At 36.4% G+C, this 144,179-nt stretch overlaps 7 protein-coding genes across 21 annotated transcripts in view; 5 read left to right on the top strand and 2 right to left on the bottom strand.

Annotated features, from left to right (window-relative positions):
• The window catches only part of LOC311074769 (copine-3-like), a 16,946-nt gene extending 9,718 nt beyond the window's left edge, over positions 1–7,228 (top strand). For 3 of the 9 annotated variants that reach the window (XM_084101651.1, XM_084101652.1, XM_084101648.1), the window contains 15 exons: positions 849–980; positions 1,798–1,977; positions 2,121–2,195; positions 2,583–2,654; positions 2,859–2,942; positions 3,055–3,144; positions 4,190–4,288; positions 4,445–4,531; positions 4,635–4,694; positions 4,865–4,998; positions 5,090–5,144; positions 5,235–5,286; positions 5,402–5,535; positions 5,696–5,932; positions 6,071–7,228. In XM_084101651.1, the coding sequence (XP_083957777.1) occupies positions 849–980; positions 1,798–1,977; positions 2,121–2,195; positions 2,583–2,654; positions 2,859–2,942; positions 3,055–3,144; positions 4,190–4,288; positions 4,445–4,531; positions 4,635–4,694; positions 4,865–4,998; positions 5,090–5,144; positions 5,235–5,286; positions 5,402–5,535; positions 5,696–5,932; positions 6,071–6,184 (1,605 nt within the window). In that variant the 3' untranslated portion in view covers positions 6,185–7,228. Of the gene's footprint in view, positions 1–324; positions 444–848; positions 981–1,797; positions 1,978–2,120; positions 2,196–2,582; positions 2,655–2,858; positions 2,943–3,054; positions 3,145–4,006; positions 4,103–4,189; positions 4,289–4,444; positions 4,532–4,634; positions 4,695–4,864; positions 4,999–5,089; positions 5,145–5,234; positions 5,287–5,401; positions 5,536–5,695; positions 5,933–6,070 lie in introns of those variants that run through there. The other 6 variants (XM_084101654.1, XM_084101647.1, XM_084101649.1 and 3 more) reach the window with 4 other exon arrangements.
• A 229-nt stretch (positions 7,229–7,457) lies between these two features.
• fer1l4 (fer-1 like family member 4) lies at positions 7,458–34,448 on the top strand. Its single transcript, XM_084100956.1, has 46 exons — positions 7,458–7,749; positions 7,936–7,991; positions 9,861–9,949; positions 10,102–10,201; positions 10,355–10,449; positions 11,303–11,344; positions 11,429–11,602; positions 11,806–11,866; positions 11,990–12,121; positions 13,242–13,304; positions 14,262–14,346; positions 14,910–15,072; positions 15,247–15,421; positions 16,029–16,215; positions 16,789–17,067; positions 17,650–17,753; positions 18,710–18,818; positions 19,340–19,529; positions 19,627–19,747; positions 19,889–19,989; positions 20,089–20,176; positions 20,274–20,390; positions 20,503–20,655; positions 21,692–21,875; positions 22,016–22,140; positions 22,365–22,499; positions 22,812–22,985; positions 23,521–23,631; positions 23,861–24,022; positions 24,441–24,606; positions 25,588–25,700; positions 26,327–26,443; positions 26,532–26,571; positions 26,972–27,075; positions 27,231–27,365; positions 27,474–27,590; positions 29,719–29,846; positions 30,065–30,235; positions 30,521–30,675; positions 31,335–31,516; positions 31,801–31,886; positions 32,108–32,206; positions 32,605–32,846; positions 32,942–33,240; positions 33,351–33,451; positions 33,560–34,448. The coding sequence occupies exons 1-46, from the start codon at positions 7,671–7,673 to the stop codon at positions 33,738–33,740; spliced, it is 6,090 nt and encodes a 2,029-aa protein (XP_083957082.1). The 5' UTR covers positions 7,458–7,670; the 3' UTR covers positions 33,741–34,448.
• Positions 34,449–39,132: 4,684 nt separating this feature from the next.
• On the top strand, positions 39,133–77,416 carry unm_sa1614 (un-named sa1614). Of its 2 annotated transcripts, none has more exons than XM_084100492.1 (28): positions 39,133–39,493; positions 47,951–48,023; positions 48,432–48,577; positions 48,894–48,968; positions 49,636–49,685; positions 50,610–50,739; positions 51,848–51,933; positions 52,358–52,433; positions 56,605–56,691; positions 58,313–58,413; positions 58,695–58,764; positions 60,402–60,489; positions 60,976–61,024; positions 62,436–62,599; positions 65,251–65,384; positions 65,571–65,662; positions 66,964–67,150; positions 67,253–67,338; positions 67,425–67,540; positions 68,189–68,256; positions 69,380–69,487; positions 69,977–70,211; positions 70,399–70,581; positions 71,725–71,788; positions 72,003–72,064; positions 72,181–72,371; positions 73,249–73,371; positions 75,650–77,416. In XM_084100492.1, exons 1-28 carry the CDS (start codon positions 39,368–39,370, stop codon positions 75,722–75,724), a joined length of 3,045 nt encoding a protein of 1,014 aa, XP_083956618.1. In that variant the 5' UTR covers positions 39,133–39,367; the 3' UTR covers positions 75,725–77,416. The 2 variants fall into 2 exon arrangements, with proteins under 2 accessions (XP_083956618.1, XP_083956619.1); XM_084100493.1 differs by having other exon boundaries at positions 72,184–72,371; positions 75,650–76,337.
• On the bottom strand, positions 76,701–92,191 carry st3gal8 (ST3 beta-galactoside alpha-2,3-sialyltransferase 8). Its single transcript, XM_084100494.1, has 7 exons — positions 92,073–92,191; positions 84,309–85,044; positions 81,096–81,283; positions 80,552–80,731; positions 80,413–80,458; positions 80,207–80,326; positions 76,701–80,127 (listed from the first exon to the last, which is right to left on the bottom strand). Exons 2-7 carry the CDS (start codon positions 84,630–84,632, stop codon positions 79,960–79,962), a joined length of 1,026 nt encoding a protein of 341 aa, XP_083956620.1. The 5' UTR covers positions 84,633–85,044; positions 92,073–92,191; the 3' UTR covers positions 76,701–79,959.
• Positions 92,192–102,666: 10,475 nt separating this feature from the next.
• Positions 102,667–104,916, top strand: dynlrb1 (dynein, light chain, roadblock-type 1; the record flags this gene model as incomplete). Of its 2 annotated transcripts, XM_084100889.1 has the most annotated exons (4): positions 102,667–102,823; positions 103,145–103,220; positions 103,360–103,527; positions 104,532–104,916. In XM_084100889.1, the coding sequence occupies 4 exons, from the start codon at positions 102,821–102,823 to the stop codon at positions 104,573–104,575; spliced, it is 291 nt and encodes a 96-aa protein (XP_083957015.1). In that variant the 3' UTR covers positions 104,576–104,916. The 2 variants fall into 2 exon arrangements, with proteins under 2 accessions (XP_083957015.1, XP_083957014.1); XM_084100888.1 differs by lacking the exon at positions 102,667–102,823 and having other exon boundaries at positions 103,136–103,220.
• Positions 104,917–105,181: 265 nt separating this feature from the next.
• Positions 105,182–110,179, top strand: map1lc3a (microtubule-associated protein 1 light chain 3 alpha). Its single transcript, XM_084100887.1, has 4 exons — positions 105,182–105,350; positions 106,806–106,861; positions 107,224–107,330; positions 108,795–110,179. The coding sequence occupies exons 1-4, from the start codon at positions 105,311–105,313 to the stop codon at positions 108,955–108,957; spliced, it is 366 nt and encodes a 121-aa protein (XP_083957013.1). The 5' UTR covers positions 105,182–105,310; the 3' UTR covers positions 108,958–110,179.
• Positions 109,319–141,085, bottom strand: efcc1 (EF-hand and coiled-coil domain containing 1). Of its 5 annotated transcripts, XM_084100885.1 has the most exons (12): positions 140,911–141,085; positions 140,573–140,667; positions 136,745–136,838; positions 133,686–133,796; positions 131,617–132,504; positions 127,929–128,344; positions 116,147–116,295; positions 114,184–114,319; positions 113,855–114,020; positions 112,509–112,667; positions 111,558–111,627; positions 109,319–111,298 (listed from the first exon to the last, which is right to left on the bottom strand). In XM_084100885.1, exons 5-12 carry the CDS (start codon positions 132,391–132,393, stop codon positions 111,162–111,164), a joined length of 2,010 nt encoding a protein of 669 aa, XP_083957011.1. In that variant the 5' UTR covers positions 132,394–132,504; positions 133,686–133,796; positions 136,745–136,838; positions 140,573–140,667; positions 140,911–141,085; the 3' UTR covers positions 109,319–111,161. The 5 variants fall into 5 exon arrangements, with proteins under 5 accessions (XP_083957011.1, XP_083957009.1, XP_083957010.1 ...); XM_084100883.1 differs by having other exon boundaries at positions 140,573–141,085; XM_084100884.1 differs by lacking the exon at positions 136,745–136,838.
• Between the last annotated feature and the right edge of the window lie 3,094 nt (positions 141,086–144,179).

Raw genomic sequence — 144,179 nt, 5'->3', positions numbered from 1 at the left:
TTATGAACTCATGCAGTCATATATTAATTATTCAGCTATTACGCTGAAACTGTTAATATAGATTGAGTAGTATTCGTTACACGCGTGTTTTTTTATATATATTATTTTAAGTGTGAATATGAGTTCACGGCGTTGGTAAAAATGAGAATGTTTGTAGTTATGTTGTTGTCTGTGTAATGACTCACTCCACGTTGGTTTCATGCACACTGCTCTCTGTGCTGCCGCTGCGAGCTTGTGCTGTGATTGACAGGCTCCTAGCCAATCGCAGCGTAGTTCAGCTGGCGTTCTGACCAATAGCGTTGCACGTCCTGAGGAGCTGAGTGGCACCGCCCTGCTCATTTGATATTACATGAACGTGTCAGGGTGTAGACGGTAGTACTAGTAAGCGGTTTTGTTTCGACAGAGAATCTCCGAACACAATTTCTGCAGTTTGAAAGTTAAGGGTATGATATTTTTAGTTTCACGGTAGCATTTGTCAGCTCATCTTATAGTATCGGGGTGTCTGTATTAGATTTGCAGTGCGCCATTAAGCATTGCAGAAATATAGTTTCAATCGCGTTAACATATTTAAGGCGTGACTCTCGGACAGTCTCAAATACTGACATTTAGGCCCTCAGACACGACATTTGCCACATTTGTTTAAGAAAAATATATTTTAAAACGCGTAATTTTGTAAAAACCGAGCATGTATGATTCGAAGATTGTATGAATTTTGTATTGCTTTTTATTACGGCCAATTTTATCAAGAATTTATTCTTTCATCAACTTTCACTTTCTCGCGTGTGTAAGCTTCAGTAATGATTAATTGAAGCTAGAACTTCATACATTTTTTGTGTGTCTGTTTTCAGATGGCCGTTCAGTGTGTGTCGAAAATCGAGCTCTCCATCTCTTGCAATAATCTTCTGGATAAAGATGTTGGATCCAAATCTGATCCACTCTGTGTCCTGCTGCAGAGTGTCGGCGATGACAAATGGACAGAGGTAAGTTACACACTTTAATAGCCGCTGTAACAAAAACTGCAGTTATGTTTCCTTTTTTTATGGTATTACAGCTGCTGACACTTTCAAATGTATCACTGCAACAGTTTTGATGGGGGGAAATGTCACTGCTCTCTGACACCATTACTAACACCCTTGAAACAGTTAGATTTATTATTTAAAGTAGTTAGTAAATATATTATAGGAAGATTTTTTTTTTTATTTACTTAATTATTATTTTGCAGGCCTTAGGATTGCTAGGAATGCTGTTTTGTGCAATAATTTGTTTTATTTTTATGTTTACTTGAATAAAACAAAAATATTGAGACAATATTATATGGATGAGTTTTAAAATTAAACGAAATTATACTAATAATTAATATTATTAAAATATATTATTTAGGCATTAACTCAATTTAATGTTTTACTTACAGCCTGGTGTTTTAATAATTTGTGGCATTAACTCATTAAACTGTAAGGAAGAGATGATAATTTGGTAGATGATTTAAAAATATTCGTTAATCTGTAGGTAGCATATTCATTTGAATGTAATCGAATGACACAGCTATTGTCACCTTTTATTAAAATATTATTATAAAATAGTCAGTTGTTTTAAATTGCGATGCCATGAAACATGCAAAATTGTGTGGACATCATACATGTGTGTGTATATATATATTATTATATTATATATATAATTTTATTTTATTTTTTTATTTTTTCCTCATTTTTTTGATGGTATAATTCAAACTTATAGAGCTGTAAAAAACAAATGACCTTATTTGCTTGTCACATTGCTGAATGTATGTGATCATTGCAGGTAGAACGCACAGAGAGAGTGAAGAATTGCCAGGACCCCGAGTTCTCCACAAAACTTCACATTGACTACTACTTTGAGAAGGTGCAGAAACTAAAGTTTGGCGTCTATGACATTGACAACAAGTCTGTTGACCTCAAGGATGATGACTTTCTGGGAGGCTTTGAATGCACCCTTGGTCAGGTATGTATTGTGAGGAGTGATACAGTGAAATGCTGTTTTTTGCTAGTTGCTGCAGAACAGTGCTAATCATTAGTCACACTGTATTTCATTAAAAATAGAACACATGCATAATGGCCTTGTTTATGCACCAACCTTTACAACAGATTGTATCAAGTAGGAAGATTACCAGACCCCTTCAGCTCAAGGCAGCAAAACCAGCTGGGAAAGGCACAATAACGGTATGTTCATATAAACACTAATACTAATATTTCTAATATGGAACCAATTGTAAAAGAACATGGGGATTTGTCACATGACAGTTTTACCATCTTCCTGTTGAATGTTTTACAGGCATCAGAATTCAATTCATTTTCATTTGTGGTATCTTTGTTTGAAGAAGACTTTAAGAGCTCCATAAAATAATTTATTTTATTTGATAATCCACAAAAGCCCTCTGTTTGAGCAAAATAACATTTGCATGTTTGAATTCATGCAAAGTTTGTCAATGATGTGTACTATCATCTAGCTGTTTGTTTTTGCAAGCATCGCTTTCCACATTTCTACTATTGTTCTGCCATTCAAAATGTTTCTTACATTTAGCAATGTTGTATTTTTGGTATGTACAGATTACAGCAGATGAAGTGAAGGACAACAGGGCTATTGTAATGGAAGTGGAGGCAAAAAACCTGGATAAAAAGGTAGAAATAATCATCCTCTGTTCTTACATCTTGTTATAACCAATTATGATTTGTACTTCATCAGTTATTGCTGCAAAAGAAGCAGGGAAAATGTTGAAATGTCACCACTGGTTTACCACACAAAAAAAGACATATTCAGGGTAAAAGCCAGTTATGGTACTAACTGTTTTGAGTTATACTGCACTATTCACTTATCTTTTTCAGGATCTGTTTGGGAAGTCTGATCCATTCTTGGAGTTTTTCAAGCAAGAAGAAGATGGGAAATGGCAGTTAATTCACAGGACAGAGGTTTTTACCCACTTTCACTCACTCATTGAACTAAATATTGGTCTATTTGTGCATGCGGAACAAATCATGAGTTGTTTGCTGATGGTTGTTGACTTTGATCTGTTACCGATAGGTCATCAAGAATAACTTGAATCCATCTTGGAAAAAGTTTACTGTCTCCTTGCATACATTCTGTGGTGGTGACCTGAACAAACCAATCAAGGTGACTACAAAGTTTTTTTTTATGCTCACTCAGATGTGCATTTGTCATGGTAAGTTATCAGAATTGTAGAAGACAGTTTCACTATGCAAGAGAGAAACTATTTACTTCTGCTCTTCTGCACTTCTGCTTCTATTTTTTGTAACATCACATACGCTTACCGTTCAAAAGTTTGGGGTATGTAAGATTTTTTTTTTATGTTCTTGAAAGAAGTCTCTTATGCTCACCAAGGCTGCATTTGTTTGACATAAAGATCTTTTGTAACTGTTAACCAGCTGCAAAAGCGATACATTCTATTTTAGAAACTATTGCTATTTCTGCAGCGTCATGGTATGGCTTCAAGTACGTTCAAACTGTGGACTGCATTTTTGCTCTTATTATCTTGAATTTTAGGAGCATTCTGACTGCATTCTGTAGGCTCCATCATGCAGCGAGTTGTTGCCCTTCTTCATGTTCGTCACCAATCAACTGTATGAAATGTAAGATTACCTACTTAGGTCTGGGGTGGGTGCGATAAATGCGTTAATTTTAACGTGTTATTTCCCCCCATAACTAACTAACTAATTAATTAATTAAATGAATGCGCTAAATCGACAGCCCTATTAAAAATACATATGGTGTAATATTAATTGTCTGGTTAGGACACTGTAAAATTCTTAACTGATATATTTGATCAATTAAATGCAACTTTGCTTGTTAAAATCTTACTGACCCCCAACTTTTGAACGGTAGTGTACAGAACTTGTTCGGAAGTAGCTATTAGATCAGAAGAAAAAAAAGCATATAATCATGTCATGTAAAGACGTCATCTGCCAGCACTTTCAGTTGTCCTAGTCCTTAGACTAAAGCTTTGTCTGATTGCTAGGTAACATGTTACGATAAGGATGAAGACACAAGCTCAGACATGATAGGAGAGTTCACCTGCACCACTGCTAAACTAATCGAGGCTAAAGACAATGCGGTGAGCAGGATGCATGTCATTTAATCTTCTCTAAATATCTTTCTTTTTCTTTCTTTCTGTCTGTCTGTCCCTGGCTTTTTGTTTTAGGTTCATTGTTCTGATTATGATAGCGATGGCTCTCATGATCTCATTGGTGTGTTTCAAACTAATGTGTCAGATCTGCAGAAAGCAGTTAATGGCTCCCCGGTGAGACTCCACCTCCACTGCGCCAGGCTTTTTTTGTTGTCATTGTGTTAATAGTAGAACATTTCTTTATCTTCACATAAATTTCCATTCTATTCACTTCCATAATTTCTTAGGGTTTTATTAAAGGCCATAAGTGAAAAGTTTTCATTTTTGTAGGTCGAGTTTGACTGCATTCATCCAGAGAAGCAAAAGAAGAAAAAGAGTTATAAGAACTCTGGGGTCGTCAGGATTAAGTATTGCAAGGTTCGAACAACCTTCATCTGTTATGAATGAAACTGGAAATTGCAGAATTCTTTACAATAATTTTACAATAATGATAATAAATAATCTCCACACTGTCTTTCAGCTTGAAGCACAGTATTCATTTCTGGATTATGTGATGGGAGGTTGCCAAATTAACTTCACGGTAAGATCAGTCATGGCACAATATTTGCTTCTGATAGCTGGTGTCTATTTTGCAGTTGTTTACATTTTGATATTATCAATGGGTATAATGCAGAACATCAAATTTAGGTTGTACATTTGTGGCTTTATGGTTTAAGCTCTAAAACAGTGGTGAAAATTGTTTGGTTTTAGGTGGGCATTGACTTCACTGGCTCTAATGGAGACCCCCGCTCCCCTGACTCTCTTCACTATATCAGCCCTAATGGTGTAAACCAGTATCTGTCAGCCATCTGGTCCGTTGGTCAGGTAGTCCAAGACTATGACACGTAAGGGGACGATTTTGTCCATAGACTTTCCACCAGCTGTGAGTCTTTGTCTTTTTGTCTACAATATATTTTTCTCTGTCTTCCCTTGTAGTGATAAACTTTTCCCAGCATTTGGATTTGGTGCTCAAATACCTCCAGACTTCCAGGTTAGACATTATAGGTGTTCTTGATACTTTTTCATTATTAGTTGTAATCATAATTTAATTTGACAAAAGTGCCTTTTTTCAATTTCTTAGGTATCCCATGAGTTCCCATTGAACTTCAACCCCAATAGCCCATATTGCCCAGGTAAGAGTCCCATTGTTTGAAAAATTAGATCTGAAATTTAACAATTGCATAACTGTCTCACTTAAAAGAAATTCTAGCATGTTTGTCACATGTGCTGATGTTTTATACCATGCAGGAGTGCAAGGAATTGTGGAGGCCTATCGTATGTCTTTGCCTCAAGTCCGTCTATATGGACCTACCAACTTCTCCCCCATTATAAATCATGTGGCCCGAATTGCAGCCGGAGCCGCCCAGCAACCGAATGCAGCTGTAAGTAATGCCAACAAGTGCCCCTTTTTTTGTAGTGCACTGCCTCATCCAACTCAGGATGTGGTTTAATGGGTACTCGTGCATTTTTGATCCGTGGTCTACCATGGCATTTTCAGTACATTAACACTTTGCATGTCTAACATCTTTCTCTCTTAATTAGCAATACTTTGTGCTGTTGATCATCACTGATGGGGAGATCACTGATCTCGACCAGACCAGACAGTCCATCGTGAACTGCTCCAAACTTCCGATGTCCATCATCATCGTGGGTGTGGGTGAGGCAGACTTTAAGGCCATGGAGTTTCTTGATGGGGACAGTGGAGTTCTCAAATCTGTGTCCGGAGAGCCGGCGGTCAGAGATATTGTGCAGTTCGTGCCCTTCAAGCAGTTTGCCAGTGTATGTATGCCTCGTTAAATTTGAATAGAAATTGCATGTTGGTTAGAAGTTCTTAAATTCATATCCAGTGTTTTCTGTTGTTACATCACTGTCAATGCTTAATGGCATTTAATTTTTTACATCTCAATTTCTTCTTAGGCTCCTAAAGAAGCATTGGCTCAGAGTGTTCTAGCTGAGGTGCCAAATCAACTGGTGTCGTACTTTAAAATGAGGAATCTGCTTCCTGTCAACCCCCCTCCACCGACCAAGTAGACACAGATTTGCAATGGAGACTGAAACATAGCCATCTAAATGAAATAGTTACGAGCTAAGAATATGGAACACCACTAGAGGGAGCCACAGCTCTGTTAAAGGATGCAATGTCGGGTGTTGAACTTGTATTCCATTTGAATTGCCTTTTTTATATATATTATGCAAACAATTTTCATTTTCTGTCCTTCATAGATTTCTTTTATCTTCCTAGATTCCTCATATTATTCTTTTCCAACTGGTATAGAGTTTTTATAAATATTCCTTTTTATAGATCTATTTTTCTGTATTGTTGCATATATTTTTTTTATATCGTTTAAGGATACAGCCTTGATTTTCCTTAAGCCAAGATTTGAAGGCCTTTCGCTGCTTTTTGATGCCTATGTATGTAATATCAATCAGGAATGCTGATTGAAAATATATATGATATGAAATTTGCTACACTTTCTGAGCTATAGTAGTTATCAGAGCAAAGTGAATCACTGAACTCATTCAGCCACTATGCTGCAAAACATAATCATGCTGTCATAATAGAGATGATTAGTAGTTAGAACCTTGCCAAAGAAATCACTGCATGTATTTTAGTAGCACACTATGATTTTTACTGAAAACTGAATTTAAAAATGCTGGTTTACTGGTATAAAGGCATTATGTAGACTTTGGGACCATAGAAGACCACAGTGTCTTTTTAAGTTGTAGTTGGTGCCAAGTAATATTTTAAAGATTCCTTTGGGATGACAGGTAATTTTGATTTATCTAACACAAATGTTTGCACCTTAATCGCACAGTGAAGTTAATCTGCACTTATCCATTAGAGCTGTTGAATTTAGTCATATATATGCTTGCTCTTGCCACATAAAGCCTTATGGGACTGTTACCTTGTTTAACCTTTTTTTTTTAATCTAATGATTTAAAGGGAATGGGGTTCTAATCATATCATTGTTTTTCCTAATCATGAAATATGTTTACACAGCAGCATGTTGTTCTTTTCTTCAGAAGCCATTTTATACTGTCAAGAAATGCTGAATAAAATTACCTTATTAACACGCATAACACGTTTGTTTGTTTTTTAATCCTTGAATGTGTAGCTTGTCATGTCTGCAACAAAAAAGGCATATTTCAATCACTTTATGCCTTTTAGTCTTAAAGGCCGATATGAGGACAGCCGTTCACCTGTATGCTCCTCTTACGCCCTTAGTTCACTAACTGTTCAACTGTTAAATTATCATAGGTAAATATTCCAACTCCTCCGCTGCCTATAGGGAGTTTTCCTTCAGATGGAATTCCAGCACAGTTCCTCAAGGTGTAGGATCGTATAGTCTGAATATGTTTTTGTGTATTGGATATTTGAAAGCGGCTTAATTGGGGATATATCTGTCACTTCAAGTTAGATTGCATTATACCTCAAGAACAATGAGTACCAACTGCACTCAAAGCTAACACCGGTGAATCAGGATTACAAGACGCAGAAACACACCAGCACTCTGCCATGTCTATTACTGTCATTTTAAAGAAGATATATAATCTTCCAGGGAAATATGACAGAAAAGTGGAGTTGTCATTTAGAGGTAAGTTAAGCGCTGGATATTGAGGAATAACTATATTTTCATATGATATTGTCTATTCAGTTGGATAAAAAATGTTTTGAATATATATTTTTATATAAATCTTAAATACTTAACGTTATAGATTATCTGGGAAACGATTGAGGTATTATGTCATGTTACTATTTTAAAACATTGTTTACGGTGCAGGATTTACTCACAAAACCAGGATCCTTCAGTGTGAGAATATAGCCATCTTCAATGAGGTAACTGTTTCAGTTGTTTACGATTAACTTCAGTTCATTTATCCGCTGCCTTTTTTAAAGTTATGATAACCACAACAGGATAGGCTACTAACAAAAACAGCTAATATTTGAATTACTGTTCCAGTCATAAAAGATAATTAGGCTATAGTAACTTAGCTGCTTCTTTTCAAAAGTTTGGGGTCAGTAGGCCTAGGCTACGAATCTGTTTTTGAAAGAAATCTCTTATGTTCACCAACCAAGGTTACACTTATTTTAGAAAAACAGTAATATTATGATCTAGTATTACAATTTAAATTAACTTTTCTATTTTTATTTATGTTCAAATGTAATATTCCCGCTATGACAAGCTGAATTTTCAGCATCGTTACTCCAGTCTTCGGTGTCACGTGATCCTTCAGAAATCATTATCTGCTGGTTTGCTAATCAAAAAACATATTTTACAATTATTAATGTTGAAAACAGTTGTCCAGCTTATATTTTTGTGGAGGCAGTGATCATGTTTCCAGGATCTTTTGTTGTTCAATAGAACAGCAGCATTATTTGAATAAAAAATATTACTTATGTAAAAAAAAAAATGTATGTAATGTAATGATCCCAACTTTTGAGCTGTAGTGTATCACAGTGGAGCACAGATTTATAACATAGCAGGTGCTTTAAAGGGTTAGTTTACCCCAAAATGGAAATTCTGTCATCAATTACTCAACGTTCCAAACCCGCAAGATATTAGTTCATCTTCGGGAACACAAATCAAGATATTTTTAATGAGATTTGAGCGCTTTCTGTCCCTTTAATACTTTGTAAATAAAGTGGTAAATTACGTTTTTTTCTTGCTTCGCGGTTAAACCACGAGTCACGTGGATGACTTTATTGATGTCTTTACTACCTTTCTGGGGCTTGAAAGTGGTGACAATGGAGGGACAGAAAGCTCTCAGATTTCACTAAAAAGATCTTCATTTGTGTTCCGAAGATGAAAAAAAGTAATTAATGACAGAATTTTCATTTTGGGATGAACTATCCCTCTAACCAGCTTCACTTTTTATGTAATTTTTTGCACTTTTTATACATAGTAGATGTGTATAATATTAAGTGGAAAAGCTGTAAAAGCAACAAATGTAGCTACTCATTGTTATATAGTTAAGTTGAAATCAGTGTTTGGTGGTTGTGTATGTTGGGAGGAGATCTTCATGCTAACCACACCTTCAGTGGTTGGTTACAATGACAGAAGGGACTTGAACATTTTCAGTCTTGTAAACAGCCACATCTATGAGCTCAGATACAGTAATGAAATTAAAATATTTGTCTAGAGGTATGTCACAAGGTTATCCTTTAACTTAAGCTAACAGATATTAGAAAAGTGGGAAGGACAAGAAAGAAAAGCTGTTCAGCCTGAGTGAAGATAAATCATGTTCAACATGCTTTATGAAGAGGAAGTCTTTGGGGTTTTCATTTATGAGAAATGCAGTGACTGTAAAAGAGGGAGAGATCTAACACAAACCTTTACAAACGTGTGTCAGGAGAGATCTAAGACAGACAACATGCTGTTCGTTGGAACTTTCTATTCATACGACACATCACAAATGTTGATAAGTTGAGCATAAAATCAACATGATTTCTAAAGGATCATGCGACACTGAAAACTGGAGTAATAATGCTGAGAATTCAGCTTTTCCATCATAGTAATAAATTGCATTTTATAAATATATTAAAATAGAAAACTTAATTTTAAACTACATCTTATCTCGATATATGAGCAAGCTGTAGCTGATAGATACAGATCCATAATCATGAGGAGTTGAACATCTGAAGGAAATTTTTAGCCTGTGTGGAATAAATAAACATGTTTGGTATTGTTTATGTATGTGACTTTAGCACTTCAGATGGCCTCACTATGGGAAGATTGAGAGGGATGAAGTGCTGTCAATCAGTGTCTACAACTGCAGTAAGATGTTCAGCAACAGGTCAGAACAGTATTCATTATATATAAGACAAGAGGGAAATGAACTGATTCATAAGAAATAATATTAGAAAATTTGGTATAATAAGAGTATGTGTGTGTGTGTGTGTGTGTGTGTGTGTGTGTGTGTGTGTGTGTGTGTGTGTGTGTGCACAGATTGCTGGGGAAGCTGGTGATCAACCTGCAGTATGTGGTGTCTGTGGGACAGCTGCTTCTCCGTGAGTCTCTAACAGACAGTCAGCACAGTCTTACTGATGTGAGTTACGAACACACTCCTCACTCTTTAACATCCCTTAAACAAATACACTTCATGATATTCTAACATTGGTGTGGTGAAAGATTATTGAATCATTCTATATGTTGTAGTTAGGTTTTGTTTTGTCATGTGATGATGGATTTTCTGGTGTAGATCTACATTGAGCTGGAGGTGAAGTACAGTCCTCTTCAGGGGGCCGTAGGGGGGTGGGACAGTGAGGACTTCATCAGAGAAGAGGACAGTGATGGGTAAACTAGGACATTCTTCCATCATCCTTTTCTTTCATTCCATCTTTCTTTTTACCTTCATTTCTCTGTTTATTTTCATCCATTCTTCCTTTCTTCTATCCATTCTTCATTCCTTCTGTCCATCCTTCCTTCCATCTTTCTTGACTTCCTTCCTCTGTTTCCATCCATTCATCCATCTGTCCCTTCTTTCATCCATTTTCCCTTCCTTCATTACTTCCACTTTTTTAATCCATTATGTTTTCCTTCCTTCTTTTTCCATCCATCCATCCATCCATCCATCCATCCATCCATCTGTCCCTTTTTCTTCCATTTTCCCTTCCTTCATTGCTTCCAGTGCTTTTATCCATTATACCATTTTCCATCCATCCATCCATCTTTTTAATCCATTTTCCCTTCCTTAATTGTGTCCACTACTTTTATCCATTACATTTTCCTTTCCTTAATTTTCCATTCATTCATCCATCCCTTTGTCCTACATTCCTTCTATTTCTTTTCATTCATTCTTCCTTCAGTCCTTCCATTCATTTTCCCTTCTTTCATTACTTCCCCTCCTTCTGTCCATCCATTCTAACTTTTACCTTCCTACCTTCTTTTTACTTTCATCCATCCAATTTATCCAATTTTCATTTCCTTCAGCTATACCTTCTATCTAATCTTACTTTCTTTCTTCTGTCTATCCATTCTTCCTTCTGTCGTTTCTTCCATCCTTTCATCTATTCTTTCTTCTTACCTATCTTCCTTCCTTACATTTTTCCTTCCTTCCTTCCACCCATATTTAATTTCTTTCTACTTTCTTCCTTCTTTTCCATCCATCCATCCATCCATTCATCCCATTTTCTCTATTCTATTTCAGCTCAGAGCTTGTCATCAGAAACACAGGTTTTACGGAACCAAGGTAGGACATCTTCTGTATGATCCACTATACATTTTCATACACTTTATTGATGGTATTCACACTGATATTTTCAATAATTCGCAGTTCTTCAGACAGCCTGCGTCCTCAGCAGCTGGACCGTGAAACCAGGATGATTGGTCGGGGTCTTTTGAAAACTGATGACGAGAACGGAGACGAAGATGATGACAATGACTATGATGATGATTATGACTTTGCAGATATTGAATGTGCAAATGTGACATTCACTCCCATTTTGAGGTGCGTTTCAATGACCTTTTAATGTAATACATTACACTACACTATTATGAAGCTTATTTTATTGTGTTGCAGTGTAATACAATACATTACACATTGCATAACTAAAAATGACCCATCATGTAATTCTCATATTTGAAATCTAATCTAAGACTGTAACAAGTTTGATAAATAATACTGACTCACTGCTTTGTTGATGTGTGTAGCCGTTGCAGGGCCATAGCAAAACATGAGCTTGCCATCACACCTAAAGTGAAGTCTTTCCAGGTAAAACAATCCAATGAGGAAAACATACTTATTTCATATGCAAGTAATTGTTTACCACATAACCGACACTGTTTGATGAGAATCTACTAGGGTTAAGTCTTCTATTGCACTTTTTCCCCTCAGGTGAATGTAAATGTGATTGAAGCTCAGAAACTGGTAGGGGTGAACATCAACCCAGCAGTGTATGTGACTATTGGGGATGAGAAAAGACACACAGCTACTCAGAAGTCTACCAATTGTCCATTTTACAATGAGGTAACTGCTTGCAAAGAACTCAGCTTTAAGGCTGTTTACACCAAGAGCGATAATAACTCATTATAAATATAAAGGTCAAGGCCAAGTTTGTTTAAATAGCACCTTAAAACAACATGAAAGCCGACCAAAGTGCTGCACAACTGACATAACAAAATATCATCCTACAATAAAAGCATTATATAAACAAAAAAGATTTTAAATAGGCCTACTATTAAAATAAATAAAAAGAAAAGCAGATTAGAAAATAAAAGGATTAATACAAAACATCACCAAACAAATAAAAATATGATTAAAACTTAAGGTTGATATCAAGTTAAGTATAAGCCTGAGATTTTTTTTTAAAAGAGATTATTTAAATGTAGATTACAAAGGGGATGATCCGATGGAAAAAGTTATGGAGTTCCAGAACTTTGGACCATGAACCGTGAAAGCCCTGTCACCTTTAGTGATTTTAGCCGAGATTTTGGAACAGTCAATAACAGCTGGGAGGAGGATCTGAGCATTTTCTCTGGAGAGAAGGAATAAAGACGATCTGAAATATAAGTATGAGTAGGACCATGAAGTGCTTTGAATACAAATAATAAAAGCTAAAAATCAACTCTGAATTGAACAGGTAACCAATGAAGTGAGGTAACCTGTGTCAGAGAGGTAACCAACTAACACAGGCGTGATATGCTCCCTCTTTTTTATCCCTGTCAAAAAACGAGTTGCGGCATTCAGTAAGCTACTAGTTGTAGGCTAATAATATAGATAATTTAGATAATAGATAATTTTTAAAAGAATAGCAGTCCACACCACAACTATAACGATAACTTCACAGAGAGACGATACTGTTGGAATCACTCTAAGGTGGATTTTTTCCATCTAATGAACGATAAAATCATTGACAACCAATCAGAATCCACCCTGCTTTAAAGAGCTTGAACATTTAAAGCGGCAGAAGACAAAACTGCAACGTGCGTAGTATAAACAGAATTATATCGTCAGCTGGTGTGGACACTAATATAGTTATCGTTATAGTTAGCATAGTTATATCGTTCTTGGTGTGAAAGGGCCTTTAAGCATCTAAAGCTTTGATCATCTCTCTTGATTGTTTTGTTTCTCTTTTTTTGTCTGTCAGAACTTCATGTTTGAATTCCAAGAGACACAAGATGTGCTCTTTGATAAAGTGATTCAAATTTCGGTAAGTATTCCCAGAGACACTAGAGACATACAAACATAAAGGATTAAAGAAAGATTTAAAGGGACTTACATCAATTTCTTACATATGTAGCAGCTAAAGTGGCTTTAATGCATTAATATTTTGCCTGTAATAACTGATAATGCACATGCTAATTCTGCTTAATCTGACCCTTAAGTATTACTTATTTGGTGTAACCAAATGTAGCCAGGTTCAGTCAGTCATAATAAACTATTTTCGACATGAATTAAAGGTACACTATGTAATTTCTGGCCCTCTAGTGGTTAAAACAAAACTGCATGCATTTTGCGGAAGAACATGTTTTGGTTTTGCTTCAGCTATGCGTGACTGTGCCGATGAATATGGTTCGTGGCACAGGTGTTTAGATGCAAAGGATCTCAAGATGACCTATTATGGCAATTTATCTGTTCAATAAAATACCCTACTCACCTGTTAAGTAATAAAAATAGTACCTTTTCAAACGCCAACATTTCAAATCCCTCAGTTCCTGTAGTCTCCGAAAAAAGCCAAGCCAATGTTGATTCTTGTTTTATGTCGAATTCTCATTTTGCCAGCAGAATCTCCTCTGTTCAGCGTTTTATTAAATGGGTGATTCCCCTGAGGTTCGATATTTAGCGTGCTCCATGTCAACCTTTCTCGCTCGTTGTGACAACTTTTCTCCATTTACGGATTTGACGAGACACGCTCGGACGAGTGATGCATGTACGTAATTTCCTGCGAAAACCATCCAGGTCTAAAATATAAATACTTATAATAGACTTACCATTGTGAATCATGGTAAGACAAAAACACATTTTGGAAGAAGGATTGATGATGTATTGTTAATTTAGAAAAAGAAAAAGTTACATAGTGTAATTTATATATTATCATTTTTGTTATCTGACAGTATTTTAGCTATATGTGTGCTGTATGTATCATGGCTATTTTCTTTTATTTTAGGTGGTTCATAAGAAAATCCTTGCCTTTTTGATGAACCACATAGGAACCTTTAAGATTGACATCAGCACTGTGCATCAGCAGCCAGGTAGCATGACGCTTTAGCATTAAAGGCGCTATATGTAAGATTTTTCATGTATTAATTGCATTTTATTGTAAATGTGTGAACAGCTTGGGACGAAACTTAAAAAACGAGACCTTACTTCCTAGGTTTTCTATGAAAGCCAGCAGACTGATTTTTATGTGAAGGATTTTTATGACGTTTTTGCCAGGGAAATCAAAAGGAAGTGACGTTTATGCATGCACTCGAAACCCTCTTTTACGTTCTATGACACATGAAATGAATTATGTTCATGATAATGCCAAAAGAGCTATTCTGTACTGCAATGTTTCTCAATTCTACATAAAGCCCCTTTAATATTTATATAAACCCATCTTAAGAAACAATAAATTCTGATTGCAATCTTTGATACACAGAGCCAAAATGAACAATACAGGCTTAGAGTTCATTGCATTGGTAAAACATTCCCTAGACATTTTAATGGTGATAATTAACTCATCACCAGTGGTGAAAAAGAATGATTATAGGTTGACTTAGAAACTGCAACATTGATCATTACAACAACTTAACACAGCCAATATATTTCACAGATCACCATTTCTACCAGAAATGGGCTCCGCTTACTGACCCAAAAGATACCCGCTCGGGAATTAAAGGCTATGTGAAGTGCACAGTGAGTGTGGTAATGAAAGGAGACCCTATGGGCATGGTCAGCCTGGCACCAGCTGGCAGCCAGAATGATGACATTGAAAAGTAAGAGCTTGCCTTATGTTACATGGCAGTTCTTCTCTTATGAACCCATTCCCACTAAAATAAACATTAATATTAGATGTTTGGTTCTTTGGCCATTGGCATCAGTGTGTTCAATAGATACTTTTCAGCAGCTGAAACCTAAAATTTTTTGGTATATTTTCATGTGACATGTAGGAACCTTCTCCTTCCAAAGAGGATGCCATCAGAACGTCCTTGGGCAAAGTTTGTCCTGAAGATCTTCAGAGCTGAAGGCCTACCCAGCATGAACTCTGGTTTCATGGGGAAGATAATGAGAGACAAGAAGGTTTTCCTTGACCCTTATGTTCAGGTCACGTTCGCAGGACAGCAGGTGATTTTCTTTCCATCTAACTTTGAATAAGACATTTTGTTCCGAGTATTTCTAACACAGAAGGTTTAAACCAGAAGAACTGAAAGTCTTTGTCACGATATGTTTGCTTTAATATATGCCTTGACATTACTATTTAAACAGTCAAATCATCTAAATAAATACAAATTTAGTTTCTTTTCCTTATGATGTTCTGTTTTCATTTTTAAATTCATGTCCACACACTTGTCTTATGTAAAATAACACTTTTGTCAAATGACACACACACACACACACACACATCCACCCACCCTGACAGTGCTTTTGTTTGTTAAATGGGCTGAGGTGCCTCAGTATTTGAACTGTTCTAAGAGTATTGCCACACAGGGTGTTGGCAAATATTTCTGCTCAAAATAAATTGCTATGATGTCAGAGCATGTCTTATGTAAAAAAAAAGAAAAGAAAAGAAAAAAAAGTGGATTCAGAAGCCAAATCTGAACTCTCTGTTCCCATCAAACAAACACTTTAGTCTACATATAGTTTTTTTTTAAATAAATTCAGTCAGTTTTTAACTATGGTAGAATACTCTTAAAAAAATACATGGAAAATAATATGTTAACATGTTTGATAGGGGGAAACGTCAGTAGATAGTAACACCAATGCTCCCGAGTGGAATGAACAAATATCCTTCATTGAGCAGTTTCCTCCTCTTGCTCGGCGGATCAAGATCCAGATCCTTGATGATGCCAACATTGGAGATGTGGCTGTGGCAACACACTTTCTGGACCTTCTTCAAATCTCCAATCCCAACCGAAATGGTCAGTTTTAATACTGAATACCGCTAGTTTAAATGGATAGTCTACCGGATATAGCTAAATCTGTCATCATTTACTCACCCTCATGTTGTTCCAAACCTGTATGACTTTTTTTCTTCTTTGAAACAATATATATATATATATATATATATATATATATATATATATATATATATATATATATTATAGAATTTTGGTAAACAAACAATTTCGTTCCCACTGACTTCCATTGTATGGTCAAAAAAAAAAAAAAAAAGGGAAAAATTGAAGTCAGTGGAAACCAAAACTCTTTTGTTACCAACATTCTTCAAAATATCTTCTTTTGTTTTCCACTGAAGAAAGTCAGTCATAGAGGTTTGGAATGGCATGAGGGTGAATAAACGATGACAAAATTAAAAAAAATTGTATGATCTATCCCTTTAAGTCCAAATTTGTTTTTGAATCCCTCAATCATGTATCCGCATCCTCGTTTTAACATTTAGGTGCCTTCTGGTTACCTCAGTTTTTTACCTGTTCTTGAACAACTTCTACTTTATTATACCTTATGCAACCTACTCCCTGTCTTTCCTTCATCAGGTTTCAATCCCACTTTTGGCCCAACTTGGGTCAATCTCTACGGCTCTCCTCAAAACTCCACGCTGAGAGACATCCACAGGGATCTTAATGAAGGTCTGAGTGAAGGGATCTTCTACAGGGGCAGAATGCTGCTCTCACTGAGTGTGGAGGTTTATTCCTCCCCTACGGCTGTGGTGACGGAGAGTAAGACTGCTGCTAATGTGAGGAGCTCAATCGGCAGGCTTAATCTTAAACGCAAGAGCCGAAAGTCCAAGAAAAATAAAACAGCAGGCAAAGAAGGTAGTAAAAAGAAATAGTAAAATAAATATATGCACACTATGTATGGTGAAGTTTGCAATTTCTTTGCCTTGGTGGCGCTAAAAGGGATCTGTTTATTTGAGCATCCTTAATAGGCCAGACATAACAACATTAGCTCAGCCAATGGCGTGAGTTTTGGGGCGGGGCTACCTGTTTGTTCGACCAATTTCAGGGGCCGGTTGCATAAACCGCTAAGACTAGTCTTACAAGTTAAACATTTTTTTTCTTTTAAGACTGTTCATAGCTTTTTTTCAGTCGGTGACATAAAAATGTAGATTAGCCAAATTTGATACCGAAAAGTAAGACTGGCTGCTCCAGACTAACTGATAGTGGGTCACACTAGAACTTTAGACACTGTCTTAACATAATAGCTATGTTTATGCAACCAGCCCCAGATGTCGGGAGTGTCTGAAACTTGTTTGTCACTAGTTGTCACTAACTTTTAATGTCAATGTGTAATGTAAACTTTATTCACATATTAGAATTATGCATTCATATACACACAAACATGTATCAAAGATGCTCTAGCACTGTAATCATTGACTAGAGGATGATTTTATTCAGCAGTGCAGAGTCCCAGTGGGCCTGGCGAGGAATCTGAAGATAGTGGCGCTGAGGTACCAACTACCGTCACAGTGGAAGTGGAAGATGTTCACCCTCTTCCTGAGGTCAGTGACCAAGTTTGCCTGGTAGGAAAAGATAAACGGTCTTTCATGTAGTATTTCATATTATACAACAGTTAGTTATGGTCTTTGAATTTGATTGGCCAAGTGGTGTTGCAAGACAACGCCCTAACAGGCTACGTGGGGATTTTTCAGTAACTCGTTATGGCAGGAGGTGGTCACAAGTCTTTATGAGTGAGTCAACAAATAATTCACTCTATTGATTCTTTCAAAACACTGATTCATTTGCAAGAAAAGCAAATGCTGCATCCCAATTTGCCTACTTATACTATGCCCTACAAGTATGTACTCTTTTTATGATGAGTACATACTTTTGAGTGTGTAGCAAAAAAGTAGGCAAACTTTACATACTACTTAATACTACATAACTGCGTCATTAACGGACAGCTGTCGCTTAGTTACGTGCATCCTGTCACTGTTTAAACTGTTCTGTCAATCATCTTGTCACAGTTAAAATCCTCCACATTCAATTTAATTTAATTTCCTACCACTTCGGAGAGAAATGTAGCAGCACATTTATCTGCCTGTCGTGGGTCTTTCATGCAGAGAACTCTCCTCATGTGTTTGCATAATGATGCATTTAAAAGTTAATGATTTAATGATTAATGATTATTAATCACTCAAACCCCTTTATCTAAACCTCTCTTTTTAACCATCAGACCTGCACATCCGTCACATTTTTTATTTGTGTTTGTAGTTCTAATCGAATCCTCATCCAACGTGCAATGGATTGTGGGCAATATTAGCTGTTAGAGTGCGCACAGATCTGTACTTCAGATTCTAACCAGAAAAGCAGACCATCCGGGTATCTTTGGAATACTCATTTCAGCATACTACAATTTGGGACACACTAATTCTCAATATCACACTTGCACTAAACTATTATTACATATATACAGTATTACATTTAATCGACAGTGTATCTGTTCTTTCTAATGTAGAATTTCACTGGAGAGAAGGATGAATTTTTGTTGTTTGCGTCCTTCTTTGAAGTTACAATGATAGATCCTATTATTGGCATCAAACCTGTCACCTTTGAGCTCTCTATAGGTAAGACTGGACTTTTTAATATCATATTGCCACTTAATATAAACAACTATTTGAGTACAAGACACTTATACAACAGTGCACTCCAAATCTTTGGTTATTATTAACCAAAAAATTGGTTATTATACTATTATTTATTTACCTATTATAGCATTTATTAATATTTTGAAGTAGCTTTTGTTTTTATATTTTCAGTATGTTAAAGTTTTAGTAATTTTGTTATGTGCTTTGTCATTTTTATTAGTTTTTTAAATATATCTGTATAACTTTATATATATATATATATATATATATATATGTATATGTGTGTGTGTGTGTGTATATATATATATATATATATATATATATATATATATATATATATATACATTTTATTTCAGTTAGTTGCAAGGCAAGTTTTTTATGTTAAAGGCTAAATTTATATTTTATTTTATTTCAGATTTATTTCAATTAATGAAATTAATTAATGAAAAAGATGTTTAATATATATAGTTTTACTTAACAAGAACAACGCTGCTTCACAGGGAACTATGGGAAAACTGCAGACGTGGTAGTGAAGTCCAGCAAGAGTGGTAGTCAGGAGAATCTGGCTGAGGACAGACAGCCGCTGCTTGAATCAGATGATGAGCTGGAGAGAGGTCAACTTCTGAACCCTGGGCCTCAAGACAGATCTGTCACGGCACCCAGGAGACCACAGCCCACTGAATATGACGGGTGAAATGACATCCTCAAGGCTGACAGCTTATAATCATGTGGAGTGCAGTAGGATTATGGAGGAATAACTGAAAATATCATTATTTTTCTCGTTCAGATCATTTAGTTGCATTCCCTTGTTCCGAGAGAAACCATGCGTCTTTGTGTGGAGCAACTTTGAGGATCACACCTTCCGATTCCACAACAGCAACTGGTTGTCCAAGATGGCTGACCGGCTGGTAAGTGCAGATATTGAATACTCTGTCTTTAATTATCTGGATTACAAATATGGTACTTTAAAATGCTAAGTTATTCCCCTCATCCTTTTCACTTATTTGTTGGAATCATCCAAGTTTGAATTATGTCCTATATTCTTCAAGGAATATGGCATTGATGAAGTGGAGATGCTGTTGAAAAGATCAAAAATCAAGGCTAAAGAACGTTTGGTGGATGTTGTGCTGGAATTCTTTTCCACTTGCAAGTAGGACACATTTGCATGACTATTGTATTGAGTTCATTGTAGCCGTTTCTTACATAGCACATTATGGATAATAGAAAACCTATTCTCATCGGCTCTCAGGCAGTACATCAGTAACTTAGAAAGGAAGAGAAATGCGCGCCAAAACACCCTGGATAAGTGCCGTGTGGGGCTCATCAAAAGGAACATTGTAAGTAAATTGTATTGGTTTTGGTATTATGGATATATGGTTTAGTTGCACTAACAGTCTTCATTGAGAATGTCATATGAATTGCCTTATTTCGCAGGTTTTGCTGGCCAAACAGATCCTGAGAGTCAAAAAGAGAGTCACCAGAAATACAGTTAAAGACAGACTAGTAGATCTCAAGAATATTGCAAAGAGGCTCCGCTTTCTGGCCCTAGAAGTAATGCTATCAATATACTGTATCTTAATGTTTACCTTACACACACACACACACACACAATTGTTTTGCCAGCAGAACTGTATATAAGTGTGTTTGTTTTCTCATATGTCAGCCTCAGAGCACACTGCCTGATGTATTTTTATGGATGTTGAGTGGAGGAAGGCGAGTGGCCTATGCCAGGATCCCAACACCCTCCATCCTCTTTTCACTGGTGGAAGAGGAGAAGGGTAAAGACTGTGGGAAAATCACTGCTGTCTACATGAAGGTGAATTCCTACATTATATTGCAACATTTTGTTATGTCCAAAACAATTTATTACTTGTTTCCTAAAATAAAACTGGCATGAAATAGTTTGTTAAGTGAAAGGGGTTTCTTTAACCTCAGATGAATAAAATGTAGTGAATTATTGGATTTGAGCGATTTTGTTGTTTTCCCTAAAAATATTTAAATATATACAGTGCAATGCATAAGTGAATACACCCATGCTAAAGTTGACTAAAAAGAGGAATAAAAAATCATATTTTGGAAATTGAACTTAATGCCTTAATTTAAAAAATTAGGAAAAATCCAACCTTTAAGGACACCAATTTTCTTTGTGAATGAATAATGTATCGTAAATAAATAAATGTTCTTCCTTAAAATACATGGTGCATAAGTGAGTACACCCCTATGTTAAATTCCCATAGAGGCAGGCAGATTTTTATTTTTAAGTATTTTTTTAATATTTTTTTTTAGGATACTATGCATCCTGATAAAGTTCCCTTGGCCTTTGGAATTAAAATAGCCCCACATCATCACATAGCCTTCACCATACCTAGAGATTGGCATGATTTTATTTCAGTTAGCCTAAAAGCTAGTTTGATTTGCATTGAGAGATGATCTTATGGAAAGTACCCCATGCCAATCTCTAGGTATGGTGAAGGCTATGTGATGATGTGGGGCTATTTTAATTCCAAAGGCCAAGGGAACTTTATCAGGATGCATAGTATCCTAAAAATAAAATAAAAAAAATACTTAAAAATAAAAATCTGCCTGCCTCTATTGGAATTTAACATAGGGGTGTACTCACTTATGCACCATGTATTTTAAGGAAGAACATTTATTTATTTACGATACATTATTCATTCACAAAGAAAATTGGTGTCCTTAAAGGTTGGATTTTTCCTAATTTTTTAAATTAAGGCATTAAGTTCAATTTCCAAAATATGATTTTTTATTCCTCTTTTTAGTCAACTTTAGCATGGGTGTATTCACTTATGCATTGCACTGTATATATATATGTGTGGCTTTTCATTCTGTAGACCCCTGGAGGGCCAGTGGGGGAAATCTTCGCCAAACTGGAAGTCTATATGTGGCTTGGTATCACAAAGTACGCAAAAAACTATGTCACTAGCCTTCCAGCAGATTTTAGACCCATTTATGAAGAGGCGACATTGGGCACATTGATTCCCCGTAACTTGCCTCCTACCAAATTAGCAGTGGAAGGTACTTTCTCCCAATACAAACATCTCTGATATTCTCCATAATTGTCTCGGGCTCCTTTGAAAACCAATATATTTCCATTTGGGTGACATTTGGATTCACTTTCATGAAAAATACCATACCTCCCTTGTCCTTTCATCCAGACAGTCGTTATTTCCAGTTACGTGCTCACATTTATCAGGCACGAGGCATCATTGCAGCTGATGACAATGGACTGTCCGACCCCTTCACCAAGGTTGTGTTCAACACTCAATGTCAGGTCACACGGGTGGGTCTCAGTTAATTTTGTTAATTTTGTTCTATGTCCTCAATAAAAAGCAATGGATATGAAATGGAACTAACTTTTATTCAGTTCGCAAGAGATGTATTGGTCATTTATGACAGGTCCATTAAGTCCAATAGGATCTGAATGGGCATATACATTTATCATTCAGCCTGTATTGATTGCAATTTTGTGTCTCAGGGATTGTTAAAAGATTGTATGGTTTGTAGGTGAAGGAAGAAACTCTGTCCCCGACATGGTGTGAGTTACTCATCTATGATCAGGTTCTGATGGAGGGCAGTAAGGACGAGTACAGAGAAGACCCTCCTGTGGTCATCATCAACATCTATGACTACAACAAACTAGTGAGTGATACTTTTCAATGCATTCAAATGCTTTGAAATGCTATAATCTGTGAATCACCTATAAATGCCACGCAAAAAATTCAAAAACATTTTGTTAAACAAGAGCATAGATTTGGTTTTAACACCGTTAAGAACATCTGTTTAAATCAGTTAAATTCTCATTTTGTTTGTTCCTGTTTAGGAAGTTTATTTATATTTATGAATAGTCTTCAAAACTCTTTATATGTGATAACTGGATGTAAGATTTATGAATATTTATTACACAGTATAATTTATTTGATTCATGTGTGGTATGTTTCAATGTTACAACAGGGCAGTCCACAAGCCCTTGGTCGTGCATTTGCGAAGCCAGAGCTGAAGTTTGTGGAAGAGCCATATAAAAAGCCCCAGCTGCAGTTTTTTGAGATCACAAAAGGCAAAAGCAAAGCTGGTGAAATTTTGGCTGCTCTTGAGCTAATCGAGTTGGATTACTCTGGCTTTGGAGAGGTGGGACCCCTGTATTTTCTCATTAATTCACTGCAAAAGACAGTGAATAGATTATCTTGCTCACATTCACACGACTAAAAGCATTAATTTGTGTGTTGGAGAACAGCTTTATTCAGTTGAATGGATAGAAAGGGATGCACGCACACAAACACACACACACACACACACACACGTTTTCAATTTAAAATAACAGTTTTGTGAAAATCATGATACATTTTTCTCAGGATTCTTTGATGCATGAAACATTCTAAAGAGCAGCATTTATTTGAAACAGAAATATGTTGTCTTCCCTGTCAATTTTGATCTAATACATCAATATTAATACATCCTAGCTGAAAAAAAGTATTAATTTCTTTAAAAAATCTAAAAGAACCCAAACTTTTGAACAGTATATATACAGTACATATTTTACCTGAAGATAAAGACGACTTGTCGTCAATCCTGCTGCTAAATTCACCTCCACCTCTATTTACAACAGAAAGTGTCCAAAAAAGCCTTTTAAATGTCATGTATGTGTGCTCTGAATCAATCTCAGCCAACTCTGCCACTGGATGTTGAACCCAAAGAACCACAGTACATTGAAGAAGAATGCCATTATATCATTCCTGAGGGAGTGCGACCCGTGCTGAGGCAATACAGAATAGAGGTACGAAGGCACAACCTTGAACAGAAATAAACTGTATCAAAATCACAGTTGTATTTAACATTGACATTTAAAGGTCTTAAATGCACACGAATGAATTGATTTATCACATAAAACAGATGTATTGATAAATCAATCCCCAAGAGAGCCTTTAAAATAACAGCAAAAGTTTGCCAGCTGACTAGTTGGTACGTGCACTACAGTGTTTTGAACTCGAACCCTTAAACGGCAGGTGCTGTACTGGGGCCTGAGGGACCTGAAAAGGGTCAACCTATTTGAAGTGGAGCGGCCTCAAGTGAGGATGGAGTGTGCGGGAAAGATGATCGAGTCGGAGGAAATTCAGAGCTACAAGCTCAACCCTAACTTCAATGATGTGGTTAAACACTTTGATGTTGTAAGACTCCCTCTTATTAAAGTATTAGACCTTATCTTAAGAGCTGTGTTAAGAACATACTTTCCATACAAGCTTTGATCACATATACTGTCTCAGAATTACAAAGCAAAGCTGGTTAGATTCTGGCTGCTGTTGAGTTCTTTTAATTTGATAGTCTGATGTCTTACTCAGAATGATTCATTGCACAATATGTTGCCCTGTCTTTGTTAGTTGTAGGTTTTTATTTGTGATTGCTTGGTGATGCCTTTTACAAACACCAAAGCAATAATATGATTTTATGACAGACAAATATTAAATATTTAAACATTTTAAATATACAACATATTAAACATTTGATGAAGGTGATTTAATATTAATCATCTACTGCTTACTTTTATCACAATTGCACAATATCTCATAACTGGTCATGTGTCCTCAGGAACTTCCAGAGCTTGTCTACCTGCATCCTCCTCTTACTATCTTCATTATGGAGCAGAGGGCGTTTGGGAGGATGGTCCTGGTGGGAACTCACGTGGTTCAAAACCTTGTGCAATTTGGGCCCAGGGACCAAGAGGAGTGGAAAGATGAGGAGGAGGAGCCTGAGGGTATGGAACCTCATATAGCTCATATGCTTGTGGTTTAAAGGCCGAAATGAAAGCATCTGCTGTGTACATAAATATTTTACATTTACAAGTCCACCAGACTCTTATACTGTATAAAAAAAAAAGGATGACATGAATCTTTGTTGAAATGAGAGAAGACAGTGACCACACTCTTACATTGCTCTAGTTTAAGGTACATATTCTGTTTAATTTTTTTTTTTTTTTTTTTCATTCATGTTTTTGATAACACACAAGAATTACTTGCAACGAATGGCAAAATATAGCTCATAAGACTCATAAGACAGCGCTTTCATTTGTCTCTATATTGAGATTTGAGTTTTTTTCAGAACAACGGCTTTTTTGCACTCATAATTATATTCTTTTCTACCCGAACAATAAACAGTTAAGGTTTTTAAATAAGGTGTTTAAATGACGCGCAATTTCCAGTTTTAAATTACGCACATACTACCGTTCAATTCTTTGGGGACAGTAAGATTATTTTCTCAAAGTAAATTAATACCTTTATTCAGCAAGGATGCATTAAATTGATCAAGTGACAGTAAAAATTATATTTTATTTTATTTTATTTTGTTTTGCTATAGCTATAAAGATATTTATAATATTATAATTTCCATTTCAAATAAATTTATTTTTTATCAAAGAATCCTGAAAAACAATGTATTATGGTTTCATGAGAACCAATTCAGCATATTAAACTGATTTCTAAAAAATCATGTGAAACTGAAGACTGGAGTTATGGCTTCTAAAAATTCAGCTTTGTCATCACAGGAATACATTACATAAATATATTAAAATAGAAAACAGCTATATATGTACTGACCCTAGACTTTTTTGAACTGTAGTGTACATAATTGGAGGATGACCACATTTTCATTAAAACAATACTTTCACATCTAAAGTTGGTGATTGACGTTGACTGGTTTTGAATATGGCAAATTCCTACACATTCTCTCATGACTTTAGAGAAAAAGCCTCCCAAGAAGACCACTCCACTAAACACGGTGATCAACATGGATTTGGGAGGACTTGCATTGAAGCATTCCAAAATTCCTATCAACCCTCTCAACTTAGTCACAGTAAGTTCCACTGTCCTTATTTTTCAGTCCATTAGAGTGACCACTTTCTTCATTGTTCCTCAAATTTCTACTCACCATATGTGCAAAACGGTCTCAAAATGATATCTGCCATCTTCCACCAGTTTTCAGAGGTTTTTGCAAGCACTTTTATTCAGCCACATACAGCTGCCTTGTGGTCATGGGGTATCTAGTCTGGGTGTGATGACGTTAGTTGGCTGCATTGGGGTGTTTGAAATAGCTCCTAATGAGTACTTAGCGCACATGTTTTTAACCATCAACAGTCTGCTGTTATTAAATGTGAAGCCCTTTGCACCCATTAACCTGTTGATTATGGTGTGAATCTGCTGGTTTGTTGAGCGCAGTGAAGTGTGTTCCTGTGGCAGTTTGAGCTCCTGCTGTTAGATCACTCTGATTAATTGGCCAGCCACTGCCTAGCCAAGACCCCTGCTGACATCCAACTGGGAGGCTTTTAATCATGAGTGTGTGTGTTTGGCTTTTAAAAATCTGTGTTCATAGTTAGTGTGTTAAGGCCTGTTCACAAATTAAAACCATGGAAGGACACGAGGGTGAGTAAATGACATGATCTAAATTTTAAAATAAGTGTTTGTGCAAAACTACATTTTCAGTCTCCAATCAAAAGGGTGATTAAAAAAGAGGAGGAGTTAGAGGAGGAGCCACCAGAAAAGGAGGAGCTTGATTGGTGGTCTAAATATTATGTGTCACTGGCTGAACTCGAAAAACAGGTGATAACTGAATTTGATAATAGGTTGTATTAAATTGCGTGCCTTATTGTTTTCTTCAACATTTAAAAGTCTTGTGTCTCTTCTTCAGGAGGAGAAAGAGGATGACCTGGAAGATGGGCACGATGGAGGTATTATAAATGCAAAGCATGATTTAATTTTGATCATCCCAGCAACAAATTCCGACAAAGGCCTCAAAATGTATTTGAACACGCTTAAAATTGATTGACAAATGCACTACATAAAAAAATACCAAACCATGTGGTTTCTCTCCTACACCTGTATGAATCGGAAGATAAATTACTTCATACATGCACTAAAATCAGCTATGGACTGATTGAAAGTGAAATTTCCTCTAAGAAAAATTGTAGCATAATTTGTTTGCGCTTTACAGATACCACTTGGTTTGAGCTTTCTAATGTGATGACATTCATACATTTGACTGTGGCCTAAGTAACCAGACTCTGCTTTAAGTAAAATGCTTAGGACTGAATTTATTTCAAAGCATCAATGTAATGTCACATTTTGCAGATGGAGCAGCACTGACCATGTCTGCGCTAGAGGCAGAGGACGATGAGGCTGTGATTGAAATGGAGCCTCCTGCTCCAAAGAGGAAGAACATTGCCACCATAGAGGTTTGAAATATTCTTCAAACGGCAGTTCTTTTATTTGTTAAAATGTTTCAATGTGTTTACAGTGTTTTATGTCCATTCTCAGACCAACCGAAACAATTTTCAGTATACATTTTCTGCCTTTTTTCTTTTCTTTTCTTTTTTTTTTTATTCCCCAGCTTTACAAGTCAGAACTGGAAAATGAATTTAGTCAGTTCATGGATTGGTTGCACATATTTCCTGTCTACAAAGGCAAATCCAGCCTGGACGATGAAGAGGAAGATGAAAGTACGAGATATATGGGTAAATTTAAGGTAAGATGTGTGTTTTGGCAAGCTCTTATGCCTTACATCAACAGTGTGACGGCATGCATGAAGGAAGTCGAGGATTAGAGGTTAAACCAGAGCTGTGCTTCACTGCAGGGATCATTTCTGATATACCCCATCGCTCCCGAAGACGAGGACGCAGACTGTCAGATCACTAATGCGATTCCCAAAAATACACCCATCAAGGTTCTTGTGAGGGTGTATGTAATAAAAGTGAGTACATTTTTATTATTTATTTATTTATTTCCAATTTACAAATTCTGAGTGGACATAATTTTTTTATTATTTTTTTTCAACATTGTATTTATTGATTTTACAAAACAAACAGGAAAATATATAACTAAAATACATAATTACAATAAAAATAATAATAATAAAATAATAGAAAATAAATAAATAAAATAAACAACAACATCTATACTATACAAGTGTCAAGACAATGGTACATTAATCATAACATGGTGAATGTTATATCTGGTTACACAGAAAATAAACTATTTGGTTCAGCTTCCTTCAAAAATTCCCCCCCAAAAAATTCAGGTTTTCCCTTAACAATATATGTGAGTTTCTCCAGAGCCAAACAACCAGACAATTCCTGTAACCATTGTTTAAAATTAGGGATTTCTGTGTTTTTCTAATGACGAGCAACTACAAGTTTTGCTTGTAATAAACAGAAGGTCAACATTTTCTTACTAGAGTTAGTTAAAGTGCAAGTTACAGGGAAAATATTAAATATACAAAGTTTAGGACATTTGGAATATTCTGTTTCACCACCAGTGACAAAAAGTCCAAAACCTTTTCCCAAAAAAGTTGAACTTGAGGGCACTTCCATAAGCAATGGTATAAAGTTCCTATATCTAGGTTGCATTTTATAGGACATGAACTTTTTAAATTTTCATAAACCCCACCCCTTTCTAAAAATCATCTACAAACTCACATTTAGATCTTTCTTCATCCAATCAACAACTGATTCATAGTGCGTGTCTCATTACGAAGGCTGCGTCCTCCGGAGATCACATTTGTCGACTGCATACTTCATAAAGGATGTCTTATTTCAGAACAGTAACCATTATAAAATTGACCGTTATTCCTAGTGAAGCATAAACTGTTGTAAATTCTTTATGACTTTGGAATGTAGTGGTCAGTTTACCGAAAGGAAGCAGCCTCAGTGACATATGCAGCCGACAAATGCGATCTCCGGAAAACGCAGCCTTCTAAATGACACAGCTATAGAATTAAGTCCCGCCCTCCATTTCGATCTTTTTCGATAATCTGTTCCACTATGCTTTCTCACAATACAGAAGATCTGTCGCTACTTCCGTTACATCGCAACTTTGTTTTTCACGATTTGCATCACCTTTTGAATTTTGCAATTAAATAATCCTGCATGCATCACAATTATACAAGAACATACACATTGCATGCATCACGATGGTGCAGTGTTTTCCTTCATGACTCTGTAAGGGTGGATTTCCTGCAGGGGTTCAGGCTGCAAGACTGTCGAATGACTAAAGAAACTTTGTCAGCAAGATGGTAGAAAACTGTACATTTCTTGTCTATTACCACCCACTGCTACTTATACCAACGACGGAAATAAGTGCCGTTACAATAGCTTAATATGTGGGAGAGCGTTGCTATAGAGAGTGACGATATTGTAATGCAATAGGTAGCACTACAAAGTCAATAGCAAATCAAAACTAGTTAGCACATTATTTGCAATTGAAAGGGTTTAATGACAATATATAGTTATACTTAAAATAGTTACAAAATAGATGTATGAGATGATAAAAACTTATACCATTAATTGTACCCAGCATATATGTAAAATGTTACCTGATAGATAGAAAGAGAGAGAGAGTAGAGAGTAAGAGAGAAAGAAAAGAGGAGGCAAAGAGAGAGGGCCCCAAGAAAGGGACCCAGAGAATCAGAATAGCCAGAGCATAAAAGAGACAATCTTTTATGTCTCTTTTATGCCCTAACCCTAACCCTAGTTACAATCTTCTTTTATCCTTTCCATGACCATGTGACTAAAACCCAAATGTGAGACATTCAAGCTGAGCAATCAGATAATTACAACTTCCCCCATTGTACTAAAGGTGTGACAATTCATCGACCCCCAAAGTACACACATCTTGGCCCACAGGCCTTGATCACTATTAGCCCCTCTGTGCCTTTAGGAACTCCAAATGGTCATTGGGGAAAGAGGGGGTGGAAAACAATAAAGCAAATGTCTTTGTTTATTTCAAATATCTTGGATTATTTTTAATCCTACAACTCCATGTATTTTCTGCTCATTTATCTGAATGAATTTTTTATGCTTCTTTTCCTTGTGGACCCTAAGGCAACCAATCTGGCACCCACAGACCCAAATGGAAAGGCAGACCCCTATGTGGTGGTGAAAGTTGGCAAGCAGCAAATAGACAGCAAAGAGCGATACATTCCCAAACAACTGAACCCAGTGTTTGGAGAGTAAGTGCTGTCTATTCACAAAATGAATGGGAGAAACTATGGTGGCTAGAAGCTCCGCCTTTTAAGTTTAAAGATTAAAGAGCATTTTTAGTTGAGGCTTTATCTGTATTTTTTACTCTTGAAAGCACATGTATATTGGCAGCTGAAAACTATAGTTTGTGATATTGTTGTCAGAATTGTTTACTGATTTGATGTGCTGCGTCCTCGTCTCCCCACAGAGTGTTCGAGCTGACCGTGTCCTTCCCCTTGGAGACAGAGCTCACGCTGTACGTGTTTGACCATGACCTTGTGGGCTCCGATGACCTGATTGGCGAGACCCACGTGGATCTGGAGAACCGTTTCTTCAGCCGCCACCGTGCCGGGTGTGGCCTGGCCCTTCATTATGATAAGTGGGTAATGGCTTTAGCCTGTTATGATGATGGTGGTAATGATTATAATGATGATTAGTATTATTATCTTTGCCGTGGCCACTGCTGTCGTTGTCATTATTGTCTTCATCATCATCAGAATTTCTGAAAGCTCATCGACTGCTTTAAAGCTCATATTTGGAGTGCTCTCAGTTGATTGTTTGCAGCTGCAGTGTTTTAGACTGAGACAAATCAGGCAGTTTTGTGGCCTGATTTTCATTTGACTCTCTACAGGTTAAATCAGATTAGACTGTCTTGTGATTTCAGGGATGGCTATAATAAATGGAGAGATGCCAAGAAACCCACTGCGATATTATTGGAGCTCTGCCGCAAAAATGGGATTCCATCTCCAGAGTACCGGGAGTCTGAAATTAAAGTTCTCAACATGATCTTCAAAGTTCCCAATGAGGCTTTTCCAGAAGGTGGAAATGGCATTTTTAATATTTTAAAATAAAGGTTCTAAAGTACCTTCATGTAATACAAAAACAAACCTTTTGTTCAGTTTCCCTGTTTTCTGAAGAAAAGAAAATTTGAGCTTGGCTCAAAACAGATATACAGGGGCTATAAATAAAATATTCACATCCTTTTATTGTTTTACGACATTGAATCTGGATATTTGCCTTTTTATACTGATCAAAAGGAAAAAATATTCTTTCATGTCAAAATGCTAATATTTTTGTAAATAACATTTTATTTAATCTGGATATTTGCCTTTTTATACTGATCAAAAACAATTATTTCATATCAAAATGCTAATTTTTTTGTAAATAACATTTTGTTTAATCTGGATATTTGCCATTTATACTGATCACAAGAAAAATATTCTTTCATGTCAAAATGCTAAATGTGTGTGTGTGTGTATACATATATATATATATATATATATATATATATATATATATATATATATATATATATATTATACATGTTTGTATATACAATTATAAATATTTTTTGTTATTAATTAAATATATATGTGTGTGTGTTGCATTTGCATATTTAGTCATGCACCCATAAACACCATGTTGGATGTATCTGTTTATGGATAACAGATTATTAAAATGAGAATTTGGTGCTGCAGAATTGCTGAAGAAGAATAAGAAGACAGAAGAAGACTATGCAGAGCTGGATGAGCATAAAGCTCTGAATGTCCTTCAGCGCTGGAAGGAGATGAGAGAGTTCTGTGAGGGAGCGTGTCCTCTGGTTCCTGAGCATGTGGAGGTCCGCTCACTGCTTAACGCGGAAAAGCCTGGCCTTCCTCAGGTCAGACTCCATCACACACAATGACTTGTTAGCAATCTTAGTCAAGCCTGTTAGCCTGGGTCAAATCTTCACTTACACTATTCAAAGTTAGACCTGTAGTTAGGAATGTGGTGCTCATGCACCGAAGTTCGAGGTTGATTGGTGGCGATTTCCATTGTTATTCCTCCGCATTTTTAGTTTTCCGTCTTGGATCTGATATGCTCCAATTAAATTTGTGTTTCATCAAATCAAATTACTATGTAGTTGCAACATAATCTCTTATGTCTTTGCCTTTCACCTAACAGGGTTACGTTCACATGTGGATTGACATGTTTCCTGTAGATGTACCTCCACCACCACCTGTTAATATCAAACCTAGACTTCCAGAGAGGTAATCAAGATGATATCACATTATGCTGAAGCTATATGCATATATACGTATATACAGTATATAGAGACTCAAATTGAGCATCATGTTCAAAGGACACAATTTCACCCAAACGACTAAATACAGAGAATTAAAGAAGATTCCTTCCTACATCTCTCTCAAGAATAATCATTCTGCTCTTTTAATTTACATCTTGCTGAGAATATTTAACCCTCTGTCTGTAGTTATGAGCTGCGCGTGATCATCTGGAATACTGATGATGTTGTACTGGATGATGTCAATCCTTTCACTGGAGAGCCATCAAGTGACATCTATGTTAAAGGGTAAGGATGCACAAGATTATATTGCACAATTATATTCCATAAAAACTAACACTACCGTTCAAAAGTTTGAGGTCAGTAGATGTATGTTAAAAACGATTTCTTTTTCAAATAAATGCTGTTGTTTTGAGCTTTCTTTTCATCAAAAATCGTGAAAAAAAAAATGCATCACAGTTTCCACACAAATATTAAGCATCGCAACCTTTTTTTCCTGTAGTTTTGGATTTTTGATCAAATAAATGCAGCCTTGATAAGAAGAGACTTGTTTACCCGAAACACTAGCGTATAATAAAATAAATAATAAATAATTAGAATTATAATGTTTGTAATATTTCTTTACAATTACGTACATAAAATATATGTCCATATGCATGTGCATTTATGTGTATTACATTCACCAGCTGGATTAAAGGTCTGGAGGATGAGAAACAGGAGACGGACGTGCATTTTAATTCCCTCACTGGTGAAGGCAACTTCAACTGGCGCTTTGTCTTCAACTTTGACTATCTTCCCACGGAGAAGGAGGTCATCTACAAGAAGAAGGAGTCCCTGTTCTCCCTTGAGGAGACTGAGTTCCGCCAGCCGGCTGCTCTGGTACTGCAGGTCTGGGATTATGACCGCATCGGTTCCAATGACTTCTTGGGTTAGTGGTTTTAGTCACTGGTCATGTATGAAATCTACTTACATTTTCTAGTTAGTCAGTAAAAACATGAATTCCTTTCCAACTGTTCCGGTTAGGATCCATAGAGTTGCGTCTCAGCGATATGGTCCGTGCAGCAAAATCATCAGAGCAATGCAGCATCAAGATGGCCAAAGACAAGGCCGGCCCTCGCTTCTCCATCTTCCGCAGCAAGAGGATGAAGGGCTGGTGGCCGCTCATCAAACTAAAGAGCCAGGAGGACATCGAAAGAGAGGAGAGAGAGGCAGAACAAGAGAAGAAAAACAAGAAGAAGAAAAAAAAGTCCAGTAAGCGTGGCAACATGAAACCAGAAGATCTGCAATTTGTGGACAACAGTGGAAACACCTTCCTCTTAATGGTACAATCACTTCTTTAGTGCTCCAACATTGAGTACAATGAATGTAGTAACACACTTGTTTACTTTGTAAAGGTAGACTCAAACCCTTCGTTCATTTATGTGGTTTGCAGGGTAAAGTAGAGGCAGAGTTCCACTTAGTGCCAGCTGAGGAAGCCGAGAAGAACCCTGTGGGAAAAGCACGCAAAGAACCTGAACCTCTGGACAAACCAAAGTAAGGGACCAAAATGCATTTATATCATTTCAAATTTGCATATTTTTATTTTAATTGTGTGCTTGCTAAAATGTGCTACGTAAATAAGATTTTTTTTGTCCCCTTAAGCCGTCCTAAGACTTCCTTCAACTGGTTTGTGAACCCCTTGAAGACCTTTGTGTTCTTCATCTGGAAGAAATACAAGAAGTACATCATTGCTTTGCTCATTCTGGTTATCCTGGGGATTTTCCTCTTCCTCATCCTCTACACCATGCCTTCACACATCAGCCAGCTTATTGTTAATGGATGAGAAGGTGGAAATGCATAGAAATGCATGGATCAACAGGGGAAGTAATGATATGCATCTGTACATAGCCATTATTTGCTTTTAATGGGAAATACATAAGCAGTAATATCGAGAATAGCACTTTAACAATACAAACAATTGCCTGTCAATGCTATTTAATGCTTTATGATTCATTCAATGTGCACTATTGTAAGTACGATTATTATTTTTTTTAAATAAATAAATACTGTAATTACATCAAGCATACATTAAATTGATCACTTTTACATTGTTACAGAAGATTTCTGTTGATTCTCTATCAAAACGTCCTGGGAAAATTTATCACGGTTTTCACAAAAATATTAAGCAACACAACTGTTATTGTGTACATGTGACACTGGAGAATGGATTAATGATGCTGAAAATTCAGCTTTGTCATCACAGGAATAAATTACATTTTAAAATAGAAAATAGTTATTTTAAAATGTAATACTATTTCACATCCACAACATTGCAGTTTTACTGTATTTTTGATCAAATAAATACAGCCTGAGCATAAGAGACTAATTTTCAATCATGCTGCTGATTTTTAATGTATTAATTTTAATATATATGTATATATTCATATATTATGGGAATGTTAGAACAATTAAGGGATTTGATAATAAATAACTGTTATAGATAGTACAGAAAACATTGTAAGTTGCATAAATAAAATTATCTTGTGAAGATCTTCAGTTTATTCCATTTACTAACATTGTGTAAAATGAATGCTGTATGTGGTCTTCAGTTTGACTGAAAAAAGGCATGAAAAATGTAGACACAAAAAATATTGCCTTCATTTAGAAAAAAAAAAAATCTCTTAGGTCAGGACTTACACTAGCTGTTTTTTTGGGGGGGTTTCTCCAAAATATTTCCATACTGTATGTCGAGTTTTATAGGGTATTGTCAGAGATAGAGAAGGAGCAGAGACATCAGGTAGATTTACACAGGAATTTAGCCATTTGGGGTTCATGACAGAAGCCTTAGCAGAAGATTTGATAAATGAAATGACATCCAGCCTGGTGACAGTACTGCTTCCATGACACTGCTGCTCAGTTTAATGGATGAGATGAGATGACTAATGGAAGCTAACAGCCATAGAAAAATGCATCCTGGAACAGGCTTCCAGCATCTTTAAAAAAAATAAAAATAATAATAATTCTGGTTATTTAGTTGGCCTGTTCTGTAGACCTTATTCTGTTTTTGTCATGCAAAGTAATAATATAAAATAATACCATGTGCTTTAATAATAGTAAATTATGTGTTTGACTGTCTTCCCTCTAACACAGCACTCAAGGCTGATCTTGCAGTACATGGTCTAAACCCATTCGTGAGATAATTGCCTCTGAAATAGTGAAGGGTAATTATATAGAATGTACCAGTGAAGCTTGACTGTCACATGGGAATATAACTAAAAACTGGCAGCTAATGGACATGCAAATGATCACTTAATAATAACCACGGTTTCCATGGTTATGCTTCTGAACTGAACTGTTTGATGGATCTATCATTAGCATACCTCAATATAATGGACAAGATGTAACAAAAAATTACCAAAAAGTCACCTTGAAATCAATTTTCATGGAATATTGCAGTATTTATTATAATTAATTCATCCGTGCTCCTAATTATTATTACTCTTTAATTAATTTGCCCTCGTAATTACACTGTAAAAAAAGTATAAGTACTCTGTAAAAATGTATGATTACAATTAAAATTGTAACACACTTAAACAAATGTATATTTACACTGTAACAAACATATAATTAAACTTAATACACTGTAACAAATGTATAATTATACTGTAACAAATGTATTATGACACTGTTACAAAAGTATAATTACACTGTATCAAATAGCTACAAATTAAAAATGTATAATTACACTTTAACAAATGTAAAATTACTTCCACAGCAAGAAAAATGTATTATTAGCGTATTATTACGCTGTAACACAAGTATAATTACTCTATAATAAACGTATAACTACACAATTGTATAATTACGCTCTAACAAATGTATAATTATACAGTAAAACAATTATAATTAAACTGTTACACTAACAAATGTTTAAATAAACATAACAAATGTATAATTACACTTTAACAAATGTATAATTACACTTTAACAAACGTATAATTACACTGTATCAAATGTATAGTTACACATTAACAAACTAAATTACACTGTAAATTGTGTAATTACACTAACAAATGTATAATTACACAATGTATAACACTGTAATAAATGTATAATTGCACTGTAATAAAGGTATAATTACACAATGTATATTACACTGTAATACATGTATTATTACACTAAAATATATATAATATAATTTTTTCTTGTTCAAGAAGACTTTTCACTCTAATATACTTCACAATAGGGAAGAAAAGACTATCGTAACTTCCGTTTTATGCTGATTTTAAGGTATTCTTTAAAATACCTTGGAGTACCATGTGAATACCATGGGACATGACTATGGTAATCATCTGAATATGGTACTATCTGATATCATTACCATGATGCGCTGCAGGATTTTTTATAAGGAGATCCATTTTATGTTCATCTTGGACTGTCACTTTCATTCTATTTAGGAGTGAATGAATTTATGAAAACATGTAATTTAATTAATCTGTCTGCTCTCATATCTTTTTGAGATATTCAGTTATTTTTATCGCCTTTATTGCCACCTCTTTATTCTCACCATCCAGCCTGATCACAACTGATTTTGGGGTCTTTTGCCAATTGATTTTGACAATATTTGACATTTTAATGTTTTTAGTCATCTTAAACTAGATATCTAGATACAGTGCGTGGGCTATAGGCATCCAGTCATCACAATGTAAGATAGCAGTTATGTTGTGAATGAACAGTCTGGGAATGTGCAGCAGGGGTCACGTGGCTCTCTGCAGGGCCATTTGGGCTGTCTTGTGTAGAAGGAGCCTGCGGCTGACTGAGTGAAACTCTAATCAGAGATGACAGCTGGGATAGGTGACTTCCAGGCTTTATTAATAATGTGCTATGTTATGCTCCTTTCCAAACTCTCAGACCAAAAAGCAGGTAGTGTGTGGCTATAGTCCCCAAGTTTTTGGATGTTCTGTCTTAGATATTGGTGTTTGGTTCGTAATTGAATCAGTGTTTGAATTTTTAATTAAAGGGATATTTCACCCCTGGAAAGATGAATGTGTATTTAAATTGGGTCATTTATGTAGTAGAAATTATTTTAGAAGTTGGTGCCTTCTAGACTGAGAAAAGCCAGAAAATTTATTTTTGGCTCATGTGGATGAAAGACAACAACTCCCAGAATGCACTTGCTCCGCTGCCTTACGAGGCCACTCCCAAGCCACGCCTACCGTTTACAGAGGGCAGTATTGGAAGAAATGATACAACTAGGCAACTAGTTGACTCAAAACTAAAAAGACGCCATTTAATCGTGAGATCCCAACCCCTATGGGCGGGTTGAAAACATGCGGAACTAGCTCCTACTACTGGCTGTAGTCTCTAGCCTCTGGCCAAAAAAGCCTCCGATGATGCAAAATGACGATTTTTGTGTCATCTGAGTTCTTTTTCCAGACACACAGTACAGAAATCTCTCGTCTCAGGGGGACATGAGGAAGGGAAGCACGGTCAATCGAAAATACTACCGGGTTTCTACTGATACAAAGCTTAATGCCAATCGGTGAAGTATCCCTTTAACCATTTAACTGAATGAATCGTTCACGTTCACGTTCAATCGTTCATCGTTCTATTCTATGCAGTTTTTCGATTTCTATTTATTGAATTTTATTGGTGGGAGGCTGGGAGCTACTGCATGAATATGCTACACCCTTCACCAAATGAGTCAATGGTGTTTTGAATCTGAATGACACAAGCTCCAACGGGTTGAACCAGGTCCTCATCTTTTGAACAAAACAAACGAATCAACATTTTTTATGGAGGAGGATTTGCTGACCACTGAACTGAATGTCAGTCTGGCATGCAAGTCGAGAACAAATAGCAAATTGAATTTAGCACTGTAAAAAAAAAGTTGCTGCCTTGAATTTTTAAGTACAATCAACTTAAAAACATTACATTAAACTGCGTGAAACAAATGTAAACACACTACACACAAACATCGACTGACAACTGCGGGTGCACATGGAGGAACTTAGGGGCTGTTTACACGACACCTTTTTCAACTGAAAAGTAAAACTTTTTGTGCATTTTGGCCATTCATTTACACGACGACTGCGTTTTGGGTGCCTGAAAACGCAAACTTTCGAAAAACAGTACAATTCAAAGTACAAATTTTTGAAAATGGACTCCATGTAAACAACAAAAACGCAAATCTCTGAAAACAATGACGTCATGCACATCATGCGTATTATGTGTTCAGTCTATAGTATTTCATCACTAACGAGCGCCTCCTGCACACCGCACCAGCCTCATATCTAAAAGGAGGAGCGACAACAGGGAAGGACAAGAGAGGACCAGGCCTGGACTTCTCTCGTCCTTCACTGTCATTGTTCCTCCTTTTATGCTTCCGTATAGCTCCCAGGTGACGCTCGTTAGTAATCACGCCACCGGCTTCGCGCCATTCTCTCACAGCCCTCTGCCTCGTCCTGCTTGCCACATATATGTTGTCATAACTTATTCATAATATAATTTTTTACTGTGTACTTTGTTTTTTGGCAAAACGCTTCTGAGTGTCTCAGGCGATTAGTGGACTTTTCAACTCAAAAGTACGCAACGAATCAGTTAAAAGATTTAGTGACTTGTCGCCACCTACTGGCTAAACGTAGCCTACTGTAACCTGCAGAAAGAGTCACTGAACGAATCAGTGGATGAACAGATTTGAAAGATTCGATTCACTGGGATGAATTAAAATCCCCACCACTATTTGATATAGTTGAAGTCATTTGTCTCTGATAAAGCACGTTTATTTATTTTTTATTTGCTTGGGTGAATGACAACATTTAGAAAACTGAATCTCTATACAATTATTTCCTGCACAATAAAATAATCCTACATGTTCATATTATTTTATTATAAATTATTATAAATTGTTGATTAATGTATTAATTCATTAAACAAATTAATTAATTAATAAACAGTTATTGCATAGCAATTAAACTAAGAGACTAGATGAGATTAAATAGATAAGTAATAATAAATATTTTAGATAAAATTGTGAATGGTAAGGTCATTCATAAATGCGAATAGCTTTCAAGAATGAAAAACCTGTAACAGGTTTATTTTGGTTTTATTATTACAGTTCAGTTGTTTTTATATATGGCCTTCTAACATATTGACCACAGTAGATGCTTTTAATAGTTTCACCATTATTAACCACCCCAGCCTGATATGATTTGTGGGGTCCGTCGGCCAACTGCGCATGCGTACTATCGAACAGTCAACACTAGACTGACACTAACCCTCCTGTTTCCTCTTTATGCGCGTTCGCCGCTATAGCCAAACATAACACTGCTGCACTTTACTTCACCGCTGTGCGAACTTTTCAAACAGCTTGACATTTTTCTAGTTACTTCCTCACCAACATCATCCTTTTTAATGGGCTTACTGTGAACATTTCTTTTAGAATTTGCATTTTCCTATTTTTCCTCCAAAATGCCTGAGTTCATATCAGTGGATGAGTTTATCGTGGAGACTTTGGAGGACTACAGCTCTCCCACCACCTCTTCCTTCTACACCAAAATGACAAGTTGCCGAAATTCCGCCAATCTGATCGAGGAGGTATGATATAATGCCTTTGTGTGCTGCCGTCTTTTGCAATAGCTTCTTATTTTGTCTTTGACAGTTGTAGGCTACAGCATGATGAATGAAATGAATGTGTTCTGTACAATATCAGGAGCAGGTCTCAATGTATTTTTTTTATTTTTTTATGAAGGCAATATGCTCTTTATCCTGTTTTACAGTGCCGTTTGGTATTGCAGAAATGCTTAAGCCAATGAACGTGTTGTCTTTCATATTTTCCCCTACGAACACTGCTTCAAACATTACTACAGCAGATACAGATGCTCTTTGTCTTTTTGAATCGATTGTGCTGAGCGTAGCCTATTTCCAAAACCCCAACCATGTGATTTCAAGCTAAATAGTCAGTTAAAGCGTAGAAAATGATTGTAGTCATCTAATCAGGTTGCTTTTAAATTTGTTAAAATTAATTTATATTATGTAGCCTACGCTCCTTTTTCTGTGGTTTCTGTATCATATCGTTCAACTGAAAGAGGAAGGATCTCACATTTCATTACGCGTTAACATCCACATTTCCTCTTCATTATTGTAAATTAAATGGCACCGAAGTTTTGCAATCTTTTCTTTTTTTGTAATAATATAATTTACTCTTTACTTCGTATTTTGCCGCTATCTCGCGCTTCTTATCTCATATCGCTGCTCGTGCGTTAATACGAGCTTCTGCTGTATTATCACGAGCACGTGCCTTTCATCCACTGTTTATTGAGCTGCATAAACAAAAGCCGGCTTAGGATTCATGAATCTTCTGGAGCTAAGGAACCAGCATGAATGACCGTCATGTTTCTGGATCCGCATCCATTGTTGTTGTTGTTGAAACAACGCTCCACCAATCATTGCCTTCTGATTTTTGGGTTAGGGGTGGGAGGATTGCTTGATAGAGATGTTGCTCCAGGACCAACAAAGGATATTGATCCAGGATCTTGTCCTGTCAGTGAATGTCATGTTGTGCATGTTACAGAAATCATGGTAGTGAGAAGTTTTTTGACTGCTGTCTGTTTGCCACAGGTACAAAAAGGTGCATTTACTTAGCCTACTATAAAATGCAGCACAGAGGTGTAATTTTGTCATTACAAAATCTATTATATATATATATATATATATATATATATATATATATATATATATATATATAACCTGTCAAACCAATCGCGATTAACCGCATCTAAACATAAAAGCTTGTGATTATATGTGTGTGTGTGTGTGTACAAATATATATATATATATAAATATATTTACTTTTTACTATATTACTTTAGATTTTATATATTGTAATTTCATTAATAAAAATATTTGTATTATGAAAATAATTATTTATTTATTAATTATTAATTAGTTATTTATCATATGTATATTTTTCATATATTTATTTGTCTTGGCAAGAACAATGTGATTATTTAGCTACTGCATATTTTTGACACAGTACAGGTCATCATGTTCCTAAAAAAGATGGGTTACACTTTTATTTCTAAACCAAAGCCAGTTTTTATGTACATTGGCTCTTGGCTGGTGTTAAATTTGAACCCCAGTTGTGCCAATTTGAAGCATATATACAGCAGGGTCAGGGTGGTAACAATTGAATGATGACTGCTTGAATGATGACTGCATAGTGGAATGTGAAGTAACCATGGTGATGACCTGGTCTGTGCAATGCACAGCCATACAAATTGAACAGTGCATCACATTACATGCTTGATTGTGACAGGATAGGAACCTTATATAGTGAGCTTTGCACACGCACAGCCTCAGGGGGTTTCAGGACAAAAGGGTCATAAGAGAGACCGACTAGTTGTCTTCCTTCAGAACTTGTCTAGAGTCAGCCTCCACTATCCAAAACCCTCAGCCTTGAGATATCAGAAACCTCAAGACTGGTCTCAGACCAGGACACCTCAGTTTAATCTGCCTTAGTGCAGATTTACAGGCGCTGAATCAAATTGGACAAGCCCTTCAAAACAACAATAGAAGCACAGAAGGGCAAATCTATGAAATAAATGACTTAAAGGGATAATTAAACCAAAAATGAAAAATCACTTACTCACCCTTATGTTGTTCCAACTTCCAAACTAATATGACTATTTATTCAGGTGGAACACAAAAGAAGATATATTGAAGAATGATTTTCTCCATATTATAAGTCAATGGAGCTCAAAATAACATTGGACCCCATTGATATTAATTGTATGGACAAGAAAATATTTGGACATTTAAATATCCCTTTAAATAGCGAATGTTTTCAACCCTATTGATAATCTCTCGGTACAGTATTAGTCAGACCTGTGCAGGTCATTTAAAGTGGAACCTCACTTGCCTTTTTATGTTTGAACTCGTGAGAAGTTTGATTAATCACCAACCAGATATTAGACAACAGATGCCTTAATCTGCACTGCCCTCAAGAGAGATAATAGGAACTCCATGCTATAATAGAGTCTGTGTTTGGGTCATGTTACTTAATGACAAAGCAGGAACTGTAGTGATTTCCCTGGACATTTCTGATGATGATCCAACCTCAGCTATCTCTCTTCAACACAACATGTTGCTCCTGTTTTCCCATTGTATGTTGCTGAAAGTTAGGTGGGCGATTTGGGATTAGCAGATGCACCGGAGAGGAATAAAGAAAGATAATTGGAGTACTTGGATAATCTGCCACACCAACAGGAGCAGCCTGTTGTGCCATGCCTTGTTTTTAAAGCAGGGTTACCCATTCATTCAGAGTGGAGACACCTGATATAACTATTATCCTCATTCCTGAAATATTTGTTAAGAATGAACAAAGGTACACTCATTCATGTTTTCCTCATTAAAACGTTTTACACATAGGCCTAAAGAAATTAGTAGAATATTTCAAATGAATTAAAATGAATTAATAATACTACTGAGAGCACCTTTAAAATAAAATAAAATAAATTCAATAGGTAAAAGTAATTACCCTGCGGCATTGTTTCCCCAGGGACCCAGTTAAATGCACTATTGTGAATTACTGCATGCACTTAGTGCTATGAAAGTCAATTTGATGCACTTACCTAGGAATTTCACAAACCTTGATCCAATTTTATTTTGGACTTAAAGGGGAATTTCATCCAAAAATGAACAGTCATCATTTACTCACCCAAATCGCTCTTATTGTGAGAAGTGTCTCGGTGAGCTTTTGTTTCATACAGTGGAAGTCAATGGTAACCAAGACTTCTCAAAATATCTTGTTTTGAGTTCCTTAGAAGAGTCTTGTTTTGAACATTTTATTTCAGAATGTCATAAAGCCCCTTGGCAACATCTTGCACATGCAAAGGAAGTGGTATCAGCATGTTATTTATCATTTATCATATCATAAAACATCTGCTGACTTCATGATAAACCTGCTCTGGATTCCTCATGTTGCTGAGCTTCATCTGAGTGGGTTTGATGCTATTTCTGTGCATGTGTGTGTGTGTGTTTACCTCAAACTAGTCTTTAGAGCACTTAAGACACACAATATAAATAGCTTGCTTCACAACTTTATATGAGACACACAGGTCTAAATAAGCGGTCATAGATCTGGACTACATTTTGTTTTGTATAAACTAATGGGCATCCCCAGATGCCAGTGGAAAAATTACCAGGTAGTTTCTAGTTACTCTTTACCCTATCTTACTCATAATTGACATTTCATGACCGTGAGGAAGTGAACTCTACCATGGTTACGTGGTATCATTGTGGTATAGATTTAGTTTCACTTCTGGCCGTCTTGGTTAAGGAGCTAAAATCCACCAGTGGTGAAGAAAGTGAACTGTGTGTGTCCGTGTGGGCTGTGCTTCATTAAGCACAAAAGAGGGAGATAAACATCTGGTCGTGCTCCTCAATTATAAAATGCCTCAGACCTCAAAACATTATTACTGCATGTCTTATGGTGGATTCGTTACATGAAGCATGGAGATTTTATGTGTCAGTACAAGAAGCATTGTGTCTGTTCTGTTGTGAATTATTAACATTTGAAGTTCTTTAAATTAGACTTAAATGAACATTTGAGTTCTTGAATTATTTCAGTAAATATAGACTTTTTTCTCTCCCATGGGAATAGAAACAAGCTTGGGAAAATTAATTTAAAAGAAATAAGATTTTATTTAAAATATGAGAAGCAGCACTGTTGTTTACTGGCAATTTGTACAATAACTAGGATTTTTTTAGAACTATACCTATAATTAAAAATGTTATTTGACATATTATATTATAATAATAGATATTATCCAATATTAAGATATTATTTCATATTTGGGTGAAAACCGGAGCAGAATCAACAAATAATTTAATTCTAAATTTTATTTTCTATATTATATTTCAGTAAATAAAAGTAAAAATATATATTTTTTAAATATGAATATGAATATTTTTCATTTTAACTAATATGAAATTCTAAATGTTATATGCTGTATTATATTACATGGCATATGCCATAAAAGTATAATATTATATATTATATGATATATTTTTAAGAATTTTTTCACATTTTTGTGTGAACCCTAAATTTTATATTTATCCATCCATTCATTAAACTGATTGTCCACTGAATCGCATGCTGAATATTATATGCCATATTATAATATTATAGGATCCAGTTGGGATATCCCAATTATAGGATATTATTTCATATTGGTGTGAAAAACATTCACAACAAAATTTAAACAGAGTTTCTGCAGTTTAAGGAAACACACTATGTAAAAGAGTTCAACGCTTCCCTCCCAAGCACAATGGTATAGGCATAATCAGATGGCGGTTCTTTTTGTGTAAAAATTTAAATGTAAACTGAACAACAACTACATTTGTGGTCACAACCTTCATAAGCCACTCACTGCCCCTGTTTACCATGAGCATTTATGGCTGTTTATCACTGTTCTATCCTTACTATGTGTGCTGTGGGGAATTTCACAAGCACTAAATGCACACAAAAGCCAATCCAAAAAGCCAGGCACCATTGCTGCAATATAGAACAAAAGATCTGTGAGGTTAGTCATGCTGAGTACAGAATTCACACTCTGCTTAGTCAGGGGAATGTGAATTTCAGCATGGAATGCCGTTCCAGGTAAAATACCACACGGTTGAATTGTTATTGGCCTAGTGTACACATAACTGAGCTAACTGGAAGGGCTAAAAATAAGAAAACCAAACATCCTTGATGCAAAACTAGCTGCTCTGCGTCTGAATGTGTTCGGTTCCTGGTTGCTTAATTTAAAGGGGTAGTTTGCCAAACAAATATATTTTGTCAGTATGTATTCACCTTCACGTCATTCGAAACCTGTATGACTTTCTTCAGTTGAACACAAAGGGAAATACAATGAAAGAAGTGGATGGTGACTGACTAGCACTTTTCAAAGACCAAAATAACAACATAAAGCATCATAAAAGTAGTCCATACGACTTTTACACTATATTACAAGTCTTCTGAAGCCACAGTTTTGTGTGAGAAACAAACTAAATTTATGTTGGCCTCCGTGGTCAGCATTCACTCGGAAAAGAGCAGCTTGGAAATTCTACAATCAATTTCTCCTTTTGTGTCGCACAGAAGAAAAAGGGTCATAGAAGTTTGAGAGTGAGTAAATAGTGCCAGCATTTTCATTTTGGGATCAGCTACCCCTTTAAGTGTTGGTCGTATGACAGTTGACTCTTGCTCAGTGTCAGATGATTTCACATCACGCCCAACATGTTTCTCAATTGTGCTGTACGAGGAGTTCATTACGGGCTCTCTGAACTAATAACAGTGAATTACATTTTCCTCTTCACACTATCATGTGTGACACCAATGAATATTAATGGATTATAATCCTTTATGCTGGCATTTGACAGGCCTGTTTCCTTAGAGAATAAAAACAGCAAGATAAGACACGAGTGTTAGAGACAGAGGTCCCCGGCTTTGAAACAGGAAGAAGTCTCCATAGAAACTGGGATTTTTTTTTTTTGAAGGAAGTTGATTTCATCAAGGCTAAGGAGAACAAAGAATCTATTTTCTGCGTAGTCATGTTACTGAGTTTTAATCATGTTATGAAATTCCTCTTGTGCACTTAACATTCAGTAAAATAAACATGATATGAATGTAATGAATGCAGTCAATTTTTGGAATCGATTTCCATATTTAAAAACAGTTGTAACTCAAACTGTCCATTCGCACAACAGATTACTTACTCATTTGACTCACCACTGTATAAACGTGTGACTGTTCCACTGTTCACAAAATCCATCACGATTTGGGATTTTTCCCCATGCTGCTTTTAAATGTGCTACACATATTTGACCATTGCGGTCTTGCTCAAGTTAAAAGAAGTTCAACAAAGACTTGTTTCCTTTTTCCATTCCACTGCCCTGTGTCTCATATTTTTAAAGTCAGTATGACACAGAAGTTGCAATAGTCTTTTCTTTTTTATTGTGATATATATATCCATGTGAAACGGCTTCTTGAACAAGAAAAAATGTAGGGCGGGACTTGATTTTGTCCATCTGGAATGAATTGGATGTGGTTTGGTATTGCTGAGATCTCATGTGAGTGACAGGTTGTCCCGCCCAGTAAACAAGTCATTAGAGACAAGAAAATATGTCTTTACAATAAAACTGGAGGGGGAGTTTTTTGATTAAAGATTATATGGACACAAAAAAAAAAAAAAAAAAAAAAAAACCTGGATGTGCATGAATAACTCATTTGCACTAAATACTGCAATATTCTTTAGAAAAAAAATAAGAATTGCCGCTTTTGATTTCATGGTGACTTTTACTGCAAAGAACAAAACAAAACAAAAAATGCATTCTGTGTGAATGGCCCTTAATTGACTTCAATCTCCTTTATTGTTTTATTGATGTTTCTGCGTGAGTTCAAGTTTGAAAGGTCAAGTAGTGTATTCCTGCCTTAATGTCGACTCTTCCAGTCTTTAAATCGGGGGAAAAATCTGAGAAAAAGTGTATTCCAGGGCTGGAGTTCATGCGCAGTGCAGTTCTTCCATGCATTAAATAATTGGTAAACGATGTGGTTGTATTAGTAAAAACACTGTTTTGAGTTGATTTACATTTTTCAGTGCTGTCTAAATGTACTGTTGTAGATAACAGACTTCTCAGTTTGATCATTAGCGGCACGTACAGAACATGGCAGCTGATCTCTGTTCTTTTTTCTGAACTGGAGCAAACAAATTAATCTGCTTTGTCAAAAGCTCTTTTGGGACTCCCTTAAATCTTAACCCCAACCCTTATTTTATTCAATAAGACTTTGTAGACTCTCTCTTTGTGAAAATGTGATTATGCTAAATCACCTGTGGTTAAAAAGATGGGAGCTGTTCAGGATATGAGCTAGGGAAGTGTTGCAACCCTCTTCAGGGCTTCATACACCCTGAGGAACAAACTGTTTATCCTGAGTGAAGGGAGGGATAATTGGGACAGGATATGCGGTTTCCCATTTAATCTGTGTAGAAACTAGACTTTCATAGACTGTAAGACTGCAGGCATATTTCAATACTATATGGAATGAAATCTGGAATCTTGTTTATAAGGCCCCATAATGAATCTTATTGTACATCATGAGCCATACACTGTTGTGGTAGGTAAAAATAAATTTTAAAACGTGCCAAATTGTTGACGATTTCACCCCAGCACACAACAGTCACAATATTTTGAACCACACACAGCAAAGTATCATGCTTTCAGATGGCAGGCGACTATGAAGCTGTTCATTAATCTTTCCATGTTTGCTTTTGCTTATTTAGTGACACAACAATCAGACATCATGCTCCATTTGCTGCTTTATAGTAACCAGATTGTTGCTTAATTCAGTAGATTAGATTTTAGTATAGAAAAGTAGCAAGGTGTAGCAGGTGTAATTTCAGCTGTTCAGTTTCAGAGGGCAAACTCTCTCAGCCTTTCATGATTTCATAATCATTTCATGATTGCATATAATTGCTGTTTTTGAAACCGGAAATGTGTTTCTGTAAGGAGCCATTTCAAGTTGTGCTAAATATGTGCTAAACAATATGTGTGTGCCTTTATGTGCGCTTCTTTGTGTTTGTGTGAATTTCAACAATATTTTAAGTGATCTTATATGGATATATGGTCTGGAATTACAATACATTTACATTTATGCATTTGGCAGAAGCTTTTATCCAGACTGGCTTACAGTGCATTTAAGATACAATACTGGTCAAAAGTTTGGGGTCTGTAAGATCTTTTAATGTTTTTGAAAGAAGTCTCTTATGCTCACCAAGGCTACATTTCTTTGATCAAAAATACAGTAAAAACAGTTATATTATGAAAGATATTTTGATACCTAACTTTTTTTTTGATATATATGAAATTTTGATATATATTTTAAAATGTAATTTATTCCTGTTCTGGCAAACTACACTTATTCACTTATCCAGTTTAAAACAACAACAACTGGTATCTGCCGAATGGGAATTCCTAACTCAGTGTTGATGTGACCCTTGTTTTTTCTTTCAAAAGGCCTTGGACTCTGACCGCACAATCTTGCAGAAAATGAAGAAAGCAGCCAAAGCAAAGCATTTCTCTGGTCAAGGTAACATAAAATAATACTGAATCTGTTTATTTGTGTTTAAATGTGTGAGAAAGTACCTGAAAGGGTATCATTTCTCGTTTAGTCAGGTGATTTGGTTAGGTGCTTGCATCGTTTTGTCACAAATGCAAGTATTCACTATGCCATATTTGTTTTTATTTCATTCACATCAGACTGTAAGCAGCATGAATTCATTTTTGTTTCTTTGATAGTTCATTAGAGAGACCGACAGGGCATGCAAAGCATTTCCTCCTACGTATGAATATGAATGAAGTGGAAGGCAAATGCCGCTATGAAACCCAAACCCATCAACACCTGTTTTTAGTTTTTTTTTGTCATTTGCTTTTAGTCAAATTTTCTGTTTTCTTGGTTATATTTTCCTGATTTGTGCTGCTGCTGTTCTTTTTCCAGACCACATATCACATTTGGAGTCATACATCAATTCCATGGAGAAGTTGGCTGTAAATTTCCGCAACAATGGAGAACAGGAAGTGGCCTCTGCCTTTAATAAGTTTGCAGAATTCTCCAAAGAACTGCTGATGCCAGTGAAGAACTTGGTGAGACACATGGAGCTTCAGGGAAGGTTTTCTGTTAGGCTTCTGCATAATCCAAAAGAGTCTTTTTAATATTAGTCACAGTTTGGTCTTACAAGATAGGCCTTATCTGCAAACAGCTTAGCTTCCCTCCAAAGGTTTTCTCACCTCCCTGTCCACAGTTCCTTATCCTTTCCAGACGTGTTCCTATTAAATAGATTTTAGTAAAACATGTTTTAATGTGCTTGTTTGCAAGTAAGCAAGCATACGCTGACATACACTGGCAATAAATGGATTTTGCCAGCTCACAATTTCCGTTTTAATATTTCCGTTTTATCAGTTGAAGAGCATGTTGCACAACATTAACTTCTTCCTGGACTCGCTGGTAAAAGGGGATCTGAAAGAGGTCAAAGGTGTAAGTTGAACTCTTCAATACAATACATTACTGTCTTGTGATTGCTTTGTAAATGTATAGATTGTGATTTTAGTATTTTAACTTCCTTTATAGGCAAGTACTCAAACAGTTAGACTGATAATATAATTTGCAATGTATAAAGGTTACATTTTTTTTATAAAAATGTTATTAAATGTAAAATAAATAAAATATTGTACATACTATAAATTCAACAGGTTTAAAAAATTGTATAAGTTCAGTATATTTGAATAAATCAAATGTAAAATATTTGTATAAATATTACCTTGACATATTTTATACCATTATAGTGAATGATTACCATATTCTTATACCATGGTACCCCAAAAAGAGGAAATGACAATTGTACCAAGTCCAAAAAATATGGTACCATGTAACTTACTTTTGTTGCTCTGTTAGTGTTCCAGTATACAGTATATGATGCAAATGAGATGCACTGGATATTATATCCCAGAGGGCAACAAGATGTTCTCTGCCTCTACAAGCAGAAATCCATTACATAGATCATTACCATAAGCACAGTGTTTAATGTGAGCAGATGGTAATAAGACAGATGATGACTTCTCTTAATTCTGTCTCGATTCTCGTCTTTTACTGTAAGATGATGTAAGTCTTACTCTGTTCTAACTCCTTCTTTTCATCTTGTCAGGACCTGAAAAAGCCCTTTGACAAAGCATGGAGAGATTATGAAAATAAATTGTGAGTGCTTTTCATACCACTGTTTTTAAATTACAGCCATTTGTGTCTGTGTTTTTTGACACCCTCTGAGTGCTGGATTATTTTGATTCATTAGTTGAGATATTGCAAAAGCTTCAAAATAAGAAAGACAAAAAGAAAACATTTTATCTCTGGTCTCTGTCACGACAGTGTCTCTCTTTCTCTCTCTCTCTCTCTCTCTCTCTCTCTCTCTCTCTCTGTGTGTGTATGTGTGTGTGTTTCAAACAACAACCAATTTTAGAAACTGTGTAGGATATATTTTCTGTGCCTCATGTGTTACATATTCACTGCAGGATCACAGTCACTTTCACTTGTTCTCCTTTTCACATATCTCTTCACACCTTTATTACAAGACATGGTTGTTTAAACCAGTATATTTCCCAACATGTTCCTTCATGGACACCAAATCAGAAATATAGTCCTTTTTGCACATATTATAATGGATATCATGTAGCAAAAACATTAATACTATGAAATTCACTTTTTTTAGTAAAAGTGTGAATATTTCCATCTACACAAATGTATAAAAAAGAGATTCATCACAATTAGTTGTAATTGTAATCTATTAGTAAGCACCAAAAAAATACTTTTAAGTTAAAAACTGTAAGTTCTAGGTTTAACATAGCAATATCGAAAACCCATGACCTTCTACTCTAACTTCCTGATCCTTAATTGTTACCGGAGATCCTTTCAGCACTTCCTGTATCGTTATTTTGCTCCTTCTAATCTCTGTTCTTCATTTAATTGTAATTCTCGTAAGTGTCTCGCTTCACTTCTCTTACAATACTTTTGTATTGTGTTTCTTATTTTCTGTAACCACAAATCAGACACATACCATCAGTTTTCTGTATACTACACAATACAAAAGTCATGACCACACTGTCATATGCTTTCTGTCCCCTTCAGCACTAAGATCGAGAAAGAGAAGAGGGAACTGGCGAAGCAGTACGGTATGGTGCGCACAGAGGTGAGCGGAGGAGAGATTGCAGAAGAGATGGAGAAAGAGCGCAGGATGTTCCAGCTACAGATGTGTGAAGTAAGATCCGCTCGTGTTTGTGTAAGCTGCTGTAGAGGAACATGATGATGCTGTTAGATTAATGCTGAGATCAGCTCATCTGTGTTATTGTCGGTAAATTTGAATGGCAAAAACATTTGCTAGGTTACTATTACTTTAAACCAGGGGTTTTCAAACTTTTTCATGCCCAGCATGGGCGAATATGATGATACCAGTAAACTGTGTGGAAAAAAATAATTAATTGTGATATTATAAAGTGGGATATTGTTCTCAAAAATAAATAGTAAATAAAGGCTAAACTCTCCATTATGAATTAAAATTGTTGAGTTTTTGTCCATATAATAATGTTTTTAACCCCAGCTGAAAGTCTCTAAACCAGTAGATATCAACCTTTTTTACTTCAATGCCCTTTCACTCACAATTTCAACCCAATAAAACATTTTAGAGCTTGGCCTAATTAGATGTATATTCATTTTAAAAATGACCAAATAATAAGAATCTGTCATGCTATTTGTCTGTAATGAGAACACAAAGATGAGGAGTACAAAATACACAGTCTTTTAATCATAATCTTTATGAGGAAACACACAGGAGAAAAGAATAACTTAACCACATAATACTGAGACGACACGAAACAATGACCAAAGGAAACTATAAGGGTATAAATGCACAGAGATAACTAAATGAACAGGTGAACTTAATCCAATCAGAAATCATAGAAACTAAATAGAAACTCAAAAAAACAGAACCCAGAAAAAGCAGCAGAGTGGACAGAATGAAAATGAAACCAAAACAGAACAAGACAGTTACAGAAATATCTTGATTTTGAGTTGTTTTAGCTTTTTTTAATGCTTGTTTTGTCTTATTTTAAATAATTTAAGTCATCTTGAGGCCCCCTAGTTGAGAGCCACTGCTCTAAACAGTCTCTGACTGTGTATATATATCTACACACAACCTACCTACACTACAAAAAATTTGGGGTCGGTAATTTTTTTTAATGGTTATGAAAAATGTCTCTAATTCTCACCAAGGCTGCATTTATTTGCGCAAAAAAAGAAAGAAAAATATATTATTACTATATAAAATAACTTTTCTTTTTTCTGTTCTCATCTGTTTTCCTCTTAAACAGTACCTCATCAAAGTAAATGAAATTAAGACCAAGAAAGGAGTAGACCTGCTACAGAACCTCATCAAACACTACCACTCTCAGTGCAAGTAAGTCTGTGATAAAACTGTGATTTTTTAAAGATTTTGGAAGTTTATTATGCATTTCTATAGATATATAACAATCCTTCAGATGAACAGTCCTCGTAAAGCAATATAATCAGTCCCCCACAACAGAGTCGTCCAATGAAAGGAACCAGAGCATGGCAAAATGAACAAAGTCATCCGTGTTAGGAGAAATCTCTGGGCCAGGCAGTGCACCTGTGCCTGCTTGGCACCAACACCATCAGTGTTCAATGCATGCTTTATAGTCACATCCCTCCACGCTCGAGTCTGTCACGCTGTTTTAAGTGTGACTGGAATTTGAGAGGATGAGAAACCATTGAAAGAATAGCGAGAGGGGAAGGGATGCAGCCTTGACAATTGACGCTGTTTTGTTACGGGATCTGTGATTAAAATTGCTTTCTCCTGTCAGTTTCTTTCAGGAGTGTCTAACTGCAACGGAAAAGCTGAAGCAGTACATTGAGGTCTTTACGGGACAGCTGAGCGCTGTGAGTGATTCCGCCCATGCTTGCTGCTTGCACACAAATGTTCTTAATGTATGGGGCAGATGACATGCTGTGGCTCAAATGCCACCTTACAATGACAAAAAGCCGCAAACACACTTACGAAAGTGGAAGAAATCAGGGTGAACGGCCCTCTAAAGTGTTTTTTTCTATGCTTTCATTCATGCTTTTGTGCTGCCTAAGGCTTCCTATAAATACTCAAACCTCAAACAGACGGCGACAGGTTTAACCAAACTACTTTGTAATGCTGTTTGAAGGGGAAAGAGATACTAATACTACTAGCACTACTACTACTAATAATATATTGGCATATAAATAATAATAGTTGTTGTTATAGTTGTTCTTTTTATTCTTATTAAATTATTACTAATTATCATTACTAGTTATAATCATATAATAATAAATAAACAAATAAATATCAGGGCAATATACTGTATATATATATATATATATATATATATATATATACAGTGAGGAAAATAAGTATTTGAACACCCTGCTATTTTGCAAGTTCTCCCACTTGGAAATCATGGAGGGGTCTGAAATTGTCATCGTAGGTGCATGTCCACTGTGAGAGACATAATCTAAAAAAAAATAATCCAGAAATCACAATATATGATTTTTTAACTATTTATTTGTATGATACAGCTGCAAATAAGTATTTGAACACCTGTCTATCAGCTAGAATTCTGACCCTCAAAGACCTGTTAGTCTGCCTTTAAAATGTCCACCTCCACTCCATTTATTATCCTAAATTAGATGCACCTGTTTGAGGTCGTTAGCTGCATAAAGTCCACCCCATACAATCAGTAAGAATCCAATTACTAACATGGCCAAGACCAAAGAGCTGTCCACTAGAGACAAAATTGTACACCTCCACAAGGCTGGAAAGGGCTATGGGGAAATTGCCAAGCAGCTTGGTGAAAAAAGGTCCACTGTTGGAGCAATCATTAGAAAATGGAAGAAGCTAAACATGACTGTCAATCTCCCTCGGACTGGGGCTCCATGCAAGATCTCACCTCATGGGGTCTCAATGATCCTAAGAAAGGTGAGAAATCAGCCCAGAACTACACGGGAGGAGCTGGTCAATGACCTGAAAGAGCTGGGACCACCGTTTCCAAGGTTACTGTTGGTAATACAATAAGACGTCATGGTTTGAAATCATGCATGGCACGGAAGGTTCCCCTGCTTAAACCAGCACATGTCAAGGCCCGTCTTAACTTTGCCAATGACCATTTGGATGATCCAGAGGAGTCATGGGAGAAAGTCATGTGGTCAGATGAGACCAAAATAGAACTTTTTGGTCATAATTCCACTAAACGTGTTTGGAGGAAGAAGAATGATGAGTACCATCCCAAGAACACCATCCCTACTGTGAAGCATGGGGGTGGTAGCATCATGCTTTGGGGGTGTTTTTCTGCACATGGGACAGGGCGACTGCACTGTATTAAGGAGAGGATGACCGGGGCCATGTATTGCGAGATTTTGGGGAACAACCTCCTTCCCTCAGTTAGAGCATTGAAGATGGGTCGAGGCTGGGTCTTCCAACATGACAATGACCCGAAGCACACAGCCAGGATAACCAAGGAGTGGCTCTGTAAGAAGCATATCAAGGTTCTGGCGTGGCCTAGCCAGTCTCCAGACCTAAACCCAATAGAGAATCTTTGGAGGGAGCTCAAACTCCGTGTTTCTCAGCGACAGCCCAGAAACCTGACTGATCTAGAGAAGATCTGTGTGGAGGAGTGGGCCAAAATCCCTCCTGCAGTGTGTGCAAACCTGGTGAAAAACTACAGGAAACGTTTGACCTCTGTAATTGCAAACAAAGGCTACTGTACCAAATATTAACATTGATTTTCTCAGGTGTTCAAATACTTATTTGCAGCTGTATCATACAAATAAATAGTTAAAAAATCATACATTGTGATTTCTGGATTTTTTTTTAGATTATGTCTCTCTCATTGGACATGCACCTACGATGACAATTTCAGACCCCTCCATGATTTCTAAGTGGGAGAACTTGCAAAATAGCAGGGTGTTCAAATACTTATTTTCCTCACTGTATATATATACAAGCGAATGAACTAAAAGGAAACAAGTCTGTAACTCAGTTAGAAACCAAGGCAACTAACAATGAATGAGAACACAGGCAAAGCAAGAACAGGGAAAACTGAACTAAAACACAATGAAAACAAACATAACCCTTACAATTACTATGACTAATTCTGAATATTATAAAAAATTATAATTTAAATTACATTATGAATTACCCACCACATTCCATCCCTTTCCTTTCATATCGTACTGTAACATGATTAACACTTTAATGTGAAATAGTAAAGAATTGTCCAAATAGCACTTGTCAGCTCTACTTTTTATAGCATCATTATATTAAACTGACCTTTAAATTAAAACTATTTACACTTTAGGGAGTAATGGCTCACTTGTGGAAAGGTCAGAATGCATTGAAAGGCGTTGAAAACCAAACTGATGTGAAATAATTCAGACAGATCACCTGTACATCATCTGTCAAGCGATTTGATAGTTTAGGCCCTGTATACTCAAAATCCATTCAGACAAACAGGATCAGCCCTGAGTGTGTGTGTTCATGTGGCAGAGCGGTAATCTGTATTCAGAGCACAACTTAATTTGCAGCAGTGAAGCTCAGGATGAGCATGATATTGGCCCTGATCGCTCAGTCCATGCTGTCCTACAGTCCCCTACTGTATTAATAGTTCTTCATATACCATCCCATAAGCAAGGTCATTATTTTTAAATTGAAAAGTGCTGAGGATCCTTTGCATCCTTTGTTCATTCTCAGCCAAATATATCTCAATCTCAGAGAGTAGATTGCTCATGCTGAGCAGCGAATGACTTTAGGGCAGTTGTTCTGCATCTTTATGGTATCCCATCATCCCCCAAGCTAACAATGTTCCTTCATCTCCTTGTGCTTTATATAGTCAGCCCAGATCAATAGTTTGTTGGCTAAAAATAGTCGATCATCTCAATACATGTACATCCACACTGATATAACCAAGTGACTCACATTGAAGTGTTAGCAGTGTTGGGATGTAATGCATTACTAAGTAATTAAAGTAATTTAAAAGTAAAGCAAGGGATTACTTTTAATTTTTGCTTCATTTAATTACAGTTACTTCTGATGTAATTGCATTATAGACTATAAAATTATTCTATTTTAAACAATAGTGGATTTAACATATGTTATTTATTATGTTTTTAATGTAACCCTCTCCCTTTAATTAATTTGGTCAGTTTAAGAATAATTTATGCAATTTTATATTATTTATTTGAAAGAATGAAAAGAGCAGTTTCATGTCTATCCTTGTATTGTATCCTTGTATTGGTTGACATAGGAAGACTGTAATTAATAAGTAATGTAATAGAGAAATTAGTACAGTAATATAATTACACTATTGAAGATGTAATTACTTGAGTGACATACCCTACACTAAGTATTAGTGGTGTTAGAGATTTAAACAAAAGATAATAAACTGCATCCTGCTGAAAAAACCCATCTTAAACTATCCTGATGTAGATTAAGCTAGTCTATCTGGACTCGCCAAACTGCTGTTTAACTGGTTTAGCTGGTTAACCTGCTGATTTTATTGCTTGACCTGGTAACAAGCATACACATTTTCTCTAAAATATCTAGCAACAGGGTTATTACTGTTAACTAAAACTATTGTATGTATATTATATATTGTATGTTTGTGAAATAAAGCTGAAATCACATTTAAATATTAAATGAAAAATGGAAACTAAGCGAAAATGAGAAATGTTGCCTAGAATTTCACTCTAGACATTGAAGAACCACAACAGTGTGGCTTTTGTTTGCTTGGATCACGGCGCATCAAGGTTACCAGCCTCCGCCGATCTACCTCATGCTGACACAATCAGGGAAGAAATCAGCACTGTAAGCAGTTGGTAACAGTAAATCCCATTTAAGGGCAAATTTGTGGAGGGTAAAGCAGACGGCTTCGTTCAGCTGCAGTTATGTTGTGAGTGACAGACAACTTAATGAAAGGGCAGTTGTCTCACCTAAAGCTTAAGTAATCATGCTTAGAAAAACACGGCTGGAATGTACAAGGAGGATAGGAAATGTGTTTGGAGGAATTTAAGTGTGTGTGTGTTTATACAGATCAAACATAAGCAGGATGAGGAGAAGAGACAGCTCTGTTCTCTCAGAGATCAGCTCAGACCTGCTCTACAGCCCGAATTCAAAGAGGTAAAGAATGACACTCTATTTACACTTCATTCCCGCTCCATTTGCACACACATTTTTCCCGCTTCAGCACTTGCACAAATTTCTCATGCTGATTTTCACCTCTTACACTCCTTGCTGTTCAGTTTAGGATTTTCTAACACTTCCTCTGGATATGATCTCACATTGTTTAATTGAAGGCTTATATGCATGGAGATACCGGGGCAGATTGACACAATGGCTATTTCTCAGTAAGCTGATCTTCAAAGATAAACCTACACTGAGAAATATATATATTATGTATACTTTTCACGTATAGTATTTCTGCAGTGAGCAGTACATACAATACACTGTGGGTCTGTGTTCAGTTTTGTATTGCATGGGACTGCGGTATGTTTAAGCCACCGCCGTGTTCTGTTTTTCCTGTTTCAGAGGTCACCCACCACTATTGATTCACAAAAATCAATAGCATGTTATGTTGCAGTGCATGGCGGTATACATTATTTGTGAGGGTAATAAATAGATAGGGTCTTATGGAGTAATTTGTTAGTCTTACTCAAGTATTTAATGGGATAATGGTGGAGGGGGGTCAATATATTTGTTACTGTCAATCATCTTCCACAACAATTTTTTAAGTGCTTGGAATGACTGTGAAGAGCAGCTATTAACAAAATCGTTTTTTCTAAATGCTTCACTGACAAAACAGCAGTCCAGGAGAGTAAGTTGAGATGTTTTTTTTTAATTATCATGTGATGTTATAAAGCTGCCCTAATTACTCATAAACACATGCATGTGAACTGTCACCTCATGTTTACCACTTTAGTTGAAAAAATTAGCATGTGCAATATAAGTGTGACATTCTCACGAGGAATATAACAATTTGCTGTCAAACTTGCTGCAAAAATCAAATTTTCATGTTTTTGTTTCTGAAAGCTGTTGATATTTTGGATATATTCCAGGTTAAACACAAGTTAAGCTTTTAACAGTATGCTGTCGACTTCAACACTACAATCTCTGTACTCTTGCCCAATAGATGTCCATTGTAATTATATTATTGTTATAATCATTTATACATTCTAAAAATTTTATTACAGAATTTTGGATATTTTAATCTATTTACTGTTGACATCATTTCATTATTTTCTGTTGACATAATTTAACACAGAATATTCTTTTTTTCTTATTAAATTTGTACCCACGGCATGAGTGATATTCATATATTGTGGATGTCCTGCATAACCTTTCTTCATATGTGTGAGCCAGTACTTCCCCTCAGTGTTAGTATTTCGCAGAATGTTCTCACTGTTCTTTTCCATAGAATTAAACTGTGACCTAGCAAATCTGAAATGTCATGTGGACTAATTTTATGGTACTTTTATGGTGCTTTTTTGTCATTTTTTTTTAGTTGAAAGCCCCTGTTCCCATTGACTTTCATTATATGAAAAAGAGAAGTGAGAACATTCTGCTAAACGTCTTCTATTTTGTTCTCACAAAAATAAATACATAAAATAAATAATACAGGAACTATCCCTTTAAGCTGCTGTGTGCAAAAGCCCATGCATAGAGGCAATGGAAATCAAAAAAGCTTTTTGGGGGCCACGTATAAACAAACCATGACTTTCCAGTTTATGCTTCTGTTGTTCAGGATTCTCTTAGCAGACAGACCGTGTACAGCATGCATCAGCTTCAAGGCAACAAGCAATATGGCACAGAGAAATCAGGCTACCTCTACAAGAGAAGTGATGGGTAAATGAATTCATGTTGTAGCAAATGGTCATGATTTTATTTAATTTCTGTTCCCGGATCATGCATTCTTCAAGCATGACGTTTAATCCACACTTTCATTTAGATTTCCCTGATAAATGCTTTTGGAAGTGCTCTGTTAGCCCTTCATTTCAAATTATTCATGTGTGGTAGGACACGCTGTCCCGGGAGATACACACAGATCTGTCACTGCATTCACTGTATAGCTTTGTGATGATTGAGGAAAATGTGATGTGGATGCTGTGCCGTAATCTCATTTATAGGTTGAGGAAGATGTGGCAGAAGAGGAAATGTTCTGTGCAGAACTGCTATCTTACCATCGCTCATGGAACCGTGAGTACTCGCATCACTCTCTGCAAATACAGCAGCAAACAGTTTTTTCCTTCTGCTGGTTTCTGTGAAAAAATGTCATACATTCAAAATGTCACGTGTGGTTGCAAGGAGAAAGCACAACGTTTTAGTAGAACAAAGAGCTGTAACGAGAACGGACAATGAAATGAAAGAAACACAGGCTTAAATACACAGACTAAACTAATCACATAATCAATGACAGTTGCAAACACTAATAAAACCATGAGTAACCAGTAAACTAACTGAAATACATGAAACTGGGACACAGAACTGAAAGACAAGACAAAAACCCACCCAAACATATACTGAACACTTTATAATATACAGTAATGAAGTACAACCCCATTTCCAGAATAGTTGGGACATTTTGTAAAATGCAATAAAATTCACAATCTGTGATTTAATTCTCTTGAACCTTTTTTTAACTGACAAAAGTACAAAGAAAAGATTTCCAATGTTTTCACTGACCAACATAATTGTATTTTGTAAAAACTGTATAAACAAATTTTGATTATAGTTAATTAATAGTTTATAGTTAATAGACTATATACAATTGTCACTGTAATTATTATTATTGTTTAATTAATTAAGTGCTTTAAACCAATTTATTGGACATTACAGTGACAGTTTATAAACTATTGTTTTGCAAATGATTTATAAGTGCTTTGTTACTGTATACTTAATATGAATTGTTACCCGGATTTTCTCAGAGACGTCTGTAAGCCATCATAAGGCCTGTGCAGACCACTTCTGAAATTTTTTGTCATGAAAAACGTACATGATATATAAAAATAAAAAAAGCATCTTAATATGGCATTTTACACCTGGAAATATCATATTGTGTGGATGTGTTTTTTTTTTATTATTGTTTAATTTTTTTGGATCCCAAATATGACGCATTGGACTCTATAACATTTTTTTTTAAAATATATTTTGTGAATATTTTGTTTTTAAATTATATTTACACTACAAAATGTTTGGGGATATAAATTGGAAGATTTTTAAGGTTTTTGAAAAAAGTCTCTTATGCTCACCAAGGCTACATTTATTTAATCAAAAATACAGTAAAAACTGTAATATAGTGAAATATTATTACAATTAATTATTAATTAATTATACAACTATTTCTATATTTTATATATAATTTATTCCTGTGGTGACAAAGCTGTATTTTCAGCATCATTACTAATCATTCTAATATGCTGATTTGGTGCTTAAGAAACATTTGTGATACATTTGATAAGTTTTTCATCATTCTTTGAGGAACAGAAAGTTCAAAAGAACAGCATTTATTTGAAATATATTTTTTTGTAGCATTATAAATGTCTTTATTGTCACTTTCGATCAATTAAATACATCCTTGCTAAATGAAATCCTAAAAAAAATGCAATTTTTGAATAGTAGTGTATATTTATTTATTTATTACTTTTACTTATATGTATTTATATAATGATACATATTTATTTATATTTATATTATTATTTTATATTTTATACTTTCATAATGTTTAGTTGCATTCTCAATGGCCGAAACCAATGCTGATATGCACACAATACAATTGAGATGTACACAAAATTGCACTAGACAGACTGTAGTGATGTGCTATCCCTTCATTGCAGCCTAATAAATCACCAGCTAAACTGAACCTCCTCACCTGCCAAGTCAAACCAAGTCTGGAAGACAAGAAATGCTTTGACCTCATCTCACGTGAGTTAGCCACACACTCTCTCTCTCCCATGTGATATATAATTGAGAAAGAAAATATCAAAGGTAGATTTCAGGATCTTCACACCAAGCTGAAGCGAACCAGCCTCAGGCTGTTTTTAGTGAAGTGAACTGCATAATTGTATCTGCATGCGTCCATGCATTATTCTTGCCTCAGGTCTCTAGTGTCATTATTACGTTATGTAACAATCATGAAATATTTTGCGATACAATACTAGAGTCCTTGAAACAAATGCAGGTTGTTCTGAAAGCAGGGGACTATTTAAATTCACTATCTGCACTTGAGCACAATTGTTTGTTCATTCCTGCCACTTGTATTTTAACAAAGGACCTCAAACCTGTTTAATCTCTCCTGATTGTTTGCTGATTACATGTTAGCTGGTGCCAGCTGAGGATGAATTGTGAATTTACAAGGATTAATGAGTGTGTGTGTGTGTGTGTGTTTTTTTATTATTATTTTTTTTATAGATAATCGCACTTACCATTTTCTGGCTGATGATGAGTCTGATTGTGTGGCGTAAGTATTTCTTTTGTTTATTCACAGCAATAAATACTTGAAACACAAACTGTTTAAATCGCACTATTTGGTTTGTTTCAACCTTAAACAACCTACTCAAGCATTTATGTACCTCAATGAGTAATTTTGACATAATTGCACATAAATCCAAACAATAAAAAGCAATACAAACTATTATTCATAATGCATTTTTTATAACTATGCACAAAATGTATCTTAAATTAATACAGAGATATTTTTAAATTATGTATTAATGTATTTCCTATTGAAAGGGCTTTTTATTTAAATTCTCAACAGGCTTTAGTTTACGTCAACGATTTTTTTATACTTGCTAATTGGTTGCAGGTGTTATTAAGGGGCATGACATTCTCATTCTTGAAAGCATCTGATTGGACTTAAACCAGAATAAATGCATAATAATCAATGTTTTTTGTAAAATGAAATGTTTCTTGAGCATCAAATCAGCATATTAGAATAATTTCTGAAGGATCATGAGACTGGAGTAATGATGCTGAAAATGCCGCTTTGATAACACAGGAATAAACTACGTTTTGAAATATATTCATATATGAAACAGTTATATAAAATGATAATAACATTTCAAAATATTCCTGTGAGCATAAGAAACTTCTTTCAAAAATAATAAAAAAATCTTACCAACCCCAAACTCTTGAACATTAGTGTGTATCTGCTAAAAAGTGAATTTTGTCACTGTACACCATGCAGCATAAAGATGACCTTAAAGCTCACAGACATGAACTAAAAGCCACAAAAAACTGATTCTGATTTCATGGTCTCATTAAAGAGAAATGCCTTTATTCTTCCAGACACTGATCTGCCCGAGTCTCAGTCCACTCATGTGACTGTCAGATGAGAATGTGTAGAGGCCGTCAGATAGGAAAGAGCTTGTATAATTTTCAGCACACACACCTCTTCCGATTTGACCTTTCCATCTTGACAGAGGAACAGAGCCTCCTTTCTTGGAGAGAAAGAGAAATATGTAACATTTCGTCCTCAGATGTGTCTGCATGTATGAGGATTGAAGTGCTTCTCATGTCAGATCACAACCCAGGCTTCCATCTTCAGCTAAATGTCAGAGGTTGAAGAGGAGCAAGAGAAAAGATTATCGATAGTCGCATTATGCCGCAGCTTTTCAGAAATGAATCCTAGAGAGTGTATTCACTGACTAGAAGTAGCCTATGCAAAGCCTGTGCACTGTTTACAAAATTCCCTGAGCTGTAATCAAGGGCATTTTCTCATTAATTGCAAATGAACGGACCTCTCAGAGAGCTGGATCGGTATTAGTCGCAAATGACTTTTCTATGCACGGTGCCACCTGGAAATTTGATCTGAAGTTTCTTGTCGCCCTCTAATGGTTGTATTTGTTATTGCACCTTCCTAAAAATATCAGGTGGATATCAGTGCTGACAAACAGTAAGCAGGAGGCTCTAAATGTGGCTCTGGATGAGAGGAGGACAAGTGGGGAGAACAGCGTGGAGGATCTGACGCGATCTATCACTGAGGATATTCGCCGCATTCCTGGAAACAACGTTTGCTGCGACTGCGGGGCCACAGGTACACAAAAAAAGTCTTTACAGTAGCACAAATGTTTCTGGACATGTGCTATGATGTTTTCTGAACCGAAAATATCATGGTACATGAATATGCTAATCATTTAGTGTCCAGGAGGACAACCACTATCTCACTATCGTTATGTCAGTGGAGGTATGCACAAGGTGTTTCCTTGTCAGAAATTGGGCATGAACGACCCTCTCAAGTCGTATTTAATAATGGGAAACTTGGAGATCATTTTGATACCCGGGCTTCTGAGTTGGGCATGCCGTAACTTTGAACATGGTGGAGGGGAGAACGATTTCTGCCTGCTATGATTGGTTTTCTTTATTCGTTTTTTCCACAACAGCTAGGCCTACATCGACTGGTCTTGTTGTTAAAGTAGTGAATAACCATTTAAAGCACATTGTATATTTTATACACAACGAACATAGCATATATTTGACCAAAATTCTAGAACGGACTATCTTGCGGTGAATGTATATGGTTACCCAGATAACACACGTACGTCTGCAAGATGTCTGTTAAAGATCACTTCATCTGGAAAGCATCTGCTGTTTACTAACATCTGATAGACATCTTTAAGATGTCAGTTTAACATACATTCTAAATCATTACATCTTAAAGACATTTTCTAAACGTCTATTTGACATCTGACAGGAAACGTATTGCAGATGAGCAAACACTCTAAAAAAATATGTCTTCCAGATGTAAACACGCACATCAAATAGACGTCTCCGTGATATACGTGTGCTATTTGGGTATACATTTTATTGAAAATTAAATATCTTCACAGGTACATCTGTAAGATGTCTGCTAAAGATCTGTTAATCTGGAAAGCATCTGATGTGTAAAAACATCTGATAAACGTCTTAGAAAAAGCAGTTTTACATACATTCTAAATCTTAAAGACATCTTCTAAATGTCTATATGACATCTAACAGGAAACGTCCTGGAGACGTATTGCAGATGAGCAAACACTCTAAAAATACATCTTTCAGATGTAAATGCAGACATCAAATAGACATCTCAGAGATGTACTTGTGCTTTCAGGGAGATTACCCCAAGAAATAGGCAAGAATAAAACTGGTGTCCTCTATGATTCCTGTTTTTTCCTGTTAAATGTGAGTTTTGTCAACTCTTAGGAGTGCACTGATATCAAAGTGTCTTGACTCGAACAATTCTCACAGACATTGTTTATATGATGTCTTATAGAGTCTTTCATATCTATTTTAACAGAGCTATTGGACTAAAACGGGGTTCGAAATTGAAACTAAGTAGTTTAAGAAAACAGCGGCTTTGGAAATGGGAACCCTAGAAACACAGTTTCAGAACTGTAGCCACAGAACCGGAAGTGAGGCTTAATCAGTCATAGTTGCGTAACTTTCTTGTGTTGAAAGCTGTTTTCACATGGATTTTGACATGGATTTTGATTTGATTCGGATCTATGTCTACAATATTTAACAACAATACCTTTAAATAAAGTCACTTCTGTTCATATAATATGAATAAGATATCATGATGTAGCCTACAATGAGCAAAATTTTAAAACATAGCCTATTGCTCATGCTTAATGTCACTGAATGGATACAAACACAGTAGTTTATACTTCAGGGTTATAGGCTGCAACGTTTTTATTTTAAAAACTAAAACTAAATGTGTAACATGTTGTAAAGTGTTTCTCATTTGACTGTATACATATGTGATATTATTATTTCCTTCACGTTCATGTTGTAATAAATAATACTTAATGACACAGAGTATGAGAGGATTAAATGTTAATGGATACAAACACTGTAGTTTAGTTACTTCAATAATAACACAACTACAACTTTTTTTAAAATATATTATTAAATGTGTAACATGTTGTAAAGTGTTCCCCATTTGACTGTATATTTGATCGTATTCCTTTATGTTCATGTTGTTACAAATAATACGAGTATGTGACGTATTTAATGTCAAATAAAAATAATTATTTATTTATTTATTTATTTATTTACACCCCAATTAAGCCTAGTTTCATGTCTCTTGGTTTTTGGATGTCTTGCCTGTTCCGTGGATTACTCTTTTGCCCGTGTTCCCTGCCTCGTTGTGTTTGTTTGTATGGACTGCCTGCCTGTGTTTGACCTTGCCTGTACTTTGGATTATGTATTTTGATTACCCTGTTCAATAAATACTGCATTTGGATCCTCAACCTTCGTGTCTCAGAGCAGTTCGTGACACTTATATTTAACTAAAGAAATGTACGTGTAAGCCCCGCCCCTCACTTTCGTTTCCGTGGCTGTGGTTCTGCAGCTGGATACTTTTGGAGACTATGCTGGTCCTCTGTTCATGCTGTTTCTTTAAATGCCTGTCCATAAATCATGTTTAATTAAATTAAAACCCAGTGAGTGTACATGAGAGGACAGCCTGCAGGATTTATAGACATGTTTCCTATAAAAAGTGCTGAGTTCAGATGTTCTTTGGCTGCACCTTCTATCTCCATTGCAAAAAGTACAAGTGTTAATATCATTGAATATCACTGTAGCAGGTTCAAATACATTTCTTTATTTATTATTATTTAGTTTTATATTTTGCTTTAAAATATAAGAACATTTAATTTAGAAGTTTAGTAGCAACTGATAATGTGTTTTCTTTACACTCTTTGCTTTCAGATCCGACTTGGATCTCTATAAACCTGGGAATCCTTACGTGCATCGAGTGCTCAGGGATCCATCGGGAAATGGGTGTACATTATTCACGTATTCAGTCACTTTCTCTGGACAAACTAGGCACTTCAGAATTGCTGGTAAGAATTCACAGTGAACAAATGAGTAAAAATCAATTCATGCTTTGTTTATTGGTTGTTATCTTTATTGCATTCATGTATAAAGAGAGTTTGACAAAGTTGAGAGTATGATAATATTAGTGATTTCTCACGTTCTTAACCACTACCCGCAGATTTATGGCTCTTTCTCTCTCTTTTGCTCATTAGTTGGCGAGAAACGTGGGGAATTCAGGTTTTAATGAAATTGTGGAAGCCAATCTTCCCAGTCCCTCTGTGAAGCCATCAGCAGAGAGTGACATGTGAGTGATGAGCAGCTCTGTAATTACTCTTCAAACACCAGCCAAATGGTTTTGACACTTGGAGTCTCTGTGTCCCCATAGTACCCAATGTCTTCAGCATTTCCCATAACATGCGCACCACTCAATTCCCTCTCAATTTTTGCAATTAACCTGTCTGCAGATGGTGCAGATCTTTTTAAATTTCTTTTAAATTGATCATTCTTGAAAGTCATTTGAAAGCATCCAAATTACTTTAACCTTCAAACTGAACGGATTGATTTACCCTGCTGTCACGATCAATGGGAGGAAAGTATGGTTGTGTACACTATTCTAGACCAGCTGGACTAAATGAACAGTGCTATTATTAGATTCTTGCACAGAGCCCTGAAATAACATGCATATTTCCAGGAACTACTTTAAGGATGTTATATGTCACAGGAAATGCTTAGTTCACTCTAATGTTTGTCTGTTCCAGATTCTCATTCTGCCACCCGACACAGCTTCAAATCTCAACACCCGTTTCATTATTTGACTTTGTCGGTTAATGTTGTGAAATATTATTACAGTTTAAGATTTCGGTTTTCTTTTTGAATATTTTTAAAATGTAATTTATTCCTCTGATGGCAAACCTGAATTTTCAGCAGAATTTTAAACAGTTGTGCTGCTTAATATTTTTGTGGAGACCATGAATTTGGTAAAAAAAAAAAAATTGGATTCAAAATGATTATTTTATGAATAAAAAGTTCAAAAGAACATAATTGATTTGAAATATAAATAGTTTGTAACACTGTAAATATTTTACTGTCACTTTTGAGCAATACATACAAGCAGAATACAAGTCTTAAAGGTACAGTAACAAAAAAAAAAAAAAAAAACTGTGCAATTTTAAGGGTCAGAAAGAAGGTGTAAATGGTCATGTATAACTAAATACCAGCTTTTTTTATGCAAGAATCCTTGCATAACTGAGTTGACTTCAGACACACACAAAAAGTGCATTGAAAGAGTGGCCCCTTTAAGAGCTCTGACAGCTGTTGCCTGTCTCAGGACTCAGGCTGGATTTGTTTCTAATGGCAATCTCTGTAGTGTTTCAACCTACATCTGTCCAACATTGTACCATGAAAAGAGAGGAGGGCTGCACTAATGAGAGCTCCAGTTATGCTGTCTCTTACCATCTGTGACTTGCAATGAGCTTGTAGGCATTGCAGAGATGCTCATTTTTTAAATTTCATTGCACAATTTATTGGTGTCGGACATCTGTTGAATATCACTGCCGTTCTGATACCCAATATAAGATGTACTAAAATATTGAGTGTTATTGACAGGGCCGTACGTAAAGACTTCATACTCTCAAAGTATATGGAATGGCAGTTTGCACAGCGTAGCAGCAGCTCACCGGAAACAAAACGCAAATATCTGCTGGATGCTGTTCGCAGTCGAGACGTCTTCAGCCTGTTACAGCTGTACGCTGAGAGAACGGAACTCAGCCAGCCACTGCCATGCCACCTTCAGGTCAGCAAACACGTCTCGCCTTCTCGTTTTCTGCCTAAGTATGCATATTTTACCTTTGTATATGTTAGGTGTTCCCTTTTTAATAGCAAAATGTTACGACAGGAAAAGGGGGAAACTGCACTACACTTAGCCGTTCTATTGGCTGACAGAACATCACTTCATGTGGCTGACTTCCTGTTCCACAATAGGTCAGTATAAAACTAAACTTGTTGGATATCTGCATGTACATGCAGATATGGATTCATCAAGTGCCTTTCCTTGTCATCTGTTTCAGTAATAATCTGGACGCTCAGACAGTGAAGGGAAACACTGCTTTGCATTACTGCTGCCAGCACAACAAAACTGAGTGCCTTAAACTTCTGCTCAGAGCCAAGGCCAACATGCATATCAGTGAGTGAGACCTTCAAAGCCTAAAACCAGCAAGACATTTTTCATGATTGAAAATGTGTTTTTGTTCAACATTTGTTTAACATTTAACATCCATCCAACCATCCTCTTCCTTTTAGTTGTTTCTGCTGTGATAGAAGACAGTATTTTAACATTGAAAATTTGACACACTTGAGTTTTAATATTAATTGATGCTGCATAGGGTTTATCAGCATCTTATCAGTCATTGTTTTTTTTATTTTTTTAAAAATTTGTTTTTTTGCTTTTTAGATTACATAACAAAGATGACATAATATGACAACACAAATTTGACATAAACATTCACTTATTCACATACAGATAATCAAATGAAAAGAAAGGGAAATAAATCAATATATACACCAACAAATACATACAGACCCCCCCAAAAAACATTAAGGCCTCCTAGTACAAGACGCATCCAACAATACTTTCCTTACATATCTTCTAATATACCATCATATATATCCCCATTGTTTTCTTTTTCCAAGAAACACATAAAGGGTTCTTATCAGTCATTGTTAAAGCAAGGAGGTTCTTTTGAAGGCTGGATTGGCTGTTGGCTCATTTGTCAGGAGTTAATTACAGATCAGGATGATCATTGAGCTGATTATAATTGCTGTTCTGTTATAGAGAACGATAATGGAGAGACGGGACTGGACGTGGCTCGCAGACTGAAGCACACACTGTGTGAGGAGCTGGTGAGTCAAAATGCAGTCCAGTAGTAACCTGTTAAAGCAAGTCTTTATCATTAGGATATTCATATGGGTGTAACCTGTTTATTTCACTTTTATTGTACAAAATGTTTGCTGTACACTTCAGCTACATCATGGTCATGGTCTTTTCTATAAGCAGGGTCCCCAGCACACCTTTAATATCATTTAGAAAGTGATATCATGACTAAAAAAGTGTATTTACTATATACATTTTATAAAAATAAAACAATTTAAAGCGGAATATAGCTAGAATAATTTATTTCTAAACCATACATTACCATTCAAAAATTTGGTGTTGGTAAGTTTTTTTTAATGTTTTTGAAAGAAGACTTTCAAGGCTGCATTTATTTGGTCATAAATACAGTACAACAGTAATATTGTTAACTAGTATTACTATTTAATAACTGTTTTGCATTTTAATATATTTTAAAACTTAATTTACAACTGTGATGGCAAAGATGGATTTTCAGCCGCCATCACTCCAGTCTTTAGTGTCTTATGATCCTTCAGAAATTATTTTTATATTTGAATATCTTATATTTCGTTCTCATGAAACATTCTTATTATTATCAATGTTAAAAACAGGTATGCCTTCAGGATTTGTTGATGAAAAGAAAGTTTCAAAACAGCATTTATTTAAAATCGAAATCCTTACGGTCATTTTTGATGAATTTAATGTGACCTTAATAAATACAATTTAAATATATAAATGTATGTAGTTATACTCTGCTCTAAAATATTTAATTGGCTAGATATTGCTCTTTGTGAGAGCTTGTGTAAAGTTAGACTTGCAAGCAATCCACCATGATCAGTATATTGAGTGTAACATCCTGTGTGATTCACAGATCTGCAATGTTACCACAGCTAATAATGGTTGTCTTTCTGCATTTGAATCTCAACTCATATTTTTGCAGAGACATTTGTAAAACTTTGTTAAACTGATTAATTTCAAGGATTGTTACTTGACATCCAAATGCATCAGCAATCTCTACAAATTGAATCTTTAAAAATCCTCACCCAATGATCTCAAAAACTAGAAAAATCATGCAAATCCAATTGTCAAAAAGGGATTGATCTATATGTTAAATTAATGATGTGTCATGTTCAGATCCACCAGTCACAGAACAACCAGTTTAACATGCACGTGCACGTGGAATATGAGTGGAGACTCCGGCAGGATGACCTTTACGAGAGTGATGACGACCTAGATGACAAGGTGACAACATAAGAAGACTACACCACCCATAACTTACAGAACAAACTCGCATATATGCTAATAGAGCATAATACATGAGACCTTCACTGCATCTGAAATTGAATACTTCCATACTATATAGTATGCGAAAAACATTACGCCAACAGAGTAGTTTGTCCGAATACATAGTATTTGAAAACAGTAGGTGAAAAGTACCTACTTCCGGTGAGATTCTGAAGTGTGTATTCAGTGGACACTTTACTATCCCATGAGGCTACGGGAGAGGATTTATGAATGGCAGTGAAGCAATGCAGCTGACAGATGTAGTACGTCCGAATTTCATTCATATTACCCATATTCATACTATGTAGAACGCACTTTTTTAACAATACCGAAGTAAATTCAAATGTAGTGCCTACTTAGAAGTATGCGATTTCGGATGCACGGATTGTATTTGTGTAGTGTGCAATTCATGGTCTGATGTGTAACAGTGAAGGCCCATATTTGTAGATGGGCCCAGTGAAGAAGGAGCGCTTAGGACGGCCGTTCAGCTTGTATCACAGTAACTCTGCCTCTCACAGTGGCGGAGGGGGGTTGTTCAACGTGGGTCGTAGGCTAGCAATGGCCCGAGGGGATAACCGGAGGGACCTGTATGCCAGTCCCAACTCTCAGACGCGCAGCCTTGACAGTCCCCCTCCACCACCCCCTTCATCACCCGCACCGCCACTCCCACCCCGGGTCAGAGGTGAGAAAACTCTTCTCTTCTCTTCTCTTCTCTTCTCTTCTCTTCTCTTCTCTTCTCTTCTCTTCTCTTCTCTTCTCTTCTCTTCTCTTCTCTTCTCTTCTCTTCTCTTCTCTTCTCTTCTCTTCTCTTCTCTTCTCTTCTCTTCTCTTCTCTTCAGTCTTGTTTACTCTCCTCATGTCCTTTCCAGCTCCAAACGTCCCCCCTCCTCCCCCTCCCATGAGCTCACCTGATGGCTGGACGTCCCATGAAGTAATCAGCAGTAAGAAACGAACCCCTCCTCCCCCTCTTATCATCCGACACAAGCGCACCTACTCTGAGCCCGCCCCTCAGGTGCCCCCCAGCCCCCACTCTACACGGCAGGGATCTACAGGTATGTGCCAAACCTGGAAAGATGCATATTCCCATTGCCATGGAAAACATGGAAATATCTGGGAATTTAAAATCATGATTCCCTGGCCTGAAAAAGTCATCGAAATTAATAACATTCTTTAAAATCATGGAAAAGTCAAGGAAATTTCTAGTGAATATACTTTTATTACAGTTTTATTACCTTACTGTAAAGTGCAGAGGTGGACAGTAACAAAGTACATTTACTTGAGTACTGTACTTAAGTACACTTTTTGAGTATCTGTACTTTACTTGAGTATTATTTTTTCTGGAAACTTTTTACTTTAACTTCCCTACATTTGAAAGACAAATATCGTACTTTTTACTCCACTACAATTCTGTCAAAGTCCTTGAGTAGAAAGTAGTAACGTCAGTCAGGGGATGATTGAGGTTGGAAATGAAAGTTGGGTTGACGTCAGAACCCGACGTTGGGTTGAAAATGAAAATGACGTCAGAAACCAACATCAGTCGGGTTCTGGCGTCAACCCAACTTTAATTTTCTCCCACAATACAACGTCTGCAACGTTGGAGATTAACGTCAATCTGACGTTGGATTCTGACATCAACCTGATTTTCATTTTCAACATTGGGTTTGGTCTTCTAAATTTCGTCATTGTTTTGGAGCACACTAGCTTATAGATAACAGTAAGGCTAACATATTCATATTAAAAGCCAAAAAACTGCCATTTGGGTGTCCGAAACATTTGTGGACGTCATTGAGTGCACTTATTCAATCTCACATTCAGTCCCACTACTGGAACTGTGTTCTAGAAATTAAAGTGATCTTGATATGAGGGCAGGCATAGATTCAGAGGCATAAGGTCCTGTAAGTATTACATACAACAATGCAACAATAATAAAACAATGCATTGACATTTACTTTTTACTTTTGATACTCAAGTACTTTTAAAGACGAGTACTTCTGTACATTTACTTAAGTAAAAATCAGTCTTTACAACTTTTACTTGTAACAGAGTAATATTTGACCAGTAGTATCTGTACTTTCACTCAAGTAAGGCAGTTGTGTACTTTGTCCACCTAAAGTGTTAACAAAATATTTGTTTAAATATTTAAGCTCATCGACTTACATGAATGTTTTCTTTCTGTCGTAACTTTCTATTTCCAGATTATGGAGTACCTTCATGTCCGATAAGCTTCGGTGGTCCAGACTCACCTTTCCAGAAGTGTGTGTAAGTGCTTTTTGGAGCCACAAATGCTGACCTCTCTTGGCTATTTGATTGTTATTAACGGTTGTCCTGCTTAAAAATGAGACCATGATACATTTTTTTTTCACGATTCTTTGGAATGGAATGATCAAAAGAACAGAAATCTTTTGTAAAACTCTAAAAATTTCTTTACTGTCAGTTTTTAACAATTTACTGATCGTAAGACTTTTTGTTTCAGCTCAGGTTCTCCCAAATACACGACATCCACTCTCAACTCCTTATCTGAGCTACCAGAACGAGGTAATGCTTTAACTGTCCGGTTATCTCTCTATTATGTTGTTCTCATTTAAGTTGTTTTGCTTATCTCGGCCCATGTTTTTTGTTACAATGTGTCGTGGCTGTAATCTCTCTCTCAGCAGGCTTTCGAGCAGATGGAGAAGGCAGCTCGTCTCACTTCCTGTACCAAACCCCACAACCCATCAGCAGTGCTGGACATCACACCCCGGGCCTGTCTCCCACCTCCCCCCGCTCCTTCAGCCTGGAGACTAACGGAAGCTCCTCTTCCTCCTGCCACACTGCTCCTCACCCACTGCCCAGAAAAACTTTGGTGAGAAACTGGAGAAATGTCTTCAGAGGAAAATCTTATTTCTTACAGGTCTTTTCCCTCAAGAAAAAGTCTCATTTGACCATGTAATTTGGGTTGGATTTTAAATGTTTTTGAAAGAAGTCTCTTAAGCTCACCAAGCTGCATTTATTTGATCAAAAACACAGTCAATATTATTACAATTTAAAATAGTAATACTAAAATAGTAATAATTCATGCTAGCAATGTGTAAAAACATGCTAATTAATGCTAACAATGTGTTAAAACATGTTAGCAATGTGCTAATTCATGCTAGCAATGTGCAAAAACATGCCAATTCATGCTAGCAACGTCCTAAACATTTTAATAATGTAATAATGTATGGTAAAAATGTGTTAAAACATGTTAAAAACAGTTATATTGCTTAATATATATATATTGGAAACCATGATACATTTTCAGGATTCTTTGATGAATAGAAAGTTGAAAAGAACAGCATTTATTTGAAATAGAAACTTTTGTAACATTGTGAATGTCTTTACTCTTTATGTATTTATCACTTTTGATCAATTTAACGCATCTTTGTGTTAAATAATACATAAAAGTATTCATTTCTTTAGAAAACTAGCTTCACCAGCTGTTTTACATGTCTGTGCTCTGCTGGCCTTCCGAGCATCAAACCGGCTTAAACCAGCCTGTTTCCATGTTGCTGTTTTTTTCTGCAGGGTCTAGAGGAATGGTATTTTATTGCATGTGTTTTTGGCTGTTGGAAAGACACAGGCGTTTCTTGACATGTTTCTCATACTTGAGGTTTTCCCTTCAACAAATTGACAGTTTAAAAGGAAAGCAATATTAGTAAGAAGCCACATGATGCAGTTTTTTGTTTTGTACTTGTGTTTAGATGAAGTCGAAGCTGAGGCGTGTGAAGGCCATGTATGACTGTGTGGCAGATCATCACGATGAGCTCACCTTCAATGAGGGTGACGTTCTGGTGGTACTTGGAGAGGACGATGCTGATTGGTGGGTGAGTAAAAGAACAACTGATTTGAGATCAATTTGAAAGAGAGCGTGAAAGACACGACACTTGCACAGCTATGTAGGAAATTCATTTCCTGGGACTGCGGCCAATTTTAAAGTTTAGTGGTCATTATACGAAAATATTTGCAGAATAGTGCAATTGACCAATCAGATTCAAGCATTCCAGAGAACTGTTTAATAATAGAACTGTTAAAGGAACCGTATGTAAGAAATGTATTTCAATTAATCATAAAATGGCCCTGATATGTCACTAGACATTAAGAAATCATGTTCATTTCAAATACTTATATCACTGACAACAGTAGTCCGGCCAGGATATTGTCATTTAAAAGTGAAGTTGCAGCCCTCAACTGATGTTGATGTTGTCATGTTGTGTTTTGGCCTGAAGCGCCACCCTCCACCTATCTACCAATCACGAAGTCAGTAGTGTTTCGGCACCCGGGTTGCCAGCTCTGCTCTAGTTGAAAGCTCCTTGTAGCAGCCTACGTTCCTGCTGGATCCTGCAGCCTATTTGGCAACCTCGAGTCAGGGGGGAGGGGATACACCGCTCTACAGTAATTTGAAAGTGATTGCAGTACCAGTTTTGGCCACAATCTTACATACGATTCCTTTAAGTCATAACGTCAATTTTAAGGCCAATCCGCAAGGCTAATTTGCCATGGGTTCCCTTGGGAATGTCTGATATTTTTTTAGTATATGAGAAAAAAGCTCTGTGGGTAAAATTATTATAAGAAACTTTCCTGTTTAGCTCAACAACATAAATTACACAGTCATATATCAAATGTGTTATTTTAGTATTTATATACTATTATAGTATTTATTAATATTTTGAATTAGCTTTTATATCTTCATTTTATATTTTGTTCTTTTGTAATTTTATTTTTTTGATATTTTTATATAGCTTTATTTATTTCAGTTTGAGTTATTTTAGTACTTCAGCTTATACTGAATTTTTTTCCAGTTATTTTCGTTTCATTCACTAGTTTACATTTAAGTTTATCCAGTATTTATATTGTATGTTACTTCAGCTTTGTTTCAATTACCAAAAAACGTAAAAAATTTAGTTTAACATAGGGTTTTTAAAATTAAAGCTACACTGTGTAATTTTTTAAGTTGATTCTTAGCAAAAAACACTTTGTTCTTTCAAAATGATACGTTCTCATTAATGTGTAATTACTTCTACCAACTAATCAAGTATTCTCGTAAGCGTAGAATCTGCCATTTAGAATACATACGAGTGAGTCGCTCGAATGGCGGCAGCCATGTTGCGCCTCCATCTTGAAAATACATTAGCCAAAGAGGGACATACCTGGAAATCCAAGCTTCGCCGTGACGAATGCGAGGGGGAGATTACTCGCGACTGCCGGCAGATTTGAAATAATACGGCCACCGTAGGAGTTAAAACGCCCCCGGAATGGGAGGGGCTAGAAAGTAATATTCAGTTGGTAGTCATAAACAATTTCACCGCTAGATGGGAGAAAATCCTACACAGTGTAGCTTTAATGCTTGAATGACTATGTGTAATTTATGTTGTAGAACAAACAAGTAAGTATCTTCAGGTAACCACAGAAAATCCAAAACCAGGGGATCCTGAGGGAATCTTTGACAAAAAAATTCTTTCTGGATGAACAGCTCTATTGCGCTTTCTTGTTTTCCATTCCGTTTTTGAGTTTTCTACTTAATTCTCAGTTGTTTTCAGCCCTTTGAAGTATCGCTGTGATAAATGGCTCAAAAGCCTTGTTACGGTCAAATATGGTTTTGACGAGGAAGAGGCAGGGTTCTTGTTAGCCTTTTACAGTCATGCTGTGTGTGGAGATCTATCCCACAATCTCATGGGAGCAGATGGAACTGATCAGAGCAGAGCTCTCAGGGTCCATGTTTTATTTTGAGTCAGAAAGCCGCCCATGTCTCCAGCGGGCTTGTCTAATATCCTACAGATGCTTCGACAGGAAAAATAGCCTCTGGATGGCCCATCAAAAGAATACATTTCTTATAGATTCATAGAGAGACTCTTTGCATGCAGGAAAGAGCTTTGAAAGTGAAATGGATCGTGAATGTTATTTTTTTTCTTTTTTTAAAAACATCCCGCATCTTCTGTGTTCGCAACATTGCTTTTTTCATTTTCATTCAGTCAGGAAGCGCAGCCCTTGTTTATGACATTATTTCTTCATTACATGTTGTCATGCGCCGCCCTTTCATTTAATTGAATTTCTCATCCTTCCTTTTGATGACTCTAACCAGAGCCAGTAATATCTTCCTTTCAGCATGGCTACATCGAGGGACAGCCAGACAGAACGGGCTTATTTCCAGCATCATTTGTCTCTATGCTCACCGAATGAAGCCGGCCAGGATCTGAAATCATAGCACGGTTGACTTTACTGCCAAAGCACCCTGGGAAATGAGGGGCTTGAAGTCTACCCACAGAACCATCGGTAATGAAGAATCAGCATGACAAAGCAGCACTCACAGCGCCAGGAGAGATGGGATATGTGGAACGAGTTGTGCTGTGGACAAAAATTCTCATAGTTTGTGGTTGTTCAGGTCCCTCAGACATGAGAATCATGCCCCATGATCCATCCTAACCGAACGCTCGTTGAGTAAAATGTACCATCCTAAAACTGCTCCAAAGGCACACACAGCATGAGCCGCATGTCATTTGTTACATTGAACTGAACTCGAATGTGAGTAATCATTTATGTCAGGCCACAGAAAGTGTAATGTCGAGATTGTGTTGCTAAGAAATGGAGACAAAAAAGAACGGCTTTAAAGCACAATTCTCTGTGACTGGGTAACTTGATAACAACATAATTATTTTAGAAAAGAAAAGAATGGACAAATGAATGAATGATGAAAACCGTGTGCTTGGGTGTATAGCACAAAAACACATTCAGGTCATTTTTCACCTACATTTAAAAGAAAAAAGGTTTTCTATATACCAAGGATATTTGTATTGTGACATTTTCTCAATAATTTAGCACACTTTCCCCCAAATTCTCAGTTATTTTTAATTCTATTATAATTTTGAATTATTGTTATCATTCATTATTCTCTTTATTAAATACTGTACAGTATTTTGTTACATAAATGGCACAAAAATACTACTAGTTTCAATAAAACAAATTAAGTAAATGTTTTTGGTTTGCTTTAAAAATAATTTCAATATATATATATATATATATCCCAGAGTAAAAAAAATTGTTTTAATAAAACCTTAACGGTCCTAAAACGTCTTTATTCCAAAAGGAATTTTCTTTTGATTTTGGGTGAAATACCATTGTTTCTGTAACTTCAGATAAAATAATAACTGGAAAAAAAAATGGTTAAGTAAGTGGTTTATTGAAAACAGACCACAGATTAATCACAGGTTCACACAAAACATCATGAACACAGAAGCTTACAAAGATGTGCACACACCACACAATTTGGCCATTACAATGGGATCAAACCATCACATTCAGCTGGACAGTCTTTGAACATGTACTAACTTCTTAAAGTGCTTTAGAGTAGATAACTACTTGTGGCAGAAGACATTTTTTCAAATTATGTCACACCCAGGGAATATTACATCTGCAGTCACATGTTGTTTGAATTTATGAGCTGTAAACAAAACGATAAAAAGTAATTTGACTCCTCCTAGATAATTATTCCAGCAGGGAGGTGGAATAAATATTCCATTTTAATTGAACTATTTCAATTTCACTACTTGGATCATAGGATCTTGTATATACACAGTCATGTATTACAGTACAAGTGGGAAATGTGGTTTCAGCATTTGCTTTTTATTTGTTAAAGAACCTGAATGGAAAACTAGGGTGTTGTGAGATATTTATGTATTGTGTATCTCATTTAAAAAAAAAAAGGAAAAAAAAAAGGCTTGTATGTTTTTCTGTATTTTTATTTATGCAAAATTATCAAATATTTTTTTAATACTGTGCTGGATGCCCTAAACTGTGACTTTTTAATTCAAATATTTTTTATTGTTTATGCTTTGGTTTTGTTTCAAATTAGAATAAAACTGAACTTTGTCCAAACTCTTAAATCTTCAATGTCCTGATTTGAGTGTTTGTGTATTTTCAGATTTTCTGTGACTCTCCTTTCCATGAAAACTCTGTAAACTTTGATAGCCACTGACTGACATGAAGCAATGCAAAGCCAAAATACATTCAAGAACATAAAACCACAGAGCAAACGCACATGTGGTAATACTTGGCAACGAACATCGAAATTACAGCTCAAGTTTCAACCTTGTCACAGTCCTTAAAGTTCACAATTATGCAAACTAGAAAAGGGAAAAAAAAAACACAGAACATCTACCACCAGTAATTTCAACTACAAAAATACAGAGATCAATTGTATTTCAGGAATAAGAGATAATGAATCAAACATGTATGAAAGTACAGCATTTGCTTTATCCCGAACTGTAAATCACAAGGCAGACTGTTGTATGAGTGCCAACGGGTCATTTTAAGGCCACTGAGACCAGATTGCATCACTTTAGGGACGGCTTTGGTCTAAAGGTATATAATATTAAACACATAACCATAGGAAACTCCACACTCTCAACTACAATCTAGAATACTTTCACAGATCTGTGTGATATACATCTTCCAGCATGTGTATTGGGTATAAGTAGGTCATTTCATTGGCAGTATGGTTAAATTAGAAGAGAACTTTAAGGTTAGAAGAGTCCTTCAAATATCAATGCAGGAAATGTGTGGTGACTTGAACAATGTCAGTGCATCTCTGTAATTGTCTGATGTGAAATCTAATCTAATCTTAATATGCTATCATTTCTGATTTTTAAAAATGTTTTTATTGCTTATTCAATCTTTTGAAACCTTATAATCCACAAACTTGCAATCTAAAATGCTTTAATGCACTGCAGGTTAAAGTTTGAAGTCAACATGAAATTTAATCATATCTTATGTACTTTAGTTACCCCAAGAATAAATTTTCTTGATTTTATCATCATTTACTCAACCCTGTCCCCAGGAACACGCAAGTTTGCCTAAGGCTAACGAACTTAGAGAGGTTAAAATGTATTTTTAACACTGTTTCTGACCATTATAACCTTAACGTTTGTCGTTTTTTACGGAAAACAGCTTCCGGAAGAGAGTACAATGCAGGCTATACGCACAAAAGCTTCTCCTGAAAGACGTAGCCATTCTCATTTTGTCGGGACAATCTGTTGTTTATTGATCACAACTTGTAAGTAAGTATGTCTTATTATTTGTAGTTGTGTTTTCTATTAACAGTTCCAATTATAAGTGCTATGATAGCTATGATGTAAAGGAAGGGAAATCTTTGCCTCCGCTAGCCTGCTATTTAACATTACAGTATTGATGTAGTGTTTACTTTAGCTTTTGTAATACTGTTCACAGCCCCTTAGGAGAAGTATCCATGATTTTGTGATCGATTACTGTTTGTATTACCATAGATTTTCGACAAATATGATTAAATGGTGGATTACATCGTATCTATAAGAAAATGACACAAAAAACATACCACTCTGAAATGTCCTGTGAGATCCGTGCTTGCTAAGTCCGTGCTTGAAATCTGTTCTGCACAATCCTCTTGATTGTTAACATTGTCAGGGTCTGAATCGGGCTCGAAATGGTTTGAAACTGACGCCATCGTTAATATCTACATCTTAGTAGAGCTTGCGGTTATGAAGGGGCGGGACATTTCCCGAACACACGCTAAGCGCTGCCAATCACAACACACGAGGCCAGCTAACCAATCACAGCACATTTAGTTTTTCAGAAGGAGGGGCTTCATCGAAAACAACGCGTTCAACCAGACTGGGGAGAGAGGAGCTGTAATAATGTAAAATATGTGAAAAATAATGCGTTTTTTGAACAATCAAGCATGAAAATATATTCTAGTACACCCCCAAAATAAAATCAGCACTTAGTAAAAGGGCACAATAGGACCCCTTTATCACCCACTTTTCACAATCCAATCAATTACCAATGGTTCAAATCAAACCCGCCCTTTTTTTCGTCATTGGATATTTTGTTAGGAAAAGTGGGTTGCGAATGCTGCTTCATGTTGACTTGTTGACTAAGGCTTTAATGCCCTGAAAAATGGCTTTTTATAACATCTGCAAGTGAATGGAGCTGATGATCAACATCTTTCTTGCAGTTTAGACAGCTTTGTCGATTACACGCAAAACCCATCTAGTTTTGTCACAAATTGCACATTTGCAGTGCAGACACTGTGTGAGGCTAGTCAGCTTGAATAAGATAAGGAGGCTTAGATCAAGCCAATTTGCTTACTGTTCATCTTCTTCAACGTTTCAATGCCAGACTGGGGAGGAAGGCAACATCCGTCTTTTTCTTCAGGCACGTAGCGAGTAAAATGCTGTTAGAGAACAGGAGTTGTTCATTTGGTCTTAGGACTACAGCTTGATGTCTGTGGGTTTGGTTCAGTGCAGTTCGCAGTGGTCAATTAATGGTAGGGTGGATCACAGATCTGCGTCTCTTTGGCTTCCATACGGCTGCAGTGCAAGTCCTGGCCTGGCATTTACATGGCACTGAGAACTACTGAGTCAATAAAGGCCATAATTACAGACTCATCTGTACAGTTTGATTTTGCTCTCTGCGATGAGCCTATGAATGATCTCAGTCTCGAAATCCGCATTGTGGACGCCAGTCTTTCGAAAGGCACCTGCGTATCTGTTGTTCTCCCAGTAGTGGTGCCAGTTTCCTTGCTTGTCTGCCCCATATCCAAACACTGACACCTGTTGAGATTGAACATCATGATTGAAATCATCTAGTGACGCAGAAATGATTATCTTGGCTGTAAATAGAAATACAAACCTCATCACAAAGATGCAAAGCAAATATAATGGCTACTATCCCAGTGGACGGATACCTTCCATGACGCTCTGTCCATTTGTCATGTATGTACTTAAAGAAGGCTGGATTTACAACCATCACCTGGTCGGCACACACAGACGGTAAAGTTAGGCTTAACAGATGAATGTGTTTATGGATTTACAAGCTTCAGCATGATTTACACTCACCTTGTCTTTGTCAGCTTGTATGCGATTTTTCACTCTCATGTACGTCCTGTTTAGGATATACAAACATTTTAGTCATTTTTAGAGTAATAAAATGTTTTTAGTTAAATAAAAAAAAAAAATCAGAAATATTTTGAGGTACATTTTGATCTCTCCTGTGGAAAGGGCGCTGGACAACCACTGCATGTCTTTCAATTTGAAAGGAAGAAGGACGAGATGGACACCAGGTCTCAGATCGATCGCACTCTCTGGATATAGGAAGTGGTGGGTGGTTCGGTTACCAACATCCTCTTCATAACCCACAGTTACGGCCTTATTCATTCTGTAGAACGTTTCAGTGGAAATGCATTAGTAAAAAAAAAAAAAAATGCACTTATTGGCTACTTAAAATAAAAATCCATTTTTAAAAGGTAAAAGATTTTGGGCCCCATTAACTATCATAGTATGGACAAAAACAATGTTTTCAAAATTCAAAATTCTTTTTTGTGTTGTATTGATTTAATTTTCATTTTCGAGTGAACTACATTAGTCAACATTTGAAGTGGATCAAAACCTTTCATCAAGTTATACATGAATTTTTAACAATACCCGTTCTTATCTTAGGACAGCTTTGATGAACTTTTTTGATCCACTTCAAATGTTGACTACTGTATTTAGACTAAACACATAAAGAGCAGAAAACACACCTAATAACAGTTGAATGGGAATCTATCAAGGCTCCGTTTTTGGACTTCGACAGATTGCCTGAGTTTCCAACAACTGCACATTTCCGGCACTGGTTTTGCCGTGGAATTTTGTCTTTAGGTGGAGGGGAAATTATCTTAAACATCTTCTGGGTGACATCCTCGATCGTTCCATCAGATGACTGCAAAGACTGCAAAGCAATATCATTAATAAAAATTATAGAGCTGAACCTCAAAATTGAAATAATATTTATTTTTCACTACCAATCTCTACATCTTTAACGTTATAAGAAAAGATGACTATCCCAGCAATGGTCTTTGGTGTTATTGTATATTTTCTTAATGCATTATTAAAAAATGCTGCGAATGTTTCTATGTGCCATGGAAACTCAAGACACTTCAGGCAAACCAATTTCAGGCTTATCTGAGTGAACTCTTAGTGCCATTGCCTGCAAAGGTCTGAAAGCCTTTAATTAGGCTAAATTAAAACTTACTGAAACACATGGCTGGGCCGAAGGGCCTATTTGTGCCCTTGTTCCCAAGGGAAAATTTCTTTTTTGTTTAAGGAAACCAGATAATGACTCTGGGATCCACAGCCATCACTTTAATGATGTTTGGCAAACAGATATGATGGTAGTAAGTAAACTTGAGATGGTCTGGAATGAACACACCAGCTGTTGTCTTTCCTTGACGTGTCCGTGTGCCAGAAAAGGGAAATGAAAATGATATCTACAGCTATGACTTCAGAGGCATGCCTGAGAATCCCAAGAGCTATTCTGTCTCTAGTTTAGAATGGCCAATGGCTGTCTAGAGACTAACAAATGAATCAAGGAACAAATCCAACATTAACTGTCCCATTCATTTCAGAAATTGGAAAACAGATCCTGTTGAGCTAAATCTACATATTGAGAGTTGAGTTTATTGCCAAAAACTTGAGCATTCTGTTCTTTTTTAGGGTCGTATCTTGTGACATCGTGTCCCGTTTTTAGTTCGTTTACATGTCTTTGGTCCATGTTGCGTTCATATTTCATTCAAAAAGCACCAGAGTTCATTTGGAAGCGGACCGAGACCAATCTTTTCAGCGGTCTATGTCCGCTTGTTTGGTGCGCACCAGGGTTCGGATTGCAGCGTTTACACTTATTCAGATGAATTGCACTAACAGAGTAATCGCACCAGGGCTCGTTTTAATCAAACCAAACATGCCAAGTGCAACACATCCTTATTCTCTATATCAGGAAGCACTGTTTCTGAAGTCCCTGAAACTCGCGGTTATGGTAAGGGGCGTGACATTTCCTAAACATGCTCAAAGCAGTTGACCAATCACAACACACTGGTCCAGCTGACCAATCAGAGCACATTGAGCTTTTCGGAAGGAGGGACTTTAGAGACCACAGGCACGTTCAAGCTCAAACCAGTGCACAACGTTTTGCTACGGTTTCCGGGTTGAATGACATGTTTCCTGGAAACAGTGTGCAACGGGGTTTGATACATTTACTCTTGTTTGGTGGGTGTGCCAAAAATGTCAGCCCAATCAGCAGCAACATGTATATAAACCACGCGGTATTAAAGAGACAGCTCACACAAAGAGTCCAAGTAAAGTCGTTTACAAATGTGTGCAGCTCGGTATACGCAACAATTGAAGATATTAGAAGACATGTTTGTCTTTTCATCCTGAAATGCGAGGCAAATGTTGGATCACAATAATTAGGAACCAAATTTTTTACAAATCCCTTCACTCGATTGGACGGCAAGGGCAGTAGCTATGTTTCCATCCACACGTTTTTATCCGAATTAAGTGATATCGAATGAAAAATGCCTTATGGAAACAGTAAAATTCGACTGAATTTCATGAATATCGACTCAAATGAAATACGTTCGGTCTCATCGGATTTTATCTTGATCGATATACGGCTTATGCGATAAAACGCTGATGGAAACGTTATTTGTATAAATCCATTTTGTCTAGCAAAACTTTGTTCGCAAATGTTTGCTTGAATGTTGTGCGATTCAGTGCGAAAATGAATGGAAACACCTTAAAATGTCTCAAATCAATTTGATATACCAATTTGATCGCAAAACAGCATGTGACTTCATTACGCACAGGTTTTTATTCGCTTTAAAGCCGTTGGATGGAAACACACTTTCACCAGCTTTATTCGCGTGAGTTTTTTTTAACCGAACTTCAGATAATTCGATTGACAAGTGGATGGAAACTTAGCTAGTGACTGTAACATCGAGTGTATTTTTCAGTATTAAACACGTATTTATACCGATTTCATCAGGCTCTGAAAATTCTTCAAAAAGAACACATAGAATGGCCTTCTCAGCTGCCATAGTTGCAACTCTTGCGTCATCAGAAAAGGGTGTTTAACGCACCACCGTTTTAGTTTAAAAAACGTTTTGCAACTTTTTGTCAGGGCTGAACACAGCCCAGACCTAAACAAAGTTGAGTTTCACAAAAGCATTGTTAGCTAACTAGTCGCAAGTTCTGTCGTTATCAGCACAGTTCAACGAGTCTGTTTCCTGAAACCATAGTTCCAACAAACATTCGCAAACAGCATCGCGAAGTTGTGTGGTTAAAACAGATCTCGACCTGTGGTTAGAAGCACATTTTCTTGTTTGCTTGACATGTGGACTTAAATCCTTATCTTGAGCAAAACAAGCAAGCTGGCATTCAGTACAATCATATCTTTCATTTAGAATATATACAAATTTCATTCATGTCTTTTAGCTTGTCAAGAGATTTAATGCACCATTTTGAAGAGTGCGAATGTGTTCTAGCACGAAAGAAAGAGCCTATGATTGAATCTGGAAATAAAGCAAAATAACTGAAAAAATGAGAATTAGTCCTCAGATGCCATGTCTGTAATTTAAAGCAAAAAACCATCATGGTTGAACGACAAATTTGCAACATTGGTTTCAGGAAACAGTCGTGACTAGCTAGTTGATTTCTTCAACGATGCATCGTTCTATGGTAGTTAAGCAGCAAGTTACGGCATTGTATGGGAAACGCAGACAGTTACGCAATTGTATGGGAAACGCTGTTACTGACAGACTGGAAAGAGAGGTGCTGCAATAATGTAAAATATATGAAAAATAATGTGTTTTTAAAATAAAGTGCTTTTATAGTAGACCCCGTAAACAAAATCAAGACTTTATAAAAGAGCATAATGGCCTCTACAAACCAAATCTTAATTAAAATAATCTGTTTCTTACCAGCCACCACTTCAGAGAGGGCAGATCTATGTCATCCTGTCTGCCGGTGAGGTAAGGCTTCTGTTTATGATCATAATGTTGGTCAAACCACTTTGATACACCCGTGTCTGCTATACAGGATGTACAGCTACAGTAATGACCTCGTCTTGGCTCGGTGATAGGGTGTAATTGTGTCTGGTTCATTGTTGGTGTCCTGACATTGTGGTGAGAGGGCAAAACTGTGATGGGCACAATGCCGGCCTTCTGAATGGTGTGAGCAGCTATCATTAAAAACAAAATAGCACCTAGCAAAGCACCTAAGTACAGTTTTCTTCTCAACATCATGGCTAAGAAAAACTAAACCTTGGGGTGGATTTTCCAGAGGAAAAGATTTAAAGGAACCACTGCTGTAACATGCATTCACTTCTGGCTTGGCTTGTTCCTGCCAAATGTATTGTGGCTTTTATGGTGTAGGATAAGTTGCTTTACAAAAACAAAAGGCCTCTGAGGTGGAAAATGACAGGATCTTCCATCCAGGATTGTCCATTATGGCCTTGTTCTATCTGTCCATCCTGTCATGAGTTTTTAAAATCAAAGCACAAGGCCTCATGGTGAAACACACTAAACTGTTTCTTAATAATCAATACAGTAAAGGAAATGAGTCGGAGATGAGGCGGCTTCACTTCCTGCCTGTACAGCTGTAGGCGCCTCTGCTCATGTTTCATTCCACTGCAAACACCCACTGCTGCCAAAGCTCCTGAAAAACACACAAGAACATCAACATTTTTAGTTATTTTTCCATTATGTCATGATCTGATTCATGAATGCAATTCAGTGAATTGGCAGATTTACTTTACAACGTGGTCTAAATGATTCCTTCACACATCAGATTTTGTTAATAAACAAGATTTTCAGTGAATAACAACTTAAAGTTTAGTCACTTCCTCACATAAAACCACCAGAAGACTTAAAATATAGCACAGAAGACATACAAACTATGAACTGGATCATTCTGAATCTACAGTACACATTATTGTAATTGCATTTAATTTCTTCTTTTGTGTTCCTGTTTTGTGTTGAGGGTGAGTAAACACTGACAGAATTATTGTGTGATCTATCCCAAAACTCCACTAAGAAAAATCATTCTTTGAGGCAGTGCTAAAAAGAAAGAATAATTTCGCCTGTTTTTTTTTCGTTTTCAAAATCATGTTTTTGTTCAATCATGATGAACTGACCTAAAAGGAAGAAAGGAAGGAGCGTTGTCTGTCTTTTTAAAACACAACGGAGAGCACTCCAAAATACAATGAGGAAGTTGAAGAAAGGTCACAACTGTTGCCTCCCGAGACTGCAAAAATGCACTCCCCACCACATCCACGCTGAACATCTACATAAATAAAGCACCGCTGACTGCGTTGGACCAATCACATCAATGCAGCAAATCCATCTTTAGATTGATGAGTGTCAAACACAGCTACTCCCACAATTCCCAGTCTAGAGCTCTTGACTTGATGCATGGTACTTAAATAGCCTACTTGGAGTCCTTAACAAACATCCTTGGAACAGTCGCTTTACTTTAAAAAAACAAAGCTATCCCAGATACGACAGCCAATGTGACCGCAGAGCAAAGCTGACATTTGATCCTATATGAGAAACAGGAAGTCCAGGACTTTCCTCATCTGTTAGGGATCCGTGTCCGGCGGAGCAGGGAGACGCTGGTAATGGAGTGGGGGATGTGAGATCAGCTGACGTTCAGCTGATTCAGAAGAACCGTCTCTCCCTGCCAGACAGCTGTCTCACTACAGACCAAACAGAATTACATCTCTGGCCAGCGCAGCCAAATCTACCTAGTCAGCAAAGTGAGTCTCCCCCACCGTTCATTACTCAAAGTGAACTAATCTCAAAAGCAACGAAAGGGAGCTTTAAGTAGCCAATCCAGGGCTGATGAATCCAGAACGTTCTCATTCGCTTAAGCTGAGAAACAAGCGGTTCATTCAGAACACTAATCAAGACTACAAAATTACAACAGCTGTAAGAAAGACATTAGTTTCCATACAAGTGGATTTAAATGTATTAAGCCAAAGTAATATTTGCTCTGGGCCTGGTAAATGGGCAGCTTGTGTTGTGTGTGTTTTTTTGTTTTTTAAGATATCAAGGTTTCTCATGATGAAGTTACTATGGCTCAACACTGCTGCCTAATCTGGCTTTTCATGGTCAAAGAACAGATAAAATATACAACTACGAAAAGCTCCTGTGTGTTTTTTTTATTAGGACAGTTATTCTGCTGCATCAAGGGGAACACCCTGTCTGCACTAATTCATTTGCATACCAATATGTTTAACACCAGAGCCAGTGGGATTCTCACATTACTGAAACAAGAGGCTCCTCAATGTCTGCCAAACTATTCAGATTTGATTGCTCATTGAAATGTGCCCTTTACTCAGCAAAAGGGACCCCCTTTTCACAGGACTCCTGTCCAAACGTTCTGTGTGAGCCTTGAGGTAAGGTTTGGAAGAGAACCATACAGCAAGCAAATGTTAGTTAATAAATGCTGACAATGCATTGCGGTCTTTGTTAATGAGTCTTATGAGTTTTGAGAACATTAAAGTATTTTAATTAACTTTACCCCAACACAAGCTGCTTTTAATGCAAAATTCATAGCAATCCATAATATAATATAATATGAGCAAAACAGAGCCTTAGAAAAGCTATTTAAATTATACATACATATATATATATGTGTCCAAAACGACACAAAAGTTATATAAGTATTCTACATGAAATGTGTAGCTACTCTTTGTTAAATGATTCCTAATTATTTCCATTATTTCACGATTTCTAGTATTTGTACAGACTTTACATTTTATTTAAATGTTGTAATTAGCAATTCTATCTTTTTTTAATGCAAAAATATGAAAACTTTCTGCCATGGTTTATGAATAAAATATATAATGTATAATAAAATGTATAATAATAATTAAAAATATATAATAATAATATTTGCAACCTTTTTTCCTTTTATTTCTTTTTTCTATATATATATATAAAGATAAGATAAATAAAGTGGATGGAGCCACTATGTATCACTATCTGCACAGGAACAGATGCCAGTCATCTGATCGTGTTTTGCATCACCGAACTAGGCATTTCAAATGTTTTTTTTATATTTTTTTTTTATTTATTTACTTATTTACTGAATAAAATAACAAAACAAGCTTCAAATCCCCCACCCAACCACTCCACCATGCATTCATACCACAATCACAACCACAACCATCCACACATTCATAGTGTTATGACAGGAAAGCAAACTATAAATAGAAAGGAAGCACAACGCAAACAAAATTAATAACATAAGAAAATGAAAAATAGAATAAATCAAAAATCAATAAACAAAATACAATACGATTAGCAAAACATTTATGACATAACACATGACATACCTTTAAGAAAGTACACCTAATATTTATATCTCTAACTCAAGTAAGCAGACATTCCATTTCTTTTCATGCTCTGTTATTCTGTTGTTATTTGTTGCTATAATTGTTTCCAGCATATACTGATGATAAACTCTATTCTTAAAGTGTTTTATACATAAATTTGATATAGTTTTAGCTTTAAAAATAAACATTTTACCCATCAAAATAATCATATTCAAAAAGTGTGTGCATTTACCCTCAAAGACACATAACAAAATATTCTGAGGTGTGATTCGTAAAACAATATCCATAGACCTTAACCATAACTGTATACTGACCCAAAAAATAAAACAAATGCATCAAGTCCTCCTCCTCATTCCCACAGAACCTGCAACAGGGATCGATTTTTTTGTTGCAATACTTTTATAAAAGATTTTAAGTTGAAATATTCTGGAATATGAATCAATTGTAGTTCTATAATTTGTTCTAAAGTAATCTTTCCACAAAATTGGATCATTAAATTCATCTTCCCAAAACAGGCAGGTTCTGTGTGGAAAAAGTGCAGTGCCTGTGATATTTAAATTCCAAATATATATTATTTTATTTATCTTTACACCAGACAACCATTTTAGGCATCTTATTGGTGGGAGACAAACCATTAATTTATTCTTCTTACCATTTTGCAATTTTATTTTCCAAGTTTTAGGAATTGCAGAAATCAGCTGGTTGAATTGTAACCGATCGAGAGAAATGCTAAAAAAAATTCTCAAGTTTTCATAAGAAATAATAAGGCATTTCAAATGTTAACTCCTGACAAACTCTTGCGTTTGAATCTGAATAAAAATGTTCTTAGAGATACCAAGCTCCACCAACAAAAAAAATGTGGGAAACACATTAGGCTATATGATGATCTACAAAAAAATACAAATTTAATTATCTTATTATTAAAATACATTATTATGATTTTACCACCTCCACCTCATTTTGAGCCAGGGAAAACCCTGAAATAGGCTTCTTGTAAAGGTATTACTTTTACTAGTAATTAGAATGGTATTTCAGGGCACTTAACTTCTAACTTTTGGGAGTTGATCAAAACAGTTCTCTTTTGGATATATAATAACAATGAGATATTCTGTAGCCTACTGATTATCAGTTTGTCGCATGTTTAGACCTTGTATGTGTGTTGCACAACACATGTTGCACTTGGCGATCACGGTGGGGATTGATATAGTAGTGGAGGGGCAGTACCCCCCAATTATGGTGGGATAATTCGCACTCTGGGCGCATGTGTCACTATCGAGTCAATGTTGGTTACAGCCAACATAAAAAGAAAAAACTGTCAACCCTGGATTACAGCCACTTTCATTTCCCCAAACTGTTTAAATAAACATATTCTTCTGTATTACCAAACATAAACAGTGTCTGAGATTTTCCATTTTTGTTTCCTATTCACTGACGAACACCAGAAACTAATTCATGCAAAAATGAAACGGCGAAACAGCTATCAAAACTGCTGAGGTGCTGAGAAAAACCTGCTCTAATAGACTTGCCTTGGATGCCAGCCAGAGCTTTTTAACTTGCAGAGGCGTAAGAGGCTTGTTTTGCTCAGGGCATGTTAAAGAGTCAGGCCATGTTAACACTACAGTGAGAGTTTCAAGTGAGGTGTGGAGTGGGCTGCTAAGGGAAGTTTTTTGGGGGGTTTTACATGAACTGTTCTCTGCCTCACTTTTGTGAAGATGCGTGTAGTCCTATTTTTTACAGTCTATGGTGTAGTGTGATTTCCTCAACTTGAGAGATAAAAAAACCAAGCCCTCACCCCCACCCCCACTATATCACTCCAAGCATAGCCTACTTATCGGCCTCTCTGATAGCTAGAATATCTTTAAAAATGCAAAACAAGGGGGCCCTCTCATTTCCTTTCCCCTTAAACTCACATGGGTTACGTCTAAAACTAAGCTTAAGAAACAGGAACAGCTACACTGTAAAATATGTACATTTGACTAGAAAAACAATGTAAAAATGCTAGCAAAACATGTTACATGTTTAACTGTACTCTTATCCTTACCTTACTTTATACAGTAAAATTACTATTATAATTGACAATATGTAATTTTAGTATAAAAAGTATGAATTATCGTACCGTAGGCCAATATGTACACTTTCACATAAAATATAGTCAAATTAAGTTATGGTTAAAGGTACACATGTTACTTTTGGCCCTATTGCTCATAAAACATGAATTACTAGGATTAAAGGGATAGTTCACCCAAGAAAATTGGCTCTGTCATCATTTACTCACCCTCAAGTTATTCCAAATATGTATCAGTTTCTTTCTTCTGTTGAACACAAAAGTTGGTAACTTAATAAAAAAATGCTGGTAACCAGACAGTTGACTGTAGCCATTGACTTCCATAGTAAAAAAACAACAACTATGGAAGTCAAAAGCTACAATCAACTGTCTGGTTACCAACATTCTTCAAAATATCTTCTTTTGTGTTCAACAGAAGAAAGAACCTCATACAGGTCTGAGTGGTAAATTTTTTCATTTTTGTGTGAACTATCCCTTTAAGAGAGATATAACCAGTTTAGATGGAAAGGATCTGAAGCACTATGCCCATTAATAGACACGGTTCTTCCTTAAAAATAAAATCCAGCACAGATAAAACAACCATAATGAAATGGTCCTTCACAATCGATAATGCTTAACAATGGACTCCATTAGAGAGCAAGATATGGCAATTTATCGGTTCAATAAAAACCTTACTCGCCTGTTGAGTAATAAAAGCGCCATCTTCACAACGCTTAAACATAACAAATCCTTCAGTTCTTGCAATCTCTGAAAAGCCAAGCCAATGTTGATTCCAGTTTTATTACGAGCTCCGTCATGTTCTCTTTTTGCCAGCAGACTCTCCTCTCTTCATAGTTTTTTTTAAAACGGGTGATTCCCCGGAGGTTCCATGTTTAGCGTGCTCCATGTCAACCTTTCTCCCTCATTATGACAACTATGCCACTCACACCATACACGCATCAAAATAGCTGGAGCAAAGCTTATCAGATTTAGGAATATGACGCATGTATGCAAATTCCAGCAAAAACCATCCCGACAGGTTTAAAATATAAACACTCATAATTGGCTTTTAGAAGATTGATTGATGTATTGATTTACATTTTTGTTAATTTTGAAAAAAAGTTACATAGGCTATTATTTAATTTGAATAATGTTATTTAATTTAAGTTCAATGGAAATGGACATTCCCAGAATTCCCTGCATGAACCATCACAGTTGTAGGCTAATTATTATTTATTTTTTTTAATCTTTTATGTACATTGGAATGTTTTATGTTGCACTATATAATTTAATATATATATATATACATATAACATATGTAACATATAACATTTACAGTGTACCCACACTGCTGTGCTGCAGGTTAATAATTTCACATTAGATTACCTTATTTGCGGGAGTCATTGTTATTATGGTTTTTGACAGCTGCTACCAACTAAGTCACACAGACCTAGATAGATCTCTGGTTAATTAAACCAGATTTTTCCCCAAATAAAATTATCCGCATTTTGACCATATGTGTAGGCAAAAATGTGTGGGATGAATTCTCGTAATCGCCTAAATCTAAACGTCTTGTAGTACGAAACAATCCAATCTGAAAATATTAATTTACACACAAACTGAAAGGTATTCCACACTAAAGTAATAAGTAATTAATAACTGGTCAAGAATAAAACCATATAATCTAAACAACTGGTGCATTTAGTCACACGCCTTAGACAACATTTTGGGCATCAAATGGCTCGCGTAGTCAAACGCTTGAACGCCGATTACATGAAAAAAAACTAAGGTAGGAAGCGTTCTTTTGAGCCATGGTTTAGCTACATCCAAACGAAAACGTTTCAAGTAGGCTAGCTATCCGTAAATCTTACGGACAGTTTAGGATAGTAAAGTAACAGTTTAAGTTTAACAAACATGGATAAGTTATCAAAGAGTCAAACCGTTCGAACTGTTTCCACTTTAAGTTCAGCTCAAGTTTAATCTTCGAGGTGGAAACTCGTGCAGTCATGTTCAACTCGAAATAAATCTTGTAACTGTAACCTGTTGTTTAGTAGTAAAATGGGATTGATTAGCATTGCATTGGCTAAACGTGTGGGTTAAAAAAGAAGTAGATCGAAAAAAAGAACACGTTTTGAGATGGCAGTTCAGCTTAACTCCGTTAACTCTGAGACCGCTTTCTCTCATTATAATCTATCACGTAGCCTATATTCAAATCGGGCTTGATAAAGTTTAAACAGGTTTTAGTATAATGTCACATGATGTCGTCTAGAAAGCGGGATAAGTTTAGGTTAGCCTACTTACCACCTTGTTCTCAGCTCGAATGCGCGAAACTAACACGCAGAACTACTTCTTGCATGGACTGAGGAGAAATGATGTCAAGCTCTACGTCCTGTCTGCTGTGGCTGTGTGTGTGTGTGTGTACGTACATGTGTGTATGTGTGTGTGGTCCTGGTAAACCCTCCGTTGTGGGGACCAAATGTCCCTACAAAGATAGTTGTACCAGTAATTTTTGACCTTGTGGGGACATTTTTTTTTTTTTGTGGAAAAACATCTTATAAATCATACTAAATTTAATACATTTTTGTTTTTTTAAAATGTAAAAACACAAAGTTTTGCTGTGTTTAGGGTTAAAGTCAGTTAGGGTTATGGGGGATAGGGGATAGAGTTTACATGAGATGTTAAAGCTGTTTGATGTCTATATCAGGGGTCCGTTCTTTGTACATGCTTAGGACATCTGAGATGATTTGACAGATGCCAGATCTTCTAATCATGACTAATCTCTGGCTAATTTGGTTCTTCAAACGAATTTGTGGATTTGATTGATGGTCCTCGGTCACTTCTGACCGAATAATTTTCTGTTTTGAATTTTAAAAAATCACAGCTTCATCGGAAGGTTATGATACTTGGTGACTTTTTTGGCATTAGGTATGTGAATACAAAAAAAAATTGAGGTCATGATCTGAGCATGCTAAGTGGTCGTAAAAAAAATATGAAAAATGTTTGTAATGTTTGTAATGTAATATCAAAAATGACCGACCCATAGGAAATGAATGGGAAATTTACAAAAACACAAAAATTCTCTGAATTTTTGTCTGTACAATCTACAAATCGGCCACGATTCTAAAAAAAAGTACACCGCAGTAAAGGGGTGACACTCTACAACATCAAGAGTGCAAAAAATTCACACACACACACACACACATACAAACACACTTTTATACACATACACACCAATAAATTCAGATTACAAAAAATCTGTTTTGAATTTTTAAAAATCACAGCTTCATCGGAATGTTACGAAACTTGGTGACTTTTCTGGCATTAGGGATGTGAACACACAAAAAAATTGAGTTCATGATCCGAGCATGCTAAGTGGTCGTAAAAAAATTAGTCACGATTTTGGTCTTCGGTCAAAAATGACCCCCATATGAAATGAATGGGAAATTGACAAAAAAATCAAAAAATCTAAAAGTGTTGTAATTGAATGAATTGCATTTTTTGTTACAAATTCTGTAAAAAAAAAACAAAGTAAATGTGTCCATAAACAGCTGGGGAATTCACATGCCTCTCCATAGAGAGCTGTAGGCCATGCCATCTAGTGGTTACACCTTTTTCTCTATACTGTAACCAGATGGTGCTAATTTTCTTAAAAAAATATTTTTTTTCTGAAGGCCTAGACTCTATATTAAACTAAAATACTGCATTAATAATAATAAAAAAAAAATATATATATATATATATAAAAAATATATATATTATTTTCAATGGCAAAAATAGACCATAAATATTGCATAAATATTAATAAATTCAATCAGATTGTCTCAAAATACTAAATTAAAAAGAATAAATATTATAGAACAAAAATAAATTGCATTGGTTTTTACTGGGATGGAGGAAGTTTCATTTTTAGGTGTCCGGTCACTTCTGACCGGGAAGGCCAAGAACGTGACTCCTAAACGAAGACCATCAGAGGGTTAAATTGTCTGAGATTACGGCACGTTTTGTGTTTACTGGCAAGGGCAGATACTGTATCGATATACTCGAAACCATGATCAGCAATGTATCGACTGGACCTTTAAGCAGCCGAACTAAACTATCCCTTTAAGGGTACGTTTTCTGCAAAAACTGGCTGTGTCTATATTATGATAGACTACACAACATTATCATAGTATTTTTTTTTTTTTTTTTATTATTTTAAATTATTATTGTCCCTGGTTCAGTAAGCTACTCTTGTAAGAAAGTACCAGTGGCTGGGGCAGACTTTAAGTATCACCTCCGCTTAAATAATGCAATATTCCTGTTTACAACAAATAGGCCTGCTCCTGAGCAGGTTTGAGCTTAAGGACCTGTTGCTGTAACAGCAACTCCGAGATGATCTTCAATCCTGGATCATGTCAAATCATCAACAGTAAAATCCAGATAATTGAGTAATCCACATGTGAAGAATGGGCCCCTGCTGGTCTTTCCTTCATGGTTGCTGCCATGTTGAGATCACATGACCAGCTGTTTTATGCAATAGACTGAGATTCTTCTGATATTAATAACAGGGTGTGAATTACCATTACCCCATGACGTTTTTTATAACTACAATTAATTACTAGCTAATAATTACATCTCCAATTACATTACTATACTAATTACTCTCTATTGCATTTCTTATTACAAATTACTTTCTAATTCTCATATCAACCATGACCGGTTAATCAATATAAGGATACACACAAATATTTTAATTATTTCAAATAAATAATATAAAAATTGCATAACTTATTCTTAAACTGACCAAAGTATTTTGAAAAGGAGAAGGGTACGTTAAACACATTAGCCGTTTAAGTTTGATGTTATATCCACTATTTTATATAGAATTATTCTATAGTCTATAATGCAATAACATCAGAAGTAAATGACAGAAAAATTAAGTGTAATCCTTTACCTTTTCAAGGAAAAAGTAATGAAATTACAGTAATTAATTAGGCTACTTAGTAATGCATTTCACCCAACACTGGCCCTGAACACATGAAAATTTGTTGGGATCTATTGGATGGAATCCCACGCCAGAAATATCAAATCCAGCCCCAGACGCCGGATCTTGTCAAAAGATATCCATTTTGTCTGGTGTGCAAACCAGCATAACCTGTCAACAGACAGTCTTGTCTGGTACCTCAAGAACAGCCTTCTATCAGCCTGAGAGTTTGACTGAGAAAGCCAAAGAAAAGAGCAGAAGTAGGAGACGAAGTGATGATAATAAAAAATAGTTTATTGCATAATCTTAGTTGCGTGTGTCTCAATGCTCAGATTTCATCTGGCCAGTACAATTCCAACAAGTGTTATCATACCAAGAGAAAAATAATGGAAAATGACTGCGTCACAACATCGTCCTGTGACGTTAAAAACCTTGAAATGGAAACATTCTCTTATCTCCTAAGACAAACATCCCTTTAAACCACACAATCAGAAGATTTAAACAATAGAAAATAAATAATAAGTAATATAAAATAAAATAAAAACATTAATGACATAAATTAATAACAATCAATGAAAGATAAATGATGTAAATCTAATAATAATAATATGAATAAATGAAGGACACATAAAAACTCCTGTGAAAAAGAACTGGTGCTTTGAAGTGGTAACAGCTAGTGAAAAAAAGGCCTCCACACCAATAGGTGTCAGTATGAAGCCCTCGTATTCATGGGATTAATAAAAGCCAGATAGACGTGTGCAAATTGAATGTAGCTTTTTAATATAATATGCATTTAAACCCATAGCCAGTCCAATCCGCAAAACAATGTGTGAGGCCTTATATTTATTTCTATTGTCATGCTCAAGATATTCAGTACATTTCCTCCACACATTAATCCACATTGTGATGTGGGCAGGGCTTGTGCAAAGGGAGCTACGGGAAATGTTGAGATGTAAATCAAATATGAGAGAAACATAAAAATAGTGCTTATCTGCACATTTGGCATCCATCCTGTGTCTGGTTTGTGTGGTTCTCTCATAGCTGTCTATTGCTTAGTCAATGCTGCAGTTCCTGACAGGCCACTGAGGGTGCAGTGCAGTGTTTACTCAAAATGAATTAGCTTGACATTAATTGACATTAAAAGCCATTGTTTGTGTCACAATGATTTAAAATAAAAGATCAGAGAGAGAGAAGGTAAATGTCATTCCTACTGAGGGCAAGAGGAAAGAAGCACTTTATTGCACAAATGGAAAGGTTTAAACAGTGATAAGAATGGAAGTGATCCATTTTCTCAATCTCTGAGACAGCAGTGACTAAATTTTGCAGTAGACTGCAGGACAGACCCATAAGAGTAAGAGATAAGAGTAAAAGCAACAGTTTTTGTGCCCATCAGATAAAGAAGTAATTTAAAATGCCCATATTCATATATATATATAAACAAAAGAAAGTTGGTAGAGTATGTTTGCATGTGATTTCATTAAACCCAATTCGATCTTTTCTTGTAAATCTTTTGCACATACCTCAAACCACAGGAAAAGAAGATAATGTTTTTAAAGCCTATAAACTTTAGATGTCTGTTTGATTTCATTTAAAGCTGAATATACAGTAAAAGCGGATGGTTTTTCTGAACAGCCGTGGCGTTTTGAAATGAGAGGTCCTGACATGACGGAACTGCACCGTCTGATGATGAGTAATTCACAATATGGTTTGAAATAAAACTAGCATGTTTGTGTCCATACAAATATGTGAGCATGTAAATATATTGTTATTTTCTGTTCATGTGGAACTATTAAGTACGTCACATCTAGTTGTTTAACACTTCTGTCTAACTTTGGCATGAATTCAATGTAAACACTCAGGACACAAACTGAAATTTGGACATTGGACATGGCAAACAAACACAGCATTTCTGTTGAAATGTGACCGATATTTAGTTGGTATTTAATGTCATTCTGATCTTGTTTATCTTGTTTATATAGACTTTCAAGAACATCATTTTTGTTGCTGAAAAGTTCATTTGCCACATCATTTTTTTATTTAACTCTAAATAAAGGTAAATGACTTTTACATTTACGCATTTGGCAGACATTGCATGGCATTCAAGGTATACATTTTATCAGTTCTTGCTTTCCATGCTAGTGCCATGCTTTACTATTTTGAGCTACAGGAAGGCAAATGACTTAATATCTAAACAAATTAAGGTAGAGAAATGGAAATCTGAATGGATACAGTAGATAGAAAGATTAGCAGTGTTGAAAATTGGGAACAACTGATATTGTGTTCTGCTTGTACGTGTTTTATCAAGATTTGCGATGTTGATAACTGTGGAAACGCATAATCACGGTCTGTGAAATGGTCCCTTGCATCTGTGATTCAACTCTAGCCACGGTTTTGTACGTACTTAGTTTGTTTAGCATCATGTCATTGTCTTCAGTAATGTCAGTTACACCAGTATACGTTCTATATTTAGTCATGACAAAAATTTTATTAACGCTGCTGCAAGGATGTTTCTAATGCAACGGCTGAGGGAGTGACTGCAAATTTGATATCTTTCTCTCCTCTGACCAACGTAATCAAATCTCTCTATATTTTTTCCTTCTTTTGGAAAGTTGTGGGAACTCTAATCTTTTGCTATTGGAGCAAATTAAAATACAAAAATTATATTATAGCTTTCGTCTACCGTTCACCGCTACAGAAGTTTACCAAACTATGATGACTTCCTCTCTGAAAACTGTAAGAAATGTGAAAAGGCTCCATAGAGTTGAATCATATTATACATAGTTAGATAGTGTTTGCACAGCTATTTAAACTTAACAAACAGGAACAGACAACACCGAGTTGCTGATGAAGGGCTTGTTTCTGCTGTTTTCTTTAAGCTTTGTTAATGATTTCTAGGGATGGCAAAAGCTGTTTGGCCATGGACCTGCAATTGAAGGCCAGTATGATAAGCAGCTGTGGACTGACCAACAGCTAGTCTGAAATGTCCACATACAACCGGGAAAGCAAAACATCTGAATGGATACAGCTGTGTAAGCCATGATAAACAGCTGTTAAATTAAATAGTATAGGGTTTTACAAATTAAAATGTGCTCATTTATTCATTCACATATTTATTATTGTTTTATCTGAGACTTTTTGAGCCAAGCAGAGGTGGACAGTAACAAAGTACATTTACTTGAGTACTGTACTTAATACTCAAGTAAAGTACAGATACTCAAAAAGTGTACTTATTATTTCTGGAAACTTTTTACTTTAACTTCACTACATTTGAAAGATAAATATCATACTTTTTACTCCACTACAATTCTGTCAAGGTCCTTGTGGATGATTTTGGTTGCAGGGATTGTATTTTGGTTGGAAATGAAAGTCAGGTTGACGATGTCTGATTGACGTCAGAACCCGACGCCGGATTGACGTCAACATCCAACATTGGACAGATGTTGGATTTTGATTGGAAAATAAAGTCGGGTTGACGTCAGAATCCAACTGATGCTGGTTTCTGACGTCAACCCGATTTTAATTTTCAAGCACAATACAACGTCTGTCCAACGTTGGAGGTTAATGTCAATCTGGCGTTGGATTCTGACATCAACCTGATTTTCAACGTTGGGTTTGGTCTTCTAAATGCACATTTTTTCATTGTTTTGGAGCACACTAGCTTATAGATAACAGTAAGGCTAACATATTCATACCAAAGGCCAAAAAACTTTAAATAGGGCACTATTTGAGGGAACAGCCATTTGGGTGTCCGAAAACATTGTGGACGTTATTGAGTACACTTATTCAATCTCACATTCAATCCCACTACTGGAACTGTGTTCTAGAAATAAATCTGATATTGATATGAGGGTAGGTAGGCAGGCATAGATTCAGAGGCATAAAGTACTGTAAGTACAACATAGAAGAATGCAACAATAATAAAACAATGCATTGACATTTACTTTTTTACTTTTGATACTTAAATACTTTTAAAAACAAGTATTTCTGTACTTCTACTTAAGTAAAAATCTGTCTTTACAACTTTTACTTGTAACGGAGTAATATTTGACCAGTAGTATCTGTACTTTCACTCAAGTAAGGAAGTTGTGCAGTCCACCTCTGGAGCCAATACGTTTTTTTTATTATCCTGGAAAGAAGAAAAGAGGAGAAAGTGTGTTGTTTTTTAAAGGGTTTGAACTATACTTTGCTGCGTTATAGTCACTGGATCATATTTCCTCACCCTGTCAGTAGTCATGGACAAGATGAGACAACCCCTATTGGGCAATAGCTGGTGTCCAGTTACATATGAATAAGAGATGGGGATTTATACACAGTTAGAAAATGTTCATGTTGGCTTTGTCATATTAATAGAGTTGCAGTTTGGCCTTTGTTTGGTAAAAGTCAGGCAATGTGTGTCTGAAGAAAACTCGTATCAACATCTTAACATTATTTAAGAGGAAATCTGAGAGTTCAGTGTCTCTGAATGTGAAGTAAAAGTATTTATTACAAGACAAGGAGATAATGAGGAGGACCAGGATGTGCTCGACGCTGAATGTGTAGGAGTTATTAAAACTGTACACAGAGCTTGCTTTTAAAAGGTGTTTTTCTCCTGAGGGAACATGGCTCTGCTCCCAGATATCTACATTTTACAGCGTGAAAGCACTAATGAGTCTCTCCCTGATAGCATGGTGACATTGATACAATGTTGAATTTTGATCCAAACCATCATTTTGGTTGAGATTGACATTTGAATGTTTAAAGTGTGTTGGATCAGCATTGACATTTTGATGAAAGCCAACAGCACACAAGGATGGAGAGGAGACAGTGACACTAAGAGTGATTTGTAGTTGATGAGCACAAGATCATTCAGGCATGTATCTCTGCAGAAAACTAGTGGGTTTTTCTTAATCAGTGGGGCGTTTTCAAACGACAAAGGGCATTTTCAACCGCTTTACCCGCTTTTCATTGATAAAACCGAACTGAGATATAGTTAATGGCTATACTGTAGCTCAGAGGTGTTTGTTCCTCTTCATGAAGAGTTTAGCTCCAACACACCTGCCTGGAAGTTTTCATTGATATAAGACAGATTTTTAAAAACTTGAACCTGTTGGACCACCTGTATCAGACTTCTGAAGCCAATTTCATTTTTAAAGGATGAAATGCTTTTGTCCTATTTCTCCCCCTTTCTTTTTTAAAGAATGATCTTTTATATCATTGATTGATTGAATAAAATATATTGATTCAACTGCTGGAAAGGTGTCATTTATATTTTAAAAGGTTTTCGCCAAATTTTGAAATGGTCAGGAATTTGTTGACGCACCATTGAAGTGTAGTTGAAATATTAATGTTGTTTCAACATTATGGTACATCAGATGGCAACAGTGTTTGACATTCCTTTTCAGTTGTATGTTCAGTGTTTCAACAAAATGTATTTAGAATCAACATCACATTGTAACACTGATCAAACCATATTACCAAAGATGATTTTTGTTCATTTCAGTGTTAATTCAACAGCAGTGATATAGATTCAACATCATAGTGTAACATTGATTCAACAATATTATCATTTATTATTTTTGTTAATTTCAATATTGATTCAGCATCAGTGATGTAGAATCAATCATAGTGTAATGTTGATTCAATAGCATTAACATTGATTTTTTTTGTTCAACATATTTTCAACATTAACTGAGGGTGCAAAAGTGATATTGATAAAATATCACTTTGTAATGCTGAATCAATACTATTACCGTTGATTTTTGGTTGAAATCTCAACATTGCTTCACCAACTGAGGGTGCAAGAGTGATACTAAAGCAACATCACTTTGTAACATTAATTCAATGTAATTAGCGTTGACGCATCAACACTGAGTCAACATTGTTTCATTGATTACATGCTATCTGGGCTGTTTCATGTCAAATTCAAGACTAATAAAAAAGTGGATTCCTTACTGGCTATAAATAACATTTGAGACCTCACCTGAAGCTGCACTAACAGTATGCATGATATTTACATTAGCTTTTTCACATTTACATTTGATATTGGACATACGCTATTGATTGTTTCTATGTGCTTCAGGGCATGCACATACAAAGGCTCTTCAAACCTGGGCTATAATTAGCATGTTTGCAACTAAATTAAGCATTTGAAGTGTGTAGTTATATACTTCCTGGTTGCACACTCTGCACAATGAGGTTTTGCAAACCACTTTGAGAAAAAAAAGGATTACCTAATTCAGTTTAGTACCACTTAGTACCAGTGGCGGCTGGTGAAAAATATGTTAGGTGGGGCTGTGTTATTTTCATTCGGTTTCAATAGTCTGGTAACCATGGGAGTCTTTTAGCGTAGTGGCTCCGAGGTTGTGGAATGCTCTTCCTCAAGACATCTGTCAAACATCCACCCTTCTCTCCTTCAAAAACACATTTTTTTTTATCTGATTACTCTTCAGCTCACAGTCTATAAATTCTACATTGTTATTGATATGCTATTTGTTTGAATCCCTCTTTTTTATCTTTAACCTAACTTTGTAAGTGACCTCTGTATATTAGGCCTATTTCTGCCCTTGGTATGTGTATTGTGCTTTGATGTTGATGTTTATTTTGTTCTATTCCTTAACCCAGTCCCAGTGGTTCTCAAACTTTTTAGAGTTGTACCCCATGAGGTTTTTAACATCCTTCCCACGCTCTTCAGTCACACCTTTTTCAGTAAAGGACAATATTTGCCCCCTTAAATCGCATTTTTACCTTTACAAATACCTTTATAAAATAAATAATGCTTTTTGAATAAAAAAAAAAGTTCAATAGAGAAATATGCAATGATGGTAAAAACGAAGTGATGCTTTTAAATATTAAGTTAAAATCGCCAGGTGGTGAGTCATCGAGTCATTCATTCAGTAACGAAGCAAGTGGCTGTATTTATGAATTAAGCATTGAATCATTGACTCTAATGATTCATTCAAAACCGCAGATTCGTTCGCTATTGGCCAGCCGCCCCTGCTTAGTACAGATAAAACCACAGTTTGTATAATCAGGTCATGTGAAAATACTGCCAACTTTGTGTTTTGTTATTTTGTTACTCCATCACATGGTCGTTCTATATTTGCTTTAAATTTTACCCAAACGTGAGGCACCATGCACCCCCTCCGTCCTGCATGTAGCTGCACATATGGAACGAGTCAAAGTTTCCATGTGTAGGCTAAGAGTAGAGCTGACCTAGCAGCAGTTATTAAGTGGAAACCCTGAGGCAAAGTTTGGAAAGGAAGTAAATGACCTCATAAATCCACAGTATGCCTGTTCATGTCTCTCACACTCATCAGACCGTACCTGTACCATCTTTATGGTTAAGCAACCTCATTTTCATTTGTTCCTATCCTCAAATCAGTCCAATTAAACATTTCCTTTTTTCTCATCAGTAAGTAATAGGCTATAGCCTAACTTGCAGCATTCTATAACTTTTTTTAAGCATGTCTAGACATTAAATTGCACCACAGTGGGTTCAGTAAACTTTCAAGTCGAACAAGTCTGTCATTGAACTGCTTTTTAAAGCCTATTCCATCTGTCATGTAACTTTGGGCAATATAAGTTTTAGTAGGCTACAGTAGTTAAAAAAGTTTACTTTTATTTAGCCTACACTGTTGTTGTTTTTTTGACCCACTAATGGAAACTAGAGGCAGTCCCTTTTAATATAAAATAGCAAACATATCTACTTCACACCATCAAAAACTGAAGAACTTCCTAGAAAATCAGATAAAGAGACTGCCATATTATTTTTTTGTTTGTTTGTTTTCTAGCTAGCCTACATTATAGTGGGAAACATTCTCATAGCAAAAAAATAGAAAGAATGCACATTCACTGTATGCATATTCATGTTAACCTCAAAGTATATGTATAATAATAGATCTAAAATCACTAGTTTGTAGTAAAATAAAATACCTTTTTGTTAAAATATAAAAGATCCAAGAACTCGCAGTTTGACCGGCAGTCCTCCAGTCCAGCGGATGGCAGTAACGTATAACCGACCGTTAACATACTAGCCTACATGTTTCTAGTTCCGGAGTTTGCAGTGCACCATCAATCATAGCAACGAAAACACCGACTTACCTTAACAATGGCAAGTACATTTACCATTTATACTTGATCAAATGTTACTATAATTGAAAGTACATGTTTGCTAGCTTGTTATTGTCTCGGTTAAGATTGTTGTGGGCTAACATTGAATGCAGGGCGTTGTCATTTACGAGATGGCCCGTATAGCAGCCAACTAGCTACTGCTCGAGTATATATTAAAAAAAAAACAATGGCAAAAATACGTTTTTTCCCCAAGAGACTCATTTAGTGATTACACAGTGCGACTGTTCCGAAGGATATTAAGTAATTAGGAAGGATTTACGTTAATTAGGCTGTTTTAATCCATAAAGCGTTTATGTTGCAGGCTGAGGTGGATGAGACGATGAAAAGGCTCCAGAATCAGAAAGGAGTGCAAGGAATCATCATTGTTAATGCAGAAGGTATCTGGCACATGAGAAATGTTGCAGCTGTTATTACATGTTTTAGTTTGGTTGTCATGTGCTTCAGCATGGAACTGATCAAACAAAGAGATCTTTGTTGTTGTATCTGCAGTTTTTCCTATGTGCTCTCTTTTAATAGGCATCCCCATTAAAAGCACCCTTGACAACGCAAGCACAGTCCAGTATGCTGGTAATATCCACCAGTTGCTCATGAAAGCTCGGGGAATAGTGAGGGACATCGACCCTCAGAATGATCTTACCTTTCTTAGAATTCGATCAAAGAAGAATGAGGTCATGATTGCCCCAGGTAAAGAAAAGTGCACTTATGTAATGCTAGTTAGTTATTTAGGTTAGTGCAGTGGTTCTCAAACAGCAAACCTCCAAATGGGCCAGAGGATGACTTCAGATTATTTAAATTGATATACTATTATTAATATAATAATTATTATGGTCATACTTTATATTAGGTGTCCTTAACTACTATTTTCTTACATCAAAAAATAAGTAGAATGTACTTATTGTGTTCATTGTATTGCAAAAGACTTTCTCTGCTATTGAGGTTAGGGACAGGTTTTGTGGTATGGGTGGGTTTAAGGGTGGGTTAAGGTGTAAGGAAAGGGTGAACAGTGTAATTATAGATATGAATCACAGCTGTAATTAAATGCAGGGATTTTTTAAAAATATAAGTCCAATGGAAAAAACATGCATGTACACTAAGTTCATTGTATTAATTGATTCATTTTACTGTTAGTACATAGTTGTTAAAGACACCTCATATAAAAATGGGACCATTATTATTATATTAAAACAATCTAACTTGATTAAATTTTAAAAATATATATGTTAAGTAAATGTTAATGCAGTAAACAGTTATTGTAAACTGAAATCATCTTTCTTTTTTTCCCCTTCAGTAGCTATTGTTTTATTGAAGAATCACAAAAAGAATTGTGGTTAATTAATTCATTTACCTATACTATATCAACAGTCCCATTCTGCCTTCATGAAACATGCCTTAAACAAATTCAATTACATTTATTGCATGTTTTTTTTCCAGGTCAAGTAGAGGAAAAAAAGTATGGAATCTCTCAGTGTTAAAGGAAAAATTATGGAATCCTCTTTTAATTTGCATTTCTAAAAATGCTAAGGGGAGATCATTTTGTAAATAAAAGCTAAACATATGAGGGTTGAATATGTCATAATATTGTATTTTTGCTGCCTGTCTGCTCAAAGCCAAATATGTGTCTGGTATATAGACTGATGAATATGATCATACATTAGTAATTTAATTTTTTTATTCTGTTCTCTTTACAGACAAGGACTATTTCCTGATCGTCATTCAAAATCCTACAGAGTAGTCCTGAATTCTTCATAGTTGTATTGCCATAGTATTTTTTTTTTCTATAAATAACAGCCAAAAGTGTTTCATTTCATATGTTCCAGTAAAGTGAAGTTTATATAGTAACACAGTTACATTAAAGGAAGATGCATCCATCTTATTATAAATAATAGGTTTGTACTGATCTTGCTTATCATTCCAATAATTTGCCTTTTTTCTGTAATTTATTGTTCTCTCATATTCTCTCTCTTGCAAGTACTCCAGCTTCATCATCTATATGCATCAACATGACACTATGACATACTGTACTTGTTTGTGTATGCTAAAAAGGACAATAAAACAACAATGCTTTTCCTTTTATTTATTCTTTGTATTTTCATATGAAATGGAAAGAGTGCTCTGCTGTTTGCCATAATTTAAAACATAATGTTTAGATTTATAGACAGATTTGATTGTACGTGAACTACTGATCTGAATTTTTTTTTTTTTTACATAGATTATAAGGGGTTACTAAAATACAATATAGTTATAGAATGTAAATTGACAAGATTAGAAAAGAAACGTAACTATATTGTTATTGTAGGTCTATACTTAAACTGGGTCCTGTCCCTTTAAATCCTGTTATGACATCACGAACTCTAGTACATTGTCTCGAGCTGTTTTGCTTACAGTGAATCAGAAGCTCGAAAAGAAGCGAAGTCGATCGAGACTTCAACATATAATAGCTCATTTTTTACCACATTCAAGTCCAGTTATGCCATCTGACAGACCCTTCAAACAGAGACGGAGCTTTGGTAAGATGAGTTTTATTCGTGCTGTGTCAGCACATGCGTGTTTGTTTATCAGGTTTGTTTTCGTCCCTAGCCTGCTAGCAGCATTGTGACACAGTGTTTACGATTTTTTCTATAAAGCTTTAAATGCGTATGAAACGATTTTAGAGACATTTAAAGATTAATATAAGTTTAAACGACGGTTTTTAACCAAACCGACTGAGGTCAGTTGCTATCCAGTGAGGTACGTTAACGTTAGCCTGACTCGAAGGCCTTCTGTTTAACGTTAAAAAACAACAACAGCTTTAATCCACAGCTGATTTAGCTGATTTGTTAAAGATCATATATTTATATTGCTGCGTTGTCCTTTCCACATTTAAACTGCCATCTAGCTTTTAGGAAGATAAAACTTTAAAATTAACATCTATGATACATTTTTTTTTTTTCAAACTGATGCTAGTAACGTTAACTATTGTCTAACAGGTGATATAGACAAGTAGTCTATTTATGAATATAAATTGTGTTGAATAACAGCATTAAAGAAATGGATGGACAGTATTCGTGTTGGCGAAATAAATGATGCTGTAATTTGAGCTTTTTCTCATAGTCCAGACCGAGGACAGGGAGTGGGGGGAGGGAGGAGCATAAAACCCTTGCATAATCTTCCTAAACATAACAAACAACATAGATCTGCTGTTTTAAACACATCTGTAAGTGTCAGGGTCAATATGTTCTGCAAACGCTCTCATATTTGTCCAGCTTTTGGGATTATGTAATTGACATGAATGACCCTGACATGGCATCAGTTAAAGGGATAGCTCACCCAAAAATGAAAATTCTGCCATTAATCACTCACCCTCATGGCATTCGTTCATCTTCAGAACACAAATGAAGATCTTTTTGATGAAATCTGAGAACTTTCCGTCCCTCCGTTGACAGCTACACAACTTTTTGAAGTGTCAAAGTGGTTGTTGCGTAGCTGTCATTGGAGGGACAGGAATCTTATTCTGGTGTCACCATTTTCCTGTGCATTGGGTTACCAGCATCAAGTCCAAGCCTATTAATTTACACCCACAGCATAATATCAAATTTAGCTTTATAATCAACAGTACATTTTTTGTTAACCTTTTATCATATTCTTGGAGTATCGCTATAAATATCGTATTGTGAGTTCAGTATCATGATATGTATCGAATCGTGACATGAGGGTATTGTTACACCCTTAGTAACAACACATCAGAAATAACCTGTTACCTATTAATTGTCATTTAAGTGAAATTACTTAGCTTAAATATACAAGCTTTATAAAAATGATCATTCTAGGCTTTTGCATCTGAACTCTTCATATATATATATATATATATATATATATATATAAAATGTCTTTATGTATTGCAATTAGGGTTTTAAGTGTGGTAATATATGCTTACAGTCTAAATGAGCATGCCAAATCTTTGTTTTATTCTTTTTGTTTTTCAGCTGATCGTTGCAAGGAAGTGCAGCAGATACGAGAGCAGCATCCAAATAAAATTCCGGTGAGAAACTCTTTCGTCTTTTGAATGTGTCATAAATGAATTAGGACTGAGTGAAGAAGAGCCTTATTGCTTTGATATCACTTTTGCATGTCAATGTGAGATTTATTTTAAGATGCCAAGATTTATTACTCACAACTAATGGTTTTCAACTTCCACGAGGGCCTCAAGATGACTTAAATTTTTTTAAAATAAGACAATATTATAAAATAAACTAAAACAACTCTAAATCAATATATTTTGTATTTTAATTTAAAGTAATTGGAGTAATAAAGGTTGAGAACCACTGCTCTAGATTCTTATTTCAAGAGTAGACTATGTCAAAACACTATATCAATTTCTATTGTTAATATTTTTCCTTACAGGTGATCATTGAGAGATATAAGGGGGAAAAGCAACTTCCTGTCTTGGACAAGACCAAGTTCCTTGTCCCTGACCATGTTAACATGAGTGAGCTGGTAAAGATAATCAGGTAAACATAATATCCAGAATACAGGATTACTTGTTGAATTTTTTTAAACCGGGTTGTTGAGTGTACATTCTTGCCTGACTGTCAGTTGGTATCACATACACAGAGAGTATTTTTGACCATGCACAAGTCACTTTGAGCCATGAGTCCCGTGTGTTTCAGCCTCATCTGGTTTATTTACTCGCCTGGTGGGGTTTTGAAGCAGGGTGGGGGAGGAGAATGCAATGGTGTGCCAATTTTGAGTGTCTGCCGTGCTCGTCATCCACAGGGGACTTCTACGAACACTTATAAACAGTTCAGACTTGAAAACTGTTTTTCAGTCATTGCACAACATCCACAATTATTTTCCTAAATCCATTGTGTTGTATTCTTTTTTTTAAACAGGACCCTATTGAGCTAAACTTCCTCTAAAGATAAGCTTGCAGCTCAGTGTTGCCTTCCAGGTATTCCAGGTCAGATGATCAGACTAAGAACATTTTGTCAGATCCATGCTGCCTATCATACTTCATAATCCTTGGCTATGAATCATGACTGATTTATTTATAGTTCAGACTTGAAATAATGATTAAGTTATAAGTGTGACATTTCTGCTGCACTAGCATCACATTTTATGTGGCTACTAACGAAATGAAAAAATATACGGATATGAATTCTATAAATATTCCGGGTTCAAAAAGTAAAAGTCGACATGAAACGGAAGTTACGATAGTATTTTCTTCCCTATTGTGACGTATATCCGAGTGAAACGGCTTCTCGAACAAGAAAAAAAATGAAGGGCGGGACTTGATTTTTTCCATTGAGGGACTGATTGGATCGATTGCTGTGATCTCATGTGAGGTTGTCCCGCCCTCGTGCCAGTAAACACGTCATTGTTGCAAGAGGGAGGGGAAGTCATTTTGATGAAAGATTACAAGGGCACGTAATAATAATAATAAAAAAAAACAGTTCACGGATAAATTATTTAATAAATGCCTCAATATTCCATGAAAAAATAAGAATTGTATATTTTGATTTCATGGTGACTTTAAGCTCAATGAACAGAATTTTGTGGTTGAAAAATGTTCAACTCAATATTGATCAAACCATTGAACTCAATCAAGTTTATTATTTTTTAAAACTTGTGTATCATTTGAGATGTAAAAAGCTGTTTAAATCATAAGTTTTAGGGTTTTTTTTATGTGTGTTCACTGAAATGACAAAATAATATATAACTTTACACAAAGTGTTATTATTTTATTTTTATACAAAAATCATGGTTTCATGCATATTGCTTACACCTTGTGGTTATACTATTGAAACAGTGAGTATTTTAACGTTTACATATTGGCCCAATTCACTATCATTTGTATTATATGTTTTTAATAATTTTATTTTTGAGGTAATCAATAGTATGCCACAAATGCTGTGGATTGAATGTGCATGTTTTTGTCATTTATAATCAGTTGTCAAAACGACTCTCTTTTACAGGCGTAGACTGCAGCTCAACCCCACCCAGGCCTTTTTCCTTCTTGTCAATCAGCACAGCATGGTCAGCGTGTCCACCCCTATTTCTGAGATCTACGAACGAGAGCGAGATGAAGATGGCTTCCTCTACATGGTTTACGCCTCCCAGGAGACCTTTGGTTGCTAAGCAGGTCTCTCGACCTTTGAGGGAGGGATAGCAGAGGGAAGGAGAGACGTCAACAGGAAGCAGGCTCATCTAAATGTACCCGTTCTTTCACTCTCTCCATCATCACTGCTCCTCCCTTGCTGGTATGAAACGAAATAAAACCGTTGATTCTTGTCTATGTGACACTACAGTGCAAACCACAGCGTTACTGTAAACACTATTCTGACCCAATTTCAAACTTGTTTGTTTTCCTTTATTAGCTCAGCATAGGTATTACACTGTTTATACTTTGTATTTGGCCCTAGTAGCTTTTTCCCCCTTGAGTTTTATTACTTTTAGGCCGTTATGTCAAATAATTAGTAACACATGTTGCTGTAAATAGGTGAGAGTGTGTTTTTTTTATTATTATTTGTTTTAGGATTAATTTTCTTTTTGTTTGCTCATAGTAATGGTTCGTAGTAGTCACCAGACCTTAGTGGTGTTGGTGTAAGGTTGTAAAATCTTACTTCAGAATTAAGTGCTTATTTAAACCAAGTGATTAATCAAGATGCAGCGTAATTCTCATCACTGAGAGAATTTCCTGTCAGACCCATTCTGTGGTTCTCAAAACAAAACCGTTAGGAGACCAATGGCTCCAAAGGTGTAATTATAATTATTTGAACTATCAAAGGGTTTCTGAAGCCTTTATGAGGCTGTTTATTTCTGGGCTCCTGTGTAAAAATAACTAATCATACACTCATTGTAGAATAAAGGTATCGTCTGATGGTAACGGTAGTCAAAAGCCACATTGATCTGTACTGTACATGTGTAAGCCAGAAGAATATCTTTTGGCATACAGTATTCTGCAGTCAGCCTCACATAATCTTTAGTAGATGCGAATGAAATGCTTTTTTTGCACAATTAAAACATCTAAGAGGACAACTTATTAGAAGTTCAACAATTATAGCACATAATTATACTCTCCTTTATACTTTTTTTCCTCCTGTCACCATACGAGCTGTATGCCTTCTGTTAAATCTCAGATGAAGGGATCGTGATGTCCTACATTGCATGTTTTTTTCCAAACTTTTTTTATTGATTTATGCTATAGATTTGTTAATTATTTCAGCTTTATTTAAAGCTAAAAAACGGAGACTTTTTAGATGTTTTGAAACCAAAAAACAAAACAAAAACTGAAATATGTATATGTATGTTTGAATTGTTTGAAAAACAAGTGCGTGTATAAATCATTGTACGAAATGATTATGATGTGTTATGTTTTTAATTTCTTGAACATATAAGCACTGATGATATATTGTCCAGTACCTTATGTGAAACTCATGAAGTTTATCTAGAAAAAAAAATAAAAAATAGGATATTTCCTTCAGTACATATTGACAAACCAAGTGTTAATCTTCACTGTAGCTTAACAAAAAAGCATCCCATATTTGTACGATGGGAGAGAGGCACAGACACTGGCAATTATGAAACATACAGTAAGCTATATATTTTGTTTCATGCAAATCATGGATAAAAATCATCCTTAAAGAGCAACAAAACTGCTCAGAAGTGCTAAAGTTTCTGTATTTTGAAACAATGAATAATGCAAATGTTCAGTCCAGGGATAGTTCACCCAAAAATGAAAATTCTGTCATCATTTATTCACCCTCAAGTTGTCCCAAACCTGTATGAATTTCATTCTTCTGCTGAACACAATAGAAGATAATTTGAAGAATGTCAGTAACCAGACAGTTGATGCACCCCATTGACTTCCATAGTATTTTTTCCCATACTATAGAAGTCAATGGGGTCCATCAACTGTCTGGTTACCCATATTTATCAAAATATATTCTATTGTGTTCAGCAGAAGAAAGAAATTCATTATTATGAGCATTACATAGCCTATACCTGAGTGGTTTTTAATTAGGTGTTCCTGTACCTGTGTTACCACGTTATACATGAAGCTGTAATGAACACCATTGTATAATGTGCATGTATTTTAAGATAATACTGACCAAGAATATATGAAATTGCAAAAGGAAAATCTTGGAAAAGTAGCTTAAAATGCTTCAAAATGTGTCACATCAAATGATAAAGAGCTAAATGTTTTACACAACTATACACAGAAATATAAACACATGAAGAAAAATACATAGCTAATTCTGCTCCCATTTTCCAACATGGCCAGTTAAAAGTCCTTTCGGAAGAGTCTGTAGCACCCTGTGACCATCAGGTGGCAGTAATGTCTAGAAGGAGATGAGCAGAGAGTTGGTGAGAGACTGGTGACTCTCTGCTCTCTGTATCGTCTCGCCATTAGAGAGGATCTCACACGCAGCCAGTTCATGACAGAGAGCGTTGAGCACCTCCAAGATATGTGCTTTCCCTGCAAATCAGTAATAGAGAAGCTAAGCTTTAGATCTGTGTGCGGCTAATATGCTATAAATAGAATCTTTCAAATAAGTATATATATTCTAATAACACACACACACATGCACACTATTTTTAAAGTGGTCTCAGACTTTTGTAGCACACTGTATATCTTAATGCTCCTGCCACATTTTTTTATTGCCTACCAGGCCTGGTAAACAGTAAAGGTTTTATAAGACCAAAGCTGGCAAGTTAAAAGTTATTGTGTCTCTTACCATGCTGAGGATCACTGCAAGACTCCAATGTGCTGAGTAAAATCTTTCCTAAAGATCTTCTCGAGACATTCTACAATAAAAACATCATAATAAATGTATTAAAAAAGGTAATCGAGGGATTTTAACGATTTTTCTATTAAATCTGCTCATCACCCATTTTGTCTGTATGAAGTATGGCAAAATACTCAATCACACATAATTCAATGTTTCATAATAATAATATAATTCATGATTATTGCAAAAAATGGGAATATTAAGGTCCTTGCACACTGAGTCTGAAATTTTCGCATGCGTTTTTTCGTATTCGTGAATATTTGTGATTCGGTGGCTCTAAATTGTCAAAACACCAATTCAAAATGCTTGCTACGGATGCGAAAAACGCAGAACCTGATCCGAATTTTTTTTTGACGGACGAAAGTTTCGGAGGCAGTCTGCAAGCGTGATTGACATAACGTGAGGTCGTATTTATTTTTTAACGTGCGAAAATTTCGGATGCGAATTTCAGACTCAGTGTGCAAGGGCCTTTACAGGTGAAAATTTTCATATGTATAATTTTATTATTTATATACATATTATTTAGGGGTTTGTTTGAATGCCACACCAGCAAACACCAATACAAAATATTTAATTTACTGGTAATACATTTATAAAATTACAAAATACTTATTAATTAATCTTATTTCATATGTCAGCATTAAGAATTAAATCATGTGCATTCAACCAGCCTGCCATCACAGAAACTGAAAATATTAATTGCACAAAATACTCTACTTATATGAGAACAAAAATGTGCAAGCATGATAATCATATGTCAGTGTTGCTGACATCCTAAATATTATTTTAGAATCACTGCTGGATTAACACCCATTTATTGTGTGTGCAACACTGGGCTGATGAGTCTAACTCTGAAATCCCTCTAGATTCACTCCCTAGAGATTCCATTTGACTGACCAGCTCTCGCAGCTGCTGCAGAAGCTGTAGCACATCCATCAGTTTCTCCTCCACCAGAGACAAACGCACCCGCTCCGTCTCCAGCATCTGCAGCTCCAGGTGGAGCAGCTCCGTCTCCTCAGCCTTCTGTTGCAGCTCCTGAACCAGGGCGTCCCGCATCTGCAGACACACAACACTTACCACTGACCTTGCGCATATTTAAACACTAACGCTCCAACACACAATGAATTTCAGGTAGGAGAATTTTTGCCAGATGTGCCGATAGCCCATAATTCAGCCGAGACACATAATTTCTCAGACAGAAATAGTTCAGATATGCTTGTTTTTGGCCTGTCTGACCATATGTCAAAAATCCACATCTGCCTGCCTGCGTTCGCGTTAATGCTCGCCCCAAACTGGTTAAGCCCAGAATGTGCCAGGATATTTTTCCATGAATATGTGTGGGGCCTTTTTTAAAAACACTAGCAACATAGTTCACGTCTGGTGCATCGCAGCCGACGTCTGTCCAACAGCTCAGTGTACATGTAATTGTGTAGGGCCTGGAGGTTTATTCGTGTGGTCATCTCAGGAAGGGACAGCGATTGGCTGCTCACATTGACACACACGCGGCTGGTTGCTTGGGTGGGAGTGTGAGAGCTGAGGTTTTTCTTTGAAGCCCGTCATTCTCATAACAACTGCTTGGTGGGCAAGTGCCTTGTAATCTAATTTTACACTCCTGCACCCGAAAGCAACCATGAATGTAAAAGTAAAACAGAACAGAAAGTCCTGGTTGGGTGACGTAAGCCGTTTAGAAGACCAGCAGTCAAAGCTTATTAACTTGTGCTCCTGTGAATGAAAATGTCTTATTAAGTATTTAAATTCTCTGATCCGTATTTTAACTGCTGGGTTCATATGTGTGTTTATTTGGAGTTCAATGTTATTCTGCTCTTCAGATGTTCGTGTCATCCGATTCGCATATTATTAGTTTCTGTGGTAAGACTCATAATGGCAAAATGTATTCAGATATTTAGTTACGTCAATTCACCTCTATGTTCTTTTTTAGATGAATGAGTAGCATTTTAATTAAAGGTACAGTAAGCAATTTCTGAGAAATGCTGTTGAACTGTTGATATTTGAAATCAACCCAAACAAACACACCCGTCCCTTCATTGCTCCGCCCCCAAAAAGCACAAACTCCCATTGCAAGAGTGGATGTCTCGTTATCATAGCTGAAGCAAAGAAAAATAATGCTTTGGCAAAAAATAAAGATGACAAATGAAGTCCTACAGGTTTGAAATGACTTAAAGATTTAAATATCTCAAAAGGTGAAGAAAAAAAATCATCATTTGAATGCGGCACGGTCATACCTGGTCTGTGTCCATCTCCACCCTCCTGGCCTGACTCTCCTTCAGTTCTAGTTGTTTGTTGAGTCGCGTGACCCTCTCCAGCAGCTCTAGCACGGCCGTCTGACTCTCCTCTGTGCGCGAGTCGCCGAAATGAGACAACAGCTTCTTCACTGCTTTCTCATCACACCTGAGAGCACACAAAACAATTGAAGAACCTAAACAAATAGGATGGTACATACTACAGTCTGTGAGCCATTTATTTGGATCTCATCTGAGTGAATCAATAATTGTAAACAGCAGTACAAGGGCACTTGTGAACCCATCGAGTGATATAGTAGGGAAGGGTGTACCTGTCTCCACAGCAGGACAGTCTGGTGAGGATTCGCTTCACCTCGTCTACTTGTCTCTGCTGCTCTCCGGTCCATCTCTCTTCCTCTTCGTCAGACGCCGCCTGACCCTCCACTGAACGGAAAAGCTGCTCCTCCACTATATAAACATAGGAGCATAAACATGCATGAAATATCTCATTACACTTGAAGCAAGGTGTCAAGATTTTTTTTTTATTTTGTTGGTGTAATCTAATAATACATTTTTACTTGAATAAAACTAGTTAATTTACCATATGAAGGTATATACACTACCGTTCAAAAGTTTGGGGTTGGTAAGATTCTTTAATGTTTTTGAAAGAAGTCTCTTCTGCTCACCAAGGCTGCATTTATTTGATCAAAAATACAGTAAAAACAATAATATTGTGACATATTATTACAATTGATTACAATTGTCTTTTATTGTAATATATTTTAAAATGTAAATTCTAGGGATGTCCCGATCAGGTTTTTTTGCCCTCGAGTCCGAGTCCGAGTCATTTGATTTTGAGTATCTACCGATACCGAGTCCCGATCCGATACTTCTATAATACATAAAAAAAGAATAAAGAAGAGCAAAAAACAGATCCAGGATGTTCCTTATTTTTTATTTAATTCACCTTATTTTAACATTCAACAACTCTGTTAACAAACAGAGCACTTCTGTGAGGTAGCTTGAACAATCAAGTAATAAATAACATAAATTCTTCACTTTTGGACTTAGTGCAACAGTAAATATAAAAAAAGTCTAATATATAAACAAATAGCACCTCAACTTAAAACACCCAGCAGGCATGTAAACAAATAAAAAAATAAAAAAATAAAGTGCCACAGTGTTTGCAAAGCCAGTAATGTGCTTTTAGGAACTGCACTCGCCGGTTTCACACTGCAGAGCGTGCAGCGCGTATTTTTTTTCGGCGCCCATGTTAACAGATTAGAGCATTCACACCGCACGCAGAGGCGGCGCGGCAGCGCGTAGCAGAGCAGAAGCAGCAGTGCCGCGATCGTTTCGGCGCCGAGTCTATTTTTGCTGCGCCGCCTACGCTGAATTAAAGTGATATGCATTGATCATGGCCAAAATACACCGCAGTTTTATCCAAAAAGTGCATTGATGATATCTATTGTGTTTTAAACAGTCGATCAAATGACCAACATCAATTTAAAAAGAAAACAAATGTCCAAAAACAAACTTGTTGCCAGAACAATAAAAACAAAGATGAACCAAAAGTTATATTTATGAAATTATTAATAAAATAAGGTTCTTGACAAGTATTTTCTCTTAAATGTATTTGAAAACGAAATAAAGCAATGCCAACTTATCCATTATAGAGTAGGCTACTCTGTCTGTACACAACCCGCGGTTCAGCCGCGCGTGACAAACGCTGCCAGTGTGAAAGCAAAACGCGCGTGTCCTGCTCCTGCCATACGCACTGCTCCTGCGCTGCTTACACTCTGCTAACGCGTGCAGTGTGAAACCGGCGTAACTCTGTGCCACCGCATAACTATGTGTTAAATAATAATGAGAATATATATACATATATATCCGAGTCCTGATCGGGAGGTAACGTCCGATTCCGATCGAGTCTGAAACCACGTGATCGGGCCCGATTTCCGATCACGTGATCGGATCGGGACATCCCTAGTAAATTCCTGTGATAGCAAAGCTGAACTTTCAGCATCATTACTCCAGTCTTCAGTGTCACATGATCCTTCAGAAATCATTCTAATATGCTGATTTTGTGCTAAGGAAACATTTCTTATTATTATCAATGTTGAAAAGAGTCCCCCCCCCCCCCAATGTTTTTGTTTATAAACATACATCTGCAATAATGCACTTTATAATAGTGCCTAATAACTAATATAATGGAAAATATAAGTATCAACTATTTACAAGTTGCACATCAACAGAGCCTCAAAAAGGGTTAAGTAATGTCAATATTTGTCTTACTGGTGTCAGGCACAGTCTCTGCACGTCCCGTCGGTGAGCGTCGATCCTGCTCTGTGTCTAGACAACAGCGTGGCGCAGGCCGACTGGCCCCATTATACCGTCTGTCCGCTTTACTGATGAATGCAACGGATGTTTTAGACACTTCAGATCTGTGGAGAATAAATAACCATAACAGGTCAGAGTAGAGATCAGATCATAAAGGGTTGATAGGTTCAGGACAATATAGCAATGTACAGTAATACTAGCAAACGAACGGCTCAGGCTTGCACTTAAATTGCAGCAATTAGTCTAGTATTTGTTCGTTGATTTAAAGATGCATTATTTTAATGTACAAAAGACTGATGATATATAGCACTAAACATAATTTCCACATCTTTCTACACAACAAAGAAACCAATCAATGTAATTTTTTATCACTTTTTCACTAGCTCTTAAGAGGAGTTGTGAGCAGTGAAGGGAGTTGTGGGTAATAGTAACCCAGCATGGTGACATTACATCCATCAAAGTGAAAAGAAAGATTATGAAAACTATATATAACTAGACCCTAACATAAAACAGTATGCATTATGATGAATGTTTAACATACATCTGACAGAATTTTCAACAACGCATATCAGAAGACTTTCAAATAAACATATTTTGAGCATTTTTACTTTTGTCAGACAGCTATAAGTGAAAGCAATCGATTATGTTTCAGTCATTTCAACACAACCGTTTTTCTGAGCTTTGCGACAGAAGAAATGCAATATGGGGCTTTCATGAATCAAAGAATAAATGTTTCCAGATGACAATGTCTTGCCTGCAGAAGAGAAAAAAAAAACAACTAAAAGGCTGTAGAAATCCATTTGCTCCAGCATGAATCCCAGAGAGTGAAAAAAGGGAAAAGAATTTCAAGCCGGGTGCACTCATGCATATATCCTGCTGCCATGAGGAACCCTTCAGTGCAGAGCGGCCATAAATATAGCCCGTATGAGCCCACAGAATCATCCCTCGGTACACTATGCTTTCGCACAGTTTAGGGTCAATATTTGGAATCCACATTGTCAGATGAGGAGGTGAAGGGTGTTTGTAAAGGGGGGGTGGGTCGGTTAAAGGTGGGTTTCAGGGCTCTCTGATGACCTACAGCTGCTGAAGGAGAGTACAAGGGAGACCCTAAACAGGCCTGTCAGGGTTGCTATAGGAACCCATTGACATAAGTATGGTATTACGGTCTAGGCACGATGATAAAGAGATTGCACATGCACAGTGTAACTATGGAGTTTAACTGACAAGGATGTTGAAGTTTGTGTTGGAATAATGTGTTCCATAATTAAATAAAAGGCACTTTCCAAGAACAGGTTGCACATTTTGTATTTTTAAAACCTGTAAATTTTGTGGGACTTAATTCATTATAAACAGATTTACCCTACCATTAAAAAAACTTTTTTTTTTTTTTTTCAGCAGGCATGCATTAAATTGATCAAAAGTGACATTAAAGACTTTTACATTGTTTCAATTGAGCTGTTCTTTTGAACTTTCTATTAATAAGAGTCTTATTAATAAGAGAAAATTAAGCAGAATAACTGTTTTCGACACTGATATTAATAATAATACAAAAATAAATTTTGAGCACCAAATCAGCATATTAGAATGGTTTCTGATTGATCATGTGACACTGAAGACTGGAGAATGATACTGAAAATTGAGCTTTGCCATTACAGGAATATATCAAATTTTAAAATATATTACAATAGAAAACCGCTATTTTAACTGTAACAATATATCACAATTTTACTGTATTTTCAAAACCTCACATCATTTTTTGATCAAGCTGAGCATAAGTTCTTTCAAAAACATAAAAAAATATTACTGACCCCATATTTTTTTGTGAACATACATTTGTACATGTACATGATTGTTATTTTCTAAAACAAAAAACAAAACACGTGAACTACAGGGAATATTCAAAATAAATGTATGTAGTTTTATTTTGAATATTGTCCTGGAAAAATATTTTTTTTATTTTTTTTTATTTTAACTATAGTTTTTGAAGTGCCAAAAAAGATAACTGTGCCTCTGAAAAGCCAGGACATTATTGTATGCCACATCTGCTCAATGTTATAGTCTTGTAGAAGTGATTAGAATTGTGTATATGACTAATACTGCTGACAGGATCTGCTTTCTGTCAAACTCTTTATGACTGAGAATAACAAATGAAGATGAGCTACTGAAAAAACTCAGTAACCGTCTGTAGAAATGGATGCGAGAGCACAGATTGAGAGCAGTTAAATGAGCTCTCTAGACACCTGAATCCACTCCAGACTCTTGGAAGAGCCTCAATATTAGATCCAGCCATCTTGGCCCCTTCAAACACAGACTGTGAAACAAGTCAGAAACAAAGTAGAACAGAACGGTTGCATAAGAGGTTATGAAAATGCAATCAAAATGAAAATTCAAGGGTGGAGAAAAGTACTTTCTTCTTAACAGAAACAACTGCAGAGGCATCTCTAAATAATTGGAGAAAATTTAATGACAACATTTTCAGGGTTTTTTATCAATATGTTCTAAGATAATATGTTTATACGTATATTATTACTAATACTTTTATTCATCAAAGGTTCCTGAAAAAATGTTTCATGGTTTCCACAAAAACATTAAGCCGCAAAAAAAATTTATGGAGCACCAAATCAGCATATAAGTATATGGAGCCCTGCACATGACATCCAACAAAAATTCATTTTAGTAAATTGTGGGCACGAATTAATAATTTGTTCCCACGACTTATTAATTTGTTCCCTAATTTTAGTAAATTGTGGCCATGTTGTACTAATTCGTTCCCTCGTTTTGATTTAACTAAAACAAGGGAACGGATTAGTAAAATGTGTATATTATAAAAAAAAAATATATATTTTTCCACGTCATGTGTGGGGCTCCATATAGGACGATTTCTGAAGGATTATGTGACTAATAATATTTCACAATATTACTGATTTTACTGTATTTTTGTCATGTATGAAACTTAATCTTAAAAACATCTTACTGACCCCAAACTTTCAAACTGTAGTGTATATTAAAGTACCATCTTACAATTTTACACTGCACTATGGTAGCTCCAAAGTGCTTTTTTTGTAAGGGATAATTAAATGAAAGGTGTAAAGTCAAGCTATAAATTAAATTAGACAAGTTTCAAACCTCACAGCGCAGCTCAACATGTAATGATGAGCATCAACTACAACATGAGTGTGTGCGACAACCTCTAGGCTACAGCTCTGACAAAATAAGAGAAATTTAATATGCAGTATAGCATATCATGCACACTAGATTCTGAAATGCTGAAACATACTGGTTTTATTTCATAGCGCTCACAGAAAGAGAGAACAGAGGCTCAGAGCATGTGTCTGAATAAGACAAACACAAAGCCCAAATTTGACAGAACCTCCATCTGGCATCCTTTAGCTCTCCCAGTCGTTAATCCCATTCTGTTTGATTCCATCTCCGCTGTCTTCCAAACATTCATCTTACACAAAGCAAACGTGTTATTTAGTGAACACTGACAGAAGACAGGGGAATGAATCTGCATTTGTGAGAGGATGGGCTGATATTCTATCACGTTTTACGTTTCTTTGTGAAATTCTCAAAGCAGAAGGTTTTGGAAACTAAAGAGAAACTAAAGAGCGTCTTGCTTTTCTTTCAGTGGAGAAGTGGAGGTGGATTGGACATTTCCTGAACAGTCTGCACTGGCTGTACTAGCATCTGCCTATCTGAATCACTTATATGAGCTGCCTGAGGCACTGATAAGAGTCTGCAGAGAACTTTACAAGAGTGAACAACAAACCTTTCTTCTTTGAGACACACAGGCTAAAATACTACCTGTACGTGTTCAAAGAGGAAAAAGACACCATTTACTCATACTTTCAGCATTGAGTTCTAGCAAGCTTTCTTACTCTTCTTCTTTTTTTTCTTTTTTTTTATAAGAACATTTAGGGCAAGTTACAAAACCAAAACAGATGCAAGACAGAACTGTGGCAAAGTCTGTCTCTCATTAGTCTGTCTATCACTTTTGGCTGCCCGTCTCATCTCTTGTCTTGAACAGTTCTCTATTTTGGTGGTCAACCTAACAATAGGTTTCTATCTTGAGACTATATTTACACTGGACCGGAGTGATATACTAACATGGGGCGAGCCCAGCTGTTTGTGGTTTAGACGTGCACTTCCTGTGTTTATTACGGCAGGATCTGAACTTACAGACCCCCTCTTGGACCCAGTTTACTTGAGAAGTATTTCAATGGAATGAAGACTCGGAGCACATTTTGATGAGAAGGATGAGACGATTGTATGGTAAACAACCACATAAACTAGATTAGGTCTGCCCGGATGTTGCGAGGTCCTTGATAAAGCGATCGATTTATCTTAAAACTATGAAACAGATGTCCACAATTAAGAGTATAGGCCCATGGTAACACGATACCTGGTTAAGTAAGACTACAGAGGCTGAGTCAAACTGGCAGACATGGAACATGTGTGGATCCACAGACGCCGTTAATCTTGGAAATCACCTGATCCTGCTGGGGGTGCTGTCTGGAACCGTCTGGAGATTCCAAACGGAACCAGACGATAATTAATTGAGTCAGGAAACTTTGTTATTACGAGGGCAGTCCTAGTAAACACAGATTTGAAGGGGGTTCGCAAAGTGTTTACGTGTCTTAACAAGTCATAAACATGAAATGGACACATTGGAGAAAAATCCGAATGGACTTAAACGATTGCATTTCAGAAAAGTTAAAGTGTTCGCAAACAGTGCTGGTTGATTCCTTGCGATTGTTGTCCATTACTGATTGCAAATTTCATGAGAAAAATTGTGGTTGGTATTGTAATCTACATAACACATATTAGGTAATATAATCAGACTACCTTTTGATTAGGGTATTTTTGACCTAACTTCTTTATCACATTGATTTGCATATATATTCTTGTACCATATTAATATAAAAATGAAAAGAAAATTGTATTCAGGGGGTAATTCAAGTAAATACATGATCAATTAGGTTTGGCTGACAGGAATCCCTGCATCACATGCAAATACAAAATGATGTGAATTTGTGCATTCCTTCCAAAGACAAAGTAAGAAATTGCTGATTTCTGTAAATCCAGTAGTTTGTCCTCTCAATTTTCAGTGTATATATCCAGTAGTGTGTCCTCTCAATTTTCAGTGTAATTATATCCACTTGACGAGTGTCTGGTCTGTGTGTGTGCAATTCCACAAATCTAGAAGACTTTGCGAATGTATATAAGCGATGGCCTTATTTAGAAAGGAAAACTTATTGGGTTTACCTAATTTCTTGTTTTATTATTGGGCAGCCAATATTGTTAAGATGACATACTGGATAACCATGTTCGCAGATAAAGAGGGTCCAGTCTGGACTGATATGGAACTGAGAGCTACACTCCCAGTTTCTCCGATTTCGATCTTAACTGCCCCTCTCCCACTAAATATTAAATCAACTGAGCTGAACTCAAATTTGGTGGTTCAGAATTCGATTAAGATCTGGGGTCAATTCAGGAAACATTTTAATTTGACAAATACATGTAGCTTCTCTCCAATAATGTTTAATCATCTTTTTGTACCATCTCAAATAGACCATTCATTTGCAGCTTGGCACAGAAGTGGCTTGGTCTTCTTTCGAGATCTCTTCACTGAGGATGGCTTTGTTTCATTTAAATCTTTATGTGAAGACCATAATTTACCTAAGTCTCACTACTTTAGATACCTTCAGGCTCGGAGTTTTGCCTCTAAATTTTTCTCAGGGTACCCATCTCCACCCTCTAAAGACCTACTATATTTAGTTCTTAATGTGAGTCAACCTACTAAAAGAGCAATATCAAAGATCTATGCATTAATTCTTGATAGCTGCCCTCATACATGGGACAAAGTCAGGGCAGCGTGGGAAGGAGAGGTCAGAGAAATGATACCGGAAGACATCTGGAAAAATACCATACAGCGTATACACACATCTTCTCTCTGTATTAGACATGGCTTGATTCAATTTAAGGTTGTCCACAGGTTGCATTACTCAAATGACAGACTGTCTAAATTATACCCTAATGTTGCACCAAACTGTCCTAGATGTCATTATTCTCCTGTTTCTTTGGGGCACATGTTTTGGTCATGTCCATCTTTGTATGGTTTTTGGTCATAAATTTTTCAATCACTATCAGCTATATCTGGCAAAACACTGCGGCCTGACCCCTTGATAGCTATCTTCGGTGTAGCACGTGATGAGCTAAAGCTCTCCCACCTCCATAAAAATGGAATAGCCTATGCTTCGTTGCATGCCCGCCGTCTGATACTGTTGAACTAGAAGGCGAAAAACCCTCCTTCCTATGTCCATTGGATTAGAGAGGTGATGTTGGGATTAGCTCTGGAAAAGATTAGGTATACAGTGCACGGCTTGGAGGGTAAATAAGACAGAACCTGGTTACAGTTCATAACTCATATCAAGAGTCTGCCTTTTGCCTGACTCATTGTTTTTTACTTGTTGGTAATTTAGTTTCTTGCTCTTTTCTCTGACTGCCGTCCTTAGTCTCCTCAATGCCCGTATTCTTACTGTTAGGAATTAAAAAAAAAAAAAACTTTTAAAAACTTAAAAGAAGAATTAAGGAGAATTATTAAATTATGAATAATTTACTGCCAATGTGTCAGTTATATGTAATCCCGCAATCCTGCAAAAAGTAACTGTAGCCTTATTAGGAGTGTTTTAAAATGTAATGTAATCTAATTACAAGTACTATATATTTAAGACAATCTAATTAGAAGTTAATTTTTGGAATCTGATTTTATAATCCAGATCACATATATTCAGTTATTTCCCAGCACTGTTCACAAAGAAGCAGGAGGAGAAAAAGTGTACATTTTCGAGAACATTTCTCCCCCAACATAGCAAGGTGGGCAGTTTATTAGTGCTGAGGTCTGCAGAGCAAGAGTATCAGCTGGCCGAGGTTGGGAGGAGAAAGGGAAATGTTCGTAGCTGGGTTTGAAAATGAAAAAAAAAAAAGTCAAGGTCTTGGGAGTTTTTCATTCTCAAAGTGCTTAGAAAATACTGGACCAAAAAACCCTGCCATATAAAGACCTCCTAAAGACAACATTTTTATGAGGCCTCATTTTGTTGACATTTCTTTACCTTCTTCAGTCATAATACAGGGAATTTTCAAAGGACTGTTCATTCCATCTGTCCAGCCCTGTTATTATGTGTTGAGGTACAACAGGTTACCCCGGACACATTTTACAGAGTCGGCCGCACCACAGCTGAAATAATAGTTCTCTGAATAATAACTGATTATTTTTGAGCGGTTAGACGGCCTTACATTTAACATGTCAGTCTCCGTGATGTCAGCAGAGCTTAAAAAACAGCACAGACCTGATGATAAATGCAATGCTTTTCACCTGGTATGAATAGAGGGAAATAAAGCACGTCTGAAAGCGGAGCGATAAATAGAGTAAGATGGTGGAAATTCACCCCCACTGAACAAACAGCCGAGTGTTTGCCTCTTCCTCCAGATGGCGGCTCTTGTCCCCCCCTCTGCTCTTTTTGTTCTTCTCGCACCGTCTGTCTCTTTTGTCCTAAGGTCTGCCTCGCTGCGGTTCTCTTGGGGTCTAGGCTGAGGGTTTCGGTCCATCTTGGATTCTGAGGGGGAGAAAACGCCTCCAGGCAGGACGCACACACGGATGGTGTGTTTTTCATGGTAATGAACTGAACAGATCAGGTCTGTTCCCACCACCTCCCCCATGAGACCTGGCCTCTATCTAAACCTCTTCCTCTTTCTTTATTAGGGCCAAGAGGGCTTCAGGAAACCTTACGCAATATCTGTGAGATCTACACTTGGACTTTCTCTCATTCTGGATGACTCCAAAGTGTCGAATATGACCGGAAATGGCTCATAAAAAAGTAAATCTCCAGGGGCCACGTATCACTTTCAGTTGTATAACCGTTCAAATGTTTGGGGGCAGTAAGAAATTAATACAATTTTTAAAAGAAATTAATACTTTTATTCAGCAAGGACGCATTCAATTGGTCAAAAAAAAGACAATAAAAACATTATAATGCTACAAATAATTTCTATTTCAAATAAATGCTGTTCTTTTAAACTTTAATATCAGAATAATATCATAATACCACATTATATTGTTGTGTGCGGAATCTGGAGAAAACTGTACAATAAATCAGATGCTTTGTTCGGGTCCAAGGTTGTGTAATCACACATCTTAAAGAAAGAAATTTGATATTAAATAGTGTCTCTAGAAATGCAACATTTCCAAGACCATTACTACTCTGAGGAAAGAGAAAATTAGTTTAATAGACATCCCTTTCATGTGAATAAAGAGTCTAATATCGCTGATTATTGTCGTGCCAGATGGGGAGGGTAAAGCGGCAGGTGGGGGAACTGAAGTGAGCTATTAATATGTGTGATTATTACAAGAACTGCATTAAGGTCTGAACAAAAAGGACATGAAAAATAGCCAGCGGACACACCTCTCTCTCCAGATAAAAGGCATTGCTCTCAGTGTGAATGGGTCAGTCCGTGACCCGCGGAGCATGACCGGTATCCTCTTCGCCCACTGGCAGCTGCATCAAAAGCTATTCTCCAGCGTTTTTGTTTTCAGAGAGCTGTGTGCCCATTGGAAGCACTCTAGAGACTTTTCAGCTTTCAGCACTTGCCCATGGGGCTTTCTGGCCTCAAAGTAAAAAAAACCCTGCTCTGATCTGCCACATACCAGTCAGAGTGCTCTGCACGTGTCTACGTCCCGTCCACCCCCCCCAGAAATGAGCTGCTGAAACACGAGACTTATGACTGCTACAATTACTTTCACTTCCAACTTTTTAAAAGGACCAGGTAATCTATGCTAGTTTGTTAATAGTCTTTTGGCACCCTTATGATTAATTCATTAATTAATTTAAACAAAGCACTATCATTTTCAAATAATCTATAATAAATAAATTAATAAATAATGAAAGTTGCTTTGTCAGTTACTAACTGATAGTGTTCCTAACAGAAAGCTGCTACTTGCTATCTTTTTGGTACCAGGCAAAAAGATGCACAGTGACTAACTTGTAATATATCATTTTTGGTTATTGAAATGTTGTTCTTACACCTTGTTAAAAACATCTTGTAAATATTTACAATAAATAAATACTTACTTATCTAATCATATTTGTGCATAATTCTATAAACACTACAATTCAGAAATTCTGGGTCAGTCATTTTAATTAAAAAAAAAAGTTTTTGAAAGAAGAGTCTTATGCTCTCCAAGGCTGCATTTATTAGATCAAAAATACAGTAAAAAACAGTAATATTGTGAAATATTATTACAATTAAGTAGTACAGTTTTCTATTTCAATATATTTTAAAATGTAATTTATTCCTTTGATGGCAAAGCTGAATTTTCAGCATCATTACTCCAGTCTTCAGTGTCACATGATCCTTCAGAAATCATTCTAATATGCTGATTTGCTGCTCAAGAAATATTTCCTATTATTATAAATGTTTAAAACAGTTGAGCTGCATATTTTTGTCATTTTTTCAAAGATTTTTTGATGAATAGAAAGTTTAAAAGAACAGCATTTATTTGATCAGTTTTGATCATTTTGCACAGTCTTGATTAATAAAAAGTTTTAATTTCTATTAAAAAGATTTTTCTAACCCCAGACCTCAAGCATTAACTGGTGGTGCACCAAAAGGCACTATATCTGGCAAAATGACTTTGAATAACTGCATTCATTGCAGTGTGCAGACTGTAAACATGGCTTTGGGATGTGAGGTCTGTTACTGGTTATGGCTGAATATTAAAACAGCGGTACAGCCCAAGGAATTATTTACACCCAAACTAATAAAGTCTACAAAGAAAGAAGCGCTTCTGAATAACATATGGAATCAGCAGTATTTGGTATTTAACATAAAAACAAACAGGAACTTACTTTTAAACATTCGTAAGTAGCATGCCAAGATCTCTAAACTTAGTGAGGTTGGTAGGAATTGTTGCTAGGATATAGACAGGGAGTGTTCATCCATTATTCTGTAGAGCAGGGAAACTGTTTGAAGATAGATGGGAACTTTCAATCTGTTTAGGTCAGGCCTTGCCGGGCTGAATGGAACTCTCCCCAAATGTGTCAGCTCCATTGTGATCTGGAATGAATTATTTGGCTTAAGGGCATCAATGGAGAGGCCATAGAAAGGCTTCCTGGTAAAGTTCACCACAGACTTCACATAGATTAGTGCAGCCTGGAGGTATAAAAGTGAACGTTTATTAAAAAAGTCAATGTGTTTCTGTCAGTAAAACCCACATCTTACCACTGAATTGATAACTGAAAACACTTCTAACTCCAGACTTTCAGTAAATCCACTTTTATCAGGATTGCCAGGAATGCTGTCCCAAAATTAGCATGCAAGAAATATGTAAACACTGATGACGTTAAGCTTAACTTCTTCTAAGCGTAAATTAAATGGTTGCGAGCTAGGAAAGTTCAATGACAGCCTAAGTATAAAACCCAAACTACGAAATGAGTGGCTTCCAGCAGAAGCTGTGCATAATTTCAGCTAACCAATATGGGAGCCCATTTGCCACACACATTGACAACTAAATGAACCCAAACAAAACAGGGTCTGCACCCGAGAAGCAGAACCACATCAAGCCAACCTAAATAACATGCATGTTGGCACACGTCTGCACAATCAGGGCCAGCAAGTTCTGGTGGGAGCCATTTTAACCCAGAGGAATCTCAGTTCACTTTATGTCAGATTATTTGAATCTACATTATGTAATGAAACTGTTTACTGCGTTCAGTCTGGTTCAGGTGACAATAATGCTTCTAGCAGAGTAATCTCATTAAAATCCTAAAACAAAATGCAAACTGTCATTCCCAAAAGAACTTTATCACAAAATAGCAGTAGCAGCAGCATAAAACAGAGTAATATTTAATGAATCTAGGATGAGCTCTGCGATTTCTGTAATACATTTCAAACTGTTGAACAGCTTAAGTAAACATCCTTACGTGTTAGGATCGTTGCTAAATTGTCATGTTTTGACAGAGTCTTATACATTTACATCAGTGAAATCCCCAGAAACAGATGCCAAATTGTGGTTAGTGAAGATAATGTCTTCTTTATGCTTCATGATTGCTGAAGTAAGCTATCCCAGTGTAAAAACAGATTACCTCACTGTGACAAACGTCTGTGGGTATATGAAACCTAGTTAGGCCTGCTGCATAAACGCTGTCAAAACTTCATGAAACAGTAGTTCAGTAAATAAAAGGGCTTTTCACACTTGAAATAGTCATTCTAAACACCGGGTAAACGGAATCCTGGGTTATCTTGATTCACATTTCACACAACTCAAAATTTACCCGGGGTTAACAATTAATCCTGCGTATCCATAAGCGGACATTTCACACTGTACATTCCTAAATGCTGGGTTAATGTCCTTATTTTCATATTTGCAGTGTCAGTGTCACTGATTGGACGAACGCTATATGCACGTAATATGTTTACACAAATGCTCTAAAATTGCGTATCCTCATTTTATATACTGCAGACACAATTAGTTGTCCGTTGCTAAGCATCTAGTCGTAACATTCTAACACCTCATTGATTCACACTGTGCAAGTTTGGCACCGCAATGCAGGGTTAACGGTACAAAAGCGGTTAAAAGCGAGGTTTAAAACGGCGATAACCTGGGGTGAAAAGCCCTAATTTGTGATGCATTTTACTTGTTTTTGTTCCATCTGGCACTTCACGTAAGAATTACACTAACCTGTAGTACAGAAGCTCCATCTCTAGCTGCTCAACGTGCCTCTGCAGAACAGGCACATGACTGGCTTTGGTCTCCAGCTCCTTCACTTTCTTGAGGCCACTCAGCACAGCTTGTCTGGCTTCCTCCACCCTCTTCCTCATCTCCACCTGCTCCTTCTTTAGAGTCCTGTTACAATCCTCCAGCATCAACACGGTCTCGCGTGATACTCGCAGTTCTTGCTCCAGCTTACGGTTGAAGAACATGGCCTCCTCGATTTGCCCATCCCTGGAATTCCGGATGAGCTCCACTTCTCTCAGGAAACTCTGGATGTCCTTCAGGTTTCCAGAAATGCTAGACTTCTGGGCTGTTCGCCTTTGGTGGGCGATGAAACAGCCACCCTCTGGTTTATGTTTCGAGTGGCTTTTCCACAGACCCACCTGTGACACACAGAAACATGTCAGTAGAATGTGATAGTATAGACCTTATGCGCCAGAGAAGCAAGCACACAGCCATCTTTGTGAAACTGGTCCTACTCGACCCACTCTGATCGGGATTCGAACCAGTTCTCCAGGCGCATAGCGACTGAAGCTGGAGGCTGTGTTCTTTAGCGTTCGTGTTAGCGCGCCCGCCTCCCACGGCAGAGACTCCGGTTCAAATTCCCCCTCGTATCAGGTCAAGGCCAGGGGAGTGAGGTTTACACACACAGCTCTTACTGGCCTACAACTGTTACATTTGAACTTTCGTGTTTGCAGTAGCCCTGTATATTTCTCTTGCATCACTGTCGAAGAGTATTTACTTATTTAGACTTAACGAAAGCCATCATGAGCATTATAATGTTTGAAGCGGATGTCATAGAAAATGCCAGTAGACTGGAAAGGTTTTAAAGGTCCTGTATTATGCCCCTTTTCACAAGATGTAAAATAAGTCTCTGATGTCCCCAGAGTGTGTATGTGAAGTTTCAGCTCAAAATACCCAACAGATCATTTTTTACAGCATGTTTAAATTGTCATTTTTTGGGGCACAGAAAAACGCGCTGTTTTAGTGTGTGCCCTTTAAATGCAAATAAGCTGCTGCTGGACGACCCAGGGGGCGGAGCTTCATGAGCTCGCGCTCAGTCTGTCAGGACAATTTCATCTAATGGAATGATGATAATATCAGAAACTCTCAGTAATGGTGTTCATTTCGAGTCGGACAATAATTCCTACAGAGTCAGAGTGCTGTATAGAGATGAAACAGGTATAGTTTAGTAGTTTAATTACGGTTATTATAACGTATTTGTCATCTGCTTGTATGTATCCATTATTTATTAATAGCCTACAAGTCTGCTGTCTGAATGATGATCAAACATATACTGATGAGTTTAATAAAGTTTATTGTACATCACACAAAAGATGAAGCGTCAGTTTTACTTCAGAAAATCACCTTAAGAGCTGAGTAAACACAGTAAGTTATAAGAAGTGCACAAGTAGGCTACATAAACGAATTTCGGTAGAGTTGAGGGAGCATTCCTGTGGGCAGAGGTTAGTCAAAAAACGGTTCTAGTGACGTCATTAAAGAAGGAAGTAGAGCACAGATAATCAACAGGCGGCCCGCGGGCCGCATCCGGCCCATCGGCATTAATTTTATGGCCCGCGTCATGCAAAAGATGAACGCACTTTTTTTTATAATTTGAGCTCAAAAGTTACGCGAATATTAGACAGTGTGATTTTTATCTATTGCGGACGGTCGATAATCCGTTGGTCGATTAATAAAAAATAACATTCATCATCGTCATTGTGATGTGTGTGGAATGTTTAGTGAGACTTTATATAGCTACTTGATATCTCCGAAATGTACCATTAACTTGCGCAACAATAGCAAAACAAGCGGTAAAACTGTCAGGCAACTTGTGTGTGCGGCACGCTATAGCTTATGCATAGCTCGTGCATTCAGAGATGCGCACTTTCACAGCTGATTCGGGTGACGTTAGAGCTGATCCGCGCATCTCTACTGCAGTGTGTAATTGGCCGATGATCCTCATAAAAAACAAAACTTATTTTCAAAGTGTCAATGGGTTATAAACAGTAGCAAAAAGCGCTCCCATTACAATTACGAGCTGTCAACACGTCAATGAGTTCGCGACACACTTGTTATAACCGGCAGTTTTGTTCGGAACGGGGCACGGCTCGCATGAAAAAGCTGCTTTTGAGCGAATTCTGACAAACTTAAAAGTTGCGACCCTGTATAATGTCATCTAAAGAAAACATATAATAAATAATTGAACATTTGATGTAGGCTAATTGCCTATATTATAGGCCTAATCAATAATTGTTAAATATTGAAAATATAAACATAATATATGAAGAGCTCTTTTCCAAAACGCGATAAACGCCATTTTTAAAGAAAGATTTGTGCTTTCTGTTTGAGGTCTCCGTGAAAGTTTGAAAGTCTTTTAGTGCCGCTCACGTCCGTAATGGAGAACTGTTACGTAACATTGTTTTTTCCTCATAAATGCAAACACGAAAAATAGAAGACAAAAGACTTTTTAAAAAATACAAACAAAAAAAGCGTTTATAGCGTTTTGAAAAAAAAAAAAAATAACTGTTTGAATATGAACTCTTTTTTTTTTTGCTTAATATTAATAATTAATATTGCTAGAAAACTGTTAATCCACTTTTTGTTCCATATTTTTTATTTCCATGTTCAGTATTAGCCTACTTTAAATAGGACAAAGACTAGCAAGACTTAGCAAGGTTTTTTAATACTCTGAGTATGAACTCATTAATATCGCAAGAAAATTATTATCCAAATTAATTTTTTTATTTTATGTTCAGTATTACAGTATTCAGTAGAACAAAGACTAGCAAGACTTACCTAGCAAGAAAGGTAATAAACTGAATTTCTATAAGTAAAAACTGTAAATATTGTCATAAATAAAGTTTTACGATGCAAGTTGTAATTTGTGGCCCTTCACATTTAATATGGTTTAAATGTGGCCCCCTTGGCATCTGAACTTGAAGTAGAGGGATGTAGTCAAACGGGATGTAGGCGACTTCTGTTAAATAAAATATCTCGCTTGGCATTGAACTTTGAGCTTTATAATTTTACAGATATTATTTATGCTCTAACAGCAACATTACACACTAACTAAAGTTTGAAACATGGGATCACGAAGAACGGGACCTTTAAAATGAGCGGTTCATTCATAAATCCGTAAGATCTTACCTTCATGGAAATACAAACCGGAACACAACTAGCGCTAAAAAGGGGCGGGGCTATATAAGGGGTATACAGACCAGGGCTGGGCAACTTTGGCCTTTGAGATCCTCTCAAGATCAAACTCACCTGCCTATGACTTTCTAGTAATCCTGAAGACCTTGCTCAGGTGTGTTTGATTAAGGTTGGGGCTAACCTCTGTAGGAAAGTAGATCTTGAGTTGCCCACCCCTGGTATAGACCATTGCCACTCATAGCAGGCATTGGTTGTCACAGAGTAGAGGACTATATTATTTATAACTTTATCAGGCTAGCTACAGATTAACATATCACCTGAATATGTAAAATTATTTTAAAAAGACTTGGGTTTGCGAAGAAGAAGAACCCCAAAACCACTAAGTTCTTTTATAATTCGCTCACAAACTCGATCTAATAATCAAGTAGACGTTATGCAGAAAATATTGTTGCTTAGTTTGTATATTAGGCTAGTATGAACTTGATCACAGTGACTGTACCTGTAGGGCCAGTGATCGAGCATCACTGCTTTGAAGAGCCGCGCGCATGTCCTCCACCAACTCCCTGAGACTCGCATTTTCCTCCTCAAGTTTGGCTATCCTGTCCTCAGCCTCCTCAAGGGCCACGATTTCCTCGTAACACTCCCTGGTGCAGGATCCCAGCTGCCTACAACCTGATGTGTGTCTATCCACAGTGGGCGAAGAAGGCTCTCCGCTTTCTCGCTTATTGCTGGTACCCAACGACAGCAGCTTCTCGCGCCGCCTCAAAGGGCTCCGGAGTCTGATCTGCGTCTCTATATGCTCGCTCTCCTTGCCAACCAACAACCTCCCATTCTCATACTGACACCCAGCTTTGGTACTGAAATAACCGCAGAGTTTTGCGTGAAACTGCCTGAAGCTGAACTCTTTGGGTAGATTATCCAATATCCCCGCGCATTCCTCTAGATCACACTCTTTATTGAGTCCTAAAATATCGCAAAGAATGTTAAAATCCTCGGCTGGTATTTTCCCATCTCCCTGACAGTCTAGGTGATGAAATATCTCTTGGAGGTATTGATCCAACCCGGTTGCGAGGACTATAATTTCGTTTTCCACTCCACGGTCTAGTCCGTAATGATACGCCAGAGTGCTCACTATCCATTGTGTCCTGCGCGCGGGTCGGCTGTATGGATCGCATGCGTCCGACTTTTCCATCCTTTTTCCCCTCACAAAAATTCCATTTATAGAGCCTAAATGGATTAATGGATTCAACAGATCCTCTAAGCACACAAACAGCATACCAAGTTCATGTCATCTGAACACCAGACCGCCCCACTCTTGTAGTAGAAACTCTCGCGCTGTGCGCGTGGGGGCGTTGCTGTGAAGGGAGCACTGCCCCCAAAATCTTAACTGCAGAGGGAAAAAAACTTTTGAAAAGAAGTTAAACAACATAAAGGCATTTCAATTGTCAATGTAGACTAGTATACAGGATATGTCATATAGGCTTACATATAAATCAACCGATATTAACAACTAAAATCTACGTTTAAACTTAAAATATCAACTGAAATAATATTTCATTATATTATGCATACAGGTTGTAAAATACAGGATATATCAAAGTTAATCAAAATTGAAGTTTTCATGAATAATGCAGATACATAACTTATACACAAAAGAGGCCAATAGGCCTACATAAAATTAAATGATGCAATAAACGAACTAAATAACAAAATATAAATATCCTACATATCTCCATAACTCTTTTTTTTATTTTTATTTTAAAATACTGTATTTAGGCCTGTTTGGTTAAATATAAATTAATATCGTGCAGTTAGTAGGCCTAATTAGGCTATTTTATTTACAAAAACAGCATGATTACTGTTACATTGAAATGTATTGTCCCGTTAAGTTTAATGTATTTTTCACCGTATTGCAAAGTAGGCTAACGTAGTTAGCCAGTGGTGAGAACTTTGGAATTTGCCTTACTCGAATATGCCCTTATAATACACAGGGTTACTTTTCCTAAAGTTTTCTATGGCTGCAAATGAATTGTTTTACATGGAGGCTGCCTATAGCAGAACCAATATTTTCCTTTCAACCTCTGGTAAGTAAAAACTTTGAAGTGCCGGTGGAGTCGAATGTCGATTGGCCACTGTGTAACTGCTGTTGACTGTAGTTATGTTCCATGAGCCGCTTGTCATTTCCTATTTACCAGCGAGCGCGCTTTATTATGTTCACGCGACTCCGGTTGTCAAGGCGACGCAAAGCATTCCTTAACAAAAGCCAACGTTTCAAAGTTCTCTAATGCTTATGCGCTCAATTAAAACATAAAAGTAGCGGTGAAGGGCCAGTTATGGTACAGTAAGTTTAGTTGAACTTTGTAAAATAATAGTGCTTGCTAATAATGTTTAAATTAGAAATGATACAATAAGATACAGATGATTTTTATCATGTACTGGTATTGCGATCTGAAACCATTACTGTACACTACAATAGTAGCCTACCATATTTGTTGTGATGGTTTTAATATCTTCTAATCCAAGACCGATATTTCTAGAACACAATGGAATGCAGGGACTCAGCATCACCTGACATGAAGAGAAGTGAAGATTTGTCTTTAAACGCCGAACTCCTCACAGACAGTGGACCTGATGCTGACGAAAGTGAAGATCCATGTATGAAGATGCCAGAATCCAGTTCTGTGGATGAACAAACCATAACAACATTCACAACAGACTCCAGCTATGTTGTCACCTGTACAGTCAGCATTGCATTAGCAATTTTTAAAGGTATGCCATTGTTTTTATGTGTGATGATGAAATCATTTTTCCTGACACTAGTAAATGAAATAAATTGACATAGTCATGTCTAAATAGTCATATAAAACTTTGCGTGAATAATAATATTCTTCTTTTTTTTTTTTTTTTAATCAAGTAGAACATGAGGAGTATTTTACAAATTCTGAGAAAATAAAAAAAGGGCCAAAGAAAGAGCCATGCAATGTGGAGGCCCCCAGAGCTGAGGGCTTTTATTGCATTGAATACAACATGCTGCCTGATGAACCTGAACCAATCAGAGCGGATCTAGTGATGTTTGGTACAGCGGCTAAACTCTACATGGCCAAAGAGACTAAGGTAAACTATTGGAATTAATTAGGGGTTAATAAGCAGGAGCTTGTAAATGCTCAATTATTTATATATAGAATAATACTAACTAGTACTACTTTGACTTGATAAGCAAACAGTTGTTGTTGTCAATCTATGTTAATACATTATGCACAAGTTTGTGCATCACTGACCCAAAGAAAGCTGGGCTAGAGTTTCAGTTAATTGCCCTCTTGGATTTCTTTTGTGCACCTCGCTGTTTAGGGTGAACACTTTTTGTCTACCTAGAAAGAATAATTTGCACATTTGAGATTGATCTTTGCATGTGTGTTTTAATTCTTTATCACAATACCCCAACCCCAAAATATTGTTGGTTTAACTTAAAAAACGTAAGTTGCCTTAAAATTTTGTGTTCATTGAAATTTAAAATTTGAGCTAACACAATGAAGGAGATTGCTTTAATAAATAGAAACTCAAAATATTATGTTATCAGAACCACATTAATTATCTAAGTTGATTTGACTAAAGAAAAAAGTTGTGATAACAAATCATGATTTTTTTTTTATAACATTCAAAAGTTTGCAGTTTTTTAAATGTTTTTGAGTTATGCTCAAAAAATACAGTAAAAAATGATGTGATGGCAAAGCTGAGATCCTTCAGAAATCATTCTAATATGCTGATTTGCTGCTCAAGAAACATTTCTTATTATTATTATCAATGTTGAAAAAAGTCATGCTGTTTAATATTCTTGTGAAAACCGTGGTACATTTTTTAGGATTCTTTGATAAATACAAAGTTGAAAAGAACAGCATTTTTTTAAATAGAAATATTTTGCAACATTACAAATTTCAATTTACAATTAACTAAATGTTTCCTTGCTGAATAAAACTATAAAATGATCTGACCCCAAACTTTTGAACGGCAGTGCAATTCTATTTTTGTCTTTTTAAAATAGAATAAATCTTCAGATGATCATGAAATCATGTGCTATGTGTTCTGACAAGGTGCTGAAGCCATGGCGAGAAGGAAACCAGGTGTGGGTGAGTTGGTCTCAGAATCTGAAAGTCAATGTGACCAGAGAGCTCCTAATTAAAATGGCCTCCCATAAGGTCACAGTTAGAGTGTGGGACAGCAAAGACAAGATATCCTTTAAAGCCATGAATGACAGACCCAAAGGCTTCAGACTTCCACAGGAGAGGTCTGGAGAGGATTCAGATCAAATGGGTACGATCTACCACTTTTTATTGATTGTGCTTCCAATTAGGTTTTCCTATAACTTTCACTGGTCTGAACACATCTATTATACAGCAACACATCTATTCTACAGTTTAAGACAATGCAGACCATAATTACTTTGCGAAGTGAAATGTGATAGACGAATAAATAAAATAATATTTGTCTTACCCATTTACTTCAGAAGGGGGCCATTTTAACTGATTTAAAGACATTCATTTACATCACAGTAGGCAGAAACATGACTATGAATCTCATGTGTGAAATTCACATGCACTGCTATAGTTACATCCTCATACATTATAGTTGTGTATCACAAAGCACAATAGAACATGCATCATTTCTAGTGTTCATTCTTGGAAAAAATATTCAGTTGCAACATCAAATGACTTCAAAGGTGGCATCAGGAAGATGGTTTTTACGATGAGAGCTATCTATGAGGAGGAAAACCGGAGAACAAGGACATCTATGAAAAACAGCAAAGCTCCAGTATCAGCTGACTATAGGAAGCGTTTGGAGCTACGCTCTGCCACAGGTATGATATAATGATAATGTTTATACTGAATGCTAAAAAAAGACTTACTATGATCAATGATTATTATGTTTCACAACAATATGGATATAGGTTTGATTGCATAGTCATATTAATGCCAAAGTAACGTTATAAGGATAAAAAGGAGTTACAGGGTTCGGTAAGATTTAATTTTTTATTTTCTCTTATGCACCAAGGCTGCATTTAATTGATCACAAATACAGTAAGCCCAGTAATATTGTGAAATATTACAATTTAAAATAACTGTTTTCTATTTGAATATATTTTATTATCATTCCTGTGATTTTTCAGGATTCTTTGTTGAATAGAAAGTTCAAAAGATATGAATATTTTTGTAACATAAAATACTTTACTATCAATTTAATGCATCCTCGCTGAATAGAAGTAATAATTTCTTTTAAAAACCGTACTGACTAAACTTTTGAAAGGTAGTGTACATTAAATAGATTGATACATCTGTATATATATATACACTCTAAACAAATGCTGAGTTGTATCAACCCATGTTTGTGTCAAATACGGACCAACCCAAAGTTTTATTTTAAAAATTTAAACCAATGGTTGGGTTTAAAGTTGGGTTTAGCATTTTTTTAGAGTGTACAAATTGACTCATCACAATATTATCATTATGGCTCTTGAAATAGCACATCATAGGTCACTTTACTTCGTCTTTCTTTTTAGTTCCTATTAAAAGTGGCTTAACAAAAGAAAAGTTCCAAATAGCACCCACTAAGACGACACTCTTCCAGAAACCCACCCAGGAGTCTGCAGAACTCATGGAGGCGAACCGGGAAAAGGCAGCTGCCACACTGGAACTCAGTTTCGCTCCTCTTCTTGCAGGTAGGTTCTTCCTAGCAACCTCAGAAGAGTATAGTTCATGAATGTTTGTTGAACATGTAAAGATTCATGTTCTTGTATTCACCTTATTCTTTGCCCGTTCTATTTCCCATGATTCATAGCGGGTTCAACTGACTAAACGGTTTTCTACTTCCGGTTGAAGTGTTTGTTTACATAGCATGCTAGCACTAGCGTAAAGCCTACGGTGATAGTTTTTAAAGTTATTAAAGTAGTAGATAATTGTTCGGTCAAGATGGGAAGTAGTCGGTGACTACACACCGCCGATGAAATCTCAAAAGATCGTGAAGGCGACCATATCAGAGTGCCACATCCCTCAAAATTGACAGGTTGGGGTGGATGACACGAAGCTATGGCCAGGAGTTAGCCATGTTGACATCATCAATTATTTGATCTTTTCGGAGGGTGTAGATCGTGAGGAGATGCACAATTACAAAAGCACCCAGGCATTCAATTACTTCTATAGAAATAAAGTCAGGCGCATTTCATTACTGAAGCACGTAGACTATGTCTTTTTGAAAGCAGAGGTAGACAGGAGTCAAAGTGCTAACCAGCCTAAGCTTATTGTTTGGGTTATGCTGCAGCAGTCGGGGTGATAGAGACTGTCGGATGTTCATGTATTGCTGGATTAGGGAGATCGTGCAGTCATGCAGCAGCTGTCCTTTGGAAGGTATGAAGAAAAAAAATGTTTCAACAAAACAAAAATTTTGTTTTTATCTGTGATTTAATAAAAATAACATGATCAGATCACTTTTGATGAATGTTTTTTTCGATTTAGTTTAGCAATGTGGGGATGACACAATCTGAAACATAGATCTGACTCTGGTAATGTATTAGGTGAATGTGCTTATTACATTTTGAGAATGCAGTTACTGCAGGAAGACAGGGCTTGCATGTACAGATGAGCAGTGCAGGTGGAATGCAGGGACAGTCAGGAACCTTGAGCCAAAACAACTGAGGGACAAACTTCAGCCACCACAGGGCAGGGGATGAATTTAGCATTAGGGTGTCAGGTGCTCAGCCACTTCCAAACACCCTACAATATATGTCACATGCAGAATTTATAAATAATGTAGACAAAGACCCAACAAAGCCAAAAAATTGGGCAAGTGTACAACCGATAACGATTTTTAAGACCCCATCAAACCCATGCCGGTTCTGATCTCACATGTGAGACATGTACAAGTTTCTATGAGTTGTATGTTCAAGTGAGCAGTGCACAGGCTTCTACTTTAGAATCTGAAACAAGGGAGCAGAGTTCTTACGATTTGTGGCACAATGCAAGAAAATTGAGAATAACTGCAAGTTCAGCTAAAAAGGTTCCTTCTAGAGCATCCACCAATCCTGATAAGTTTATGGCAGAGTACCTGTGGCAACTATGCCACAAATTATGGTAAGGAGAATGAGGTGGTTGCTGGTAATGCACTTCGAGAGCAAGGCATGAGTATTCCACATAGGGGCATCGTTGTTAGTGTCACAGAGCCATGGTTGTCAGCCAGCCCAGATGGGGTAATTGACTCATCTGTCCTACTCTAAATAAAATGTCCCATCCCAAGTAAACTTTCTACGATTCTACCTTCTTGGATCAACTTGATAACTGCAGTGATATCAAGCTAGTAGATGGAGTACCACAACTTCAGAAAACAGGTAGCCGAGGATATTACATGCAGGTACAATTAGGCATGTTTTGTGCCGGTCTGAAGATGGCCAAATTGTTTATCTGGAGCCCAAATGACACAGTTATGTTCACTGTACCATTTGATGAGCCCTATGTTCTGGAGAGGGAAGGACATCTGAAGAGATTTTGTTTCTCAACAATGTTGCCCCAGCTTGTGGATGAATTTGTTGGTCAGCGACTGAAACTGCAGAACAGATACATGAGCATAATGAATTCATAGAAAATATCCCTCAGAAACATTTTATTCAAATCTCAAAACGACTGTTAAGTGCTGCTGCTGTTAACAGTATGAAAACTCATTTTTTTACACAATCAATTCCGTACATTTAAAAATGCTGAGCATAAGTATTTTTGTACATAGGCTAAGTGAATATTTACAAATACATAATGTTGTTCATGTAAAATTGTATGCAAATCTGTTCAAATCTATTGTACACAAAGAATAACAACAAATTTCATACAGAGAGTAAATCTAAACAGTAAAAAATGACAAAACCCAGCAAGTGTCAATATGAAATATACAGGAGCAATTTATGTAGATGTGTAAAGGGTGGGTGGGTGTGTGTGTGTGTGCGCGCAGATGCAACTACAACATCAGAACATCACCATTGTCACTTATCACTCGCGGATGAGATCACCCCTTAAGTTGGCGAGGGCCGCACAGATTCTGAGGATTATTTCAATTTTGGGGGTCATGAGATAAGATCTTGTATAATTTAAGTCGCCTGATTGCCCTCTCAACATGAATCTGTACATTTGCAATCCTGCGAGTTGCTGTGACTTGTTCCTCAGTTAGCTGAGCACCCCCCTCTAGTGAAAGCAGGCAGAACCAATTTGACCCTTTTTTCAAAAAGTAAATCACGAATCAAGAACCCACGATCTGCCATGACTTCGTCTCCAGGCTTTAAATAGTCCAAGATACCAGAGTTCATAGTAATATATTTGTCACTGGCACGTCCTCCATATCCAGTTGAGATAAACATGATTAAGCCACATGGGGCAACAGCAACAAGGTATTTGATTGTGTTGTGCGAGTAGTAATAGCTGTAGGACTCCACTCTAGAGTCAAGATTTTTCACCTTCTGTAACAAACTTTCACTGCAGTCAATGACACAGGTGGTGTTGGGAAAACACTTCTTGAATGCAGTTGGCATAGTGGCCTTAATGGTTTCTTTTGGGAGCCAGATAATAAGAGGGCGCAAGACCTCCTCCATTTTATCAATCCAGAATGAGATAACCTTACTGGCAACACTCTGAGACACATGAAACTGCCTACCAAGGTCACCCAGCACACGTTTTAATTTAAATTTGATCAGTGTCATTAGTATCTGATCACGCACAGACAAAACAAAAGCCCTTTCAGCAAATCCATCTAAGGTGGAAACCAGAGAGTTGAAGGTTTCCAGTGAGACTCCAGTGTAGAGGAACAAATCGGCATCACTCTGAAGCATGGAGTAGCTGAAATCTTCAGTTTGTGTTGTGGCATCTTTGGCCGTCTCGTCAACACCCTGCTGTTCACCATAGTTGTGGTCCCAAAGGGATGGATCTTCCCACTGGGTGGAAACAGTGCTGTATGATGGTTGTGGCACCTCAGGTATGCCCTCATCCTCCTGGTCTGTCACTTCTCTACAGTTTCTGTCCATGTTTCTCACACTGACAACATTACAGTAAAAGCTTATGATAAATGGTGATGGAAGCTCTTCTTCGCTCAGGCTAACAAACTACCTGGCCCACATAACGATAGCAGCTAGCTCTACGATAGCCCTCAGTGGAGTTCATAGCACTAAACCTACAGTAACATTCAGTGGACAAAGGCATAAACCATTAATGGCCATGTTTTTAACACATTTACTCCATCCAGCGACATAATGGGCATATTGTTCATAAAAATGTAGGTTAGACTGCCCACAGATAACACAAATATTTTTGTAGCAGGCCGGTGGAGCTCATAAAAATATAAACAACCGGAGGTAGCTAACTAGCTAACTAGGTTAGCTGTGAAGTGGTGCTATCGCTAACCAGCTACACAATTCAACATTAAAAGTGGCTCACCTGTCACTTTGACACGAACAATTGTACATCTCTTCTTCACCACTGGTCTGTCATATCCAAAGTATAATTCCGGGATGGGATGGTCATCCGTGGGGCTTTCAAAACAACAAACAACTCTCCTTCTTATCTTATGCTCGAAGCACTCAGTTTCTAAAAAGTTTTTTATCTTCTTTGAATTGTTAAAACAACCAACAACAGCACATGTGGAGCCTGAACTCATTCTTTCGCTGCTAGCACAGGTAGTAGTAGGTCTATCGCTACGAACTGGAAGTAGACAACCGGAGTCGTCATCATGGCGGTGCGCATTGTTTAGAGCAGAATAAGGTGAATAGCATTACCTTTAGACGCAGAGTAAGATACTTGCATTAAAGTCCTTATGGTAGTTTTAGGATCAAGTAGCCAAAAGCGGTTGTATTCTCCCACTCATATGGCTCTCATACACAGGTTTCCTGCAAGTGAATGTTATGTTTATACAATACATCATGAACATGACTTTAGCTAGGCAGCCAGCCATTTAGGGGCTGTTTCCCTTATGCCTGAGCGCTGTGGGGTGGATCGTGTAAGGGGGCTTCCCTGCAGGGTTCGTGATACTTAGCCTCTAATTGGCTGTGGAATGGCACCAGCCAAAGCCGACCGACTAGTTCTTGAGCTTTTGATGTGTCTCATCCAGACCCCCAGCAGGAGCTCCTGATGAAAGCCTTCACTTGGGAAATATTTTAGCCATGTTACCATAAAGCCGAGCCAGACAAATCACATGTAGCTCGTTTCATTGCAGGGTTGGATTTTACAGGATGGAGGCTATCATTCAGTACTGTTATTATTTCGCCAAACTATTATCCATTAAAGAAAGAATTCTCATATGCACTTTATAAGAATTACAGCTATGTAGAATATGGGAGTGGAGGACATTCCCACAGTTTAACATATACACTACTGTTTGAAGGTTTAATGTCAGTAAGACTTTTGTTGTTGAAAGAAATCAATACTTGTATTCAACAAGGATGCATTAAATTAATCAAAACATTAACTACATTTAATGTTAATATTACAAAAGAGTTCAAATTCTATTTAAAATAAATGCTGCTCTTTTGAACTTTTCGATAAATCAAAGATATCCTAAATAAAATGCATCACAGTTTCCACAATAAATATCAAACAGCAAAACTGTTTTTAAACACCATTATTAGTAAAAAAAAAAAATTAATAATAATAATAATTCGAGCACCAAATCAGCATATTAGAATGATTTCAGGATCATTTGACACTGAAGACTGGAGAAATGATGATGAAAATTCAGCTTTGCCATCACAGAAATACTGTAAATTACATTTTAGCATACATTTATGTAAATTGTAATATTATTTCACAATATTGCTGTTTTTACTGTATTTTTAATCAAATAAATGCAGCTTTGGTGAGCATGAGAGCAAGTCAAAAACTTACGGACCCCAAACTTTAGAATGGTAGTCATTCCCCCAGTTTCATAGACAAAGCTTAAGTCTAGTCCCAGACTAAACTGCATGTTTGAGGTGTTTTAACTGAAACCAGTAAAAGCACGTTTATAAAAGCTACTTAAATGTCCTGATTGATCTAAGGCCTAATCCTGGCTTAATCTAAGCCCTGTCTGTGAAACCAGACTTATATGTAATATATGTTTTAAACATTGGCTGGCATGTACTGTGTCTTCATGTTAGGGAGTATGATGCTCATTGACTGCCTGGAATTCTGTTCCGGAGAGGTGAAAGAGGGATTCTGGAATATCACTCTGGATCAGCCACTTATATCAGAGCAGCTAAAGGCTGAACTCAATCCACTAGTTATCACAGTTTTATCTGCTTCTCTGCCATCGTCTCCCATTCCTTTCCATGTACTTAAGGTAGGCTATGCTATGTCAGAAATGATTAGTTTCATTACTCAACAACATTAATATTACATTAAACACAGGAATAATCAAATTCATCTTTCAATAGGAAAAATGCCTTCCTGTCTACTGCCAGTACAAGTTCCACAACAAGCCTATTTACAGAACCAAAGGCCATGATCACAATGCTAATATCTACTTTAAGGATGTGAATGTGATTTTTACCGGTCCGAGCCCTGGAAAGCTGTTTGAGTTTCTTAGAGGTCCACCAATGGAGATCGAAGTCCATGATCGGGATAGAAAAAATGAAAAACCCTCCAGCACACCCGCAGTATTTGGGACTGACCCCAATGATGCTAAACTAGCAAGTGTAGATCTATGGACTACACATAATGCCTTAAAGGCAGATACTGAACACCATGATCCATATGGAATAGCAAAACTAGATCTTTCAGATCTTCTCAGAGGATGCAGATATTTGAAGCTGACATTGCCCATTAGTTGTTCTGCTTCTGAGAAAAACAAACCGAGAAGTTCTTTTGAGATTTCCTCAGATATCGCAATGCCAGTGGGTCATTATCTCGAAGCTGACGCCCAACTAAAAGTCCAGGTGCAGATAGCTTACCCCCTCCATCCTAAAGATGGCAATAATGAAGGAGATAGTCCCTTTGGTCGCCTCATTTATGTCTTTAAGTATAATAATACTCGCATCTTAGCCAAACTGACATCCGAAATTCTACAAATTAATACAGATGCCTTCCAACTGAATCATTATCCAGAGGAAACTATTCAAAGGGTCCTATCTGGTCATAAGATAAGTGCCAAAGAAAGAGAGAACAAAAGGCTAAATGTTCTCACTGGATTTCATATGATGGATACGGCTCTACACCTTCTTGTTCTGGAAGGATTGAAGGATCAAGCAGTCAAAAGACTGTGGACTACAGTGCCTATAAAGTAAGAAAGTCATCATTTAATATGCTCCCACATGTGCACAACATTTACCAATATGCAGCAAAGCAAAAATTCCTGAAGATCATACAGACCGATCTGATCTTTTCCAGGTTGGATGGAGATGAGGAGGAACAGGTGACTGTGCTGTATAACTCAGAATTGAGTTTCTCAAAGCGACTGTATGACACGCTTGACGTGGGTCTGAGTCCGATTTGCCTTCTGAGGCCGCTTGAGACCATTATGATGGAGCCTCTGGTGTTTATCAGGAATACGGTTCCTCATGCCTGCCTTGAAGCCATGAAACGGTATAATTGCAATTACACCCACACACATCTTCTTTGCTGTACAGGTTCCAGTGTGGTCCTTTTTTTTCTTGGTTTTCTCAGTAGGTTATAGACCATTTCAACGGCCTTTCGTCAGTTTAAGGAAGTGACGTTTTTGTTCCTTGGACGTTTCCGGTTGGTTGTCGAGTGCATTCAAAACAATGGCAGGATGCGCTTGATGGACAGTATGATTGCGATCATTTATTTAATCCTGCTATTTAAAATATCAAAATTAAAATTAGGTTCTTGTTGCTCAGTAGTTGGGTCCTCCCTCTGGCCCGAAACTAACCTTCTTTTGGAAATTAAAGTGGTTAGATTTCCGAAAAACGCGCCTGGATTGCAGCAGTGAAGTGAGAAGGCTGGATACTAAACAACTAGCAGTATTTACACATAGGCCTATTAAGACATTTGCTGGAAATAAAAGCTGTTGAAAGTGAGAGGTGTTTCTTTTGTTTATAAAAATATATTAGTC

The sequence above is a fragment of the Abramis brama genome (assembly GCF_963993115.1).
Source record: "Abramis brama genome assembly, chromosome: 23".
In the NCBI taxonomy this organism is placed as follows: domain Eukaryota; kingdom Metazoa; phylum Chordata; class Actinopteri; order Cypriniformes; family Leuciscidae; genus Abramis; species Abramis brama.
The sequence above is the reverse complement of the archived record's forward strand: the minus strand, read 5'-3'. Positions and strand labels throughout refer to the sequence as shown.

Excerpts from the sequence above, each read along its gene's own strand:
- unm_sa1614 (XM_084100492.1), top strand. The coding sequence starts at position 39,368 with ATGCCTGAGTTCATATCAGTGGATGAGTTTATCGTGGAGACTTTGGAG. Across the intron at positions 65,663-66,963 it reads CCATCAGCAGAGAGTGACAT|GGCCGTACGTAAAGACTTCA; the intron begins GTGAGTGATGAG and ends TGTTATTGACAG. Across the intron at positions 71,789-72,002 it reads TCACCTTTCCAGAAGTGTGT|CTCAGGTTCTCCCAAATACA; the intron begins GTAAGTGCTTTT and ends TTTTTGTTTCAG.
- map1lc3a (XM_084100887.1), top strand. The coding sequence starts at position 105,311 with ATGCCATCTGACAGACCCTTCAAACAGAGACGGAGCTTTG. Across the intron at positions 106,862-107,223 it reads AGCATCCAAATAAAATTCCG|GTGATCATTGAGAGATATAA; the intron begins GTGAGAAACTCT and ends TTTTCCTTACAG. Across the intron at positions 107,331-108,794 it reads GAGCTGGTAAAGATAATCAG|GCGTAGACTGCAGCTCAACC; the intron begins GTAAACATAATA and ends TCTCTTTTACAG.
- efcc1 (XM_084100883.1), bottom strand. The coding sequence starts at position 132,393 with ATGCTGTTTGTGTGCTTAGAGGATCTGTTGAATCCATTAATCCATTTA. Across the intron at positions 116,296-127,928 it reads ATGGAGCTTCTGTACTACAG|ATCTGAAGTGTCTAAAACAT; the intron begins GTTAGTGTAATT and ends TATTCTCCACAG. Across the intron at positions 114,320-116,146 it reads AGAGACTGTGCCTGACACCA|TGGAGGAGCAGCTTTTCCGT; the intron begins GTAAGACAAATA and ends ATGTTTATATAG.
- fer1l4 (XM_084100956.1), top strand. The coding sequence starts at position 7,671 with ATGTCTATTACTGTCATTTTAAAGAAGATATATAATCTTCCAGGGAAA. Across the intron at positions 14,347-14,909 it reads CACTGTGCATCAGCAGCCAG|ATCACCATTTCTACCAGAAA; the intron begins GTAGCATGACGC and ends TATATTTCACAG. Across the intron at positions 29,847-30,064 it reads CTGAACCCAGTGTTTGGAGA|AGTGTTCGAGCTGACCGTGT; the intron begins GTAAGTGCTGTC and ends GTCTCCCCACAG.
- st3gal8 (XM_084100494.1), bottom strand. The coding sequence starts at position 84,632 with ATGATGTTGAGAAGAAAACTGTACTTAGGTGCTTTGCTAGGTGCTATT. Across the intron at positions 81,284-84,308 it reads CCTCTCTGAAGTGGTGGCTG|TCTTTGCAGTCATCTGATGG; the intron begins GTAAGAAACAGA and ends ATTGCTTTGCAG. Across the intron at positions 80,732-81,095 it reads TCCCATTCAACTGTTATTAG|AATGAATAAGGCCGTAACTG; the intron begins GTGTGTTTTCTG and ends AACGTTCTACAG.